Source organism: Amborella trichopoda, chromosome 1 (genome assembly GCF_054954075.1).
Source record: "Amborella trichopoda isolate Santa Cruz 75 chromosome 1, AtrichopodaSantaCruz75HAP2 v2.0, whole genome shotgun sequence".
Classification (NCBI taxonomy): domain Eukaryota; kingdom Viridiplantae; phylum Streptophyta; class Magnoliopsida; order Amborellales; family Amborellaceae; genus Amborella; species Amborella trichopoda.
Window position 1 is genome coordinate 11679169 of NC_142336.1, and position 144179 is coordinate 11823347.

The 144179-nt window shown below is 36.5% G+C and overlaps 3 protein-coding genes and 2 long non-coding RNA genes across 27 annotated transcripts in view; 2 read left to right on the forward strand and 3 right to left on the reverse strand.

Moving 5' to 3' along the window:
* Window positions 1–205: 205 nt before the first annotated feature.
* On the forward strand, window positions 206–32715 carry LOC18444601 (rho GTPase-activating protein 7). Of its 4 annotated transcripts, none has more exons than XM_088861157.1 (22): window positions 206–767; window positions 1385–1421; window positions 7890–7966; window positions 9209–9282; window positions 9373–9451; window positions 9626–9770; window positions 9919–10038; window positions 11459–11536; window positions 11776–11831; window positions 11903–11972; window positions 12247–12334; window positions 17265–17508; window positions 17963–18184; window positions 27386–27697; window positions 28942–29009; window positions 29384–29444; window positions 29574–29657; window positions 30001–30114; window positions 30225–30394; window positions 31173–31242; window positions 31835–32035; window positions 32283–32715. In XM_088861157.1, exons 1-22 carry the CDS (start codon window positions 714–716, stop codon window positions 32463–32465), a joined length of 2607 nt encoding a protein of 868 aa, XP_088717283.1. In that variant the 5' UTR covers window positions 206–713; the 3' UTR covers window positions 32466–32715. The 4 variants fall into 4 exon arrangements, with proteins under 4 accessions (XP_088717283.1, XP_020529438.1, XP_088717287.1 ...); XM_020673779.2 differs by having other exon boundaries at window positions 28960–29009; XM_088861161.1 differs by having other exon boundaries at window positions 9212–9282.
* Window positions 32716–53463: 20748 nt separating this feature from the next.
* Window positions 53464–60381, reverse strand: LOC148783555 (uncharacterized). Its single transcript, XR_016051522.1, has 2 exons — window positions 60095–60381; window positions 53464–53861 (listed from the first exon to the last, which is right to left on the reverse strand). It is a non-coding gene; the product is annotated as an uncharacterized LOC148783555 (long non-coding RNA).
* Window positions 60382–60712: 331 nt separating this feature from the next.
* Window positions 60713–93648, reverse strand: LOC18444599 (grpE protein homolog 2, mitochondrial). Its single transcript, XM_006854765.4, has 5 exons — window positions 93358–93648; window positions 87772–88296; window positions 87416–87583; window positions 77904–78032; window positions 60713–61004 (listed from the first exon to the last, which is right to left on the reverse strand). The coding sequence occupies exons 1-5, from the start codon at window positions 93487–93489 to the stop codon at window positions 60909–60911; spliced, it is 1050 nt and encodes a 349-aa protein (XP_006854827.1). The 5' UTR covers window positions 93490–93648; the 3' UTR covers window positions 60713–60908.
* Window positions 93649–114216: 20568 nt separating this feature from the next.
* On the reverse strand, window positions 114217–132256 carry LOC148783556 (uncharacterized). Of its 4 annotated transcripts, none has more exons than XR_016051534.1 (3): window positions 131983–132254; window positions 114767–114905; window positions 114217–114651 (listed from the first exon to the last, which is right to left on the reverse strand). It is a non-coding gene; the product is annotated as an uncharacterized LOC148783556 (long non-coding RNA). The 4 variants fall into 4 exon arrangements; XR_016051532.1 differs by having other exon boundaries at window positions 114767–114944; XR_016051535.1 differs by lacking the exon at window positions 114767–114905 and having other exon boundaries at window positions 131983–132256.
* Window positions 132257–137390: 5134 nt separating this feature from the next.
* LOC18444597 (Phospholipase A2 family protein) overlaps window positions 137391–144179 on the forward strand; it is an 8704-nt gene continuing 1915 nt past the window's right edge. For 4 of the 17 annotated variants that reach the window (XR_016051571.1, XR_967017.3, XR_002282690.2 and 1 more), the window contains exons 1-2: window positions 137391–137972; window positions 138761–139021. Coding sequence is in view for 1 of the 17 variants with exons in the window: in XM_011628911.3 (XP_011627213.1) it covers window positions 137393–137972; window positions 138761–138879 (699 nt within the window). In the remaining 16 variants the exon portion in view is untranslated. Of the gene's footprint in view, window positions 137973–138760; window positions 139179–143160 lie in introns of those variants that run through there. The other 13 variants (XR_016051553.1, XR_016051537.1, XR_016051544.1 and 10 more) reach the window with 7 other exon arrangements.

The window sequence follows — 144179 nt, forward strand, 5'->3', positions numbered from 1 at the left end:
AACTTGAGGTAGTTTGGTATTTTTTGAAATATAGGGCATTTAACGGTTGGCTTTCATTTTACAGTGGAACTCAACTCAGGTTTGACTGTTGCTTTGACCCTCGACCTGCTACTGAATGCGATTGCCATTTTCCATTTGCTTTTGAATAAATCAACAATTAGGCGCTTTTGTTAATATTTATTTAATATAATTACTTCGGATGCGTGCTTTGGAGGGACAAATTCCACTAGGATTTGGTTGCTTCTCTTTGAGGGCATTCTCTCCCCTCTCCTCTCCTCTCTTCCCTGAAACTCAAGCCTGACCAGATCCAACCACCTACTCTTCCTAACCCCACATTGTGCACTTTCTCTCTCATCCAAAGTTTCTTCATTCTCTCTCTACTTATTTCTCTATCATCAAAGAATTTATCGATTCTCTTTACTCTCTACCTCGATTTGTTGTGATTATACTTTCTGCAAACATGGAACCCTTTTAATCGGATTACTTGCCTCAGTTCCTCTCAAATTTAGGGCTTTTTTGGGAGGAATTTGCTATGGTTTCTCCAAATGTGGAGGATTACTGACTGGAAAACTTGGGGTTTTTCCCCACTATCAAGTGATTTTTTCCCACTACAGGAATTTGATGCCTGTTCAGAGTTGTGTTCAGTTGATTGGAGAAAAATTAGGGAAAGGAGGAGATTCTTTTGGGCTTTCCTCTGAGGAAGGCTCTGCAAGATGTCGGCTTCTCTGGCACCTTTCGATCGCCCTAGAAATGGTGTTGCTAATACTGTAGGCTCTGAACCCCTGGTTTTCAGTTGTTTGCTTCAAACTTTGGTGTCTAATTGTTAGATTTCATCTTCTTTTATGGGAAATGCAATGCTCATGAATGCTTATTGGAATATTGTAGTATTCAGTTTGTCCTGGGTTTGTTTCAGTGGGTCGTAGAAACCTCCTTATACAGGGGAACATATTGTTCTTCATCTCTGTGTACTTGGCATTTCTTTTGTGGTACTTGTTGTTGAAGGATTTACTCTCTGTTTTGAATTTTATTAATTTTATTAGAAATTGCTTGTTCTCTAAGAAGTTATCTCAAATGTTGTAGTCCTTGTGTTAGTCTGCAATAATAGACCTGTGATTGGAATATCTGTTTTTTCTACTACTAATACTAACTCCTGAAGTCTTGATTTATTTGCATTGTTGAAACTCTTGCTGGAGTCCTCAATTGCTAATTGATGTTCTTGCTCAAATCCTGAAATGCAATTGATATCGTTTATCAATTCCTGAAATTTCATTAGGTTACATTGTGTTCAACTGTTCATTGCATCTGATGCTATATGAAATGTTATGGTTTAGGAGCTCTCTAGTGACTCAGTCAGCGGTGACACTCATTTCACTCATTTGTGCAGGTTTTCAAGAGTGGACCTCTTTTCATATCATCTAAAGGTCAGTTATTCCTGTTACTATGTTCTCCTGTTTCTTTTGGGCAAAATGTTGTTCATTCACACATGTGTCTGGATGCAAGCTTCCATGTGCGTTTGCAGTTTAGAGTAAACATTTTTTTTGGGAAATTGGCAAATCTTCCATATCTGGGCACACATACGAGTAGTATCGTTTCTAGTGACAGACTATTGTTGGATGACATATAAATTTAAACATGAATGCACACATACATCTGTGTATATCTATGATATGTGTAATTGTGTCACATATAACCTACATACATTGTTCCATACAAACATTCAGACTCAGGAATATTTAGTGTGCAAAAAATGAGATTATTTACATTCTCAAAAAATATTTGTGTGCAAAAATGAGATTATTTTACACTAGGTGCTGGTAGTGTCTACAACCACGCAGGTTTATAAGATTAACAAAAGTGAGAGGATTGAAGGTGCTAAACAAATTGTCTTAACCAACAATGGAAAGAAGGCGGTCTATCTTAACCAACTTGGTAGTTTCTAGAGCCTAAATAGTGTCTTTTTTTTTTCTTGTTTATCCATGAAGACTGTATATTGGAAAAGCAAGTTCCTCATCAAGGCTTGAGAAAATCAAAGATTTTTGTTGCGAAAAACAAGATTGACATGGTCATGAATCTTGATTCAGTAATCAAAACATAAAAATGGCGGATTATGAGGTGTTTTGAGGTTGGAAAAGATGTGGGTGGTTTGGTTGGTAGAGGGTGAGTTAGAGCATGTGGTATGATCATGATTTGTATAGTAGATTCTTAGAGAAAGGTGATGCTATCATGGAAGTGCCCACTACGTCCTTTGAGTTCGAATGTTAGATTGCTTCACTTGGGACTTGTCAGCCACATATGTTCCCAATGGTCTGAGCCTTATATCTCATTTGACAAATTGAGGGAGATTAGGTGAATCATAGATGACTTATGATGTCTAGGAGTTGTTGTAGGAAGTGGGGAGTAGACTTGCTATTATTATGGCATGCTTTTCTGATGTTGTTGCATGCCATGGACTGATTGATTCTGTCTTTACAAGGAATATTTCACCCAATGTTTTAAAAAACGGTCCGAGCGCCTAGGCTCTTGCCTAGGCGGCCTGGACCAGAATACCGCAAGCCCAGACTCATACGGCTGCTGCATGGGTGGATGTACCTGGGCGGGCGCCCAGGGACGTGGCTTTTATTTATTTATTTATTTTTTCACTACCCAAAAGGGAACATGGGGTAATTTTGAGGTTTAAATAGGTTATGGGGGTTATTTTCAACCCCCAAAGGTAAAAGAAAAATTCCATAAACTTTCAATCTCTTAGCTATACCTGTTTTTGAGAATCAAAAGTATTTTTTGTGGTTTGAAGATCCTTCCTAAACCTTTTCACTTATTATGAAATATGAAGAGTTGGAGTGTATTACTAATACATATCCTATTAGACTTTTAAATTTTGTATGATTTGAATTTTGAAATTTTGCACAAATTTTTTCTCAACATGCGATATGTCATATTTTTGTATATAAAAAAATATGTCACAATATTTTTAAATGTAATAAATTCTAAAATTGACACAAATATATGTATATATACTACATATCTATATAACTTGTACACTAGGGCGCCTAAGGTTTTGGGCCCTCGCTTGGGCATTGGGCGCCAGGCCGGCCGCCTAGCGTTTCTTGAAACCTTGATTTCACCTGAACTAATAACCAACGGACCCGGACATATCCGGATTGGAACATTGCCTTATTTCTATGGACTAGGAAGAGAATGCGCCTTGTGTAGAGCGACCTCGGGAGATATCCCTATCCTCCCTTAGTGACCTCCTTGAGGGAATAGGAGCAGATAATGCTGGAAAAACTGTATTGTTGGAAAAAAACAATCTATGACTTCGTCCTCAGCCCTACATAAAATTCAAATATTGGGTGCTAGAAGCCTACATTCCACTATGCTCTAGGTGGTCCACTATGCTCTAGGTGGTCAACTATATGGACCTTATCAATTGGGACCAGCCAATAGGAAAAAGATTGTGAAAGAAGGGCTGCAGAGACAGATGAAATACTAGGGGTATAACCATTCCCCCATTCCCATTTCTTCGGACAAATACAAAACTTAATCTGGAACAACTTGGGGCTGTGGTATGTCCAGACCATCCTATCATGACCCCCTTCTTGGTATAAAATGGCCATAGAATTTTGGTCAAAAGCTTGCAAGTTTAACCAACACATAGATCCATAAGATCCTTCCAAACACGGGCATCTCAACAGCTTAATTCCTAAGCCCGCCAAACTCAAAAACAGCACCCCATACATAGGCCAATGTGGTTGGGTGCAATCTTGACCATGCTTGAAAACCATCATTTAGAGGAAACTCAATACGCCACTAGACCCCCAAAAACGTTGCCCTGCTCCCAACCCTGACCGTAAACCTAATATTCTTCCTAAACATTAAATCATCTAAAGTATTACTATCATGTCTCCCAAAACTGTTAGACTTCTACTTGTTTCTATACATCTTGATGGAGATTGCTTCCCGAAAGCATAATTTGTCACCCAGATGTATGTTCAGAGTGACCCAAAGCTTAAATTGAAGATCTCCTCGATATCTACAACTCACATATTGGGCTTCAAATTATTGTTCAAGCAGGCCAAAAAATTAGTGATAGTTTTTGTTTTTTTCTCAAGTGTATTAGGTTTCCTTGTTTTCATTATTGAGTCTTTATTATTACTATTTTTTTGAGATGATGGTTTCTTTGTTTTCATTTAGTGAGTGTTTTTGGAACACTGCTTTGGAACTCTAATCTAGGTTTCTTTGTTTTCATTATTGAGAGTGTATAGAAGCCAATTCTCATATACTTAGAGTACCACTATTTCAAGACGCAAGACAATACAACTTGAATTCTACATAATACACTTGAAATTCAACTTGCAAAATGAAATTACTGCAAGGTTACTGAGATTAGTGTAAACAAATGACTTCAAAATACACTTAAAAATAGAGGATAAAACTCAACTAGGGTCCCTTGTCCATCAACAAAACAAACTACTCAAGGAGATCAACAAACTACACATGTAGGATGTGCTTTTGAAAATTATGCACCACTCAAAATTACAATACAAAATTATACATCAATAAACTCCATAAAACTCAATAGGACATGATCTCCATCATAACAACGCACATATGCTCATGGGAAGCCGATTAGAGCTTTTGGGTGCCCGGTTTATGACCTTGCGTCTTAGCTATGTGCCATTGGGTGGCATGTGATGGCATAGCTCAAAATTCGGCTAAGTTCATCATCTCAATAGTGGGAAGCTAAGCATTTACTGATATGCACTTACAACATGGAAGGATTTGCATAGATCAAGTAATCTAAGAAAGTGGGAAAATCATGGGAGAAAACGAGGCTCTTAAAACACAAAATTGGTTTGATTGAGTTTACAAATCGAGCCACATAAATTCTGCATAATCTCCTCTTATGAAAACAACAATTTGAGGCATCAAAATGAAGATCTAATTGACTGATTTGGTGAAGAAAATCTCAGAAAAATATCAATAAAAAATGCTCAAAAAATCCTAGGAAAAAACTCATGGAAATGAGATCAATATATGCATGGATGATACCTTCAACTATATAAATCAAGAGGGATTAAGGTAGATTCAAGGGATCAATAATCTAACAACAAAATAATGAAGATAACTTGCTGTAATTGAGAATTTACAGCAAGGGGAATAAACTAGATTACTAGAATCAAAGAAAATAAAATAGATTTTATTCAATTGATGAGGCCTTAAGAATATATCATAGATGGCTTGAATTTGAGCTTTGGGTCACCATTAATGAAGTCATGAAAGAGCTTGAATGGAGCTTTCTCTCACATCATCTTGAAAGCAATTCTCTAGAGAGAGAAAGGAAGAGGAGAAAGCCCTTGGGCATGCCACTCTAGAATGGATGAGAGAGAGAGAGAGGTTGTGAACTCATGTTAAGAATGGAGGTTCAAGGGGGTATTTATAGGCTTGTAACCCTTCAATGCATAGATGCTTCTAGATTGATGAATCTTAGCCCTCCATGTCATCATCCAATGGCTACAAAGAGAGGCTTGATTCTAGCCCACTATCCACTATCATGCTATCAAAATCTGTGGTATGGATTTAAATATGTTTTATCCTTCTTTAATTCACTCCGACTTCCCTTCTTATTAAAATACCCATGCTCTTTACATTTAATAAACTAAAAATCACGTTGGTAGGCATTATCCTTGTGGTAATTTGACAAAATTTAAGTAAAACACAAATCTCAAAAGTTCCTTCTATTTTATAAGAGCATGTGAAGCTAATGAAATCATTCCACATAAGCTAGGTAGTTAATTGCACATTTACCATATACTCTTAGGGTTAGGCTTGTAATTACAAACTCTATGCCCCTTCTAGAAGCCTCTAGATGTGCGGACAAACCCCTTTCTTTTCGCATTAAACATGTACTAAAAATAATTTTTTTAAAATTACAATATTTAATAAAATACCAAAATTCAATACCCCGCACTAGATACGACAATATTCAAAAAGGTCATGGGGGTCCCCTAGGAGGTTGACGTCACCCCCACTTCATCCTCCACGTGGGGTGACGTGGACCCCCTAGGCCTTCATGTGGACACCCCCCTTCCAATTGGGTGTCATTTGTGGTCCCAGGGGACTGTCATTTATTGTAAACAATTTTGGAAAATACATTTTCTTGTTTAAAATTTTTTGAAAAAAATCTCAAAAATCCACAAAAATCATTTTAATGATTTTTCATCAAAATAAATCATTTTAACATTGTTTAAAAATAATTAAAAGGAAAATTAGGATCCTTGGAGTTGAATTATGAAACAGAGTACTTCACTCGGCTAGACCTTCTTTGCATGACCTAATAGACTCATGACCTACAATGCATAATCAGGGGCTCATGAACTTAGCCTATCAAAGTCAAACCAATGAGTGACCATGAATCCCCAAGTATAAGTGGACTTTAGGTGGACCCCCTTGAGGACATGCCCACACAAGGTGTGGGGGTTCCTCTCTTGGCACATGTGCATACCTCTTACTAGTGGATCTCTGAAAGAATTTTTGAAGAGAGAATTTTTTTTTTTTTAAAATACTGGGCCAGGCCAGGCCAACAGACCCGGCCCAGCAGGTCTAATGGGCACTTTACTGGGCCTAACGGGCGGGCCAGGTTCCGTGTATATTTCCCAGTCCTAACAAACCAGGCCCGAGCTAGCTATTTTTTGGGCCGGGCTCTACTGGCTCAGCCCTGTATTGTATCGGGCCATACCAGGCTGAAGGCCAGGCTAGGCCGGGCCAGGCCGGGCCGGGCCTTGCCCATTGGCAGCCCTACTCTTGGTGCCTCCCATGCATATAAATCCTTCTCATGACTCAATGGAACCTCCATAACTCTTGGTCCCCATGTGCCAAGATCCTAGAGTCATGTCGCTCTTTTACTCCCACTGAAGTTAAGAGCTATCGAAAATGTCGGAATTTAAGGCCTTGAAAGAACATAATTCCAACAGATATAGAGTAATGGCAAGACAAGAAATGATAGAATTCAGATTGAATACATCAGAGGGAACTTAGTGGTGGCTCCAATAGGCGATAAGATAAGGGAAAGTAGACTTACGTGGTTTGGCTATTTGTAGCGTTGACCTAGAACAACACCACTTAGAAGGGGTGATTTGGTTCAAGTTGAGGGGTCTAAAAGGGCAAGCAGAAGCCCCAAAAGGACATGGATGGAAACATTGGGAAGAGATTTGATAACCTATGGTTTGACTAAGGGTATGACCCTTAATTGAGCGGAATGACGTAATAGGATTTGTGTAGTCGACCCTAAAAAGTTGGGATAAGGCTCAGCTTATGATGATGATGATGATCATCATCATCATTGATACTCCCCCTAACACATTAACAAGTGGTCAATGATTATAAATTGGAATACATGGGATTCAACTGAATTATTTATTTTCTTGAACACTTTTGTTGTATGATGAATCTCTTACCACTTTCGTGCTCATTCATCATTCTTGCTTGATATTTTACTTAGAAACTTAGAATTTATTTTGTTTATGTATTGCCATTATAATGGAATATGCTAGAGAATTTTGAGTACTGTGGTCATTATTCATCATCATCATTCGAGCCTTATCCCAACTATTTTGGGTCGGTTGTCATTATTAGTTCATGTTTTTGTTTTTTTCCTATTAAGTGTTCCAAGCATCAATATAGTCTTTGTGCTTGTTCTGAAATTTTATGCAGTTTAATGAGCCTTAGCACTGAAGCTTGAAGCAATGAAAATTGTTCTATTGGTCCCAATTTTTGGTGTTAGTGCTATTTCAATGTGAAATATCTGCCAAATCATTATTTTTATCTTATCTGTCTGTGACTTAGTTGTCAATGTGTATTAATATGACAAGTTTTCTCTTGAAATCTTGCAGGGTTAGGTTGGAAGTCATGGAAGAAGCGCTGGTTCATCCTCACACGTACATCTTTGGTTTTCTTCAAAAATGATCCTGTTAGTAGTAAAACTATTCTCCATGTACACCTTTCACTTAAAAATGAAATCTCTTGATACTCTTCGCTTTTGTATTGATTTAGTCAAGTATGAGACTCATGGAAATATGTGCAACTAGATTTAAACTGAAGCCTGCAAAATTTTGATGTATGGATATTTCTGTCAACTTTGTGTTAGTTGAGTTGAGAAAGTTACCAAAAGATTTAAATTCGCACATCTCCGCTCTATGTTTCTGTTATGTGAAACATTTTGTGGATTCTACTTTGCTAGGAACATCTCATCACACACTCAACTTCAATACTGTTATCATTCTGCTTAGTGTTCTCTGGAGGGTGGAAACTAGTGTTCTCTTGAGAGTCAAAACAAGCATTTGTATTCGTTGAGATTACTGTTGCTTTGAATATTGAAATGATTGTCCTCCTTGAAGTCCCTCAAGGTATCAAAACAGACTGTGTACTAGTCCTATTCCTTCCATTCAGCCACATCTATGTAGGATAACTAGCTCTGTTCACACCCCTAAATTGGCCCCTATACTATTTGCAATGTGATCTTACATGTTATGCACTGAAACTGTTAAGAATCATTTTAAATAATTATTTATTTCACATGAAGTTTTTCATGTGGAAATACTATATTGGTTTCTTTACTCTTGATGTCTAGATTTCTCAAATTCAAGCTTCCCTTACTATGGAGATCACTGCTTCAATGGAAGCTGTACATAGTTTGATAAGTGTTTATTCTGTAAATCTCTTTATATAAAATGTTTTATGCCGTATAAAGGGCAATATAGTAACTATGCTAAAACTCATGGACAATAATTTTATACTGCATTCCCCTTTTATTTTAACTATACTAATTTTATGCATTCTTCTGGCATTTAAGTGTGCACAAGAATTTGTATTGCATTACCCTTGCATTTGAACTGTCCTAGTTTCATTTCTATAACTTCATTATCAGCTAGGAAATGCCCAGGTTTAATGATTTATCCGATCACAGGAGTACAAGTCGTTCTTTCTATATATTTGTTGTACTGAAGTTTGATAGTCAAGCATTTTCTGTTGTAGTACTTTTGAATTTCTCATTAGAAAGGATAAACCTCTTCTTTCAAGCTATCTAATTGTTTGAGCTGTTTTGTTATTAAAAACAAATCATTCCTTTCAGGCTTTTAGTAGCTCAGGATATTCTCCTTTTTTGGAAATCAATGTTGACTTGAGATTAGCAATTCATTTGTTTGCTTGTTAGCAGAGTGCACTTCCCCAGAGAGGTGGTGAAGTTAATTTAACTTTAGGTGGGATTGACTTGAATAATTCTGGGAGGTAAGCAATTTGTTGAATATAGCTTTGGAGATATTGATAATTTATTTGATCTGATAGTGAAGTGTTTGCCTTGAAATGTGAACTTTGCAGTGTGGTTGTTAGGGAAGACAAGAAATTATTGACTGTGCTTTTCCCTGATGGACGTGATGGGAGGGCTTTTACCCTTAAGGTACATTGCTGATCATTTTACTTCTTGTTGTTTATTGACTATCAAGAAAAGAAGGACCTCACTGGTTATTGCTAGCTAGCAATCACATGATACTCTCTTCTTGCTTCGTGATTTAAATATTCCATTGTTTTAATCAGGATTTTCTTATTTTCATTTATTGTTTGGATTATTTAGGCAGAATCGTCAGAGGATTTGTTCGAGTGGAAAACAGCTCTGGAACATGCATTGGCACATGCACCTAGTCCAGCCCTTGCAATGGGGCATGATGGAATTTTCCGTACTGATGGATCTGATGAGATTGAAGGATCATATGAACAATGTATATATGATATTTGGATTTTTCATTGCAACTTCACTGGTCCATGGATTCGGAACCACTTTTTAAATGATATTAGGGATCGTTTTGGTTTTCTTTACTTGGTCAAGGTTCTTGTACCCAGTGATATATATTTCTTTGTCAATTCCAGGGAGAGATAATCGCTTGGTGAAGTCCTTGGTCGTTGGCAGGCCAATTTTGCTTGCTTTGGAAGATATTGATGGGGCACCATCATTTTTAGAAAAAGCGCTTTGTTTCCTGGAGAAATTTGGTATGCTTTGCTCCTATTCTCGGTTAAGCTATTTGCCAAAGTTTGAAATTTTTGAACAGTCCTTTACCTAATTTGAGCAATGAGCTTAGGAGTGGGTTGCATGAGATTGGTAATACTTTTTAAATATTTGCAATCTCTTTTCTTTTATCTGCTACCTTGCAACATGCAGATATTAAAAATGCATCTTGAAACATAAAGCTGACATTTATGGCTTGTTAATCATTTGGCATATATTTTTATGGGCTAGAACTTTCTGCTGTTGCTGTCCATTGTGTGTGTGTTGGTGTGCATGAGCAGGCCTTTCATTAGGTGGTACCTTTGGTAGAAAGATGCAAGGATGTAGGGTCCCGCAAGTCCCTAGGAAGTGGCAGAGCCTAAGAAGTTGAAGTTGCAGTTATCAACTTGTATATGGGTCCTCTCTCTCTCTCTCACACACACACGTGATTGGTGGATGAGGGACATGAACCCAAAGCCTTGTGTTTTTGGCTGGAGAGGAGAGCTGTTTACCACAATGAAGTATTTGTGATCGAGTTCCTAGGAGGCACACAAGTCTGGATTTCTTGCATATTGTATCTTGTTATCCTGGTATTCATGGATGGTTTTTTGTCTGACCTACAATCAGCATATTGCTGATTCCCTGTCTTGTTCCCCTTTGCCATTGGAGTTTGAAATCTTTACTATTATTTTTCTGGGGTAATCCTTTGTGAATCCTGTCATGGTCTTTTTTTTTTCATTTTCTCTGTATGTTTGGCTTCATGTCTTTGTAGCTTGCCCCTTTTACAAACCATGCAAGTTCTGATACTTTGAACTGCTGCATAGAAATAAAAAATGGCTCTAACACCAATATGCTTATCCAGGTCTTTATTGTCATAGTAAATTTGATGGCTTTGTTCTGGAATATCATCAGGGTTCCATGCACAGCTTGATTTATGGAATGCTTTTAATACTTGCCAACTGAAAAATGTTGCCTTTGCCACCTATCTGGACCCGTATACCCAATCATCACCTTGTTATTTCTGGTTACTCTCCTCACATCAGGAAACTCCCAATTGCCCCTTATTGCTTTGGAAACTCCATTTCATTTGGTTTGCTAAAATTGCACTTGTCCTTACTCTTTGCACCATACAAAATTCAAGAGTTCCTGTTGTTTGAAGATTCTTCACCGCAGAATTTGCAAGTAATACAGCGATTGAATTGACTATTTTGGTCTCCAATTCCATTGGTTTTACACTTGTTTTGATTCATCTGTACCCATATTATTTAGGCCAGTTATGAATATCGTCTTCATGCTATAATAAAGACCTACAGATATTTCTGTTTTTAATTAGTGAGTTTAACTTGCTCCCAATGGGTTCCGGAGCTCTTGAAGTCATTTTCAGAACATGGAGCTACTAAAATCTAGAATATTTTTCTTTTGTAGGGTCAAAAGTTGAGGGAATTTTGCGGCAGTCTGCAGATGTAGAAGAGGTTGATCGCAGAGTTCAGCAATACGAACAGGGTTAGACTCTTACTTTCTATTGTTCTTTATGGTAGTTGCCATTCAGTTGGGAAAGGCTTTGACGATGATGATGATGTTAGTTGCCATTCAAAACTAGAAATTTATTTATTGTTTGATGGAGTACAATAAGTAGTTATTTTGTCACATTTTCTTTTAGCTTGGATCTTCAATGTGATCATTGCAGCAGGACTTGGTTGGATCAATTAGCAGCATCTAACTTTCATATTTGACTTCCTCAGGGAAGACAGAATTTACTGCAGATGAAGATGCGCATGTTGTTGGGGACTGTGTTAAGGTACTATCCAAATACTGAAGAATATTCTATGTTTCAAGTATGAAGAAATTTGAAGTATTTTGTGGCTACAGCATGTTCTTCGAGAGTTACCATCATCTCCAGTTCCAGCATCTTGCTGCACTGCGCTACTGGAAGCATACAGTAAGTTCAAGATAATTATTCTCACATAAGCTTCTTAACTGAATATCTACATTTAATATGCCTGTAGGGAAGTGAGTTTGTGTTATTGCTATGCCAATTTGTAAATTATGTTCATGTTGATTACTTAAATGATCATATATGTAAGGTACTAGAGGGCTGACTGGGTATATTAATGAGTGACATTCATTTGTTTCGTGATTTTATTATAGCCTTTGTGATTGACTTGTAAAGTATGTATTGTTTCTTATGTTGCTTTATTTCAACACTTCATTAGAGATTGAGGGGAAGGATGCTCGGATCAACGCTATGCGTGCTGCATTATCCGACAGTTTTCCAGAACCAAATCGGCGGCTACTGCAGAGGTATCTTTGTCATTGCAAACATACTCTCCTAGTCTTCAAAAATGATACCTGAGGGTTTTCGTGACATTATCGATATTGATCTAATGTGATACAAATATGTATGGAGTGGTGAACTTTGAGCATCTTCTTTGATTATTAAAGTGTAATTTGGCTCATCATAGATAATAAACGTGGAACTCAAGAGGTACCCTTTCTTTCTTGAGAACCTACCTTAAGTATTAACATGGTCCAGGACTATCTTAGCTCTTTTTGTTTATCCGATTGAAGCTAAAGTCCTTTGTGTAATTTCAAGGAAAGAAAAAAGAAAAAGAAACAAAGGAAGTTGCAATCCTTTGCGGTTGCCAGGTGTTACAGTCCAGTAGCGTTTATTGTTATCAAATATTAGGAGATAAAAATAAAAGTAAGTTAACTATGTTGTTAAGAGTGGTTCAGCGACTGAACTGGTGAGGACACCGTTCTGGTCAGACTGGACTAGTTCATCTGTCGAACTGGTCGGAGAGTAATAAAAGAACAAGGAAAATGAAAAAAATAAAAAATTGAGAAAAATTTTAGGAACAAAAATAAAATTAGAACAAATGGATATGCCATATGTCCATAATTTCATCTCGCATGTTGAACTCCAAAATCCACATTCTAATAACCCTTGAAGTTGTAAGCAGTACCAAAGAAAATTAGGTTGAATGGAATATTGATGGAAAAAAGTCATAATTCATAGCATAAAGTGATAAACATAAAGTAACAACTCACAAGTCGCAACTCCTCATCTCCACATCCCTTTGACCAGACTTTTTTACAATTTACAAACTTACACATGTGACTGATCACATATTCATAAATGCTGAAGCAAAATAAACACAGGTCTTGTGTAATCAGTATTCTTCCTCCTCTTTGTCATCTGCTTCGTCTTCACTTCGACCTCCTTCCTCATGAATTTCTGACTATTGATCTCTAAATCGACATCTTCACCTATAAAGTTACAAAGGAAGTTGTCAATGTTTGAGTGTAATGAATAAAGTGAAAGCAATAAACTAATAAACCAATTAATTAAAACGCTTAAGGCTGAAATACATATTGTAGTCTAAAACTTAAAATTACCTCCTTGTAGTTGTTCCATCTCCATCCAATCTACCAACTGCTCCTCCTTCAAGATCTGGCTTCTTTGTCTTGACATCTTTTACAACATCGATCCTCTCTATTTCGATGGGGTATGGGCATATGGGTCTTTGTATGGTCCTAAATTTCATTACTTAAATTAATATATTTAGAGCCTAAACCCTGGATATGTGTTGAATAATAAGGGAAAAATAAATAATAGGCTAGTACCTCTGCCTCAAGCTTAGGTTGTATTGTAGAGAGGCCTAATTATTGAGCTTGTCATGCTCCAACCTATTTCATGCATCTATGTGGATGTGCAGGAAAATACTTCAATTAAAATTTCACCAACTCTACATCCAAAGAAAATATACAATGAAAACTTAATAAATTAATAAAACATTTAAGAAACCCTGATATTTCTAAGTTCTTAGTGAAACTTCAAAGAAATGCATAAAATCTTGACTTTAAAAATATTTCTGTTGTTTAACATTTTCCATAGTGGCCTTTAAGCCTTAATCTTATACAAAAACTGAAGAAAAAAAATTCAATTTTTAACAAAATTGAAAAAAACAAAATTAATGCAAAAATTTTGAAATTAGAAATTTAGAACTTCTTACTCAATTTCATGTATTAAATAGCAACATTTTTCATATTTCAGCAATTTCCATACGACCATAATGGCATTTAATCATTATGGAACACAAAAATGCATAAAATTTTTTCATTTAAAAATAAGCCAAAAATATAAAAACAGAAAAACAAAAATTTAACCTCTAATAAGCAGTATATTTACCGTAGTTTCATTTAAGTGTGAAATTCTTAAAAAACAGATAAAAAAACACATGAAAATAAAAACCGAAAAAAAACCTAATATTTTTAATGCATTCTAAAAGGCAAAAAATACATCACTAAACTCAATAAAGAAGAAAAAACCATTACATAGAACTCAAGAAACAATTTAATGCATCAATTTGGAAAAAAAAAAGAAAAATCATTTCTAGCAAGAACCCTAAAAATCCAGTTGTTTTTTGTATTTTTCTAAAGACAAAAAAAGTGAATATTGCAATAGACTTACTTGGGATTCTAATATGGCTTGAATCCTCCCCTAGAATTGTTGGGAAATAAGCCAAGATTTGGGGTGTGCACACGCACACATGAACATGTGTTCCCATACCAGATAGAGGGATAGCTCAAAATCGCTGAAGGTTCTGTCTGTCTGTGTCTCTCTCTTTTTCTCCATAAAAGGTAGTTTTTCAAACCCTAAAACCCATACATTATAGGTAGAAGACCAAGGTGCCCATCTCAAATGTAAAATGGCTGAAGAAACCACCCAAAAAGTTTGAAAAGGTCCCCAAAAAGGAATGTAAAAGGGGAAGAGAACCTTTATTGTCTTTGACTCATTGGGACTGTCTCGTTCAATAATGAACCAGTGGCCTGGCCATTTCACCGATTCGTGGTGCATTTGATGGCCATTATGGTCTAGGGGGTCAAACCGGCCTGGAATAGCTACCATTCCACCAGTTTCTGGTATGGACCACTATGTCCTATCTGGTTTAATGAGCACCAGTTATTAATAGACATCTGCTATTTATAGTATCTGCATGGTAAATGTTTGCTCATCCAGTTCCCTACAAGTTCAAAGGAAAGTACTTAATGTCTCCTTAAGGTCAGATATTTTTGCTTTTATTTCCATGGTGTTGTTTCTATGTCTTGTTTCTTTTGGTTCATTTCTCAACATTTCTTGTGTGCCTGGATTCAGCCCCATGTCTTTAACATATTTCCATTTCAATCCTGTGAAGGTAATTATGGTGCTCACTATTTCTCAGATTAGTTTGGGATGGAATGGTTTTAGTTGTAGGTGTACTTGTAAGTGTAATGGAATGGGCGAAGGTGGTGTATTGTGGACTTGTACCATTGTTCACCACTTTTCTTTAGTGGTTAATGGGGCCTATATATCAGGGTAGAGAAGTTTTCCCCCAAAAAGTTCTCTTTTAGATCTTTTATCGTTTAATCTTGTGTAGACACTTTAGAGGATTTGAAATGATTTGCTTTCCATGTTTTTTTATGCTTTTCCCATGTCACTTTGTTCCAGTGACCTTCTTTTGATTGAACCCATATTTCATACATACATGTATGAAAATTTGAAACTACAATTTTATAGGAATAGTGATTGTGGAGACAAATAACTTGGTGATGCGAAACTTTTTCAGTTAGAAACGTGTTCGTTGAATGAGATCATCCAGAATGATATCTGTTTTACTTTATTTTATGGATTTCTGTTGTACGGCAGTGGTTCATTGATTGGACTGCTAAAGTTTTCTGTCTTATTGGCTGGTTTAATTGAAAATAAATTGAGTCAGGTGGTCACTCCATTTTGATGTTCCTTCAATGGAATTTAATGGGTTGCATGACCTAATTGGCTTCTTTCTGATAACTTCTCTTCATTCCTTTCATTTGGTGCAGGGGTAATGTATTTGTGATTTTTTGTTTGGCTTTTTCGAATGCTATATTATTGGTTTGTCTACTGTTCTGAGAGTAGATTGATGTACACATTAAACTGCTTCCAAATATGGAGCTGTCAAATGCTCATGGCAATGCGGACATCACGACAAACTCATATTTTGGATTCCCACTCCATCCATATATTTGATTGAACCCATGTCACTTTTTGCCAGTTACCTTCTTTTGATTGAACCCATGTTTCATACATACATGTATGAAAATTTGAAACTATAATTTTATAGGAATAGTGATTGTGGAGACAAATAACTTGGCGACGTGGAACTTTTTCAGTTAGAACCGTGTCTGTTGAATGAGATCACCCAAAATAATATCTGTTTTACTTTATTTTCTGGATTTCTGTTGTATGGCAGTGGTTCATTGATTGGCTGCTAAATTTTGCTGTCTTATCGGCTAGTTTAGTTGAAAATAAATTGAGTCAGGTGGTCACTCCATTTTGATATTCCTTCAATGGAATTTAATGGGTTGCATGACCTAATTGGCTTCTTTCTGATAACTTCTCTTCATTCCTTTTCATTTGGTGCAGGGGTAATATATTTGTGATTTTTTGTTTGGCTTTTTCGAGTGTTTTATTATTGGTTTGTCTACAGTTCTGAGAGTAGATTGATGTACACATTAAACAGCTTCCAAATATGGAGCTGTCAAATGCTCATGGAAATGCGGACATCATGACAAATTCATGTTTTGGATTCCCACTCCATCCATATATTTGATTATCGCTGATGTTGTGTTTTTCCATCTAAATTTTATAATGCATTATTAATGACTGACTTACCTCTAATTCGCTACCATAGTTGTTGGAGGCGGTAGCAGGATTGGTTGGGGGAACGCTGAACTGCCACAGGGTGGAAGCTCCCCGGGGTTAGGATCAACATTCATACATTCAACAAGTTAAAGAGTTAGATCATAGGATACCTGGGAGAGAGATACCATGTCACTTGGATCGAGGTTTTGACGTGGAGGGATCTAAGCTCCACTATACATAAAACGAGATCAATTAACAATACATGACAAAATAAGGATCGAGCCAGTGCCCATTTGATCCATTATCATATTCCTTAGTTTTGTCTCTCCCTTGAGCTTATATTTGTTGCAAAAATTTAAAAATGGTTGTCATTTTAAAATGATCCTCTTCTGGTCAAATAATCAATTATTATTCTAGTGTTAAAATTTTAACCTGCCAAAAAAATGATATGACCATATATTCATCTATGTTGTCATGCACTCTTGCCAATCTATTCATCCTATCAGGCGCAAATCCTTTTTCCCCTATATTTCTCATACATTTGTTTTTTTTGTTCTTTTTTGAGCTCAGGGTTCTCAAAATGATGCATACTGTTGCTTCTCACACATCTGAGAATCGGATGACTGCATCTGCTGTGGCTGCGTGCATGGCGCCCTTGTTGTTACGACCGCTTTTGGCTGGTGAGTGTGAGCTAGAGGAAGAATTTACTATGACCGGCGACAGTTCTGCACAACTTCTGGCTGCGGCAAATGCTGCTAACAATGCCCAGGCAATCATAACAACTCTTCTGGAGGAGTATGACAGCATATTTGATGTAAGGTTCTTAACTATGTGTGCTCATTATCTTAAGTGGGTTATTACTTTCCTAATTTTGTCTGTTGATCGAAGTCTTTGAGTTTGGATCTGATTGCAGCCCTCGTTTTACTAGATTAGTGCTGTATTATTCCTTTTGATAAGTGAGATCATAATTATAATGCAGCTGCTTATGAAAATGATATGATTACACATATTTCTTATACTTAGGGTTTATTAAATACTATTTTCCACGATTTATTTATTGTTTGATTCTAATATGACAGTTTGCAATTAGTCTTTTTAGTCATTTTTTTTTTTTGGTAATGGTCCAAGGCGTTTACAATTTTCTGGATCAGTGTATAATCAAGTAATCATCTAGTGCCTCTGTCCCATCGTTGCTCTTATAAAGAAATATATGCTAATGTGTTTTGGATAATGTGCTTCTCCTCTGACATTTTTTTCTTCTTTAATAGGATGAAGAATGTCGTAAGGGTTCTCCTTCCTCCAATTTTCATATGCAAGAGAGTGGTAGTGAGGAATCTACTGATGATGAAGATCTAGGAATGCGGGTCCATGGCTACCATGATGCACAAGATGTTGTTGACCCTGATAACCAAGACAATCTCGAGCGGGTACTTGCAAGCAGATTGAGTGAAAGTAGCGGTAATGCTGCGACTGACCTTTACTCTTGCAAGGTTGGTTTGCACTTCTCCGTCGGTACTGTTTGAATTGGTGCAGCAATTTCCATTTACTATGATTTTGTTGTCTTTTAGGTTGTAAAAGTGCATTATTTTGTAATCAACATAATACGCTTGCATAAGTGCGGCTGTAATATCACATATATTTAGGTGATATGATATGTCAATTCTGTATTCAATTTTGGTCACTTGAAAATAAATAAATATCTATCATCCTAACTGATTTTTATGATATTCTGTCACAAAAAAACTTGGCCTGGGTACTGGCCTCCTACAGCTTTTGTTATTCCCACTCCCATGTATGGGGTGGTAATAGAAAAAACATGGGTAAGAATGGTGGTTCGTCCGATTAAATTGTGTCATAGTAATTTGAAAAATATCTAGAAACATGATTGCCTTCTCTTTTCACTTAGTAAATATGAATGAAAAGACCCATGATCATTGAAATAGTGAAATACACAAAAATGGACAGAGCAAAGTAGGATTACCGTAAACATCTGGTTGAACAATGAGAGATGCCTCTGCTGTATTATCAATTTTTATTTAGAAGTATGTTTTCGAGTCCTGCAAACTGACAACACACCTTGTTCTCTAGCCTGTGTACTTTTATGCCATTTGAAATGCGTTTTGTTTGTACTTGAAATTCATGTGATGATAGGCAAATGTGCCTGTTCCTTTGATTCTAGGATGATGGAGTTCTTACCTCAAACCCTAGGCTTTGGGTTCTTCCATGCTGAATGTGGTGAATATTATGGCTTCACATTGCTATTACGGAAACCTCATGGTTCACATTGCTATTAAGGTAAACTCCTATGATGGAACATGTGATGATCAGCACAGTGACCGAGAATCTCCACATTCTTAGAAACTTTGTCCCTAAGTTGACGTAGGAGAATGCTCACATTCTTGGAAACTCAATCAGTACCAAAGTTGACTAAGGAGAATCCTCACATTCTTGGAAACTCATTTTGTGCCAAAACTGACTAAGGTCCTTTGTGTAGTATCCTACTATATTTAGACTCCATAATAGCTGTAACCTATGTGTATGCTGACCTGGACGTATGTGTATGTATAGAGAATATTGCCCCATGATTTAAGCAATGAGATATACATCCATATTTTTGCTCAATCGTTGCGCTTGGATTTTCTTTTCCTCACTTTTTCCTCAAACTTAACATTTTATTAGAGCATGGCTTGAAACCCTAGGATGCCCTTTGATTTCAGCAACCCTAGAATCTAGATTTTCCATTCTTATTGGGCTTGAAGTTGTGATGTATCAGCAGTCCCATATTTTTCAGCGGGATCATCTCGTTATTTTTCCAACAAGTAAGTTCATCAAATAATCTCTTTCTTTCCAGCAAAAAAAGGAAATCATAGACCTATTCTATCTCTCTATTTTTGTTTTTATTTTTATTTTTTTATTTTCTTTATTTTTTTTTAAATTTTTTAGCACATGCCAAAATCACATCAAATGTTTTCCATATCCTTCTTGCCCAAACAAACCAAAAAAAAGGGGTGTTTTTTAAAGCTTTAACAACTAGGAAGTCAGTTCCTCAGGGAAAGAGTTAGGGTTTCTAGTTAAGAGAGGGAGGAAAAAGTCAGAGATCAAGTACAATATTTCCTTGAGAAGCAATCAATCTAAGCACCCCAGAATTCATGATCACTACAGTTTGGTTCCTTAAAATAATACCAATATGCCAAAATGTTTATAGGAAGCCAAAGAACATGGGGTTACATCATAGGGAAGGTGAAAGTGCCCCCCATAAATGATACACCTCATAGTTAATAGGGAAGTAAGAATTTGATTTTAATGGCGTGGTTTCTTCATTCCATTCAGCCAAGTATTAGCAAGGCATTGTCGACCCTAGAGCTACAAATGATGTATGAGAGGTAGTAATCAAAACATACTCGCAACAAGATGATCTAGCCAGTATTTACCAGTTGCATTCCTAAATAGCAAATTTGCAACATGGGGAGATGATTGTGGAAGATTATTTTGGGATACTAAGGAAAAATTTGGAAGAAATAGACCACTATCAAAACCTATTAATCCCACTGTTGATAACATTAGAAAGAGGACCGAGCAATGAAGGATTTTTGAGTTCTTAGCAGGCCAACATTGTGAGTTTGAAATTTAGAGAGTACAGGTTCTAGAGAAGGACAAATTGCCCCCTGTCGAATTAGTCTATAATATGTGATGGAAGACGCCAATATAAAGGCCATTGCAGAGGGACAAAGTCAAGCATCCACCTTAAATGATCATTCCTTGCCGCAAGTTTCAAGCAAGGTAAAAGTGGTGTGAAAGGACTATATCGTGGCCCACTTTCTTTTCCAAAAAATGGAGAATCTAAAATGCTCCTATTGTGGGAAGAGGAGACATGCCTGAGAGCATTGTTGGGACTCACATCCACACTTGAGATTGAAGCAAAGTAAAGCAAATGCCAATGTATTATAGACTTTTTTTTTTAAAAGATTTTGGCCGGGGAAGGGGGAAGGGGGGGGTTGGGGGCAGGGGGTCGGGTCAGTGGGAGACTTGAGCCACATAGTCCCAAAGTATCAAAATCAAGAGATTGGGCCATCAAAAATTTAGAGCACTAGTTGGCTACTTTTAAGACCTCACTCAAGTTTAAGACACCAGTAGACTAGCTAGGTACATATGCATTGCAAACCATGTCTCCTCATTACCACCTCTTCTGCATCTTGGATCATTGATTAGGGGCTACTGATCATATGACCGGTAAGAGTGTTGATTTTTGTCCTTTTTTCCCATTTCTTATGGATAACTTTCTAATTTATCCATGATCAATGCCTCTGGGACCGGTAAGAAAGTTGGTTTTTTGCCTTTTTCTATCATTTCTAGTGAGGTTAAACTTGCTGATGGATCCATGACCAATGCTTATGGGAGCTGACCATATAAGATTTTGTTGTCCTTGTCCGTACCCTCTAAGATTCATGTGGCTTCTTTTCCTTCCGATCTTCTATCTGTTAGCAGCTTGACAAAATAGCTAAACTGTAGTGTGACATCCTATCCCTCACATTGTGTTTTTCATGACCTAAAATGGGGAAGACGATTGGTGGCAGTTGAAGACAATGGGTTATACCTGTTCAAAACGGCATACACTTCTGTTGTTCTCAATTCTGAATCTAATTGTCAAGAGAAAGTACTCCTGTGGCACATCTGCTTATGCCATGTCTCTAGAATCCTTAAAAAACTAATATCTCCAATAAAGTTTGTTTCTTTGAGGGTTCGTTTGGCAATTAGAAATTTGGTTTCCTCACATGAAATTGCCTAAATATTGGAAATACTACAGTGAAAGGATGACCACATTTTTCAAAAATGAGAAATTTAAACTTCCACCACACAAGAGAGTAAATTGTTCAAAAAATTGGAAATACGGATTTCCCATTTTTGGACTTTTTTGTCATTTTGGAAAATATATACAAGGGGTTTTTTTTTTTTTTGTGGAAATTAGATTGAGATGAAATTTGAAGGGTTTGTGCACCTACTTGGGTAGTTTTTATAAAAATATCAAAAAATAATTTATGTAATAAAATGGCTAAACTATCCCTTGAAATTTCAAGGGCTAATATGTCATTTTGTTTTTTAAAAATTTTATTTAATATTTTTATCAGTGCGAGGGATTTAAATTTGTAGATGTCCAAATTTTCATGTCCATCCAAGATATACCCAAAACTAAAAAAGGAAAATTGAAGTACCATTCAATCCATATCTGACGGTTTCGATTGACAGTATTTTAGGTAACCTATAACATCCAATCCAGATCTGACGGTTTCGACTGATAGTATTTTAGGTAATCTATACCATCCAATCCTTGATCTGACAGTTGCGATCGATAGTGTTTTAGGTAATCTATAATGTGGAGTTTTAGGCTTCAGTCATTCTGGTTTTTTTAAAAAATGTTTACATTTTTTACAAGTTTGTGAGGGGGAGAATCATGGACTCCTAAAAATTTAGCCCAATCCAATGCATAGATAATAAAAAATTGAAATAATAAGGTATGCTCTTAAACATCTGTGAGGATATTTTAATCATTATATTTTTGCCAAATTATTTTTCTATATTTTTTTTACGCGATTAGGAGTAAAAAATATAGAAGCCACAAAGATGTTAGCGCAATTTGATGTATAGAAAAAAATATAATAAATTGAAATCCTTGGACTTGCTCTCACCGCTTCCAAATTTTTTTATTTTTATGTGATATAGTGTGTCAAATTCACTAGATCTACCATGGATGAGCTATGATTTCGAAATCTCATTCTTAAACTTTTCCATATCATTAACAAAAACGTTAATAAATGGTTGAAATTGGCTTATTTTCAGATCTTATTTATGAAAATTGGCTAATTTTCAGATCTCCTAATTTATGAAATTTCAGCTTAAACCAAACATGGTTTTCCAAAATCTCCGTAATTCTGGACCGGTTAACCAAACACGGTATTTTCCATTACCAGGTACTCAATTGTTCCCCTTTTAGACATTAGTATTGGAAATCTCCAATTCTAATTCCAGGTACTAGTTCCCAATCACCTTCTAAATTTTTCTCAATTACAATATGAGACTTGTCATTTGCTTAAATATTACAAAACCTACTTTCCTTGTAGTGAAAATAAAAGTTCTAAATCATTCCACCTTGTTTGGGGGCTTACTCCAATATTTTTATATAAGTATATTGTTATTTTATCGTATTCATCGATGACTATTCTTATAATACTTGGATCTATCTTTTGTAAAGTAGAGATTAAGTACCCTCAAGAGTTCAAACATTTCATAAAATGGTCAGACCAAGTTTGAGACTGATGTCAAATTTTCCCGTTCTTATAATGCACGAGAGTATCTACACTGCAGATTGAAGAATTATTTTCTTCAACGCAGTATTGAAACTCCAACATTGTGTTCTTATAAAAAAAATGCTTTGGCAGAATGGAAGAATAGAAGTTGTAAGAGCCATCATCATCGGAAGGGAGGTTCTTAAGAAATATTGAGATGAAGCCATTCTTTTTGTTGCTTATATGCTCAATAGGATGCCTACACCTGTTCTCCATGATGCTTACCCTTTAAAACCTCTCCACCATGCACTTCGTATGTTTTCTCTTCCACCAAAATCCTTTGGTTGTCTGGTTTGTGCAATACCCTGGGACTTTCCATAAATAAAGTAAGATCCCAATCTACCAGATGTGTGTTCCTGGGACTCAAGACCCCAATCTACTAGAAGCATACAAATGGTACTATCCAATGAGTAAGAGTATGTATGTCTCAAAATATGTTAGCTTCTTTGAGAACATGCCTAATTTTTCTTCCTTGAGAGATTCAATATCCCCTGTTCCACCCGACAGTTCTATTCCTCTTCTAGTGATTACAGATGGTTCCAGTAATCCAACCAAGGAACATGTGGAATCTATTGAGAAGCAATTGAAGGTGCATATTTGGGAAAAGACCAAGGGAAAATCTGATGCAAATGAGCAACCCCAACTGATGGACTTGATAAGTACCCCTTCTCGTCCTAGTCTTGTGCCTCTTCAACATGCTATTCCTATTTCTGTAGAAAAAGAGAAAAGGACTTTTATTCCTCATCCAATTTGAAGATTGTTCACTATGCTTCACTTTCACCCTCTTCTCGTGCATGTGTTTGCTCTATTCCTTCTGTTCCTATTTCCACTAAAGTTGTTGGTGAACTAGCTTATCTACCATGAAAACAGGCAATGATTATCTTAGAGAAGTAGTGAACTCGAGATATAATTGATCAGCCAAAAGGATAACATGTGGCATTATGCAGGTGGGTGCACACCCAGAAGCACGAACTAGATGGTTTGATGGATACGAGTCTCGTCTGGTGGCTAAAGGTTTTACATTGTTATATGGGTTCATTACAAGGAGACTTTGGTTCTGTAGCAAAACTTAAATCAATGTGGTACTTTTATCTATGGCAGCTAACATAAAGTGGCCACTCCACCAATTAGATGTGAAGAATGCCTTTCACCATGGAGATCTGCAAGAGGGGTGTATGACATTACCACTGGGGATTTGTCCTTGGAGGAGAAATGGAAGAAAGCTATAAATAGATTGAAACAGTCACCTTTATCTTGGTTCAAAAACTCATTATGGAAATGTGCTAGATTGAGTTTCAGAGGGCCGTTTCTGATGACTCCGTATTTGTTAAAAGAGATTTTGTTCTACATGATAGTAATAGTGTACGTGGATGCTATTGTCTCACATGAAATAATAATTACAAAACTAAAAAGTTAGGGATTTATTGTGGAGTGTTTTTGACATCAAAGGATCTTGGTCCATTGAAATACCTTCTTGGAATAGAGGAGGGAGGCAAGATCTAAGAAGGAATTTTTCTGTCTCAAAAGAAGTATACTCTTGATCTCCTGAATGACACAGAAATGCTTGGAGCCAAGACGGCTGAATCTCTCTTACAGGTTAATCACAAATTGTTTGATCAACAGTGAGAGCCTCTGAGTAACCCGGTTGCAATAAGAGATTGGTTGGTAGACTTATCTATTTGTTTGTCATGGTGAGATGCAGATATGCCCTAAGCGTGGCAAGTCAGTTTATGCACACACCATGCTCCCATCACTTAGAGATTGTTTATTGTATTTTATGATATCTAAAACCAACTCTCTGGAAACGACTACTTTAAACCAGTCACAGTTACCTTGATATAAAATGTTTTTGTGATACAGTTCTGGCGGACTGCTCTCTTGAACGACTATCTATCAGTGGGTACTTCATGACAAGCGTGGTAATTTAGTCACCTGAGTGAAACAGAGTCTTGTAGCCCGCTCTTTAGTAGGAGCCGAGATCGAGCAATGGAAAGTGCTACATATGAAATAATTTGACTTTGTTCTCTTCTTTAAGAGATGGTTTTAATGCGTCAATTCCTATTCCTTTACATTGTGATAATAAAGCAGCAATCTTCATTGTTTCAAACTGAATATTTCATGTAAGAACCAAGAATATTGAGGTTGACTATCACTTCACAAGAGAAAACGTTGCTTCGAAAGTAATATGTACTCGATGTGTTTCCTCTGATAATCAATCCGCATACATACTTACCAAGGCTTCTAATTGAGTTTGACTAAGGACACATTTTTTGAGAATGTTTCGACTAAAGCCACGTTGGGCAAGCTAGGCATCTCTATGATATCTATGCTCAGCTTGAGGGGGAGCATATGACTATTGTGGCTCCACACTGCTACTAAAAAAACCTCATGGCCCATGCTCTAATTAAGGAAACCTCCTATAATAGAGCATGTGATGATAAGGCACATTGACCAAGAATCCTCACCTATGCTGCATGGATTTGGGTACACATGTTGGTCTAGGACACAGGTACGGGGTGTCGGATTCTTTGAGCCCCACAAAGTAGGTTTCAGCGACATAACTATATCTGTGTGTGTGTGTGTAAACTATCATGATAGACACAAATACTAGCAAATTTTTTTATAATATTCCATTCACGATATCATAGAAGACAAGTGTCAATACAAAACATGACACCACAATTCTAAGTGTAAAAAAAAAAAAATTCTGCTTCAACACCAATTAGAACCCATATGGATTTCCAAATTTTACATGACTAAATTGTACACTATAAATTTTTTGATCTATGAATCTTCTTCAGTGATCTCCTCAAACACAAGTGGATCCAAATCTGGGTCATCTAATGTTATGGAGACTGTTTGCACAAATAGGTGCATCCACCTGTAACTCATCTCCAAGTGCATCTTAATATCTTGAAGGCCCACTTTTTACTCTTCTTCTTTTCTTGAAAATTGGTAAGGTTAAAGTGCACACAAACCAAACCCTGAAATCTTGTTGCAAAAGGAAGTGGAGTACCAACGTGGAGTTAATATTAGAAAAAGTACTCAACTTCCTTTTGCAGCAAGACAATAAGCAAGGTTGAGCGAGAAGTCGAAATGCTAGTGCTTGCAGCCTAGGGGTACTAGTACCTTGTTTTTTGCCACCATGCCATTGCGTCTTCAGTGTAATGGTGTGCCAGAACCTCCCATTTCCCGAAATCACCGAATCCAGCTGTGAATCTAAGAAGAATCTGTACAAATACACATGTCCATACATCTCCAACATTGGTATGGGACGCTTGTTGAAGAATCCATATAACATAGATCCTCACATTCTTGAAAACTCAATTTGTACTAAAGTTAACTAAGGTCCTTTGTATATCCTACTCTATTTGGACTCCTTAATTGCTGTATCTATGTGCATGCTTACCTGTATTGTAACCCCCATATCTGCATGTATATATAGAGGGCACATTGCCCCATGATGTAAACAATGAGATATACATCCATGTTTTTTCCAAATCATTATGTTTGAATGTTCTTTTTTCTCGTCTTCCTCAAACTTAAACACTGAATAAAGGAAAAAATGGGAGGAATTCATTGGCAACCTGCCTTTTGGGGTTTGTCTTAGATATCGATGCCAGAGAACCGACTTCTTTAGAAGCAGTATCCTCTATGAATTTACCCGCATTTTGTTGGATCTATGGCAAGACAATGATAGATTTCAAAATGAATACATTCGAGGTAACTTAGGGGCAGCTCCAATGGGAGATAACATGAGGACAAGTAGACTTAGGTGATCTGGTCATGTGCAGAGTCGACATAGAACAACACTGGTTAGGAGGGATAATTTGATTCAAGTGGAAAGCTCTAAAAGGGAAAGGGGAAGCTCCCAAAGATATAGGTGGAAGTAATGAGAAAAGATACGATGACTTATAGTCTAACTGCAGATATGGCCCTTGATAGAGTAAAATGGCAAAGCATAATTCGTGTAGCCGATCCCAAATAGTTGGGATAAGGGTCGGTTGATGACGATGTCGGATATTGTCTGTTGGTGTCTCCTTGTAGAAAATCCCTTCTCCTTGTAGAAAATCCCTTTAACACTTATTGGCACTAGTGATACCAGTCCTTGTTCTATTGAACTGTACTGGGTACTTTCGCTCTCGGAGATTAGTTTGCATGCATTCATTGGTTGCCTTGTGGCTTGTCTTTTTATGCTGCAATGGTCAGCCTATTTCTATTTATCATCATGAAATAATTGTATATTTTCTATGGAACACATCGAACACGTGTTCTTTTGCAGTTTTTTTCTTTGGTTCACAAGCTCAATAGATGTTACATTTACGCATCATTATGCTATTTGGGATGCAGGTTTTTGAAGGTGCAGATACAGATGTGGACTCCCCTAAAGAGGTTCTCATGTCTGCTTCAAATCAGAAGCCATTGTTGGAGTCACTGAACCGGCATGGTGTAGCTAAGCAAAGCAATGGCAATGCACAGTTTGACAAATATGCCTCTACAGCTTTATCTGTTTGTGACTCTGATGAGTCCACTGGTGATACTCTGGCTACAGTGAATTCAAGACTTGGTGACCTTGGGTCTGAATTATGTGCAGAAAAGAATGTCAGCAAAGTAAATGGATCCACACCAAATACCAAGCGCCCCTTTTGGGGTCGCAGTGGCGTGAGTAGTTTGATCTTTCTCTGTTACTATTGGTTATATGACCTCCTTGGAAAAGTTCTAGAGGTTTTTAATATCTCAGGGCAAGTGATACTACTATGATTACAATAGATAATATTATGGGGTTCCCTATTGGTCCCCCCCCCCCCCCCCCCTTCTCTTTCATTGCTTTGCGTGTCGTTGATCAACTCAAATGTAGTAATTGTAACATGCTAGATTTTACTGTTCCTGTAGATTTATTTATGCATTTAGTTTTTGCCAATTTGGCTCAGTGTTTTAAAATGCGGGATGCGGCCCTGATGCGGTGGGGGGCCGATGCGGCTGGATGCGGGTGCATCGCGATGATGAGGTCAATAAATGTAAAAAAATTCTAAAAAATTTTAAAAAATAAGTTAATGCATAGAAAAAAATATGAAGGTGATATATGTGATAGTAGGTATTTTAGTTTAACGATGAACTTCAACAGTATTAGTTGTCAGAGATTTTGTATCTAGTTATCCACCCATAAAGTATTTCCACAGAGCAAACACATCACACAATTTCTATCTTTGGGATTTTTTAGTTTAGCATATTTTCAAGCCGGATCCTTATTACAAGAAGATTGGGAAGAAGACGTTGTCCCAAAAATATGTATAATGGTAATATTATACAAGAAGGAAAAAAAATTTAACGACTCTGTGAAGTATTGCTCAATTTCTTTACGACGTCTGAAACCCCCAATTGTTTGTCACAAATTCACCCTAACATCTTCAAATGAACAATCAAAGGCATCCAATGAACATCCAAGTATCAAACAACCGCCAAATTGAAGATTTCGATGAAAAAAAAAATTCTGCCGAAATTTTTTTTTCCTCGATTTGATGCAAAAAAAGCCACAAAAGTGGCTGAAAATCTTCATTTAGGGCCCCTAATAACCCCTCCCCAAACAGTTTCTCTAATATTTGGATGGTCAAAAAGACCATTTTGCCCCTCCCAGAGGGGCAAAACAGAAAAAAATTTGGTGGACACTGTAGCATTGAGATGCGGTGCGATGCAGCCTATGCGGGATGCAGCTACGATGCGGCCTGATGCGGCGCATATGTGGCCGCATCTGTCAAAAACGCATATGCACCTATTTTTGATGCGGATGCGAGTGCATCCCGCATATGCGGCGATGCGGCTGCATTTTAAAACACTGATTTGGCTGGTTCACATTGATGGACAATATGCATATTTATGGGCTCAAATTTATTATTATTTATTAGTAGTTATTATTGTTTTTGCAGGCCAGGAAGAATCTATCCATAGAATCAGTAGATTCTTCTGGGGAAGAGGAGTAAGTTCTCCCTCTATTTCAGGCACAAACATCATCAATTCATCATCTTGGGCTTCACCCTATTTCGGCATCTTTTCCCTTTATGCTTTATTATATCATTTGTATAAATTGTGTAAACTTCACTATGGCTTGTGGTGTCTTGGGAAGACTTCACCTGGAATTTGACTCTTTTCTATTTGGTTGGAGAGAGGCCTTTGGAGCCCATAGCCTGTGGTTAAGAATAGTTCCATACTGCTGGGCTAGGGATAGAACCCACTTATAGTTCTGACACTTGATTTATGCACTGAAGGAATTTAATAGATGATTCTTTACTTGTTGGCTAAGCTCTTGATTAGATGTTATCTGTAGACTGACTTTATTACTGGCCATTATAGGCTTCTAATCCAGAGGCTTGAAATCACTAAAAATGAATTGCGTAACAGAATCGCAAAGGAGGTAAGATTCAATATCATAATCAAGCTCTTTGCATTTACATAGAAAAGATTCATATTTCTGTGTAATGTTACCTTTCAAAATTTTTATCGTCAATTAATTTGTTGATTACTGTGTAATGTCTTTTTGCAGGCTAAGGGAAATGCTATTTTGCAAGCAAGTTTAGAGAGACGAAAGCAAGCTTTGCATGAACGACGCTTGGCACTTGAACAAGATGTAAGAATACTTCCATCCTCTCATGAATTGTTTTTTGTAATGATTTTATTGTTAATCAGTAAGATTTGACATATGAAGACTAGTTGGAAGCTCTTATAAAGAAATCGGGGATTGTTTCAAAACAATTATGGCTAGTTGAAGGAATTAATCTTTTTCTTTAATGCTGGTTGAACTTTTTTCCCTTTTTTTTATTTTTTTTGGTGGAAGGGAAATCATTCTTCTGCTGGCTTAATGTTCATACTTAGAAAATGTTATTTAGCACATACTTTTGGAAACGTCAAATTCCAGTCACTTTTTTTTAATCTGAGTTTGTACTGCTTCTGAAATCTGTTGTTTGTTCCAGGTTTCGAGACTCCAAGAGCAATTGCAAGCTGAAAGAGATCTTCGTGCTGCACTGGAGGTTGGATTGAGCATGTCTTCAGGGCAGTTTTGTGGCTCCCGTAGTATGGATTCCAAGGTTTGATGCTCGGTTTTAGAGATATTCTTGGTATTTTCCAGAGGTGTTCTAGATTTGTCTTGTTCAAAACATGCTGTTTCCAACAATTTCCACTTCTTTTACCTATTAAGACTAGGGCAGAGCTTGAGGAAATTGCTCTGGCGGAAGCAGATGTTGCACGGTTGAAGCAAAAAGTTGCTGAGCTCCATTCACAACTCAATAGACAGCGTCAACACCACTTGGGGTCATTGTCTGATGCGTGCGATCGTTATCAGCGTGGTCACAATCTTCAACCAGAACAGTATGATCTTAGTTGCTATCGAACTTTCCTGTTATTGGAATTGATAGTTTCTCCTAGTCAATTCATGTGCATGTGCATGCCCATGTTAATCAATTCATGTGCATGTGCATGTGCATGCGCGTGCCCATGCCTCCATGATTGCATGTGTCAAAGAGCAAGCACATGCTTACAAATATGCATGACGGATTTTTCCTGAACCTGGCTTTGTGAATACTTAATTTGTAGCAGTACCAGCATTTTTTTTCATTGAGTCATTTTTGGTTGATTAAGCAGAGGTTTAACTCTGATCAATTAATTATCAAAAAATGAAACACATTAGTAGTTGAGATTTTGTATTAGTTGAATATTTTATTTATTGGTTTGTGTTTCATTTATTTTATTGTTGTCTATGCCATTGATTTACCAAAAAAATGAAACACATTAGTAATTGAGATTTTCTATTAGTTGAATATTTTATTTACTGGTTTGTGCTCCATTTTTTTTTTTATTGTCTATACCATTGATTTTTTACTTTCAACTGCATAACTAATTTTAATATACAGTTTTCTGAGTCGAACTCATTCTCTCAATAACATTTCATCTATTCATTGATTGTTGATGGCATTCTACCAGTTTAAGCCTTCTTTGTCAATTGAGAAAACATTGTGAAACTAAAATATTTCAAGCCTTCTTATATCTACTATTGCTGATTCTTGTCTTGATTTGTTGCATTTCCTTATTATGCTCATCTTTTGTAATAAGTATTGTTTGATCCCTTATGTCAAATTTATTGTTGTAGGAGGGTTCTACATCGAGATTTTGACTCCACACTTGCTTTTTGTAATAATGAACGAAATCTTCGAAATGAGGTAATACTCTTTCCACGACCTAGTTGTGTTTTGACTGCTTCTATGGCAAGCAAATATGAAATTCTGCAATTTCGGCATCAATACCAAGCTTCTTGTGACACAAAAGGTCAATATCTTTTCACCATGCATTACTGAGGATGCGGTCGCTCTTGTCAAGTGTTCACTGATGTATGAGGAGCATCCATTATAGAGAACTCTTCATTGTACTGGGTTCGAAACTTTTCATTGATTGGATGAAATGTGTATTAAGTTGCACAAGCCCCACCAGCCAGTGTTGAATGGGATTTTATGCTCTTTAACAGCAGAGGGGTATCTATGCTTGTTATACCTTGGAGAGAGAGAGAGAGAGAGAGAGAGAGACGCAGGGAGGGAGAAAGGGAGGAAAGGGAAAGGTTTTTCTGGTCTTTTTTTTTTTGGGGGGGCGGGGGGGAGGGGGTTCGCATTAAGTCTACAAAGAATATCATGAACATCTTCCTCTATTATTGACCTATTGATTTGAGGGCCTGTTGGCATTTGATAAAGCTCTCTCTCTCTCTCTGAGTGTGTGTGAGCATGCATACCAATGCTGAAATGGTTTGTTATTGGAATACAGGAGAACTCGTTGGGAAGTGATTGGCGAAATGTAAAGCCACAAGTGTCATCTGTTCGTAGTAGCAGACAGCTGTCATGGAAACCACACCCTGAGTTGAGCCCAATGGACTCGAAAAGCACTGAGGCGTCTACAAGTGTTTCAGCAGATGACCTCTGTGCTGTTGATTCCACCATGCAAAGCACCTCTAGAGAGATGGAAGCAGTAAGTCTTTCTCTCTCTTCCACCCCATGGGTACATTAGCTGGGTTTGAATCATCAACCTATAGGCTGCAAATTGAACTCCCTCAAGAAATGAACTATGGGCTTGAAACTTTAAGGTTGAGGATTGAACTGCCTCAACAAATGAACTATGGGCTTGATACTATTCTCTCTCTCTCTCTCTCTCTCTCTCGCACCCACACACAAATTGAAGTGATTCTCACAATGTGAAAATTGTTGATTCAAAATAGGATACTGGGTTTCATCGGCAGCCAATGGCATCATCTGCCTTGGTGGAATTGACATCAAGGCTTGATTTCTTCAAAGAAAGGCGTACACAGCTCATGGAACAGCTTCACAATCTTGACCTTGGCTATGGGCCATCTTCGCAAGGCTTTGAATATAAAAGTTCCCCTCCATGGACAAGCCCCTAGTGAGAGAAATGGAGTCTGTGTACAAAGTGTTCCCTGATTGACTAGCCGCAGTTTGAGAAACTGCAAAAGTTCTTACTGTATATACATGATGTTCCTTTTATAGCTTGTAATTCATTCTCATTTCTTTTGATCATGTGAGTCTGCTTTCATGCAGTCGATGATTACTTCTCCTTTAGTTTGAGATTTTAGTGTAAGAAATGTTGTTTCTTGTAAACGGATGTACCAAATGATTGATTCTCTCTTTGGGCCATACTTGCTGCATTATTGTGTAGCTGTGATTTTGTTAGTGAAGACCATTGTCTGATTTGTTGGATTCTGGTGAAAATTCGGTTATTGTCGACCCATAATTCAGGTTAGGCAGAAAATTGTCTTAGTTTCTTCTTTGGAATGATGGATACTTTATTCCTGTAAAGAAAACACTCGCATTTTCACGATTCCTTTTCCATATTTCGTGAGAAACTCGTTAGTTCCAAACTAATACTGATGAATTAATTTTCCATATTCGCTGAGAAGTTTGTTAGTTCGGGAATAATGTTCATGAATTAATTTCTTACAAAGGAGAGATTAAAAGTAACCGCTCGATATAAAAAGCTTTCACTCGAAATCCAAAATCCAAGCTTTTCAACTTGGTACTTTTTTTAGTTTTGGGATTTAGACAGGTTAGACTTGGGTTTTAGAAAAGAGAAGTTTATATAGAGCTGAGGCTCTAAACAATCAAATTTGAGCCTACCTCAAGAATTTCACTTGAAGAGGTTGTTTTGATGTCAAAATATCTTCAAATCATCTTGACATCAAGATGCATGTATATTAGAAAAAAAGAGATTTCAAGTTTACAAAATAGTGTATTTTGTAGCGTATTTTTGGACCGTCAATTTTCAAAATTTTCAAGTTTTTAGAGATCTATCGATCTAAACTACTTTTGAAGTTTTACACTTTATAAATAAATATAAAAATATATTTTAAAGCTTTCACAAAGATTTTCTGTATTGAAACCACATTTCTCACCCTTCTTAGGTAGACTCTAATTTGATTGTTTAGAGCCCAGGCTTTATACAAACCACACCCTTTAGTTAATATTGGCTTGATTACCTTTTAACATGGATGTATTGAATTACTTTTATAAGCTTGCTCTCTTTAAAGTTTTTTAAATTTAGTAGTTCAGTTGTTTATGGCAACAGCAATGATTTGGCAATCCAAAAATTTGTGTTTTTTTTTATGGGAAACAAACCAAAAATTTAGTATTTGTTAATTTTTTATCTAATAAGGCAGCAAACGGATCTGTCACAGTAAATGAAGCACCTCTTGATCTGCGACCGGTGCATCGAGCTGGCGAACAATTTGAAGACATACAGGGAAGCCTGGATCTTGCCTAAGAGGTCAGGCAAGTCATATATAGATGAGCGTGACGTGGAGTAAGAGGAAATAGGTAAATCTTGGGCAGGTTTAAGTAGCTGAGGGAGGCGCCATTCTTCGGTACTGACCAGTGAATTCTCCTTTCCAGGATATTGCCATGGGCATGTTCAGCTTGAAGATGCAGTCATTTCTTCTAAGCGAGTTAACAGAGTCTTCAAAGATTACAATGGCAAAGTTTTCATATGTGAGATGACTCCTTGAGAAGGACCTGTGCTGAAACCATCTTCCTCTTTCAATATGGAAATTGGAGAGTTGAAATCTTCCTCGGGTTACTTCCAGGCAATTCAGATGATGGCAACTTCAAGCTTGGACTCAGGTTGGAGTTCCTCTTCATCAGTTTATTTTTCCTAGATCTGAGGAATCATATTCCCATATTATGTTATGAATAGACCACACAATTTTGATGAGCTCCTGGACAAAAGGATTCGGAGGTAGGACATCTAGAGAATCAGAGACGATCAGAGAAGAAGGATCTTCTTGTTGTAGGATGGTTCCATCATAGGAATGGTCTTGATGACTTCCGGGGTTATCAAAGATTTGGAATTTCTAACTTAACAATAGCCACCTTTTGCTGAACAGCAGAAGGATTATGCTTCAGTAGGAGATTGTCGAAGATCCAAAACTTGTACTTGGAATTCAGAATAATTTCTTATCATCCATGTCATGGTGGTGGTCCCTTGATAGATGAGAGTTTGGACAACATAGCAAATTCACAATAAATTGTTTGTATCATTGGCACGCTTTGTGATGCCAGTGGCACCACTTGCTCTTATCCTTGACCTCAAAGTTAGGAAAAGGAACTTTATTGCGGAAAGTATCCAACTTCTTGCAGATGAGGAGCTTGTGGACTTGTTCCATCGGCAGCTTGATGGGGGTACACTTCCTAGGGGGGTAAACTTCTATCGGATTTGAGCATTGTCACCCAAATCTGACTGCCAAGATCCAGCATAAGGCATGTGCTGCAAGGCTACCAACTTTATTTGTTGCGATTGTTGTGTAAGAGCTTTGGTAATGTGAGAATGGGTTGGGGTCGTGGTGGTGGCACCATTTGTGCCTCAGCTAATGTCTAGACTTCCAATCTCACCTAACACATTAAAAAACCACTAACGATTTAAAAAACGGATAGGGCCTCATCATCCCCACTAAATTACCCAAAAAAAAAAAAACAACGAGCTTTGGTAATATTAATCCACTACATCAGTAGATGAGGGATTCTTAGGCTTCAATGATGTTTTCACCAGCTTCTTAGTATCCTAAAGCCTCATGATAGCCAATTCTTATAAAGGACCATCTCTCATAGAAGGCCCTCTTCATCAGCAAACTGAGAAAAATAATACCCTAGACTATGACAGTTTTCAAAATGAACCCACCACAGAGTCATACTAGTCTGGCAAGGTCATTCACTTGGACACCTTAGACACAAGTGTAGTGTTTGGTCCACTAGTTGATGTAGGCAACATTGGGCTATCATAATTTGGTTTTATAGTGTAAGCACTGTCATGGTAGCTAGATGGGGTGCATTATTCTAGTAGTATGTGATGAAACATCTCCTGCTAGTAAATGATGATAATTGTTAATGCCTTATAAGTGTCTTTCCATCCAGAATTTAGGCCATAGCAGCATTCATACTATTTGGGCAGTCCTTGAGGGATGGAAAGTCAAATAAGATGAGACCCATGGCCGTTGATTCCTCATCATTAAGAACCTCCTTAATGTAAAGGGCTAGAGGTGGGTCTGTTCTTCTCCTCTAGCGTCGCAAGTTAGGTCAATTATGGTCTCTGTAAAACTGGCAACAAATGGGGCTGTAGTGATAACGGTTGGAGCAAAACCGACTTTGAGATTTGGGTGGTAAGGAAAAGAGGTAGCTAGGCTAAAGTGATTGGTTGTATAGTAGGTTGGAGTACTGCAAAGGAGTTCAAGAACCAATGAGTTCAGTGGTGGAGCTCTGCAAAAGTTGATTGCCTGGTAGGCGCTGGGGCTATTGAATAGGCAGGTATTGTACTTGGTTGATTTGTGAATCCACCAGGGCTTGGAAGATGGTAGAAGGTTGAGAGCTTGCAGGTGGGGGAAGGTTTTGCTAGTAGAGATGATAGATGGGTAAGAAAGGTCGGAGAAAGAGCTGGTTGCATGCCCATGATTTGGGAAATAGTGTTATGGTTAGGAATATTTGAAGACAGGTTGATTTATGATATTGAGTTAACATGGGAGGATTGGATTGCAGATGACACCATTTACTTATTGGATTGACTAAATTAATTGTTTACTTATTGGATTGATTAAATTAATTGTTGCTAGTTTTTGTGTTTGATTGTTAACAGTTAATTACATTTAATTAAAAGGAACCAAGCTCTAAAAGTATAATACAATAAGAGAAATAAGTTGTACTCCCAGAAATGAATTGAACTTCTTCCAGACCTAAAACAAACTTTATCTTCAAAGGATCCAACTCCATTCACTATCTAAGACCTCAAATACTTTCCCATGAAGCACTCTCAAATACATCCATCCCAAGAAAGAAAGGGCAGGGCTCAACCAGCGACAAAAAGTAGGAACAAAAGATCGGTCCAAAGAGAAACATGAGAGAGGGAGAAAGAAAAGGGGGAAAATATAAGTGAAAGGTCAAAATGAAGGAGCAAGGGGCCCTTTTTTTTTCTTTTTTTTTTTTTTTTTTGGGGGTAAGTAAGGAGCAAGGGGCCTAAGAAAAGGAAGTGAAGGATTCCAGCTCAGACAACCCATCAAAGCAAAGCGGGCTCAGATCTGAAACACAAACATGAGTACTGGTGCAAAGCAGGCTTCGATCTTAGATAAAAACGTCAGATCTGAGATGAAAAAAAAGTATATATGTTGAAGAAAGCACAAATCTGAGAGCAAAAGGAGAAGAGACACCAGATAAAGGAAGAGTAAGTATCGAAAAAAAGGGAAGAATCACTAGACCCATTGCAACATTGACTCAATAGCTCAATGGCACAAGTCAGCGACTCAGTATTGGGTACGCCAATCATCGATAAAATGCTGGAGAATCAATGGCGATGAGCCACAGCAACTTTTCAAACTGTTTCTATTAAAATTAGGGAAAAGTTTGTATAGAGCCCAGGCTCTAAACAATCAAATTTGAGCCTACCTCAAAAAGTTCACTGAAAGAGGTTGTTTTGATGCCCACATATCTTCAAATTGATCATCTTGATATCAAGATGCATGGACACGAGAAAAAAATAAATTTCAAGTTTTGAAAATAGTGTATTTTGTAATTCATTTTTAGACTGTTAATTTTTAAGATTTTTATAGATCTGTTGATATATACTATTTTTAAAGCTTTCAACTTTATAAATAAATATGAAAATATATTTTAAAGCTATCACAAAGATTTTCAATAATGAAATCACATTTCTCGATACTATTTGAAGGTAGGCTCTAATTTGATTGCTTAGAGCCTAGGCTCTATACAAACTGCACCCTTAAAATTAATATCCTATTGACATGAGTTCCTTTTGCGCCTTTGCTTCCCCTATTGCATTTAAGTTCTATCCTCCCCCAACCATCCAGTCGTCCAATTTTGATCAAGAGAGTCACTGATCGTTTGATCTTTGATCCGACATCTCTAAGTATTTTATTTTTAGCTTTTTTTTTATACAAATTCTATGAATATGAAATTTGGTACGAGCCATCTTCTCATTGAGGCTCACCTATAAAAAATATTAAAATTAATTTTTCGATAAAATATAATGACCAAAATACCTTTTGAAACTTTTAAAGGTATTTTAATCATTTTATTTTATTGAAAATATATTTTTTTGTATTTTTCGCTAGTGCGAGTTTAATAGAGAAATAGATGTCCAAAATTTGGTGTCAAAATAGTTTATTAAAAAAAATTAAAACAAAATAGTGTAAAGACCTGACATTGTGATCGGGGCAATCTTAGCCTTCCATTCAAAATGGAGGGTTGGATAAGAAGGAGGATAGAACTTCTATGCTGTAGGAGAAGCATAGAAAGCTTGCCCTTGTATTTATATCCTATTGATATAAGTTCAAGGAAAAACAATGGAATATCTTTGAGATCATGAATATGAAAAGAAAGAAAAAATTGAAAACTAGAAATAATAATTATATTTAAAAACATTTGGACCGTTAATTACAATTGTTTTTAGATGGACCACTATTTGCATCCATCTTTAAAATGAATACTTTATACCTCTGGGCTGCATATTGTAGAAATGCGGTCCAGCCTGCATGAAACAATTTCCTTTAATATACCACCTAGGAGTGACCCGAATGCCATGTAAAATCAAAATAGGCTACAAGGTTGAGATCGGTAAGACTGAACCAAAGGTGTTCAGCTTGGGTTTAAATTGATCCTATGCGTCCATGGATGAAGTCTATGACAACTGAGATTTATTGGAAAAAGATATCTAAGAAACTTGGGTTTTGAAGGATAAAGATATTAAATTGGGCACGGTTGTAGCAATTTAGGTCTTGATCTTTTCTACTCAGAGCCAGATCTACACTTGGCCTAGTTCAACTCTGTCGAACCTTGACTCAAACATGAGTACCCATTGACCATTGATGCTCCATTCTCACCAAAGGGTAGAGGACCAAATCCTCACTCACTTACCACTTTTTACTCACCGAAAAAAAGCTATGATGAATTCAAGAAACCCATCTTAACGACCTTGGTTTGATCCAAAATTTTTGTAGGGTTATTGTGAGATGACTGAGGAACTTGCGGTTAGACACTGTCATAAACTTATTCTTCAAGTTTCAGGAGATTTAATGATCATTTGTGCAATTTACAAAGATCGTTTTAGTCACCATTTCGTATTTAGGGTTTGATTGCGGCTATAATTGAAAGTCATCATATATAGCTCCAATTAGGTTGAAACTACTGCTCAACGCCAAAATTCGAGATGGGCAGATGGCGGCGGAAAGAAGTCATCTTTGCCATAGCGTTGTCACAGTGATAGTGCTAGTTGTGTCAACCTCAATTTTAGCACCACTGACATGTCATTGCCCGGCCTAAAATTACGTTAATCATAAAATCAAAGGTCGGCTCAAAATCACGTCAACTGTAAAATCAAAAGTTGTGTATTATTCATCCTTAATCACATCAGGGCAGTGAGACTCTCGTGGCGTTGGAAAGACTAGTGGCATACCATAATCACATTGGGGCAGTGAGACTGTGAGTGGCATTGGAGAGACCAGTGATTAACGGCTGTCAGTGGTGTTGGAGATACCAGTGGCAACAATGGCAATTAACGGCCTACATTTGATCCCCGATTTTGAAGGTGATTAGATGGGACGATTGTCTATAAATCGGGGCTCCCCTACTTTCCAGTGGGGGAATTTTTGAATCTGACGCCCAGACTCTAACCGTCCAAACTTGAACCCTGTCGAATCCGCACCAACTGTAGATTCTTAGGATAGGACTCATGACTAAATATCTGGCACTCACACATCCAGACCCTTAAACCCTCATGCATTTGCCACGTCTGACGGACTCCGAAGGACTCAGTAAAAGTCGTGCATCTAGACTCATCCTGAACCGACATCGACTTTGTGTGCCGGGCCTGGGGGCCCAGCTTTAAGTACGCCTCGCTCCTTTTCCTTTTTGTGCATTTCATTTTTTCTATTTTAATCTATTTCTAAAATCGTTTTCCAAAAATCTTCCTCTCTTTCGACTCTGGTTTCAAAACCTTCTTCTGGACCCTCAATTCAATCATGTCAGGAGTTGGCTCTGTCGACAGTTCGCGCAAGAGAGTGTCTTGTGGCCTATCTCTCTCCCAGATTCCAATTTGATGGGACCCATCCTCCCTACTGATTCCATCTCTGTCGTGTTTGCACCCAAAAATCAGGCACGGACGTGTTCCCTACATAACGTTTTGAGCATAAACAATATCCTATTGATTTTATATTGAGCTGAAATTGGAAGATTGATTTTAGAAGGCCTTATAAACCTAGTGGCCGAAGTTTTATGAAATTTGGAAGTTGTTTAGTATTTAGTGCATGTACCGCCCATTCATTGAGCCAAATGCTGCGAGGAGTTGTGTTTTATTTTTGGAAAAAAATTATATAAGGATGCAACCTTATAATGTAGAACTACGGATGCACCTAAAAAATCCATCAAAAAAGGTAGTTTTAATATTGAAAAACCCTTTGATTGATTATCTCGACATCGAGATGTATGACCATGAAAAATAAAAAGATTTTAAACCTCAGAAATAATGCATTTTACAACATATTATCTACACCGTCCATTTTCAAGATTTTCATATGTTTATAGATTTACTTGATTTTAACCATTTTTGAAATTTAAAAGTTTATAATTAGATATAAAAATAGATTTTGAGATAATCTTTAGAACATTTTACATCAAAATTATATACCATGATAAAATTTGAAGGTGCACCTTACCTCTACAGTTACGTATGCATCCGTATGCCAACAGTACCCTTTATTTTTTGAGGACCGACTCCAATTTTCTAAGGAGTCCTTTTTGAATAAGGATAGAAATATTTTAAAAGCGTTTAAAATTGATTGGAGTCCTAAAGTGATGACAATTAGGATAAAATAAAGAAAGTTTGTACTTTTATCCTTTTGGAATGCAAAAATCTTGGGATAAATATAAGAACTACGTATTTTGTGATATCGATATCAATCAATTAAGGGATAGTATACAATGAGACTACTCAACTTTGGTACAGGAGATGACAACTACTTATAATCATCCGGTGTGAAATCTGATAGCTTGGGTGTGTCACAAAGTTCGAAAAGTGAAATTTGAACTTTAAGCTTGGCCAATGAAACAAATGCAGCCACCCAATTTCACATCCACTAGTCAAGATTATTTGTGACCTTTGTACCAAAAGTAAATGGTCTCATTATATATTTTCTCATTAACTAAATGCAAAGGAATCTGATGACATGAGTTCTTGGAGGTTTGAAGTAATAAAAATGAAGATCAATTACAAAAATATTCAATTATCTATTACACACTTCAATGACCACGACGACGATTTGAACTTCATAAATCTTATGATTAATATCATGCTCTTCCATGGAAATTTTGTGATTGTGTCCCTCTTCAAATGTCCACTTAAGGATAAATAAAAACTTTTAGACTTCTAATCTTTGAGTAATTTAAGGTTGAAACTGGCTCATTTTCAAGCTCTACCGCCTAATGCAACGGGTATGATAGATGGGTTTCTCAAAATTGTTTCTTTCCAAATCGTTGGGGCTCTGAGTTAGGTAGTAAACCTAGATTATATTCATATACATCTTATCATCTCTGTGACAGAGATAAAATACTATGAAACGCAGATTTGGAAGAAGATAAACTTTCAAATTTTATTAGGGGTCAATCTGTTCCCAATACCTTTGGCCCTCCATATGAAAGGGTCAAAACTATTGATTTTCTAACCCTTAAGCTTTGATTTTGAGTCCTCCTTGCAGCAGGTCTGAAAGAACCAATTGAAGTGGAAAAATAATAGAACCACATGATTGAAAATGCTCAAATCCCCATGTTTTCTGAAACAGCTAAACCAGTAGGGTAGGATGGCTTGCCACAATCTTTCTGCTCCTATGATTTTTTTTATGTAAAAATGCGTCATAGACCAATAAAAACCTCTAGCAAACTATTTATTTAAAGAGATTTTGAATAGAAAAAGCAAAAAATATCAAACATAAAAAAATTAAAATGTGTTTCTTATTGTAAAAGAAAATATCTTTGAAAAGTGGAAGTGTAGAAACCAAATAAACCTTGTTAATTGCATAAAATAAAGCCAAAGAACTTAAATAGGGAAAAACGATTTGATGCGTTTAGGGGAATAACCAACATAATATATGTCATCAGAGGAATTCTCATACACCTTCATCAAAGGTTGATGTTTCTTCAAGCAAGTAATCTCAACTACTTCATTAAAAATATTTAGTACATTATGATCAAGTGGTCTCGAAGGTGATTAGGATGTTAGCTACTTGGAAAAGTTGTTTCTATTGATCTGGAGGATTATATCATCATTAAATCTAAATTGGCTAGAATCCCTATTTCTTTCATGTCCCTCCATAGGATTGCAAAAGCTGTCGATAAATTAAATAGGAGTAATCTGATATGTTTATTACATATATATCATTTTGGGTACCATAAGCTGTCGATAAATTAAATATAAGTAATTTGATCTGCTTATTACATATATATAATTTTGGGTACCATATTCACTTCTTTGTGTAGGTTTCTAATGAATCTAGAAAAATGCAGTACATAATTTATAAGACATTCTCTGGATAATTGAAATACAAGTAATTTGATGTGGGATTAGGCCTATCCGTTATCGAGCTAAAAGCTATATTTGGACTAATGAAAATCTAACTATAGTTTCCACAATCACCAATAACCAGTGTTTCAAAAAATGTCAGGTGGAGCCTAGGTGGCCGGGGTCCAGGTTTCCCAGAACCTGGGAGATCCAATAAAATAAAGAGTTGTTTTAAGGTCATATTTTGTGTACAAAAATATAAAATACATATTGATGCATATTTTAGTTTATAATTCCATGCATTTAGAATTCAAAAATCCAACTTTTTAAGTTTAAACTTCAAATCATTACGTATTAGCGTATTAGACCATATACATAGCCCATACCATAATCCAAACTCCATGCACTCCATAACCCATCCAAGAAAATCCCTTTAATAGACTTATAAAATCTCCAAAATTAAATCTAATCTCAATGTGTGATGTTTAGATTGATTTCTCGTAACTTTGAGAAACCCTCCAATCCTATAGAAATCACAAAAAACTAGTTCTTTGAAGTTTTTATCTCTCTAAAATGGGCTTTACTGAGTTTAGCTTTGAAATGAACCTAAACCCCACTTTTTATAATCTTATTTGGGTACAGGCCCTAAGCAGCTGCCCAAGGCTGGGCGCTTGCCTATGTAGGTGCCCAGACGCATGCCTAAGGGTAGGCCGCCTATTTTTACTGCCTAGGCACTAAGTAGTCTGCCTTTTGGAGCAAAGGCAATAGCATGTGGCTCGTAAGCCCAAGGACCAAGCAAGTCTTGGTATTCAAGACATCAAATCATCAAGTTTATAAATACAAGTCCAAATGTAAACTGAATTAGAAAAATAGCATAAGAAACATATGACCCACATATGGTAAACATGGGTGATAAATATAGGGTCGCAAGTGGAAAGATATCATTTACTATGCTTGAGGTCTAATAGGCCATTAGAATTGAGGAGGATGTGCTAATACGACATCACTTTAGATTGATAGATATTATAGAGAGCCTAAATCCACAACTTAACAAATTAGGCTCTTGTTCAGAATCCAAAACGTTCAGTAGAGGATTGTATATAAAACAAATTTCGATAGGATAACTTGGAGATTGGACCGTAGAAAAAAACTTCAAGATAACAAGTTTTCAACATGCAAATCTGACTACGCTTTAGCACAAAATGCACATGTGAATATGGTTGCTAGACGTGGATTAAATATCCCAGTATATGGCAGCATTTATGGCTTTCATAGTTATACATAATCATATGTGCCCATAAACTCAAAAGGGAAATAAGCACACTATCCTATTAGTTAGATGACCCAAAGAGGATAACTTTCATTTTCCTACTTTTCTTCAGCTTGCAATTAAGTATGAAATCCATACAGACGATCATCTCATGCACTAAGACATGAATTCACCCAATATGTGTATTACAAAGGGAAACATAGGGAATACATGGACTACATGATCATCTGAAGCAATTTTAGTTGCTTGAAGTATTCTATCAATTTCTTTGGATTATGCCCATAGTTATTGGTCCCAACCTAGGTGGCGATCCCACTTTGGAAGGCACTGCGGGAAAGGGATGTTCAATGCATCTTGATTTTAAAATTTTGGGGATCTCAATCCCCATCTTAAACCAAGAAAATGATTAAATTGATTTTTTTCTTTATTTAAAGGCAACAAATAATGCAATTATAGTTTTAATATAGTTGCATTGCTTGCTAGCTTTAAATAAAGAGGCCCCTACTTTAAAGAGCATATATATTTCTACACTATAGATACTTAAGGTTAGGAGCAAGATGCTCATGTTTTCATAATCGAGATCCCAAAAGGTCAGGATCCAGATCCCCAAAATATTGGGATCTAGATCCCTCGCATATGCAATTTATGGATGGCACTCCCAACCATAGAGTTCTTCTATCATTTCACCATTCCCTGCTCCCAATCTAAATCCCTCTTCCAATCCCATCAATTATGATTATGCCAAATTCATTCCTTCGTTTCTAGCAGGTTTCAACTGGCATGAGTTAGATCGAAAACTTTTCAATCATATGATTCCCTTTCTCGCTATTACTTGGACTTGGAAGAAGTGGGACCACAAAAATGTGGATAGACAATAGTTGGGATCACCAAGTTCCAGTTACAATCATTTTCTTGTGAGGTAATCAATACAACAGTTAGGGCTGACAATGATGGCCAGGTAACACGGTCTGTCCTTGAAAACGTAGGGTGTGAGCTATAAAATGTGGCATGAGCGTCAGACTTAAGCCTATGTCGGGATTAGGTTGGCTTGGTCCCTCCCAACCTTTTTAACTTTTTATTTTCTCTCGATTTATTAGGTCTGGCTAGCACCACCTGACTTAGCCGGACCCAGGTTCGAGCCCGGCCTAGGACCAGAGCTAACCCAGTCTATTGTCAACCCTAAATAGGCTAAAGGAGTCAATATTCTAGGGTTAGTGAATCACATATCATGTCACAAGCACTAAAAGTCTTGAGTTTCAAACAACAAGACTTTTAGTGCTTAAAGATTATGCAGGAAAATTGGGATCCTATGCTTCAAGAATGTTGACCTGGATAGCAAATGTTTTTGAATTCTTTAAGTCGTACTATCTCATTTCAATAATATTCTCCATCTCTGCATAGCTACAACGAACTTTTTCCTGCATCTTTTCAATTTCTTTTTGTTTTTCCTTCAGTAACTCCTCCTTTTCAGCTATTAGTTTTAACCATATCATCAACATATAATTCGCCCTCAGCATATAAATGATAACATGCATTTCTTTTAGTACTTTACTCGTCTTTTTATTAGAATTGAACTTTGAAAAGCCAGTTTCAACATGAGAACCTGACTCTTCAACACGTGCTGCAGCATCACCATTGCTTCTTTCTTCCCTTGCTTACCAGCTTAGTTCTTACTCAAAGGTCTTATCATGGTGTTTAGAAGCTTCTTTTTCATCTGCAACCTAGTAGGTCTCCTTCTGACTTGTTTGAGGTGATATATATAACAAAAACCAAGACTGATGTGTAGTAGAAGTCCTAATGTGGGAGTGGCACAAAACTCACGATGATAAACAAGAAACCTGATCCCATGAATGCACACCAAGAAAACAGAAATGCGCTCATAGCAATTTTATTGTTATGAGATCGAAGTTCAAAAAAATAATAACAGGCAAGACAAACACTTTGACTAACAAGCAAGACTAACACTTCAACCAATTGAGGATCAATCGAGTACACAAAATACAATCAAACAAACATGAAACAATAGCAATGGCATTAACTATATCACATATCCAGTCAATCCCTAATCAATTTCATATTTAAGACAAATAGAAGAGGGCTCAAACATGCTTGCATCTTATGTTCCTTTCCGTGGGGGACAACCATACCGTGGTCCAAATTATCAATAGTACAACTTACAAACTCTAAGACAATAACTTTGACTGGTGCATCTCAAGATGCAATTCTCCTTTTCCCTTATGGTATAATGGAATATGAGTACATGAATAGAGTAAGCAACAATTTGTATTTTAGGATGGTCTGCTACACCGTCGTCTTTTACATCTACCAACTGATAATATAAAACAATTTATGGGTACTCTTAAGGATGAATAAGGTATCCAATTTGATTTCTATTTAGGTGACCGTTATGCCACATCAAATACAAACGTTCCAACACTTAAATAAACATATATCCTGCACAGTTCCTGCCTATTGTTCCTAGGAGCTCAAGCACCTCAACCGATGCTTTAATAAATGTTGTCACTTTCCATTCAATGAATTTTCACTTTGATCAATATACCTCATTGCTCTCTTCACATATTGTTCTGTCTTAAGAATTTTCTCCATTGGATCTCTTATTTTAGTTAAACATCATGTTAAAACTTCCATTATTATCATCTTTTTCATCTACAGGACAACAACTTAATTGAATTCTACATCACCTTCCTTGACTGAATGCTTCTATATTCATTCATTCTTCTATAGTTCTGCTTTTCCAATTTTGGTTCTCACTTATCCGCAATCTAGCATTAGAGTATTTAATCCGCACTATTTTTTTGTGCATATGTTCTTAAGCTCCCTGCCTTTTGTCCCCGTGTTTGGTAATAATATTTCCAAATTCTGAAATGAATTTACCCATTTTATTGAAAAGCCAATTTTCAAGAAGCACATAAAAAGTTTGCTCAATTTATTAGAAAAACCAGATTGAGCAGCACATAAAAAACCTGATTGAGCAGCACATAAACAAATTCACACATGATGTGCGAAAAAAAAAGAAGCAGTGAATAAAAAATATCAAAGATCCTATGAAACACCAATCACGAGTTATGATAACATGCCGAAATATTATTTTTAGACAAATGAAAGATAAGTCATCATCTACGTCACATAAGAATGTCTATTATTTGATTATACAGTTCACCGGTGAACTATATAATGAAATAATGGACATTCATATATGATAGACATGAGTGATCTGTGTAATGAAATAATGGACATTAGTATTAGACAAAAATGATGATTTATCTTTCATTTGTATGAGAATAATAGTTCGCCATATCATTATAAATAGTGATTAGCAATTGGTTAGATCTTTGGTATTTTTTCTAGTCGCTACTTTTTTTTAGCGTATAATACGTAAATTTGTTTATGTGCTGCTCGATGTTCCAATAAATTGGGTAAATTTTTATTGTGCTGCTTGAACGTTGGCTTTTCAATAAAATGGGTAAATTCATTTCAAAATTTGGAAATGTTATTACCAGACACAAGGACAAAAGGCAGGGAGCATAAGAACAGATGCATAAGAAAATGGTGATGTTGAAATACTCTAGTGCTAGCTTGTAGACAAGTGAGAATCAAAAGTGGAAGAGTGGAACTATAGAAGAATGAAGGAATATAGAAGCATTCGATCAAGGAAGGTAATGCAGAACTCAGTTAAAGAAGGTGTTATGTTATACATGAAAAAGAAGATGATGATGGAAGTTTTAACATGATGTTTAGCTAAAATTAGAGATCTAAGGAAGAAATTCTTAAAGACAGAACAATATGTTAAGAGATCAATGAGGTATATTGATCGAAGTGAAAATTCATTAAATGGAAAGTGACAATATTTATTAAAGCATCTGTTGAGGTGCTCGGAGCTCCTATGAACAATAGGGCAGACACTATGCATGATAGATGTTTATTTAAGTGTCACAAAAGTCTACATTTGATGTGGCTTAACGACCACCTAAATAGAAATCAAATTGGATGCCTTATTCATCTTTAGAGTACCCATAAATTCTTTTATATTATCAGTTAGAAGATGTAAATGATGATGGTGTAGCAGACCATACTAAAGTACAGATTGTTGGCTACTCTATCCACTTACTCATATTCCATAACAACATGGGAAAAAGAGAATTGCATATCAATATACACTAGTCAAAGTTATTGTGTTGGAGTTTGCAAGCTGTACTATCGATATTTCTGACAGTAGTATGGTTATCCTCATGGAAAGGAACATAAAATGCAAGCATGTTTGAACCCTCTTCTATGTACATTAATTATGAAATTGATTAAGGATTGACTGGATATGTAATATAGTTAATGCCATTCCTAGTGTTTCATGTTTGTTTGATTATATTCTTGTGTAATTGATTAATCCTCATTTGGTTAAAGTATTAGTCTTGCCTATTAGTCAGAGTGCTTGTCTTGCCTGTTATTAATTTGTTTGCACTTTGATCTCATGATAATAAAATTAGTATAAACTCATTTTTGTCTTATTGGTGTGCATCCATGGGATCTGGTTTCATGTTTATCATCGCAAGTTTTCCAACATTAGACTTTTGCTCCACATCCCTCCTAATTTTCGTCATCTGGATCACCTCAAACAAATCAGAAGCAAACCAACCAGGTTACAGATGAAACCTCTAAACACTGGACCTCTGAGCACATTTCTTTTGATAAGAATGAAGTTGAGTCAACAAAGAAAGAATGGAGCAATGGTTATGTTGCAGTACATGTTGGAGAGTCTGGTTCTTATGCTGAAACTAACTTTTCAAAGAACTGCATGTTCTGATTTAGATGTTGAGAATGAATCATCTGTTGATGATCTGATTAAACTAGTAGCTGAAAATGAGGACTTACAAAATAAAAGGAAATTGAAAAGCAGCAATAAAAAGTTCTTCATAGCTATGCAGAGATGAAGAATAGTATTGAAAGGACAAAGCGTGACTCAAAGAATTTAAAAAGGTTTGCTATCCATGTCAGCAAGTGTATATGTTGAGTAAATAATATGTGTTAGTTGTTTTCCCTAAAGCTCGACTTGAAATGGGCTGCAGAAATTTGCAAAGAGCTTGTTAGATGTTGCAAACAACTTGGGAAGAGTATCCTAAATTGATAAAGTCATATCTTCTTCTTTTTGTTTTTTTTTTTTTTTTTTTTTTTTTTCGGGTTAGATTTATTTTTTGTGGTTCCACTTCTTTCAAGTCTATGTAATAGCGAGAAATGGAATCATAAGATTGAAAAATTTATGATCTAACTCAGATCAGCCGAAACCTGCTAGAAACGAAGGAATGAATTTGGTATAATCATAATTGATGGGATTGGAAGCTAGATCTGGATTGGGAGCGGGGAATGGCGCATTGATAGAAGAACCCTATGGTTGGGAGCATCATTCATAAACTGCATATGTGATGGATATAGATCCCAACCTTTTGGGAGGGATCTCGATCCTAAAACTAGGAGGATCTTGCTCACAACCTTGAGTATCTATAGTGTAGAATTATATATACTCTTTAGAGTAGAGACCTCTTTATTTAAAGCTAGCAAGCAATGTAACTATATTAAAACTATAGTTGCATTATTTGCTGGCTTTAGATAAAGAAAATGACTAATTGAATCATTATCTTGGTCTTTAAGATAGGGATTGAGATCCCAAAATTCAAAAATCAAGATCCTTCGAACATCCGTTTCCCACAATGCCTTCTGGAGTGAGATCGCCACCTAGGTTGAGACCAATAACTATGGGCATAATCCAAATAAATTGATAAATTTTAACATATTTGTGAACATTTCCTATAACTGTAGTTGCCTCAGATGATCATGTGGTTTGTGGTCTATGTATTTCCTCTGCTTCCCTTTGTAATACATATATTATATGGGCATGATCATCTGTATGGATTTTTATCTTTAATTGCAAGCTGAAGAAAAGTAAAAAAATGAAGGTGATCCTCTTTGGGTCACTTCTAACCCATAGGGTAGTGTACTTATTTACCCTTTTGAGTTTATGGGCACATATGATTACCTTTTGAGTTTATGGGCATATGTGATTATATATAACTATGAGAGCCATAAATGTTGCCATATATTGGGATATTTAATCCACGTCTAACAATCATACACACATGAACATTTTGTGCTAAAGCTTAATCAGACTTGCATGCTGCAAACTTGTTATCCTGAAGCTTTTTATCTAAGGTTTAATCTCCAAGTTATCTTATAGAAATTTGGCATAGAAACAACCTTCTATCGAACATTTTCGATTTTGAGCAAGAGCTTCAATTGTTAAATTTTGGATTTAGGCTCCTTGCATCATCCATCAATCTAACGTGATGTCATATCAGCATATCATCTTTTAGATGGTCCTTGACAAAAAGACTGTGATTCTAATGGCATTTTAGACCTCAAGTATAGTAAATGATCTTTTTCAACATGCGACCTTGTATTAATCACCCATGTTTACCATATGTGGGCCATCTTCTTTTTATATTATTTTTCTAATTCACTTTTTATTTGAACTTGCATATATAAATTTGATGTCCTGAATATCAAGACTTGCTTGATCCTTGGGCTTACGAGCTATATGTTACTGGCTTTGTTCCAAAATGCAGACACCTAATGCCTAGGTGGTAAACATAGATGGCCTCCCCCTGGGCGGCCTACCCTTGGGCGGCTGCTTAGAGCTTACTTCCAAATATGATTGTAAAAAGTGGGGTTTAGGTTCATTTCAAACTTAAACGCTATTAGAGCCCATTTTAGTGAGATAGAAACTTCAAAAAAATAGTTTTTTGTGATTTCTATAGGATTTGAGAGTTTCTCAAAGTTATAAGAAATCAATCTAAACATTACTCATTGATATTAAATTTAATATTGAAGATTTTATAGATTTATTAGAGTTTTTTTTTTTTTATATGGACTATGGAGGGCATAGAGTTTGGATTATAGTATGGATTTAGACATAGTCTAATACTCTAATGCGTAATGGCATATAGTTTAAACTTAAAAAGTTGGATTTTTTAATTTGAAATGCATGACATTATAGATTAAAGTATATATCGATATGTATTTTTTATTTTTATACACAATATATGACCTTAAAACAACTTTTTATCCTACTGGGCCGTCGAGGTTTTGGGAGACCTGGATACTATGCCGCCTAGACACCGCCCGATGTTTTTCGGAACACTGGTTACTGGTGATGGTTGAATTTATAGTTAGGTTATCATTAGTATAAAGATAGCTTCTCTGTTTGATAACATATACGCCTAATCCAACATCAAATTACTTGAATTTCAATGATCCGGAGGATGCCTTATAAAAGATGTACTACCTTTTTCATGATTTATTAGAAACCCAAACAAAAAAGTGAATATGGTACCCAAAATGATATATATATATATAAAAAGCATATCATATTACTCCTATTTAATTTATTGATGGCTTTTGCATTCCTATGGAGGGACATAAAACAAATAGGGATTCTAGCCAATTTGGATTTCATGATGATATAATCCTCCAGATCATTGGAAATAACTTGTCTTTCCAAGTAGTTAGCATCTTGGTCACCTTCGAGACCACATGATCTTAATGCACCAAATATTTTTGAGGAGGTAGTTGAGATTACTTACTTAAAGAAACATGAACCTTTGATGAAGGTGCGTGAGAATTCCTTTGGTGACAAATATTCTACTTGTTTTGCCTAAATACAAAAGCATCCATTGTACTAATACCCTAAACGCATCAAATTTTTTTTTTTCCAATATAATTTATGTGGCCTTCTTTTAAATAATTAACAAGTTTTTTTGGTTTTTATACCTCTATTTTTCAATAAGATTTTCTTTTACATTACGAAATACATTTTAATTTTTTTATGTTTGATATCTTTTTCTTTTCCTATTCAAAATATTTTTAAATAAATTGTTCATTGGAGGTTTTTATTGATCCATGAAGCATTTTTATTTAGAAAAATTCATAGGAACATAAGGTTTGTGGCAAGCCATTCAACCCTACTGGTTTAGATGTTTCAGTAAATTTGAGGATTTGAGCCTTTCCAATCATGTGGTTTTATTATTTTTCCAATTCAAGTGGTTCTTCCTGACCTGCTGCAAGGAGTACTTGCGGAAAAATACCAAGTGCTTGCAGGAGAGATTGCAAATATGTGTTGTTTAGCTATGTAAGGTTTTGCTATTGGTCTTGATGCTTGTTGAAAAATCACAATTGCTGACTAAGTTTGTATATAATACTATGATGTCATATCAGGTGATAAGGTCACTATGTACAACTCCCTGTAGACTTTCATCGACTTGCTTGATGTCTCTATGCTGTATTTCACATGTGGCACTTCATTAACGATCTATTTAATATTTATTTGAAGATCTAACTTGAAATCTACCTTGGTTATTTTCCTTTTGAAAATGATAACTATTTTACTAAACTATAAGAAAGAAAGAGTATAAAGTGGGTTACTTTATCAACTTTTTTCCATATTATCTGCATAAATTTCTGCATTATAGACATTTGTTTTTTGTTATTTTCTTTGAAGGTGACATGTTTGTTTCGTTTGACAAATTTATGGCTTTATTTCTTACGTTATTTTCATTTTCATGTGAGTTTGGAAGCATGTTGTGTTGATAGTATGTCTTATGAATGTGAAATTATGGATTTTGTTAGAAAATAGATTTAACGATTGTTGCTCTCTTATGCTTCCCAAGTATTGAAGAAATTTGGAGTGAATTTTAAACCATTAAATAGACATTTGATCCCAATAAGCATCTTGCAGTTTTCGAATGTTCCCGATCCTTCAAAGCCATTTGGTATTGTTGCTCATGTTTTAAAGGTATGAAGTTGACATTGTCTTGTTTACTTTCGGTTCTCACTAAATTATATGCATTTCACGTGTCCATATGTACGTACTCATCACTTTCGTGAGGATTTTGTGTTACCAGTGTATAATTGATACTTTGACTTGCTATCAATTACCAAACAGAAAAAGAGGTTGTTACTTTGATTTCTGTGTAATGGCTTTGCATACTACCTCTGACTGATGTTGTAGTAGCTTAAATCGGTAAATGTCAAGTATGTTGTGTTTTCCATTAGATGTGTTTATGTACCGACTTGTGAGTTAGAATGTTTAACTGAGGGATTTTACTTATTTAATGCATTGTCACTACACTCTGGTTGGTTAGACCTCCAAATTCTAGTCACAATTATGTCAAAAGCCTTTGAATTCCTGAGATAATTTCTTGGAGCAGCTGTTGATCTTTTACTTATATAATCTTTTCAAATTCATCTTTATTAGTGTTATTAGATGTGATGGAGGACCAAAGGGATGGATCCCTTATGAGTAGCCTAGCATTAGGTATTTAGGGTTTTACGGAAACTAGTGTTACGATTTTGTAAAGAATGATTTGGCTGATGACAAATAGGTTGGGGGATTGGTGTGTGTGGATACGCTTAGGCAAGTCTTGGGTCATTGGCATGGATTTAGGTTCATCTATAGTTTGATGTAGATGGTGAGGGTGCAGAGCTTGGATGTGGTTTCTTGGAGGTGGTATGAAAGGGTGGTATGGTTTAGGATTGAATTAAGCGTTGTGCCTAGTTATGGTCTATGATGGGTGATGTCATATGTGGTTTAGGGATTGATGAGAACAATGGATATCTGGGGTTGTGGAGTGTGATGAGATGGATGTATGGAGTGTTAGATTGAGAAGAGATGGATGAAATGCTCATGGGATACACAAAAGTAGCTTGAAGACCTAGTTTTGGGTATAGAATGAGCACTTTTGTGGAATTAGCATCACCAGAGGAGGATCAATTCATACCACCAATAAATTGCAAGAAGCAACTCCTACTCAATTCTTAAAAGCACGAATTTGGCATAAGAGTTGTTTATATTTGCATATGTCCACAACTCCTAATCTTAAGCATGGGTCTAGTCATAGGCCTTGGCCTTTACATATATTTATACAGGTTCTCAACTCCCAATTTTCTCTTACGTGGTTTCTAAATAATACAAATCTTGACTGGGGGATCAATTCACACCACTAACAAATTACAAAAAGCAACTCTTATTCATTTATCAAAAGCATGGATCTAGTCATAGGCATGCCCTTCACATTTACATTCATGCAGGTTCTGATCTAAACTCCTACCCTTCCCCTGCATGAGTTATGAATAATCATAGTCTTCAGTTCTTCACTCCTATTTTTAAAAGTAAATCCAACTAACATGTAGAAATTTAACCAACCCGAGAATTTAAATCACAAGGAGATGAAAATTATAACTTAAAAAAAAAACCGAATTACAATACGGAAAGCAAACCAAATACGGAAACTAAATAAAATATGGAGAGTAGAACCAAAGTAGAATCCGCATTCAACGCATGCCCCAATCTACAAGCTTCTAAAGGCATGTTCTTCTTTTGCTTGTGCCTTCTTTTTCCCTCTACACCTGATCCAGTTGATCACAAAGATGAAAAATTACAACAAATATAAACAGTAAAAGTTCTTTAAAAATCATAGATCCAATGAAACATAATATAATATCTATTATTATAATATTTAAAAAGATAGTAAATAAGTATAGGTGTAAGCTAATTTCCATCTTTGTGCTCTTCAAATAATTTTTACCCAAGAAAATTTAGGTTTTACAAGTTTTCGCACTATGGATTGGATATCCATAAAAAGTCATGGATCTTTTATTTTTTTCTTGGTTCTATTGAGATAATATGAGTTTCTGAGTATGTGGGGTGGATCAAGGATTCAAACATTTAAATGACACTGACAGTTCTTATATTTCCTTAAGAAACCAGAAATCTTATTTGGTTTCTGTTTACCTTTCTAAAGAAGAAAATAAAGTTCAAACTAAAAAGAAAACTTAATCACTCGATGGCTGCCACTACAGACTTATGCAAGTCATTTAAAAAAAGACATTTCCCTTGAAGCTCTGATAAATGAATATGCTATAATTGTGCATATGTTTTGAACTAAACTACTAATGATCATGGAGTCAGAGTATACGTTTATGAGATAAATGAGACAAGCATGTTTCAGGTGGCATTGTCCCCCCTTTGCTCTGTAAACTCTACTTCTTTATTTGTAGGCTTCTTAACAGCCTAGGCCTGACAAGGGCTGAAATCATGTAAGTAGGCACGACCCAAAATATTGCCTATGAGGCCCAAACCCCAAAAATCAGGCCAGACCAGCCTTTTGCAAATGTGGGCTCGTACCTATCCGAACTATGCCCCGATTGAAAGCTCGGGGCCATCCCAACCCCTTAACGCACCAAGTTATATCTTCCTACTTACAGTTGCTAGTAATGAAGTTAATTATTAACTAAACATATTACTTTTCTTTGAGTGAAATAAAATGATTATTATTACTTGTTAATTGAGAAGAACAATAGGCCTTACAATAGGAATATTTATTAGTTAATGGAGAAGAACTTACTTTTATATTTCTATTATGCTTCTCCAGCTTTTAAAAAATTCTTGCTATTATCATTAAGGACCAGTATCTGCAGTTAAGGTTTTTTTTTTTTCAGGTTATTTAAAACTTGGGTGAAATTTATTTTATCGTCTGCATTGGAGACTGATTCTTTACATTTTTTGTAGCCCTGATACACACTTTATGATCGGGTTATTCGCCCTGCTGAAGTTGGTGTTGCAGAGGGTGTTAGCAATGAGGCAGAAGGAAGTTCGGAGGCATGAAAAATATTTGGGTCTTGATATTTGAATTATGTTGCATATATTTATTTATTAGGGAGGCCTGTATATTGAGTGAGAGATTGAGCTTTTTTCCTATTTCGATTGAGGTTCGTTGGACAAAAAATAAACTTCAAAAAAAAATAAACTTCAATGATCGTCCTGATTCTTGATTGGGCAAATTACCCTGGGAACTCATAACAGTTCAAAACCAAATTCTTTCTGGTTAACACCTATCATAGTTGAATGTATTCTAGCAAGATTGTGGCTGGTTTTTAATTTATGAATCTATTCAAGTTTGGGAGCTGTCTCACTTTTAAGTGCTTTGAGTGTGTAATGTTGAATATATGTGGTAGGATTCTTGTACATAAGAGGTGCTTTTTTCTTTCTGTACTTATTTTTCACTTTCAATACCATTGGTATGCAATGGGTTTGCTGCCCTCTTGAACCTTTTGCTAACTTATCTAAAAGATAAATATGATAAGAGGAATAGATTTATGGGAATGACTACAAAAAGATCATGTACCTTTTATAGGAAGATGTACCTTTTATAGGAAGAGGTTACAATCATTCTTGTACCATATTTTAAAATGGTTGGTTGTAAAAGTATCATTGATTAGATACAAAGTTAAAAAAAACTAATTCTCGGATTTCATGACTCATCCTAAGCCATACAATTTGACATTTAATGAGTGGAAATAGTTGTGACCTCCTTGTACAAAAAGTAAATGGTTTTTTTGTAGACAATCCCATTAATCAAAGTTAGTGAAACAAATTACTATGGATTTTTTTTTTTCTTCCCGAAACGTTCATACCAATCTTGATTGGGGAGCAATTCACACGACCAATAAATTGCAAGAAGCAACTCTTATGCATTTATCAAAACCATGGATCTGGTCATAGATGTGCCCTGACATTTACATTCATGCAGGTTCTGACTAGTTTGAATAGTGTATTCTTGTTTGGCTAGGTATTGTAGGAAAGCTTGCACCTTAGGCTTTCTTGAAGTTGACTGAGGTTAGGACCTTGACTCCTGTCGGTTTCAGGGTGGATAGAGGACTTGCCCCTATGGTGACTAGAGACATGACTGGGTGCCCCAGTCCTATGTGAGCCTTGACTTACATGACCTTTGACCGGTTGGTTATTAATGTTAGAATGATGGGATGGCAACTGACCACCAAGGTTGATTTGGAGATTTGACCTACCTTGGCTACTCTGATCTAACTTACGACTAATACCCATGTCTTGGAGAATCATGCCTCACCCAATTCTCTAATTATCTAGGGTGCCACCACAAAGAGATATGGGCTTAGTGTTGAGGTGTAAGCCCATTTTCATTGAGAACTCGCTTGTCTCTCCACTAGTTGTCCATACACTAGTTAATGGTCCCTAATACATATTTCACACTATGTCAATATAGCCTTTGGTGATTCCTTTATTTTCTTACACCCACCTAATTAAATCTCGAAGTATCCTATCATATGCTTTCTCAAACTCAATGAAAACTATATGGAGGTATTTTTCATTCGTTCTGAACTTCTCAGTCAGTTGCTTAAGTAAAAAAATAGATTTGATAGCTGTAATAAATATATTATTACATATTATATAATTTTTAAAATATATATTTTAACATATTTTGGGCAAGAAAATATTTTAGGCACTCCAAGCCTGTCCCAAAAGCCAACGGGTCAACCTAGGCCTTTAGCATCCCTATCAATATTAGTGAGGCATTTTGCCCAATTCGGTCAAAAGTATCTTAAATCCCATGTAAGAATGTACAACATATCATTTAAAAAAGCAATAAAATAATAAAAAAATGACTAAAATATCATTTTAAAAAATACTAGCCTAGCTTTACATTTTATTAATTTCCCTATGAGTTCAGCGCTTTCTTGAAAATGCATTTGCATCTTATTGTCTTACGGTTTTGAGGTAGAACTACTAGTTCCCAGATATAGTTTTGGTTCATGGAATTCTATTAATCATTCATGGCTTCAACCCAATGATTCTTTTCAGAATAAACTATGATTATTGGTAAGTTGAAGCTGGCTCGTCCCCAAGCCTCTCAAAGTGTTAGTAAAGTATTTAGGTGATTTACTAATTCAATTGCTTCTTCTAGGTTAGGGTTCGGGTTCTTGATATTCGACCTTGTCATTAGTCATTTCATAGAGATTTGTTTGCTTGTGACTCACTTTTGCTTTGAGGAACTCATCCTCAAAGAAGTGAATGTCTAACTCATCCTCAAAGAAGTGAATGTCTCGGCTCTCAATGACCACCCCCAATTTTCAAACACGGACAATGACAATATACTAGTATCCTCCGAACCTCTGCTGCAAGCATAAAAATAGCAGATAACTGCAATCATAAAAATTTCAAATAGTGGGATTATGCAGACCATTCTCTCACTCGCTTCGGCATTCATGCCATGGATCAATCTTTAGCCCCACTTATTACAAAAACAAGACCTGTCAAGCAAGGTGCCGCATTGACTGAAAGCCTTTCTGTGGTTAGTGCGGCAGAATATCTCTATGAATAAAACAACTCAGGAAAAGAGGAATTATTATCATCACTGTTGGCCTGCTATACAGAAGTGAAGAGGAAACTGACGCACATATTTTTAAAAATTGCCCTATAGTGGGAGTGTTGTGGTACTGGATCATGACCATTTTAGAGTAGAGCTGCATTAAGGGTGGCAACATGTCGGCTTAGGTCAGGTCCGATTGGACCGAAACCCGAAAATATACTATGGGACCTGGACCAAGACCCAAAAATATAATGTAGGACCCAAACCCATATCCAACAGATCTGACCCTAAAATCAAAATAGCTATATATTTAAATATATTTCATAAATATGTTAAATATATATATTATTTAAATATTATATATAAATATATAATTATGTTTATTTAAATGATTATATACATACAATGAGACCATTTATCTTTGGTACAAGGAGGTATGTGAAATCTGATAGTTTGGGTGTGTCATAAAGTTCGAGAAAATTTCTTTTAAACTTTGAACTTGGCCAATGAAATAAATGCAGTCACCCAATTTCACAGCCAATGGTCAAGATTAATTGTGACCACCTTGTACCAAAGGTAAATAGTCTCATTATATACTTTCCCTTATTTAAAACGTTATGTTAGGGTGCTCACACCATAGAATAATTTATTATTGTACTCAATAATTTTTGGATACGTGTATATCATTGTTTTGTCCATGAGTTTGTTTTTTTTAGTAAAAGTATATTTAGTCATTAGGGGGTATGACATCATCAGCATAATGTGTGACATCACCTACATGGAGCATTAAATACCACTAGTTGGGTGATGTCACACCCCTCTTAATAACAAAAAATACCTTTATTAAAAAAGTCATCCACATAAAACAAGAGTATATAAATGTCCAAAATTCTCTATAGTATGAACACCCTAAAATAACCCTTAATTAAATATAGAAAACGTTTATGTAGAGCCGAGGCTCTAAACAATCAAATTAGAGCCCACCTCAAAAATTCAGTAGAAGATGTTATTTTGATGCCCAAATATCCTCAAATTGATCATCTTGACATCAAGAAGCATGGACATGAAAAAAAAAAAGAAAAAATGGATTTCAAGTTTTGGAAATAGTGCATCGTGTAAAGCATTTTTGGACCGTCTATTTCAAGATTTTCAAATTTTCATATATCTGCTCAATCTACACTATTTTTAAAGCTTTAAATTTTATAATTAAAGATGAAAATATATTTGAAGGCTATCACAAAGATTTCCAGTATTAAAATCATATTTCTCGATACTATTTGAAGGTATGCTTTACTTTGATTGTTTAGAGCAAAACCACACCTTTAAGTATTATTTAAATATCATATATTAAATATATTTTTAAATATCATAACTATTCAAGTTAGGTCCGGGTCGGGTCTACATGGACCTGAACCCGTACCCATAAAATGTTCAGGTCCAAGATTTGGACCATACCCAGATCCGGGTGAAGTCTATAAACGTGTCTCAGGTTGGATCCGGTTCCATTACCTCCCTTGAGCTGGATCCAACCACAACTTGAGCAATATTTAGAGCAAGGGTGGTCCCCCATTCTCGACACCAAGCCCAACGATTGTGTAATTACAATGGCGGCAATACTTTGGAACCTGTGGAAGGAGAGGAATTACAAAATTTGAGGGTACGTCTAGAGTGGTATACCAAATACAACAAGAATTACCAAAAGTTTTGAGGGTAGGTCTAGGGAGGTACACCAAATACAACCATCTTTCATTTCCTTCGTCATAATATGAGCGCAAGGTCGTCAGGCCTTTGAAGAAGTCCCTAAATGGTTATTTGTAAACAATGTTAGAGAAAACTCATCACAATGGAACACACCTGAGTCATGGGTCGAGCTTAACTTTTAACTTTGATGGTAGTATGAGAAGTGGGGGGTAGATGGGATATAGAAATAGGTTAAGGGATTCTAATGGAAGGTAAATTCATCCCTATGGCATTAATGAGGCAGAACTGTAGGCGTTAACGCTTTGGTATTATCAGATTGGACCCTAATCATTCCATGGTAATTGTGGAGGAAGATTCAGCCAGTATTATAAATTGGTATAAATTTCTAGATCAAGCATAACGGGCGTAGAGCAATATTATCGACGAAATCCTTTAGGGTTACAAGGACGAAAGGTACCCTTCAATCATATCAACTGAGAACAAAAGAGGTCGGCAGATGTCCATGCAAAAGAATCAAGCGGTGGCTCAATCCTTTGAAAGCTCTAGCTTCCTAACCTTCTGTTCTCATGTACGAACATGGATTGGACGTGCCCCCTCCCATACATATCTATACAAATAGTATTAACCCATTTATACAGAACGGTGAAAGGACTCAACCCTTATATAATCATAAAGATTAATAAAAATTTGAAGGATTGTTTTTTTCAGCTCATCCGTTGGAAGCTTCCCCAATGAATAACTAGATAGGTAAGGTACCTGAATCGCCTTTGAAAGTAAGAAGAGTTCATGGCCTGGAGTTGTTCCGCTTCAGTAGAATATCTTCAATCACTCCCGAGCTATCAACTTGTGGAGGCATTTGATCTCATTTTCGATTAGCAGTACCTCATTGTTTGAATTTCCTTTCCATGCTTTCATTGTAATTGTAACTTTCATTTCCTCAAATGAAATCTGAGTTAACTTTTCAGGAAAAATAAAAAATAAAAAACAAATCCACTAAAGAATTTGTTTCACTAACTGCGAGCCAGCCAGCCCATTGCATATCAGTGAGAGAGCTCCCAAACTTAAGTACAAAAGCGTCTGGTATGTACAAAAGAGGAAAAAGCGTCTGGTACGTACAAAAGTCCCACCACATATATTCAGCGTTGCACACTCAAACCACAAAAGTGAGAGTGCTCCCAAACTTGAACAGATCCATAAATTAAAAACCAGCGGCAATTTTGGTAGAATACATTCAAACAAGATTGGTGCTAACCAGAAAGGATTATTTTTTTTATTTTCTATCCAATTAAACAATTGGGATCAAGATCACCACTACTGGAAAAAAGAACGAAAATAAAAACTAAAATGCAAGCAACCAAAATTGTGGGAGAAAAATTAGTGCTCTACAAAACCACAACTTTCCTCCATTGCCCACGGTGAGTTTAAATGAGCCTATCCTAAATATTAGCAAAATTTGTTTGGATCACTAGGAGACAATCTCAACCGAAATAGAAAAACAGCTCAATATCCAGGTTTTCCAAATAAATAAACTATATGGAAAATATTTTAAATATCAAGACCCAAATATTTTTCATGCCTCTAAACTTCCTTCTGCCTCATTGCTTACAGCCTCTGTAACACCAACTTCAGCAGGGCGAATAACCCGATCATAAAGTGTGTATCCCGACTGCAAAAAAAAGGTAAAGACTCAGTCTCCAATGCAAACAAAATACTGCACCCAAGTTTAAATAACATGAAAAAAAGAAAACTGTAACTGTAGTTACTGGCCCACATGTTAATGATAATAGCAAGACTTTTTTAAAAGCTCGAGAAGCACAATAGAAATATAAAATTAAGCCAAAATATTAAGGTCTATTGTTCTTCTCCATTAACTACTAAATCTTTCTATTGTAAGGTGTTTTGTTTTTCTCAATTAACAAGTAATAATAATCATTTTATTTTGCTCAAAGAAAAGTAATAACCATTTTACAATTGTTCAGTTAATAATTAACTTCATTACTAGCAACTGTTAAGTGGGAAGATATAACTGCGGGCATTAAGGGGCTGGGATGGACTGCGGGCTTTCAGTCGGGACCCAGTTTCGCTGGATATGCCCATGGCCCAGTATGGGCCAGCATATTTTTGTGGCCGAGCCCAGCCAAACTATTTCATAAGCTTTTAAAATATATATTTTTCCTACATCTACAAACCCACATTTGCAAAAGGCCCAGCCTGGCCAGAGTTTTGAGGGTTTGGACCTCATAGGCAATATGTCAAGCTGGGCCTACTTACGTGATTTCAACCCTGGTCGGGCCTGGGCTGTTAACAAGCCTACAACTAAAACATTAAAGTTTATAAAAGCCAGGGCAGGCAATGCCACCTGAAACATGCTTTTCTCATTTATCTCATAAAAATTCACACCGATTCTATGATAATTAGTCAGTTCAAAACACAGGCACAACTATAGCATATTCATTTATCAGAGCTTCAAGTGAAATGTCTTTCTTTAAACAACTTGAATGAGTCTACAGAGGCAACCATCAAGTCATTAACTTTTTTTTAGTCTGAACTTTATTTCCTTCTCTAGAAAGGTAAACAGAAATCAAATAAGACTTCGGATTTCTGATTTCTTAAGGAAATATAAGAACTATCGAGTCATTTGAATGTTTGAACCCTTAATCCAGCCCACATATTTAGAAACTCATATTCTCTCAAAGAACCAAGAAATAAATAAAAGATACATGACTTTTTATGGATATCCAATCCATAGTGCGAAAACTTGTAAAACCTAAATTTTTTCTCAGGGAAAAATTATTTGAAGAGCACAAAGGTGGAAATTATCATACACCCAAAATAGTATAATTATTTACTATCTTTTTTTTAAAAAAATTCATTTACTATCTTTTTTAAAGTATAATATCGTATTATGTTTCATTGGATCTGTGTTTTTTAAGGAACTTTTGTTGCTTATATTTGTTCTAATTTTTCATCTTCGTGACTTGGTCAACTGGATCAGGTCATGGAGCCTGCTGAGATGAGTTTTTAGGTCTATCTCTAATGTCAAGGTGTACAGGGGAAAAGAAGGTACAAGCAAAAAGAAGAACATGCCTTTAGAAGCTTGTAAATTAGGGCATGAGTCCCATGCAGATTCTACTTTGGTTCTACCCTCCGTATTCTATTTAGTTTTCCATATTGCGTTTAGATTTTCTTTGAAGGTTATAACTTTCATCTCCTTTTGACTTAATTTTCAGGGTTGGTTAAATTTCTACATGTTAGTAGGATTTCCTTTCAAAAATAGGAGTGAAGATTAGGATTATTCATAAATCATGCAGAAGAGTAGGAGTTCAGATCAGAACCTACATGAATATAAATGCAAAGGGCTCGCCTATGACCAGATCCATGCTTTTGATAAATGAATAAGAGTTGCCTCTTGCAATTTATTGGTGGTGTGAATTGATCCCCCGTCAAGATTGGTATTATTCATAACCCACGTAAGAGAAAATTAGGAGTTGAGAACCTGAATGAATATAAATGTATAGGCCAAGGCCTATGGCCAAACCCATGCTTAAGATTAGGAGTTGTGAACATCTACAAATGCAAATGTAAAGGCCCATTCCTATGCCAGATTCATGCTTTTAAGAACTGAATAAGAGTTGCTTCTTGCAATTTATTGGTGTTATGAATTGATCCTCCTCATTGATTTCACAAACCATAGCTTTGTTGTGGTTCTCATTCTGTACCCAAAACTAGGTCCTCAAGATACTTTTGTTTATCCCATGAGCATTTCATCCCTCTCATCTCAATCTGATACTCCATACATCTATCTCATCACAATCCACAACAACAAACATCCACCATTCTCATCAATCCCTAAATCCCATATGACATCACCCTTCATACACCATAACCAACCACAACTCTCAATTCAATCCTAAACCATACCAACCTTCCATGCCACCTCCAAGAAACCATAACCAAGCTCCGCACCCTCACCATCTAGATCAAGCCATAGATGAACCCAAATCCATGCCAATGACCCTAGACTCGCCTAAGCTCATCCACTCATTTGAATTCATCATCACCATCATTTTAGCCTTTTCCCAATTAATTGGGATCGGCTACATGAATCCTGGTTCTCCATTCTGCTCTATTAAAGGCTATATCCTCAATGAGGCTATAAGTCCCCATATCTTTTCGGACTACTTCCAACCACGCCCTTTTGGGCCTACCTCTTGCCCTTTTCAGTCTTTCCACTTGAACTAACTCACACCTCCTAACAAGTGTTGTACTTGATTGGCACCACACATGGCCAGCCCACCTAAGTCTACTCTCTCATTTTATCGCCTATTGGTGTCACGCCGAACTTATCTCGAATAGATTCATTTTGAATTCTATCCCGTCTTGTCTTGCCACTAATGCACCTCAAAATCCTCATCTCCGCTACACTAACACTATTGGGTATATTGTTTTTTGCCCACATAACATTCTGCCCCATAGCGCAAAGCTAGTCTCACTGCTGCAAAACTTGCCCTTCAGCCTCATTGGTATGCGGCGATCACATAAAATTTCAGTTACACATGTCCACTTTGCCCACCCAGCTCTAATACGGTATTCGACATCTACTTGATCTCTCCATTTTCTTAGATTATTGACCAAAGATATCGCAAGTGCAGTCTTTTTTGTACTTCTTGACAGTCAATGTTAACTACTTCCTCGTCTCTACCCTTATTATTATTAAAATTGTACTCATTATACTTTGTCTTAGTCCGATTAATTTTAAAACCTTTGGATTCTAGAACATCCCTTCGAAGCTTCAACTTTGTCTTGATGTTGTTTCGGGCCTCATCAATCAAAACTATGTCATCTACGAACAACATGCACCATGGTACCTCATCTTGTAGGTGCCTATTTAAGTCGTCTATAACTAAGACAAAGAGGTACGAGCTCAATGCTAACCCTTGATGTAGATATATTGTCACTGAAAACTCACTCGTCTCTCCACTAGTTGTTTTTATTTTTTTTGATGAAAGGTACTTGTTTTATATATTCCCATCAGTCAACTATTACAATCTATTATGAAAACATACAACTAACAAAACATAAAGAAAAGCAAAGAAATAAATAGAGAAAAAAACTCAAACAACAGCTACCCAAACTTTTCAACAACCAAATTGTTAACCGTCGCCCCCAACTTTGATGGTCCATCTGCCTCCATACTGCTTTCTTGATAGATATGACTGACAGTACATTCCAATTCCATACAGTGAGCATTCACTTCATCAATAAGATTCTGAAACTTCCATGGATATTCCGCGTCCGTATTTAACCATTTTACAACATTCATGGAGTCCCCTTCTATCTCCACTGGCCTTTTAAAAAATTTTACAAGTTTAACCCCCTGTAATACCGCTCAAAGCTCAGCCTCATTTGCAGTAACAACACCTATTGATTCAGGAAATTTCAAAAGAACTTTACCTTCCCAATCTCTAACTATTCCTCCGATACCTCCCTGACCAGGGTTTCACAAGGAACACCCATCAAAATTTAGTTTGATCCATTTCTAGGACACTTCCATAATCCTATCCTGATTTTCTTATCAGATTTCTCTCTAATTAACACACTAAGATTGTACATTATATCCACTCTAGAAACACCCCACCAAATTTCGTTAATGCTAACAAGCTCTACTACAGTCACACGATTTTTTTCTATCAGCTCATTAGTAGATAAACTTTTATTTTCAAAACTTCTATTCATTTCTTTCCAGATCTCCCACATCACCGTCACCCTTACAATTCTCCAAATAATTCTGCCTTTTTTACCCATACTAGTTATCAACCAATCTCCCAAAAGACTGTCAATCTCCACAGGACAGTTACCAATTAACTCCACCCATGCAAGCACCCATCTACAAATTGCTTTAGTAAAGGTGCAATTCAGAAACAAATGATCAATAGATTCTGCTTCTTTTTTGAAAAGGTTGCATACATTTACTAGAATTTGCCCTTTCTTTCTTAACATATCAATAGTTAAGATTCTACGAAGCTTTACTAACCATAACCAAGCAGGACTCTTTAACGGAATAGGCCACTTCTATAATTTTCCCGCATCTTTATCAGACCATCTAACTCTATCATCAAACAATAATTTGTAAGCTGAATTCACCGAGAAACAACCATTCTACTTGGCTCCCATACAATTCTGTCTTGTTTTTCAGGGCAATAAAAAACGCTCTGCAACACACTTAAACACCTCATATATTCATCTATAACCACATCACTAGCTGTTCTTACACTAGTTAGCACTCCATCGTACATTTCTCTCACCAAGTCGATGTAGTGTCTAGAGACGCCTTTCTTTTCCAACACCCGCCAAATCAAATCTCGAGGTACTCTATTATAAGCATTCTCTAGATCAATAAAGACCATGTGGAGGTCTTTTCCCTTTGCCCTAAACTTTTTAAATCAGTTGCCTAAGTAAGAAAATAGCCTCCGTTGTTGGCCTTCCTGACATAAAACCAAATTTGTTTTCAGATACACTTGTTTCATGCCTTAGTTGTTGCTCAATGACTCTCTCTTAGAACTTCATAGTATGGCTCATAAGCTTGATCCCTTGATAGTTTACACAATTCTGTATGTCTCTTTTGTTCTTGTAATTAGGTACCACAATACTTTTCCTCCATTCGTTAGGCATTTTCTTTGCTCTCAAAGCCTTGTTGAACAGTTTCGTCAGCCAGTCAATGACAATTTCCCCCACGCACTTCCAAATTTCTATCAGAATACCATCTGGTCCTAAAGCCTTTCCTATCTCCATCCTTTTCAAAGCTTCTTTCACTTCTGACATCCTAATCCTACAAATGTGTCTATGACCTCCATCGTCACTTGTACCAACAGTCCCTTCTACCACTATGTTCCCATTGCGTTCGCCATTTAATAATTTTTGAAAATAGACTCTCTACCTTTCGTTGACCTCGTCATCCTTCACCAAGACCATTTGATCCTCACTCTTAATGCATTTAATATGGTTTAGATCCCTATACTTTTTTTTGTTAATTTGAAGATTTCTTTTTCACCTTCTCTTGTTCCCAATTTATTGTATAGATTATCATATGCCTTAAGTTTGACTTTACTTACTATTTGTTTAGCATTTTTCTTAACATTTTTATATTCTTCTAAGTTTTGATCGTTTTTATTATACTGCCAAGTTTTATAACATGATTGTTTTTCGCTAATGGCCTTTTGAACCTCATCATTCTACCACCAAGTTTCTTTATCGAAGTTTCTTTTCCCTCTAGATTCTCTTAAAGCTTCTTTTGCCACTTTCTTGATGCATTCAACCGTCTCATTCCATATTACATTAACATCATGATCAAAATTCCATGTTCCTTCTTCAACAAATTTATCCCTAAATAACTCTATTTTCTCAGTTTTTAAATTCCACCACCTAGTTCTTGAGCTCCCATTACTTTCACCACTTCTCCTCCATGTCTTTATGCAAACATCCATGACCACGAGCCTATGTTGGGTAGTCAAACTCTCTCTTGGGATAACCTTGCAGTCTTTACATGATGGTCGATCTACTTCTTAACTAGGAAGAGATCTATCTGGCTTTTATGTGTTCCACTTTTATAGGTTATTAAATGTTCATCTCGCTTATTAAAGTAAGTGTTTGCTATTGCTAGGTTGTAGGCCATAGCAAAATCTAGAATAATCTCAGCCATCTAATTTCTTTCCCCAAATCCATGTACCCCTTCATATCCTCTACTATCCTTCCCTACATGACCATTTAGGTCCCCTCCTAAAAAGGTCCCCTCTCCATTTGGTATGTCTTAGACTATTCCATCTATGTCCTCCTAAAATTGTCTCTTACTTCGATCATCTAATCCTACATGTAAACGCTAATTACGTTAATTATCTCTTCTCCTAATACAAGTTTATTTAATAAGAGCCTATCACCTATTTTTTTGACATTAACTACTTTATCTTTTAAAATCTTTATCTACTATTATGCCTATGCCATTTCTATTATTATCCTTTCATGTATACCATAGTGTATACCCATCTATATAATAAATTACTAAATAATTAAAATAATAAAATAAAAAATATAAACCTTAAACAATTCGAAAGACGAACCCAAGACTGTTTTAGGTCATGCATCGCAAAAATCTACGAGTTAGAGCAACAGATCAACAATTTCAAACCAAATAACTTATATGTTGGAAACTATTGTGCTGGCCTATGGGGTTACTAGGATGAACTGAATCATTACCAACCCATAACTAGTTCGTTATGCAAAAGAGCTAGAGAAAGGAAGGAACAAAATAAGATATTTAATTTTTTATGCAGTCTTAGTCCTGAAAATGAAACTATCATATCTAATGTTCTGGGTGGTGGAACTCTACCATCACTTTGCCAGTGTGAAGGAACTTGCCAGAGATTTATGTATGTGCCTATTGGTGAATCTGAAAGATATGCCCTAGTTTCCAATTCTTTCAATGCCGCAGAGGTGGTTGAGGTGGAGGTTGTAGTGGTGGTCGATCGCAGAAGCCTCACACAAGATGAAAAGGACAAGCTGAAATATACTGATTTCGGAAAAACCTCAACATTTTAAGGAGACAAGTAGGGATCTCATTGCATCCTCTAAGCATAATACAACTCAAGCTTATGGAGCTGTGACCAGTGGGGAGACAAGCCATATTATGTCTCGACAACAAAGGATGCTACTAGTCATCTACCTCGTGACTATACCAACTTCTAACCTAAGGATGAACTGGTGAGGGTTTCCAAGTGAGAGCTTCTTGATATTAAGTAGCGTGCCGTCACCCATTATGAGTCTTCTTCGTCCCCTAAGTTACAACTTGCCCAATCAGGTTTATTTGCATATGCACACCATGTTTCTATGATGCTCAAGCTCCTTGGATCATTGATTCAGGAGCCACTAAACATGTGAATGGTATGCACGATCTCTTTTCTACTTATATTACTTGTTTCAACCGAGAGTCTATCAAGATTGATGATGGATCCGAGCAATTAATGGGAAAAAGTGTTCCAATAACTTCTTCCATAAATTTGTTATCCACTTTGCCATGTTCCCCATCTATCCAAAATCTTCTATCTGTCAGTAATCTTACAAAGACTCTGGATTGTAATGTGGCATTCTTCCCGTCCTATTGTGCTTGAGGATGGAGGGTTCTAGCTTTTAGACACAACAAAACAAGATCCTAAAAAAACTCAAGCCATTGCCATGTCCTCGATTGCTAATAAAGAATAGGTGTATTTGTCACACAGCTATAATGGTCATACTCCTATTTCTATATGACATTCTCTATTCCCTAAGACTTTCCTATTATTCGGTTAAGTTCAGATTTTTTTTGATAATGTTAACCTTTAATTCAAGAAAAGAGACTACAAAAACCGTGGCTTACCACAAAAAAGGTGCTCACGGATAGGAAAACGAAAAAAAGAAGAGGAATTGAAGCCTCTTTCAAAAAGTTATTGTTAAAGGGTAGCAACCTAAGAAAAGAGGCCGATCCTGCCTATAAAAAGATAAACAAATGGAAATACAAAAAGAAGAAACCTCCTAGTGTTCGTCGATCTCCGCTGCTGCTTTTGCTAGGGAGTCAGCTTCCTGGTTTCCTTCACTCCAGGTATGCGTTCGCATAACAAATGTATTCCTGTAGAGGTAATGAAGCTGATCAACTAAGTGAACCAAAACCAGGAAGGGGGGGGGGAAGGTTGTAGGTTTTTGTGCCTAGGTTAAGGTGTTCCTGGAATCACCCTCTACAATGAGAGAGGGCAAGTTTAGATGTTGAATGAGTTGTAAGCCTTCAACAAGAGATATCACTTCAGCCTCCATCAAGTCCTTATGCCCTATGCATTTAGACACTAACGCCATAGTAGAACCAAGGTGGTCTTTGACGAAGGCTCCAATTCCTGACGGCCCTGGGTTACCTAGGGAGCAACCGTAGAAATTGAGCTTGAGCATCCCCTAAGGTGGAGGTTTCCAATGAGAAGATTTAGAAGGGCGATGGCTATGATGGCGTAGGATACTGCTCCAATCTTGAAGAAAGTCGGAAGCCATAATGCCTTTGAATCGAGGGTGATTTGTAGCCCAAAAAATGATGGAGGATTTGAGCTTATTAAAAATTTTGGGCCATGAGGTGTACTCCCCTCTGAAAATCCTGTGGTTACGCTCTATCCATAAGCCCCATATGGCTGCAGCCACCATTGATTTCTAGATAATGATCCCTAATTTGGCCCAAGGAAAAGGCTTGATGGATGAGAGAATCGAACTCACTTCTGCAGGTAGTACCCATTCCACTTTGAACAACTTGAGGACTACTCCCCAAAGTTGAAAGCATAGGGACAGTGCAGGAATAGGTGGTTGTTAGTTTCCTCCTCGGCTAAACACAAGACATCGATTGGAAAGGGGGATGGCACGTCTCTGCAACTAATCCACAATCAGTACTTTCTTAGAGAGGGCTAGTCACGAAAAGACCTTGATTTTTTGGGGAGCTAAGGAGTCCCAAGCCTGGGCTAAGGGGAAGGGTAGGGGGTAGTGACAAACTGCGATAAAATGAGGAGACCGTGAAAGAGCCTTCAGGAGAAGGAGTCCAAATGATGCAATCTAGGCCCGTAGGGGCTAAGAAGCAGGCCAGTAAATCAGCTGATAAAGAGGAAAAACTCGAAAGCTCTGAGTCGTTAAGAGTTCTCCTGAAAACTGAGTTTCAAGAGCGAGAATTCTAGGTCAAAAGCATTTCTTGCACTACAGTTGTCCTTTGATCTCTAGCAAGAAGGTAGAGATTAGGGTATTTATCCCTAAAAGGAGAACGGCCCAGCCAGAGATCACGCCAAAAAAGGATATTGTTCCCAGATCTCGGATGGAATCTGTGCGAGGTTTAAAGGATAGAAAAACAGAGCAGATAGACCTCTAGATGCCTAAGGACCTATTGGTGGCTCTGAATTCAGGGAGTCAGGGAGAGTCGTGTAGACGGTACTTGGTTTTAATGATGTCAATCCATAACTGGTTTCGTTGGGTGACCAGGCACCAACACCATTTACCAAGTAGGGCTAGATTCTAAGTACCCAGTTTTTTGATCCCCAAAACTACCCCCCCCCCCCCCATTTCTTAAGTTGGCAAAGCTTTTCCCAAGCGATCAAGTGCAATTTATGGTTAGACTCAGCCCCTAACCAAGAGAACGTCCTCATCAATTGTTTGATCCTCTTACTAATGGCAACAAGCATGTGAAAGATGGACATCTGGTAGACTGGAATGTTGGCCACAGTGGCTTCGATAAGCGTTAGCCTACCTCTTGAGGATAGAAACCTCCCCTTCTAACCTGCTAGTCTATGGTCCACTTTGTCTACAATGTGAGACCACAAACTTTTATTGGGTTTCCCTATGCAGAGAGGAAGACTTAAATATTTGGAACTTGGAAGGTAAAGCTTCCTTTCGACAACCCCACATTTAAGCATAAGAACTAAGTGTGGTGGAATCGACATTAATCCCCATCATGGTAGTTTTATCGTAATTTACTTTGAATCCAGTAGTGAATTCAAAGCATCTGAGGAATAGGAAAAGCTTGTGGATTTCCCTAGGAGAGGCATTACAAAACACCAGGGTATCGTCTGCATATTGAAGGGTGGGAAACAGGGGGGATCCCAAGCCCTATAGAGAAGCCATGCAACAGGTTAGTTGAGTACATTCTGTCAATTGACCAACTGAAAACCTCTACGGAGATGGCAAAAAGGAAGGGGGAGAGAGGGTCCCCTTGTCGGAGTCTTTGGGAGAAAGGGAAATACCCTTTGGGAGTGCCATTGATGAGGATAGAGAAATGAGGGTGGGACGAACAAGCTCTCATCCAAGTTCTCCACCAAGCGTCGAAACCCATCCTAGATTGAGTTTCTTCTAGAATTTCACAATCCACATGATTGTAAGCTTTCTCCCAATCAAGCTTAATAATGATGATAGGGTCTTTATTAAAATGTCTGGAGTGAATGCATTCATCAGCCACTAGAGCTCCATCCAGGATCTGACGGTCTTTGATGAAGGCACTTTGATTGGGGGATATGACTGGGTGCAAGACATCTTTGAGATGAGAAGTGAGCACTTTAGCGAGGACTTTGTAGGAGAAGTTAACCAGACTTATAGGTCTGAAATCTTTGAGCTGGTTTGCACCTTGGATTTTGGGCACCAGAGTTAAGAAGGTCGCATCATGGCTCGGTGGATTACCCTCCTTGAGTGGAATTCTTTGAAGAGGTTTAGGAAGTCATCTCAAAAGGACTCCCAAAAAGTCTTGAAAGGAGCTAAGGGGAATCCGTCTGGTCCGAGGCTCTATCTAATTCCAAATCAGATAGGGCAGCTTAGAATTTCGGATTCAGAGAAAGGTCTTTCCAGCCAAAGCGCTTTCTCTGGAGGTGAAACAAGGAATTCTAGGTCCCCATTTGGGTGCGAGGAGTCGGGGGAGCCGAGAAAAGATTTTGAAAGTAGCCAAGGATGGCTTGCTCTATGCTTGGGTGGTGATCTAAGAGAATTCCATCCACCAACAGCTGTGAGATTGAATCATCCCTGCGCCTGCAGTTTGTTGTTCGGTGGAAGAAGCCTGCATTTAGGTCCCCTATTTTCAACCACTTAATTCTGGATCTCTGGTACCAGAAAATTTCCTCTTTTGTGAGGAGAGATTGGTATTGAAGCTTTAGGTCGTCCCTCTCTTGAATTTCAGAATCCGAGAGAATCATGTTTTCTTCCAAATTGTCTAAGGCCTGGATGGCTTGCAAAGTGGAAGTTTTCTGGGGTCCGAAGAATCGCGAAGGGTTCCGACTCCAAAGTTTCAGATGGCCCTTGAATAACTGTAGTTTTTGCTGCAATTTAAAGCCTGCCTAGCCAACTACCATATGAGAGAGCTCCTGCCACCAAGTCGGGAGTAGGGCTGGAAGAGAAGGTTCTTCCAGCTAAGCTAATTCAAAGTAGAAAGGTTTCGAGCCACTAAGAGAAGGGTTTGTACTAAGAAGGATTGGGCAGTGGTCAGAAGTTAGTTTTGGTAAAGCCTGCGAGTAAGTACCAGGAAAAGAGATATCCCATTCCATGGAGGTCAAGAAGCGATCCAATCTCGAGAGAGATAATTGGACGTGTGGTTGGACCATGTGAATTGAGCACCTTGGGTGCGGAGATCAATGAGGTTGTTAGAGGCTATGAAGTCTGAGAAAGCGATCATCGCCGGGGAGATCCTAGTTGAAGAGTTTCTCTCGTGGGACCAGCTAGTGATATGAAGTCACCTCCTAAGCACCAAACAGGGTGCGAAAGTTGGGCAACCAAGTTGAGCTCCTCCCAGAGGAATTGTCGAAGCGTGTCTAGGTTAGGACCATAGACCGCCGAGAATTTCCATTGAAACCCATCTGGAATTTTTGAAAGGAGAATGGTTACCGAGAATCTGCCTGGGTGTTGAGAAACCAAGGAGTGGGCCATTGGATCCCAAATCACCCAAATTCCCCCGGAAGCACCTTCAGCTAGGACTGCAGCCCATTGACAAGGGCGAGGTCCCCAGGCCTAGCGAATCTGAATTAGTGAGGTGGAATGTAACTTTGTCTTTGTCAAGGCCAAGATGGATGGCCTGTGTTTGACGCAGAGATCTCTTACTGCGTTTTTCTTGTGGGGCAATCCGAGACCTCAGATGCTCCATGAGATGATCAGCATGGATGGGTAATGAATAGGGGAGTGTTCCTAAGGGAACGTCTCACCAAAATTCACTAGGGGCCGACTGTTGAGGATTGGGAGAGATAGAGAGGTTTGACAAAGAAGGGCGATCATAATTGATTGTGGAAACCAAGTTAGAGATTTCACATGGTCCTTCTGACTTACCCTTATTCTGGATTGAGCTTCCACTTTGAAGAACTCTTGGAATGGACAATCCGGTGGGTTTGGAAAGCCGATGACTCCCATAACTTCATGAATTTCCCCTTTGCCGGTGTCAACTCCACTGACGAAGTCTGAGTCCACAAAGGGGGGAGAAAGAGGGTCGCCCATAGTGTCCACTGATTGGGAGGAATCAACTGAATCCATCCCTTGGATAGCAGAGGGGGAAGGTACAGCCGGAAGAACCGGGAATGGTAGACCATAAGTAGGAGTAGGTCGAAATATGCCTAACGAGATGCCAAAAGGGTCGGTCACAGAGGTATGGGTGGGGGTAGCCAGAGAGAGAAGAGCTTCAGAGGAAGGGATCTCCAAGTTAAGGGGTGTAGACATCGGAATGGTGGAGTTCAAAGCTACAACAGAGGCACAGGGGGATGAAGAAGCAAGTTCCTTGGGGAAGGTAGTATTGCTACCTCCAGAGGTAGAAGAGAGAAGAGGGGTAAAGGGGAGAGGCATAGGTAAAAGAGGGTAAGAGACAAGGGGGGTGGAGAGAATGGGAGAGAGATAGTGATAGCCAGAGTTAGCGGCTGAACCCAAGTGAGTAACAAAAGAAGAAAAAGGACTAGGGTGATTTGGAGAGGCGTAGAGTCAAGAGGGAAAGAGAAGAGGAATCAGGCCGAAAAAGGGGTCAACGGTAAGGTTGATTGCTTCCCGAAAAGGCTGAGGAATAAGAATGGGAATGGGCGAAGGGACCGAGATGATGATGGAGACCCCACTTGAGGGGTCAGCCGGGAAGCCCAATAACTCGAGGGGAGTAGCTAAAGGGAAAAGGTAGGGGTCCATGGTGCTTGTTTGGAGAGCAGTCTTGACCAAAGCAGAGTTTTCGGTGGCTAAATAGTGGCCGTCTCTTGTAGGTGAAATGAGTGCAGGAGAGCCATCGGGCCCAACCTGGGGCACTGTCAAGTGGGTGTACATAGTAAGATACAAAGCAAATGGCATTATAGAAAGATACAAGAAGAGAGGTTGCAAAAGGTTTTAGGCAAACTATGGTATAGATTACAAAGAAACTGTTTCCCCTGTAGTGAAGTTAAACACAGTTAGAATCATTCTAACTTTGGCCCTGTACTGAAATTAAACACAGTTAGAATCATACTCTCCTTATCTATACAATTAAATCTCGATCGCTACAGGAAGTCTATATGGCCATGCCTCCAGGTTTTCAGCTTCAATGGAGACTGGAAAGCTATACAGATTAAAAAAGGAAATATATGGAATTAAACAGTCAAAGAGCATAGCTTGAAAATTTCAGTAATGGTTCAGAAGAAATCAAGCTTATCAAACATGTTTTATGAGGAAGAAGTGTGTCCGTATTACAGCATTCATTCTGTATGTTGATGGTATTGCAGTGACTCGAGACAGCTTAGCAGATATTGACCATCTCAAATGCTAAAATGCACGAAGACTAAGGTGTTTGACATAAAAGTTGTAGGTTCACTCAAATGTTTTATGGGTATTGAAGTGACAAAGTCAAAGGGAATAGCTATTTCTCAGAGGAAGTATGTGTCGGACCTATTACAACAAACTAGAATGTTAGAAGCCAGACCGATGGATATGTTGTAGAGTCCAACCATAGACTCCATGCACAGATGGGAGAGTGACTAAAGTCAATATCAGAGGTTCATGAGCAAGCTTGTGTACCTGACAAATACATGACCCAATATATTTTAAACGGTTAGCATAGTTAGTCAATTCATGCATCCCAGCTAAAACTTCACTTAGATATTGTCTATCATATCCTAAAGTATCCCAAGGCATTTCTAAGGAGTGTAGATAACCTCTTACAAATACATGACCCAATATATTTTAAACGGTTAGTATATTAAACGGTTAGTATAGTTAGACAATTCATGCATCCCAGCTAAAGACTTCACTTAGATATTTTCTATCATATCCTAAAGTATCCCAAGTCATTTCTAAGGAGTATTATAATCTACAATAATGCAGATTGGGCTGGTTCAGAGACTGATAGTAAAAAAACAGAATGTAGTGGCAAGATCAACTGCTAAAGTGGAATACAGGACTCTGGCACATGGAGCATGAGAAATTATGTAGGTTAAACCATTGTGGCTGATCTGGAAGTCAAAGTTCAGTTAGAAATGACCATTCATTGTGATAACGAAGCAGCCATCCACATAGCTGAGAACTTTGTATTTCATGAGAGAACAAGGCACACCGCTGTCGAGTGTCACTTCATAAGGGAAAAGTTGCAGTAGAAATATTTTCATTCCTTATGTGAAATTGAGAGATCTACTAGTAGATATCTTCACAAAAGCAGTTGCACCTGATCGACTACAAGATATAGTTGTCAAACAGGCTCCAGCTTGAGGGGAAACATTGAAAGTGCAATGGCAAGTTACAGGCGTAAATGGAATATACGTGAGTTATTTATTTAATATAGATATGTATCAGTTATTTATCTAAATAATTGTAGCCCTGTAATTTTTGCTTATCAATAATATATATGCGTGACTGGCCCAACTCTAGGGATCACACCACACTTTTCTATCTTATTTTGTCTCTCCCTCTCTCTCTTTGTCCTACATCTTCCACAGTTTTCTATCTTATTTTGTCTCTCTGTCCTGCATCTTCTTCCGCTCTCTTCACTTCTCTTCTTTCTCCTCTCTTATATACTGGTCTAACACTTACAGATTAACCTAGATCTAAGTGGTACTTTCAAACAGATCCTCATTGTCAAAAATCAAAATAAAACAATAAGAAAATAAAAAAATCTTCAACTTGTTTGAGTCATTGCAATGGTTATTGCATTCCAGAGTCCAAATCACTCAGTAAGTCATTTTTCGCTTAGACAATGGAATAATTACATCCACCCCAATCCCAGAGCATTCAACTTCTATAAATTTCTTTGCAAGCCATATGTGTAGCTGGTGTAGCAGTGCAGCTCCTCGGGGAGTCTCATCATTCCAACTTTGTGACCAGGATTGTGTACTTCTGTTTCATCCAAACTTCCAATGTTTTGAGGATTTCCTAATGGAAGTGCCGATTGGAAGAACGCAAAAGCTGGAAAGATCTTCAAATATACCATTGGGAAGCATTTAAAGCGCTTCTATAACTCAAGATCCTCAAAATATTCGACCTTGCACCTCTGGCACAGGAAACCTGGGCATTTCTGTTTGAATAGACCTCATATTTTATCTTCTGTTGGGTTACTTGGTTCAGTTCTTCTACATTCGAATTTCTTGTAAAAACAGAAATGAAATATCGTTTATGAGACTGTTACATGGTTATACATCCAATGTCATGTTGAAAAAATGTATTTCACTATGTTCTGACTCCTTGGCCCTGTGTTCAAAGGTGGAAACCATATATCATGTCTCCTTTTCTGATAATGTCCTCAACTAGACATGGACACATTCCTGAAAAATAAATTCAAATAGTATGCAATGCTTACACCAAATTCAGAGAAACTCAAAAATCAGATCTCATTCTGGCAAGAATGTGAAAATAAATAGATATAAAACTATTTAATAATAATGAATCTGGCATGATGCATCGACATAGTGCCTCATATGCTCCAAAAAAATGGGATTGTTGACCAAATAACTAGGCAAGACATACAAGCTAGAGGAGCTCTTCTTATTCAGTTGTATGATTTTTATCCTTCCTACCATTGACCTTTATAGAAGCCCCAGGTCTACTCTAATTTTCTCTAATGTAGTTACTTAACATAGACTTTCTGTATGCCGCCATTTGAATTTGTGAAGAAGAAATATAAATGGCATTAGTCAAATCAGTGAAGAAGAAATTGATATGTGCCACCCACCATCTCCAGCCGTGTAGAACCCCCAGCAGGAAATGGAGAACTTTGTTGATCCACACTAGCAAATGACCTGTGGACCATTTAAATCTTCCCACAGATCACATAAAGTACCATCTTATGAACTCACATTTATCAAAAAATTTCTTAAAAACATCAAGCTTTTCTCTCTGAAATTCGAGGGCATAAATAACCATAGACACTCAAGGTAGAAATGAAGAATCCCGAGTGGGTAAAAGCCACCCACCCCAATTCCCAAACCTAATTGTCATCAGCTAAATCATTCTTTACCAAACCCTAAATACCTAATTTTAGGGATCCATCCCTGTGGTCCTCCATCACATTTAATAACACTAATAAAGAATTGACTCCCACAGGTTCTAACTGTATTACTAAGATCTGAGAATTTCGCGGATGAATCAAGGAATTCGAAAAGATCTCAATAAATGATTATATGAGAGATCAACAGCTGCTCCAAGAAATAATCCCAGGAATTTAAAAGTTTTTGACATCATTGTGACTAGAACTTGGAGGTCTGACCAGCCAGAGTGATTACATCAGTGACAATGCATTAAACAAGTAAAATCCCTGAATCTCCCATTCAAACATTCTAACTCACAAGTCGGTACATAAACACATCCAATGGAAAACACTACATACTTGACATTTTACCGATTTAAGCTACTAAAGCATGAACCAAAGGTAGTATACAAAGCAATTACACAGAAATCAAAGTAACAACCTGTTTTTCTATTTGGTAATTGATAACAAGTCAAAGTATCAACTACACACTGGTGATACAGAATCCTTATGAAAGTGATAAGTACGTATATATCGAAACATAAAATGGATATAATTTAGTGAGAACTGAAAATAAACAAGACCATGTCAACTTCATACCTTTAAAACATGAGCAACAATACCAGGCGGCTTTGAAGGATCGGGAACTTGGAAAACTGCAAGATGCCTATTGGGATCAAATGCCTCATTTAGAGCTTCAAACTTCTGCACTCCAAATTGCTTCAACACCTGGGAAGCATAGGAGAGCAACAACCACTATTAAGCTACGTAATCCACTTTCTAACAGAATCCATAAGTTCACATTCATAAGACCCATGCTATCAACACAACATGCTTCCAAACTCACATGAAAATGAAAAGAGCATAAGAAATAAAGCCATAAATTTGGCAAACGAAACAAACAGATGACCTTCAAAGTGAATAACAAAGAACATATGTCTATAATGCAGAAAATATCGAATACAGTTGATAAACTAACCCTCTTCATACTCCCTCTTTCTTATAATTTAAATAAAGTGTTATCATTTTCAAAAGGAAAACAACCTAGGCAGATTTCAAGTTAGATCTTCAAATAGTTATATAGGTCTCTAATGAACTGCCACTACAAAATATGGCACAGGGACATCAAGCAAGTCAAGGAGCTGTACATAGTGACCTTATCACCTAGTATGGCATCACAGTATTATATACAAACTTAGACAGCAGTTGCGAATTTTCAACAAGCATCATGACCAGTAGTGGAACCTCACAAAGCCAGACAACACATATTTGCAGTCTCTCCTGCAAGCACTAGGTATTTTGCCGCATGCCCTCCTTGCAGTAGGTCTGAAAGAACCACTTGAAGGGGAAAAAAAATAAAACCACTTGATCGAGAAGGCTCAAATCCTCATATTTATTGAAACATCTAAAGTAGGAGGGTAGGATGGCTTGTGACAAACTTTCTATTCCTAAGAATTTTTCTATGTAAAAAAGCTTCATAGACCAATAAAAACCTCCAGCAAACTATTTATTTACAGAGATTTTGAATAGAAAAAGGAAAAGCTATCAAACATAAAAAAAAAAAAAAAAAATTAAATGTGTTTCTTAGAGTAAAAGAAAATCCCTTTGAAAAGTGAAGAAGGTATAGAAGCCAGAAAAATCTTGTTAATTACATAAAAGAAGGTCAGTGAAATTGATATTGGAAAAAAGGATTTGATGCGTTTAGGGTATGGGTACAAGGGATGCCTTAAATTTGGGCAAAACAAGAAGAATATGTGTCACCAAAGGAATTCTCATGCACTTTCATCAAAGGTTGATGTTTCTTCAAGCAAGTAATCTCAACTACCTCCTTAAAAATATTTGGTGCATTAGGATCAAGTGGTCTCTAAGGTGACCAGGATGCTAGCTACTTGGAAAGGCTAATTATTTTTATTAATCTGGAGGATTGCATCATCTTTAAATCTAAATTGGCCAGAATCCCTATTTGTTTCATGTCCCTCCATAGGATTCCAAAAGCTACCAATGGATTAAATAGGCGTAATCTAATCTGGTTTTTACATATATATCATTTGGGGTACCATATTCATTTCTTTGTATGGGTTTCTAATGAATGAAGAAAAAGGTTGTACATTTTTACAAGGCATCCTCCAGATAATTGAAATTCAACTAATTTGATGTTGGATTAGGCCTATATGTTATCAAACTGAGAAGCTATCTTTGGACTAATGAAAATCTAACTATAGACTCCACCATCGCCAGCAACCACTGTTCCCAAAAACGCCGAGCCGCTGAGGCAGCCGGGGCGGGGGGGGTGTTCCAAGTTGCTCAACGCCTAGGCGGGCGCCTAGAACCTGGGCGGCCTAGTAGAATAAAAAGACGTTTTAACGTCATTTTGTAGACAAAATTAAATAATTCATATTGATACATCTTTTAGTCCATAATTCCATGCATTTCAAATTCAAAAAGCAAACTTTTAAGTTTAAACTTCAAACCATTAGGCATTAGAGCATTAGACCATATCCATAGTCCATACTCCATACCATAATCCAAACTCCCTGCACCCCAAAGTCCATACACAAAAAACCCTCTAACAGACTTATAAAATCGCCAAAACTAAATCTAATCTCAATGGGTGATGTTTACATTGATTTCTCCTAACTTTGAGAAACCCTTCAATCCTATAGGAATCACAAAAAACTAGTTTTTTAATGTTTCTATCTCTTTAAAATGGGCTTTACTGGCTGGGGTTTAGGTTTGAAATGAACCTTCGCACTTTTTACAATATTATTTATATCAAACAACCCAAAATTGCCCCTCAACGAGGGGTATTTTAGCCGTTGGGCGGGGCACATGGCCTGGACAGCCGCCCAGGGCTGGGTGCTGGGCACCCTCCTAGGCAGGTGCCCAGATGCCTAGCAGCCCCAATTTTTACTGCCTAGGCACTCGGTGATCTGCCCATTGGAACAAAGCCAGTAACATGCGGCTCGTAAGCCTAAGGACCAAGCGAGTTGAAGTATTCAAGTCATCGAATCGTCAAATTTATAAATGCAAGTCCAAATGAATAGTGAATTAGGAAAATAATGCCAAATTTCAAAAGCAGACCACCCAGCACCTGGCAGATGCGCCAAGGCCTAAGCACCAAAAATAGGCGAAAAACCCTGGGCACCCGCCTAGACGCCCAGGAACCTACCTAGGTGACCGCCCAGCTTTCAGACCTGGGTGGCTGCCCAGGGACTGTGCCCTGCCCAAAGGCGGAAAATAGTTTCGATAGGGGCATTTTTTATCCTTTTTTTTATACTAAAGGGGCAAATTTCTTGTTTTTAGGTTTATTTGTAACCTAAAACATATTAGAGACCAATGTAGAGAGAAAAAATCCAAAAAACCAATTTTTGGTGATATCTTTAGAATTGAAAGGTTTCTCAAAGTTATGAAAAATTGATCAAAACATCATCCATTGATATTAGATTTAATTTTTTATGTTTTATAAATCCATTGGAGGGTTTTTTAGAAGATTTTGAGTATTTAGAAGCATCTTTGAGGTAGAAGTTTGGAGATTGAGCAATCAAAGTAAAAGATTTTTTTTATTGCTTGTATAAGTTGTATTATTTTGAGATGTCTTCTTTAGGATCTAATAAGAGTGGTGATCCTGGTTGGAAATATGGCTACAACCCAGATCCTAATGATAAAAATTGCATAAAAAGCAAGTTTTGTGAGAATAATACAAAAGGGGGCATAAACTAGTTCAATAAACATCGTGCCGGTATCAGGGGAGATGTTGCCCCACGTAAAAAGACTCCTGATGCTGTTAAAGAGGATATAACCAATTTTTTGAGTATGGTAAAAATAAAAAAAGATGAGAAATTTGCCTCCATAGCAGAGATTAGGTTTGGGGTTCGGGTCAATTTTCGTGATTTCTTTAGGATTGAAGGGTTTCTCAAAGTTATGAGAAATTGATCAAAACATCATCCATTGACATTAGATTTAATTTGTGATGTTTTATAAATCCATTGGAGGGTTTTTTAGAAGATTTTGAATCTTTTTAGAAGCATCTTTGAGGTGGAAGTTTGGAGATTGAGCAATCAAAGTAAGTTTTTTTTTTTTTTCTTTGCTTCGCGGATCTGCTAGCGAAGGAGGGTTCTAGAAGGCAGAGTGAGGCAGTTCAAACTGGGTCCACCTTCTGTTTTGCTTTGGACCAGTGAACCCCCATTAATTTTTTTGGCCTTTTTATTTCTCCTTATCATTGTACATCTATAGGTGGGGGGGACTATTTTATAAGCCCTATCCTAGTCTCTTTTTGTAAATCGTACTTAGGGGGGAAAGCCTATTACTGTATAGGGGGTTTTCGATCTTCTTTTTACCGGGAGTCCTGTCTAGAGGGCTCTTCCGGAGAGACAATATATTGTAATTCCCTTTCTCAGAAGTACAAATGTTAACATTTTCAAAAAATACGTGATTTTTTTTATTGCTTGTATAAGTTGTATTATTTTGAGATGTCTTCTTCGGGATCTAATAAGAGTGGTGATCCCAGTTGAAAATATAGCTACAACCCAAATCCCAATGATAAAAATTGCATAAAAAGCATGTTTTGTGAGAATGATACAAAAGGAGGCATAAACTAGTTCAAGAAACATCGTGCCGGTATCAGGGGGGATGTTGCCCCATGTAAAAAGACTCCTGATGTTGTTAAAGAGGAAATAACCAATATTTTGAGTGTGGTAAAAATGAAAAAAGATGACAAATTTGCCTCCATAACAGAGATTAGGTCTGAGGATCGGGTCAAATATGATGATGATGATAGTGATGAGGATGGAGAGGGATGTCAAGAGGTAGAACAATCCATTATTAGGGGAAATGGAAAGGGAGTTGTAATTGCTTCTGATTCTGGGAGTAAGAAGCCTTAGGTTAGAGACCCTATGGATAGTTTTTTGCCCGGCCTGACCCTGAGGTTGTATGAGAGGAAACAAAGAAGCAAACAACCATTGAAAATAGAATGAAGAAGGAAGAGAACGATAAAGCTACTTTTTATATTGCTACATGGTTTTATGATGCGAGCATTCCTTTCAATACCGCTCGCCTAAGCAGATTATATGCCTTGGTAGAGGCAATTAGCCAATTTGGGCCTGGGATGAAACCCCCAACCCCATATGAGCTTTCAGAGCCTCTTTTGAAAAAGCGGTGAGTGTCACGACGGATGCTGTAGAAGTTAAGGATGCATGGGCTCAGTATGGAGTTTCTATTATGATTGATGCTTGGAGTGATAGGAAGAGAAGAAGTCAAATGAATTTGCTTGTGAATTGTCCTTTAGGGATTGTTTTTTTGAGGTCTATTGCAGTGTTTTAAAATACAGCCGCATCACCGCATATACGGCCGCATCATGCGATATGCGGTGGGCACTGCATCTGCACAGACAGCATATACGGTTTTGAGTTACGTGGACGCATATGCGGTTTTGCGTGATGCAGCCACATATGCGTCGCATCAGACTGCATCAGAGCCACATCGCTTTCTGCAAAAGAAATTTGATTGTGCCCCTTGGGAAGGGGCAAAATCGTCTTTTTGACCATCAAAAATTGGGGGAAACAATTTAAGAAGGTATTAAACCCCCTAAACGATCATTTATAGCCACTTTCGTGGCTTTTTTGGGATCAAATCGAGCAAAAAAAAAAATCTAGGCGGAAATTTTTTTTCATTTAGTTCTTGGATTTGGGAATTGTTTGATACTTGGATATTGATTAGAACCTTTTGATTATTGATTTAGGAAAGTTCAGGTGAATTTGAGACAATAAATTGGAGGTTTCAGAGGCCGTGAAAAAATTGGGCACTAAAATTGGGGATAATGGATACAAAATCTTTGACAGCAAATAAGTTTGGAGTTAATCATTAAACTAAAATTCCTACTATCACATATATCACCTCCATTTTTTTTTTCTCTATGCATTAACCTATTTTTTTAGACTTTTTAGAATTTTTTTACATTTATTGACCGAATCGTCGTGATGCACCCGCATCGAGCCGCATCACCGCATTGGCCCCCCCACCGCTTTTGGTCGCATCCTGCATTTTGAAACACTGGGCTATTGATGCATTTGATTATACCCATGATACCCATTACATATTCCAAGATATAGATAAAGGAATCAAGGACGTTGGGGAGCATCTTGTTGTACAGGTTGTCACAGACAATGTTGCTCCTAATGTTCCGCTGCTAATTTGTTGCGCTTAGCTTATACTAGAATCTTTTGGACACCATATGCAGCACATTGTATAGACCTCATGCGTGAGGCGCTTGGCACTTTAACTGAGATATCAGGTGCAGTGAAGAAGGCAAAGTCAATTACAATTTTCATTTATAGCCACCAACTAACCCTCAACATGATGTGTAGATTTACAAAGAAGAAAGAGATTGTGAGGCCTGGGGTCACAAGATTTGCGACCAAGTACTTATGCCTAGATAGCATACATTCAAGGAGAGTCCAGTTGAGGCAGATGTTTTCCTCGGATGACCGGAGAGCATGCAAGTGGTTCAAGGATCAGGTTGGGAAGAAGGTGACAGATATTATCCTTTCTAAGGCTTTTTGGCGAGGGGAGAAGGGCGCACTCCAGACATTTTTTCCTCTTGTCAAAGCCCTTCGCATGGTTGATAGTGACAGGGCTTCTATGGGCTACATATATGAGGCTATGGAAAAATGCAAAGAGAGATAGTCCAAAATTTTGATGATGAAGAGAACCGCTACAAGCCTGTTTGGGAGATTATTGATGAGAAGTGGGATAGGCAGCTACATCGGCCATTGCATACAGCTGGTTATTATTTGAACCCAGCTTTTTTTTATGTTGACAAGGATATACACACAAATGACACAATTATGACTGGATTTAATAAGTGTGTAGATGTGCTAGTCCCTGATCCTAATATCCAGGACATTATATGCGCTGATGAGCTAATAAATTACAAGTGCTCATTAAAGTCTTTTGGGAGTCCGATGACGATAAGGCAAAGGACCAAAATTGATCCAAGTAGTAATAATATTGTTAAGTTCATCAAGTGCAACTGTTCAAGTAATCAAGTTTCATTTTTATAATTCTATTATTTATTTATGATTTTATTTTATATCTTTGCCGCCAATTGGTGGAGCCAACATGGGTGTAGTTCTCCAAATTTAGAAAAGTTGGCCATTCAGATCTTGCACCTAACCACTTCCTCATCCGGTTGTGAGCGCAATTGGAGTACTTTTGAAGGGGAAAGGCCGTAAGGTTAATTTGTACAATTGTATTAATAATACATAAACCATATATTTTAATTAGTTTCATTTGATTTTGTTAGATTCATATAAAGAAAAGAAACAGGCTTGAATTAAAGAGGCTCAATGACCTAGTCTATGTCAAGTATTATCGATTCTTGCAGGACAAGTTTGCTAAGAGAGATGAGAGAGACTCCATCAAATCAAAAATATGGACAATGCTATGGAGTGGTTAGTTGATGATGATGAGGTCGAGGGGCATGAAGGATTGACATGGGGCATGATCATGGATGCTTCAAGGACATCAGCCGCCCCTCCTAGGGCCACTAAATCTTCTGCACATAAAAAAAAGGTGGAGGAAGAGGCGGAAGAAGAGGCAAATTTAGAAGAGACAAAGGAGGATGACCAAAATGTCGAGGAGGGTGACAACTCCGATGAATATGATGCAAATGCAGCTGACCCTACTTTTTCTGACGATGAATGATGAATAATGATTAAACTTTGAACATTGATTGAAGATTCTTTTGAGACTTCAAGTATTACTTTCATTTTTGTTTTCTTCCTCTTGGTTGTGTATAGTGGATAGTGGATTTGTAGTTCCACTGGTTTGGTATTTAATAACTTTGGTTTGGTAATTTGGCTGGTAATTTGGCTAGTAAATTTCAAGTTTTAATTGGATATGGACCGACTTATGGTTATGCTTATAGAGCGTGTGTTAATGTGTAGTATACTTTGAATTTTGATGTGCCCTAAATACCTACTTTTTATATTTTATATCATATATATATTGTTAGAGACTGTAGAATCCTTTTTGACTGGGCCACCGAGGTTTTGGGCGCTCGCCTAGGTGCTTAGGCGGCCTAAACCCCCCAGGTCACCTAAGATCCGCCTAGCGCTTTTGAAACATTGGATAAATACAAAGTTCTGTGTGGAAAGAGATCATTTACTATGCTTGAGGTCTAAAAGGCCATTAGAATCACAATCTTTTTTGTTAAGGGGCATCTAAAGGAGGATGTGCATATACGACATCACTTTAGATTGATGAATGATGCAGAGAGTCTAAATCCAAAACTTAAAAATTGAGGCCCTATCTCAGAATCCAAAATATTCGGTAGCGGATTGTTTCGATGCCAATTTCCATAGGATAACTTGGATATTGGACCTTAGAAAAAAGCTTTGGAATAAAAAGTTTGCAACATGCAAATCTAACTAAGCTTTAGCACAAAATGCACATGTGCATATGGTTTCTAGAGGTGGATTAAATATCCCAATATATGGCAGCATTTATGGTTTTCACAATGATACAAAATCATATGTGCCCATAAACTCAAAAGGGAGAAATAAGCACACTGCCCTATTGGTTAGATGTGACGCAAAGAGGATCACCTTCATTTTCTTACATTTCTTCAGCTTGCAATTAAGTATAAAATCCATACAGACGATCATCTCACGCACTGAGATATGACTCTACCCAATATGTGCATTACAAAGAGAAGCAGAGGGATAGACCACATGATCATCAGAGGCAACTTTGCCCAAAGTTGTTAGTCCCAACCTAGGTGGCAATCCCGCTCCAGAAGGCACTACAGGAAAGGGATGTTCAAGGGATCTTGATTTTTAAATTTTGAGATCTCAATTCCCACCTTAAAGACCAAGATAATGACTAAATTGATCATTTTCTTTATTTAAAGCTAGCTTTTAATATAGTTGCACTACTTGCTAGCTTTAAATAAAGAGGTCCCTACTTTAAAGAACATATATAATTCTAAACTATAGATATTCAAGGTTGGGAGCAAGATCCTCCTATTTTTAGGATCGAGATCCCAAAAGGTCAGGATCTAGATCCCCAAAAGGTTAGGATCTAAATCCCTCACGTATGCGGTTTATGGATAACGCTCCCAACCATAGGGTTCTATCCTTCCACCATTCCGTGCTTCCAATCTAGTTCCCGCTTCCAATCCCATCAATTATGATTATGCCAAATTCATTCCTTCGTTTATTGCAAGTTTCGTCTGGCATGAGTTAGAAAGCAAACTTTTCAATCTTATTATTCCCTTTCTAGCTATTACATGGACTTGGAAGGAGTGGACCCACAATAAATTTGGATAGAAGATAGTTGGGATCATCAAGCCCCAACCACGATCATTTTTCTTGGGAGGTAACCAATGTAGTAGTTATGGCTAACAATGGACTGGGAAGCACGATCTAGGCTTGAAAAACTAGGGCCTGGACCACAAAATGTGGCTTGAGCACCAGCCTGGGCTTGCGCCACGACAGGGCTGGCTTGACCCCTCCCAACCCTTTTACCTTTTGTTTCTTTCAGTTTATTAGGTCTGGCCAGTCCCACCCGACTTAAACGGGGCCAGGTCCATGCCTGGTCGAGGGCCTCTTCAGCCAGTCAAGGCTGGATTAGGGCTAGAGCTGACACGGTCTATTACCAACTCTAAGTAGGCTAAAGGAGTCAGTATTCCAGATTTAATGAATCACATATTATGTCATAAGCACTAAAAGTCATGAGTTTCAGGTAACAAATTTCAGGTAAAAAAAAATTGAGAATAAGTCCAAATTTCAAGTTGATTCCCCCCTCCCCAAAAAAAAAAAACCCACAATATATATATATATATATATAGAGAGAGAGAGAGAGAGCGAGAGGGGGAGAGAGAGACAAGTTTTATGCCAATGATTGTATTGAGCAACTATATATATATATATATATATATATATATATATATATATATATATATATATATATATATATAGAGAGAGAGAGAGAGAGAGAGAGAGAGAGAGAGAAAGGTTTTAAGCCAATAATTTTATTGAGCAACTTTCTTATAAGAGTATCCCATCAATATTGATAATCTTTAAAGAAGGAGACAGTAGCCTGGTACAAATTACCTCTGAAAGTTGCTTCTCAGTCATCTCAACTCCTTCTAGAAGGGTTTTAAGTAGTGGCACAGCACCAACCGAGTCCCTAGACTGATCAATCTTTGAGAAGCTGACGTTAACAACTGAGGATGCTCTCCCCAAGTTGTCGGCAACATCTAACAAGCTCTTTGCAAAGTTCTGCAGCGCATTTCAAGTAGAATATTAGGGGAAATAACTAACACTTACTGTCCACTCATCATATACTGCTAACAAATACTTGCAGCTTGAATGCCATATAGCGCCTATTCAGCCTACATTGACAAACCCAAATACTTGCATAAAGAAAATGCAGGAAAATTGGAATCCCACGCTTCAAGAATGCAAACCTGGACAGCAAACTTTTTTGAATTCTCTAAGTCACGCTTTGTCCTTTCAATAATATTCTCCGTCTCTGCATAGCTACGAAGAACTTTTTCTTGCATCTTTTCAATTTCCTTTTGTTTTGCCTTCAGTAACACCTCCTTTTCAGCTACTAGTTTAATCAGATCATCAGCAGATAATTCATCCTCGGCATCTGAATCAGAAAATGCAGTTCTTTTAGTACTCTTCCTCCTCTTCTCGCCAAAATCGGACTTTGAAAGGTCAGTTTCAACATGAGAATCGAACTTTCCAGGATGTGCTGCAGCATCACCATTGCTCCCTTCTTTCTTTGTTGACTCAGCTTCGTTCTTGTCATAAGAAATGTTCTCAGAGGCCTTATCATGGTGTTTAGAAGTTTTTGTTTCATCTGCAACCTGACTGGTCTCCTTCTGATTTGTCTGAGGTGATGCAGATGACGAAAACCAGGAGTGATGTGAAGCAAAAGTCCCAATGTGGGAGTGGCACAAAACTCGTGATGATAAACAGGAAACCTGAACTCACAGATGCACAGCAAAAAAACAGAAATGAGCTTATACCAATTTTATTGTCATGAGATGAAAGTGCAAAAAAATAATAACAGGCAAGACAAGCACTTTGACTAATAGGCAAGACTAACACTTTAACCAACTGAGGATCAATCTATTACACAAAATATCTATATATATAAAGCGAGAGCAACACCCACCCTATTCTAGTGCCACGTGTCCTTCTCTCATTAAAAAACTCTTACATCTTTCCTAAATTCTCTACCTTATCTCTCTCTTATTTATATCATCTACGGTTTCTCTCTCTACCGTTTCTATCTCTCTCTCTCCTTCTTTCCTAAAATCTCTCTCCCATTTATTTTCCTAAAATCTCTCATCTTCTTTGTTTATGTCATCTACGGTTTTCCTCTCTACCATTTCTATTTCTCTCTCCCTCTTTCATAAAACCCCTCTCCCATTATTTTCCAAAAATCTCTCCCTCTCAACTGTTTCTCTCTCTTAGTTATATCATCTGCGTGTGCTTATTTCTCTCCTCCTCTTTCTTAAAATCTGTTGACCTTCTATTTATCATAACTCTCTCCCTTCCTATGGATTCTCTCTCTTATTTATATCATCAATATTTCTTTTTCTCTCCTCCTCTTTCCTAGAATCTCTCTACCTTATATTTATCATAACTCTCTAGCTCCCCATGGATTCTCTCTCTTCTCTCTTTCTTATTTATAACATAATATTTATTATGGAAACTCTATTATTTCTCTCTCCTCTCTCAACAAGCTCTGTCTCTTCTCTCCAAAAAGTTTCCAATCACAAATTTTTCCATTCTCTCTCTCTCTCTCATCACATGTAAAGCAGCAGCCTTATTTCAGTCAATAGATTCTTTATTAAATATACGTCTCTCCCTCCTCTCATTAATTCTCTCTCCCCAAATAATCATGCTCCATGCGCAGTCATGGCTCACCCACTTTTTGTTATATATTTGTTAGCACTAGTGTAAAGAGATGCACCTTTCTCTCTCCCTAAACTTCTATGCTTTGCTTCACAAGCCATACAACAATTGCAATCTTTCCCTCCAAGGTGATCACGTCTTTATTCTCTAAATCATTTGCTTCACGTGCAATACAGACAATTTACACTTACTTTTTGTAAGGCGGTCACATTTTCTCACTCTAAATACGTACGTTCACTCCCATTCTCTAATGTTATTATATATTATATCATGCCAATTTTATGAGAATGAAGATTGCGTAAATTTAGTACCAAAAGAACTCCCTCCTTTAAAAGAATCCAATCAATTTAAAATATGTAAGACATTTGGAATCTGCAGAGATATTCTCTAAATAGCTCTAAACACCAGGAAAGCAGCTAATATAAAGAGTTACATGAAGAACAAAAAAAAGTCACCCTATGCATGAACAATGGACAACAGATTAAAACGGGGACCCATATAGGCATGATACCTTTGTACAAGACTCTAACAATATGATATTTCCAAGCATGCAGTTGGTTGAGTCTTTAATTCTTTATCTCCATTTATATACAAAATCCATGTCAGCATTCCCTAATATATGGTTACTGTTGTTAGGAACGAGGCTTCATTTTTACTTCTAAGAGTGACAATTTGATATATATTTTTTGAATCTGAGTCACTAATTCATATTCATGGTCAGAAATTAAAATCATATAGGATCATATTCCTCTATAAATATGTATGCTCAAGTTAGTCAAATTTGATTGAAGAAAAAAAATTATGTTTGCTAGAATCAATTGATTTTTTTACAATATTTTTCCCTATGGCTTACTTTTCACTTTTTTGTATGCTGGCAAATCACACAAGGTTTATTTGGGCGGGTAAGGCGGTGTTCTCATTTACATAGTGCTTTAAGTTTCATGATCTAGTAAAGGTGAATTTCTTAATATTTATGTTTCATTTCACTACTTGCTACCAATAATTTTTCTATATAAGTCTTCATGAATAAAATTTCCCCATAGCAACATCCATATTCTTTTTAGTTTACATCTTATGCATACTACATTTTTTTTTCTATTTTCTTAATTTTTTTCATTTTCTATTTTCTAAATTTTCAAGACAATATTTACTTAAGTAAATAATACATTTACTATTATGAGTACAAATAAATTCAGTTATATTAAAATAATATATTTCAAAATGCAAGAAAATATAAAAATGCCAAAACTATCCAGGGAAAGTAAAACACATATGATAATAAGTAGTTATATTTTATTTTAAGCATATTTTTTTAGACTAATATTTAAATAACTTAATAATATATTTTGCAAAAAATACAATGCAATCCTAATTATCTATTATATATAATGCGAGAGGAGGTCCCCCTTTATTTTATTTGTCTCTATCTTGACCTTCTGTTTACAAATAATATTAGAAACATGAAAAAACAACCAATATGTATCAGTGGAATATTTGTATTTAAAATTAGTAAATCACGGTAAATTATTTAGTGAGATATGAGATTGAAGGAGATATTAATATTTAAATTTATCAATATTTTGGCGAGTGTTTAGACTCTAAACACTATAGAGTAACATATTGCATTCCAAATATTAAAGGAAGTAGCTAATAAAAAACAATGCATGTGTCTCTCTGTAAAGGCAAGCATCTTTCATAAAAAATTAGCATAACGGATTTAGAAACTTTTGAATATCACAAGTTAAGATAGTAAAATATTTTAAATTTTTTATTCTTATTTAGAGAAAATACATCATGCTTTATTACCAATGCTATAATAAACCGTAAGAAATTCCCACATTTAATTTTTTTAAAAAAAAATATTATAAATTTTTTAAAACGTAAAAAAAAAAATTTGGTCTCCCTATTATCTTATTTTATCACAAATAGTATGTCTGAATTATTTATATTTCTTTCATTATTTAAAAAAAAATCATAATGATTTCATAAAATTATGCAATTGTGAGGATGATCACTACGACCATGGTTTATTGAAAATATTTTTTAATGACAAATATGTTTTAGAGATTAATATTAAATATCACGTGCAACACATGTGCATATTACTAGTAATCAAACAAACATGAAACAATGGGAATGGCATTAACTATATCACATATCCATTCAGTCCCTAATTAATTTCATAGTTAAGGCACACAAAAGAGGGTTCAAGCATGCTTGCATCTTATGTTCCTTTCCGTGGGGACAACCATACAATGGTCAGAAATATCAATAGTACAACTTGCAAACTCTAAGACAATAACTTTGACTGGTGAATCTTGAGATGCAATTCTCTTTTTCTCATGTGATATAATGGAATATGAGTAAGTGAATAGAGTAGCCAACAATCTGTAATTTAGTATGGTCTGTTGTGCCATCGTCATTTACATCTAATAACTGGCAATATAAAACAATTTATGGGTACTCTTAAGGATGACTGACGCATCCAATTTGATTTCTATTTAGGTGACCGTTATGCCACATCAAATACAGATGTTTCGACACAAATAAACATCTATCCTGCACAATGCCTGCCTATCATTCCTAGGAGCTCAAGCACCTCAACGGATGCTTTAATAAATGTTGTCACTTTCCATTCAATTGAATTTTCTCTCTATTTGATCAATATACTTCATTGTTCTCTTCACATTTTATTCTGTCATGTTAAAACTTTCATCATCATCATCTTCTTTTTCATGTTAAAACTTCCATCATCATCTTCTTTTTCATCTACAGTACAACACCTTCCTTAAATGAGTTCTACATCCCCTAAACATCACCCGATATTAAGAGGGATGTTGCCTCGTGTAAAAATATTCCTGAGACTACCAAGGAGGCGATTAAAATATTTGAGTTCAGTGAAACACAAAAAGCAAGAAAAAGGTGAAGAGGCACCCGGACGAGGGAGATTCAAAAAAAATAGAGGAGGACAAGCGTTATATTGAAGAGGGAGATGACTTGGCCTCAAATCCGCTTACCCTACTTTTTTTTATGATGGTTGAAGACACTCGACTTTTGGTGTTGAGTCGTAGACTGTAGGTATTCTTTTTCTTTTTTTCTTGTTTCTACTTTCTACTATTACTCTTATGTATATGGTTGTATCATTATATGAAAATATGGATTATGAAATGATATGAACTATAGAGCATGGGGTATGGTCTATGGAGTATGGATTATGCCTGTATTACTAATTTGAGCCGCTATTACTACTAATATAGAAGGGTTTGGAACTTTTTGGATTATGAGATTTTTAATATTTAATTATGCATACTCAGATTCTCCTGCCCCTGCTCCTTTTCCTCAACCTAGGTTATAGGCTGCCTAGGTTCTAGGCGGCACTAAGTAAGCCCCTGCTCCTCTTCTTCAACCTAGGTTATAAGGCCGCCCATGTTCTAGGTGGCACTGAGTAAGCCCCTGCTCCTCTTCTTCAACCTAGGTTATAGGCTGCCCAAGTTCTGGGCGGCACTTACAAAAAGTGATGCATGGACTTTTTTTTTGGGTCCACAATGATGCATAGAGATATCAAAATGATACTTTTCTGTCTCAAAAGTGAGGCATAGACTTATTATGTAATTTTGATCGATTGTCCTCTGCAGAAAACTCATCTCATTTAGAAAATAAAAGCACCCAATCTGCAAATAAAATTACTTACAACAACCAAAGCTCATAGCATGGATTATGAAACATCGCACCCTAGCACTTCAAAAAATAACCAAAACGGACCTCAGGATAGATAAAAAACCAAATTTTTTCAAATAACAATATCTTGATAATCAAGAACTGCTTCAGAAACTCATACAAGACCGAGTTTTACAAATAAAACCAGTTTTACAAATAAAACCATTCAGTAATCAATAACAGTGCCAAAGACTGATGAAGACACTAACTTGTTCAAACAATAAAATATCAGAAATTAATACCTATATCAAAGTTGCAAAAAGCTCTAGCTTTACAAAATACTATCATAAATCAAAACTCATCTCGGAGATGGATTAGGAAACCACACGTCCTCAAATACTACCATTGCAAAACCAAACTTGCTCATGAATCAAATTTACAGAGAGCAGGGAAACAAGACAAACCTCGTATAGAGATCGTTCGAGTTGCGGAATCACATGACCTCCACAGAGGAGAGCATGTATCCGAGATGAGAGGTTTCCTGACTGTGAAACACCACTCCTCAGAAGTCTTGGAAGAACCCTAAAAATTGTCATCCTCGGCTAACAATTGTCAAAAATGGCTCTCTCTCTCTCTCCCTCTCTCTCTCTGCACGTGCAGATGTAGCCTACCTGGCTGATCCTAGGACAGAAAGACATGCCCTGGTGGACGGCTCAGCCTCAAGGAACTGCAGCATTAGCTAAAGCGCAAGATGCTTCTAGAACTTAATTGAACTTTTTTTTAATGTGGGCCCTCGGCCATTAAAATAAATCCTCCTTCTTCCTTATATTTATAAGGTCCCTCGGGTGTACTAAATCCTCCCAATTCCCGTTCGAAGAATACGTTAATTGAACTTTTTTTAATGTGGTCCTTCGGCCTTAAAATAATGAACTTTTTTTACCGTTATAACTACATTGTCCGAGGATAGCCCGTTATTAAAGCCACCAAATATTTATATAAAGAGCACAGACAAAATACAAGGAGTTCCCTTCCACGGGTAGTGTGTCAAAAGAATAGAGTCTTATATAATTTTGGTAGATTCTTAGTTTAGTGCTCTTGCAGGTTTACGTTAAAGTGCGAGTTCCGTAACCACACGTGAAAATAGTAAAAATAGTATAGCTTTCTTTTGCTTCAATTGCCATCTTAAAATAAAATATATTTCTTGCATTCCCTGATTTTTATATTATTTTCGATAAATATATTTTATAATGGTATTTTAATTGAGTTTGATAAACCTAATGTGAGAATATAAAAAAGTTGTTAAATGAACATGTAATAACTAAAATTTTGACATAGTCATATTCAGCGTAATCAAATATTTACAGGGAGAGGAAGAGAGAGCATTTCGTTGACAGAGGGAGGGAGAGATAAAACTAAGAATTATATTGAGACATATACCGATCAATCAAACCCGCATTTTATGATCATCAACATAGACCAGTAAATGAGCGCATACCACATCAAAACAATATTTCATTAACATCAATGCATACCACTTATTGAGGCGTTTTAGAGATCGAAAACACATCAACACAAAAAAAAACCACATCATTAGTCAATCCTCGATAACTCCATAGCTTTATTTCAACCTCGAAAATGCTACCTCGAAGAAATTAGTACCCCAATATGATCATTTCCCTATATATATCTATAATAAATCTGAAACCATTATAATATACCCCAAGACCTTATTTATTTATTATTTATTATTAAGCGAGAGCAACACCGTCTTTATCTTTGTGTCAGATATCCCACCATATTAATAATTCTCTCTTCTCTATCCCCCACATCTCTATCATGCCCATGCATGGCATCTCATGCTCCTCCTTTTTGTTTCTGATCTCATTCTCTCCTTTACTCTCCCTATGCACGTAACTCCTCTCCACCCCTCACCTCTCTCTCTCGCCCCAAATGTTAAACTCTCGCATTAATTATCATGCCTATGCATGTCATCTCATGGCCATCCCTTTTATCTTTCATCTCATTTTCTCCCTTCGTCTTCCCATTCACGTAACTCCTGTCTACCCCTCACGCCTCTCTCTCTATCTACCCCCAAATGTTAAACTCTTGTGCATTAATTGGCATTAATTATAGCAGATAACCTCTCTACCGCCACGTCTCTCTCTCCCCCGTATTAATCTCTCAAATTAATTATAGAAAATAAGGCATGTCGTTTCTTTTCTTATCTATCTCCTCTCTCTAGCTCTCTACCCCCAAATGTTAAACTCTTGCATTAATTGGCATTAATTATAGAAGATAACCCTTCCACCCCCACGTCTCTCTCTCCCCCTTATTAATCTCTCAAATTAATTATAGAAAATAACGCATGTCGTTTCTTTTCTTATCTATATTTTCTCTCTCCATTCACCGGACTCATCTCTACCCTCTTCTCTCTCTTCCCCATTTAATCTCTCACATTAATTATAGAATATAACTTAGATCCTTCTCTCTCAAGATAAATGCAATCTCTCTCATTGAAAGTTTTCATAAGTAATTATAGAATATAATGCATATCTTCCTATATATTGCCCTAGCTTTTCTCTTTCTTTCTTATCCCACAATGTTAATATTTTTAATATGTAGTTATATATTCACGCAACTCCTCTCTACCCCCCACGTCTCTCCCTTCCTATATGTTAATCTCTCACATTAATTGTAGGAAATAACTCGTATCGTTCTCTCTCTCATTGAAAATTTCCATAAGTAATTATAGAAGATAATGCATATTTTTTTATTTTATGTATATATATATATATATATATATATATATATATATATATATATATATATATATAGGGAATGGATTCTATCAGCCTACGGGCTAATATCTACAGTGTCAATCAACGGCCTAGATTCAATCCAGACCGATCCGACGACCACAACCTCATTTTATATTTTCATTTTCATTTTTTTTCTACAAATCCAAATCGTTTGAATTTTAGGCGTTCATTCTTCTCATCAAAGGCTACCTAATAAAAATATTAATAAAATAATTCGTAAAATACAAATTGGCTAAAAAGTTTCGGGGGTAGTTTATTCAATTTATAATTATTTTTTATATTTTTATTAGATTCTCTTATTTTTGAAGAATAGATGCTCAAAATTTCTAGTGATTTGAATCTGTATAGAAAAAATAAAAATTCAAACATGAAATTAGGTCGTGACCGTTGGGTAGGGCCCAGAGTCAATCTAGACCATTGGCTGACACTGTAGTTGTCAGCCCGTGAGCTGACAAGATCCTTTCTCATATATATATATATATATATATATATATATATATATATATATATATATATATATATATATATATATATATATATATATATATATATATGGAAAAATACGCCCGTGGGCATTTACTGTGGCAGTAAACGCCTACGACCCAGATTGAATCTGCGCCTATCTGATGATCACGAATGTTCAGTAGTGTTTTAATTTTAATACAAGTCATGTACGTAGAGAGAAAGAGAGAGATATATATATATATATATAGAGAGAGAGAGAGCAAGAGAAAAAAAATCATAATTTGACCTAAAAAATACCATAAAATATGGCCTGAACCATATTATGGTAACCTTGTATTTTTCTATACAAGATCCCAAATTGCCCACTAGGCTTATGAAACTTACATTATAAAGGTGATCCATATCACAATAAAGTTTTATTGTTCTCCTTCTCCCTCTAACTCCTATTCTTATGAGACTTGCATTATCTATGTGACAAGCAATGCTTACCAAGCTATACCATATCTATAACAAAGAAGTATTATAAGCATCATCTAATCTTTGTGAGCTGTTAAGAAGACATCATTCTGCTCTTATCGAATAAAATGACACTTTGTTGTCTTGCTGTGGGCCTTAACTGTTTCATGCACAATATTATCGTCACACCTCATGTATGAGGTGGAGCTTAATAAAATAAATATAATAATGTGTCTTAAGAATTTAAATAGGAGAGGTGAAGACTCCCATCCTAGAAAACTTTTGAATAAGCTCACCCAACACACTAAGATCTTTCTCTCTCTAGTCGAAACGCAGTGAGCTCTTTCTCTCTCAAGCCAAATTTTACCAAAAGTTTCACTCAAACACTCAAATATTATAGGTAAGTGACTTCATTATCTTGAAAATAATCCGTTCTTTTTAAAAATGAAATGAAATAATTACTTTTGCTTATTATCATGAATTTTTTGCGCGATAAATTTTATGCGCAAGCGACCTCATTATTTTGAAAAATAATTTTTTTAATAAAATTGTGATATTTTATCTATGTTAAGAAATTTTAAATGCTGAAAATTCTTAAAAATAAATTTATTTATTTTTCTTGTCTATTGTTAGAAAATTTTGGATACTGTAAAATTATTAGAAATAAATGTGATATTTCTGCTTTTAGTAAAATTGTGAGATTTCTTTCTACTGTTTTGAATATTTAGACATTCTAAAATTCATGTGCAAATGACTGCCTTATTATTTGAAAACTGATATTTTTGCATTTGATTATAGCATTGTCTGTGAAATGTTTATTTGCGAATTGACATCCCATAAATTGTGATAATTTCGTATTCTTGGATTTCTATAAGAGTTTTTTTATACATACTAGATTGGCAATTATGCTAGAATGTCTTTACGAACTGCTACCTTTCTAAATTTGAGCCCAAAATATTTGACTGGTTATTTTTGAAATGTTATTGAAAGTGACTTTTATTAATGGTTTCAGTGAAATTCATATTAATAATTTATATGTTGAGTACATGATATTGCCGCTTTCGAATGTTTAAAGAGATTTAGAAATACTTTAAGTATGCAAGTGGACTCATCCGGTTCACCGGTGAGGTAAGTGGACCTATCCGATACGGCGGTGTAATAATCCTAAAATTTCAAAAAAAAATAAAAATAAATAAATAAATAAAAATAAAAATATTTATTAAGAAATTAATAATAATCATAATATTAACAGTGTTAACAGAAATAAATACAAAATAAATAAATAAAATGATAATTATATATCAGTAATGATAATAATAATTTTATACCGTTAAGATATTGCTATTTTTTTATATATTAACAATATTAAAAACGATATTATTGTTAATATACTTGAGGGTTTAACTTTATTTGGGTGGACCTTAGGTCCACCATCTCAAAGACTTTATGTTAAACTCCTTAAAACAACTCCTTGTCTTGAGGTGCCTTTTTTTTGTTTGACATTTTCTCTCTCTTTAAACTAAAACCCATCGACGAGTTTCTCTTTCTCTCTCTTAAAACTAAAACCCATCAACGGGTTTCTCTCTCTCTCTTAAAGCTGAAACACCATCATCAACAGGCTTTTCTTTTTCCCTCTCAAACAAAAACCCCATCAACGGGTTTCTCTCTCTCTAGCATGGTAAGAGTTTTTGTTTAGGTAATGATACTTGTATGCGTTATTTCACTGAAAAAGGTTCTTCATTCACATCGAGTCTTTGAAGAAAGTACTGATGTTTTTGTGTGGGATGGAACTGATGCTCCCCCAATTTCGGAATTATTGTAAGTGACTTCATTATCTTGAAAAATAATCCGTTCTTTTTAAAAATGAAATGAAATAATTATTTCTGCTTATTATCATGAATTTTAGGCGCGATAAATTTTATGCGCAAGCAACCTCATTATTTTGAAAAATAATCTTTTTAATAAAATTATGATATTAGAAATTTTAAATGTTGTAAATTCTTAGAAATAAATTTATTTATTTATTTTTCTTGTCTATTGTTAAAAAAATTTTGAAATAAAATTATTAGAAATAAATGTGATAGTTCTGCTTTTACTAAAATTGTGAGATTTCTTTCTAATGTTTTTGAATATTTAGACATTGTAAAACTCATGTGCAAATGACTGCTTTATTATCTGAAAACTGATATTTTTGCAATTGATTATAGCATTGTCTGTGAAATGTTTATTTTTGAATTGACATCCTATAAATTGTGATAATTCCTTATTCTTGAATTTCTATAAGAGTTTTTCTATACATTGGCAATTATGCTAGAATGTCATTACGAATTGCTACCTTTCTAAATTTGAGCCCAAAATATTTGATTGGTTATTTTTGAAATGTTATTGAAAGTGACTGTTATTAATGGTTTCAATGAAAATCATATTAGTAATTTCAGTGATATGTTGAGTACATGATATTGTTGCTTTCGAATGTTTAAAGAGAATTAGAAATACTTTAAGTATGCAAGTGGACTCATCTGGTTCGTCGGTGAGTTTTAAGTGGACCTATCCGGAACGCCGGTAGAGATTAAGTGGACTCATCCGGTACGCCGGTGAGGTATAGGTGGACCTGCAAGGAGTAAGTGGACCTATCTAGGACGCCGATAGGGATTAAGTGGACCCATCAGGACGCTGATGGGGTATATAAGTGACTTACTTGGGACGCCAATAAAGTAATTTTGTGGAATCTTTTAAATTATGCACTGCCGTTAAAATGTTATATGCATTTCAATCATTTGGATTATGTTTAATTGTGCATTTCTGAAAGTTAAATTGTTATCTATAAATGCTTGTGCTCGCATTGTTTTTAATTGACTTCCATTTTCAAATTTTTTTTATATCTTTCATCGATGATTATTTTTAGGATTATGATGATCACTTACTGAGTAGCTAAACTCATCAAACTATGGTAAACATTTTTCAGGATAACTGCGGTTTCATTTTGAGTTCTCGTCAGGATCAACTTTGGAAGATATTGTAGTTGTGCCTAAGCTTTTTTTTGTTACTTTGTAAGAATTCGCCACTGTAAATTTGTCCTATCAAGAGATGTATATATGTTTTGACTGTCACATCTCAAGAATATCAGTATTGTAAATTCTTGGGGTGTGACAATTATGGTATCAGAGCAATAACTTTAAGATTCTTAAGAAATTTAAAAAAGAATGTACTTAAAATAATATTTATTGCGTGTACAGACCGGGACGAAGTCAAGATCCAGAATAGCTGAAGCTCTTATGGAAGGCATTCACAAAGCCTTGGAAAATATAGTTGCTCTAATGCAACATCAGATGGAAAACAATAATCCACCTAAGCTGTCAGTTACGAGAAATGGTGGGAGTAATATCAAACAATTAAAGAAATTGAACCCACCTTCTTTTAAGGGTGCTGTAAACCCATTGGAAGCCGAGGGATGGATTATGCAATTGGAGAAACTATTCGAGGTAATGGAATGTACTGATGAAAGGAAGGTGGCCTTGGCAGTTTTTATGTTAGAAGGAGAAACACAACATTGGTGGCGAATGGCAAAAGGAGTACTGGTCAAAGAAAATAAACCCTTGACTTGGGAAGTATTTATAGAGGCATTTAATGAAAAACATTTCCCAGATTTTATCTGAGACAAAAAAGAAATGGAATTTCTGGAATTAATCCAAGGAAACCGGACAGTAGCACAGCACGAGACCAAGTTCACTGAATTGGCCAGGTTTGCACCATATATGATTAACAATGAGGCAATAAAGGTGAAGAAATTTGAAAGGGGTCTCCGACCAGCTGTTAGAAGCAGAATATCAGTCTTAAAATTGAGAACTTATGCTGAAAAGTGGGTCGAGCCCTAATTGTTGAAAATGATTTCGAAGATTACCAAAAGACGAAAAATCAGAAAAATCAGGTTAGACCCACACCATTTAATCAACATCAGTTTGAAATGGCAAACAAGAAGCCAAGGGCCTTGCCACTTCAAAGCTCAATAGAACAATGTAAAAAATGTAGGAAAAATCATGGATCTAACTCTTGTTAATGGAATACCAGAGCTTGTTTTAAATATGAAAAATTGGGGCACCAGATTAGATAATGTCCTAGCTTACAGATGCAACAGCTTCCAAAGCAGGGTGAGATAGCTCAAAAGCTTCAGATGAAAGGAAGAGTATTTGCGATCACCGAGCAAGATGCTCAGGCTTCAAAATCAGTGATCCAAGGTACTCTTATTATATTCCAAAAGTAGCTCATGTTTTGATTGATCCTAGATCAACTCATTCATTTGTGTCACCACATTTTGCATGCCACTTAAAGGTAGAACCAGAACAATTAGAATACATTCTAGAGGTAGCCACATCAATGGGAAATTCAATTGATACCAATATATTGTACCCATCAAGACGCTGATGGGATATATAGGTGACCTACTTGGGATGCCAGTAGGGTACTTTTGTGGAATCTTTTGAATTATGCACTGCCGTTAAAATGTTATATGCATTTCAATCATTTGGATTATGTTTAATTGTGTATTTCTGAAAGTGAAATTGTTATCTATAAATGCTTGTGCTCGCATTGTTTTTAATTGACCTCCATTTTGAAATTTTTTTTATATCTTTTATCGATGATTATTTTTAGAATTATGATGATCACTTACTGAGTGGCCAAACTCATCAAACTATGGTAAACATTTTTCAGGATAACTGCGGTTTCATTTTGAGTGCTCGTCAGGATCAACTTTGGAAGATATTGTTGTTGTGCCTAAGCTTTCTTTTGTTACTTTGTAAGAATTCACCACTGTAAATTCGTCCTATCAAGAGATGTATATATGTTTTGACTGTCACATCTCAGGAATATCAGTATTGTAAATTCTTGGGGTGCGACAGCCGATAGGGATTAAGTGTACTCATACGGTACGCAGGTGAGGTATAAGTGGACCTGTAAGGATTAAGTGGACCTATCAGGGACGTCGATAGGGATTAAGTGGACCCATCAGGACACTGATGGGGTATATAGGTGACCAACTTGAGATGCTAGTAGGGTAGTTTGTGAAATCCTATGAATTAGGCACTGCCATTAAAATGTTATTTGCATTTCAATTATTCGGATTATACTTAATTGTGCATTTTTTAATGTGAAACTGTTAATGAATTTCTGTTAATAGATCTCCTTTTTTAAAATATTGATATATTTCAACCATGTTTATTTTTAGGATTATGATGATCACTTACTAAGTAGCCAAACTCATCAAATTATAGTAAACATTTTTTTTTTCAGGATAACTACGGTTTCATTTTGAGTGCTCGTCAGGATCAACTCTGGAAGATATTGTAGTTGTGCTTAAACTTTCTTTTGTTACATTGTAAGAATTCGTCATTGTAAATTTGTCCTAAAAAGAGATGTATATATGTTTTGACTGACACATATCAGGAATATCAGTATTGTAAATTCTTAGGGCGTGACAATTATGGTATCAGAGCAATAGGTTTAAGATTCTTAGGAAAGTTAAAAAGAATTTACTTAAAATCACGTTTATTGCGTGTACAGACTGGGACGAAGTTAAAATCCAGAATAGCTGAAGCTAATATGGAAGGAATTCACAAAGCCTTGGAAAATATAGTTGCTCTAATGTAATATCAGATGGAAGACACCAATCCACTCAGGCAGTCATTTACGGGAAATGGTGGGAGTAATATCGAACAATTTAAGAAATTGAACCCACCTTTTAAGGGTGTTGTAAACTTACTGGAAGCCGAGGGATGGATTATGCAATTGGAGAAAATATTCAAGGTAATGGAATGTCCTGATGACAGGAAGGTGGCCTTGGCAGTTATTATGTTAGAAGGTGAAGCACAACATTGGTGGCGAATGGTAAAAGGAGTATTGGTCAAAGAAAATAAACCCTTTACTTGGGAAGTATTTCTAGAGGCATTTAATGATTTCCAGATTTTATTCGAGACCAAAAAGAAAAGGAATTTCTAGAATTAATCCAAGAAAACCAGACAGTAGCACAGTACGAGGCCAAGTTTACTGAATTGGCCAGGTTTGCAGTACATATGATTAACAATGAGACAAGAAAGGTGAAAATTTTTTAAAAGGGTCTCAGACCAACTATTAGAAGCAGAATATCAGTCTTAAAATTGAGAACTTATGCTGAAATAGTGGATCGAGCCCAAGTTGTCGAAAAAGATTTCGAAGATTACGAAAAGATGAAAAATCAGAAAAGTCAGGTTAGACCCACACCATCTAATCGACAACAGTTTGAAAGGACAAACAAGAAGCCAAAGCCCATGCCACTTCAAAACCCAATAGAACCATGTAAAAAATGTGGGAAAACATATTGATCAAACCCTTGTTATTGGAATACGAGAGCCTGTTTTAAATGTGAAAAATTGGGGCACCAGATTAGAGAATGTCCTAGCTTACAGATGCAATAGCTTCCAAAGCAGGGAGAGATAGCTCAAAAGTCTTAGATGAAGGGAAGAGTATTTGCGATCACCCAACAAAACGCTTAGGCTTCAAAATCAGTGATCCAAGGTACTCTTATTATCTTTCAAAAAGTAGCTCATGTTTTGATTGATCCTAGATCAACTCATTCATTTGCGTCACGACAATTTGCATGTCACTTAAAGGTAGAACCACAACAATTAGAATACATTCTAGAGGTAGCCACACCGAAGGGAAATTCAATTGATACCAATATAGTGTACAAATCATGTGTAATGAAGATAGAAGAAAAGGAACTGTCGATTGATTTAATACTCCTAAAAATTCAAGATTTTGATGTAATATTAGACATGGATTGGCTTTCTGCATATCATGCAAATATGGATTGTTACAAGAAAATGGTTACATTTAGTATTTCGAATCAACCAGTATTTTACTTCAATGGTATCTAAGAAGACTCCCCATCATATTTAATCTCATGTATTCGAGTTAATCTCCTCTTTCGAAAAGAGTGTCAAGGCTTTCTTGCCTATATCAAAGAAGATAAGAAGGAAGAGATAAATCTTGATACCACTCCGGTTATCCGAGAATTTCCCGACGTTTTTCCTAAAGAATTGTCAGGATTATCGCCTGACAGGGAAATTGAATTCTCTATTGAATTATTGTCAGGGGTAGCCCCAATTTCTAAGGCACCTTACAGAATGGCACCTGCAGAACTTAAAGAACTTAACCAACCATTGGAAGAATTATTAGATAAAGGTTTTATCAGGCCTAGTGTGTCACCTTGGGGTGCTCTGGTATTGTTGTTAAAAAGAAAGATGGGACCATGAGATTGTGTATCGATTACAGACTGTTGAACCAAGTGACAGTGAAAAATAAGTATCCAATACCGAGAATTGATGATTTATTTGATAAATTACAACGATCACAAGTGTTTTAAAAAATTGATCTTAGATCAGGATACCATCAGCTTAAGATTAAAAGTGAAGATGTACCCAAGACAGCTTTCAGAACAAGGTATGGCCATTACGAATTTTTAGTCATGCCTTTTAGATTAACCAATGCACCGGCTGCATTTATGGATTTGATGAATCAGATCTTTAAGCCCTTTTTGGATAAATTTATTGTGGTATTCATCGATGATATTTTAATTTATTCCAAGAATCAGAAGGAACATGAGCAGCATGTAAGAATGGTATTGCACATATTAAGAGAAAAGAAATTGTATGCCAAACTTAGTAAATGTGAATTTTGGCTAGAACAAGTGACATTTTTAGGATATGTCATATCAAAAGAAGGTCTATCAGTTGATCCTTCAAAGGTTGAAGCCGTTGTTAATTGGAAACAACCAAGTATTATGTCTGAAGTTCGAAGCTTTTTGGGATTGACAGGATATTACAGAAAATTTGTAGAAGGATTTTCTCGAATCGCAACCCCATTGACTCGAAGGGAGTGGGGGATTTGTGATTTATAGTGATGCTTCACATAAAAGCTTGGGCTATGTATTAATGCAATATGGGAAAGTAGTAGCATATGCATCCAGACAGTTAAAAGAATATGAGGAAAAATATCCAATTCATGACTTGAAGCTGGCTGCAATAGTATTCGCTTTGAAAATGTGGAGGCATTATCTATATGGTGAGCAATTCGAAATATACACGGATCATAAGAGCTTGAAATACCTCTTCTCTCAGAAGGATTTAAATATGCGACAGATAAGATGGAGGGATTTTTTAAAAGACTATTATTTTACAATCCATTATCATTTAGGAAAGGCTAACGTTGTGGCCGATGCTCTATGTAGAAAATCTACGGGAGTCTTAGCTCATCTAATGATCAAAAAAATGAGATTGTTAGAGGAAATAGTGGATTGACATCCGACTCCGTCCATTAATGGTGTGGTAAGTATGATTGCCAACATTAAGGCAGAACCCCAATTAATTCAATAGATTTGATCGCAAAAAAGAAAGACCCTCAGCTTATAACAACTGTAGGAGATGTGAAAATGGGAGAATTCTCTATATGTAGTGAGGATTTGCTAAGATTCAAAGGTCGGGTTTGTGTCCCGAATGATGAGAGTGTAAAAAAAACTATCTTAAAAGAAGCACATCACTCTCAATATACGATACATCCCGAAAGTATTAAAATGTATCAGGACCAGAAGAAAACCTTTTGGTAGAATAATATGAAAAAAGAGGTAGCACTATTTGTTTCTAAGTGCCTAACATGCCAGCAAATAAAAGCTGAGCATCAAAGGTCCGCAGGGTTGTTGTAGCCTTTACTCGTGGGAACACATCTCTATGGATTTTGTCTCTGGCTTGCCTAGAACAAATTTAAGACAAGATAGCATATGGGTCATTGTGGATCGGCTGACCAAAGCTGCCCATTTTCTGTTGATTCGCGCGACGTACACTTTGGATCGACTGGTCCAATTGTACATTAAGGAAATAGAGCGATTGCTTGGAGTTCCGGTCAATATTGTATCGGACAAACATACTCGGTTTACTTCAAAATTTTGGGTTAGGCTACAATCAGCCATGGGGACGAGACACACCTTTAGCACTGCCTTTCACCCCCAAACTGTTGGACAATCGGAGAGGACCATCCAAACCTTGGAAGATATGCTGAGGGCCTGTGTCATTGACTTTACAGGAAGCTGGGATGACCACTTACCCCTGATTGAGTTTGCTTATAATAATAGCTTCCAAGCTAGTATTCAGATAACACCATATGAAACCCTGTATGGAAGGAAATGCAGGTCACCCATCTGCTGGGACGAGGTTGGTGAAAGAAAGCTATTGAGCCAGATATTGTCCAGAAAATCACAGATAAGATAGCATTAATTAGAGAAATGATCAAGACAGCTCAGAGTCGGCAAAAGAGTTATGCCGATAACCGACGGAGAGATCTTGAATTTGAAGAAGGTGATTGAGTTTTCCTAAAGATCTCACCAATAAAAAGCATTATGAGATTCGGCAAGAAAGGAAAGCTGAGCCCACGTTACATTGGACAATTTGAAATCTTGGAAAGAATCGGAAGTGTCGCTTATAGACTTGTCTTACCACCCGAATTGGCAAACGTCCATAATGTATTCCATGTATCATCACCACGAAAATATCAGCCCGACCCATCCCATATCTTGAAATATGAACATTTACCGATCAAGAAGGACATATCTTTCATTGAGCATCCAATTTTGATACTAGATAGAAGGGTATACATGTTGCGCAACAAGGAAATTCTTTTGGTTCGTATATTGTGGCAGTAACAATCAAGAGAAGAGTCCACTTGGGAACGAAAAGACGATATCAGAGAAAAATATCCCTATCTTTTTCAGTAATCAAGTATAAAAATTTAGAGGACTAAATTTCTTTAAGGGGAAAAGAATGAAACAATCCTAAACTATCAAAAATAAATAATTCTTTAGTGTGATGGTCCATATAAGTATTATGATCCTTAGGGACCATCACCACTTTTGTTAACATCTCAAATACCGCGTCCTTTAGTTGACGTGGGCTTTAACTGTTTCATGTACAATATTATCGTCACACCTCATGTATGAGGTGAAGCTTAATAAAATAAATATAATAATGTGTCTTAAGAATTTAAATAGGTGAGGTGAAGACTCCCACCCTAGAAAACTTTTGAATAAGCTCTCCCAACACATTGAGATCTTTCTCTCTCTAGTCGAAACGAAGTGAGCTCTTTCTCTCTCTAGCCAAATTTTATCGAAAATTCCACTCAAACACTCAAATATTATAAGTAAGTGACTTCATTATCTTGAAAAATAATCCGTTCTTTTTAAAAATGAAATGAAATAATTACTTCTGCTTATTATCATGAATTTTTGAAGCGATAAATTTTATGCGCAAGCGACCTCATTATTTTGAAAAATAATTTTTGTAATAAAATTGTGATATTTTATCTATGTTAAGAAATTTTAAATGCTGTAAATTCTTCGAAATAAATTTATTTATTTTTCTTGTCTATTGTTAGAAAATTTTGGATACTGTAAAATTATTAGAAATAAATGTGATATTTCTGCTTTTAGTAAAATTGTGAGATTTCTTTCTACTGTTTTGAATATTTAGACATTCTAAAATTCATGTGCAAATAACTGCCTTATTATTTGAAAACTGATATTTTTACATTTGATTATAGCATTGTCTGTGAAATGTTTATTTGCGAATTGACATCCCATAAATTGTGATAATTTCGTATTCTTGGATTTCTATAAGAGTTTTTTTATACATACTAGATTGGCAATTATGCTAGAATGTCATTACGAACTGCTACCTTTCTAAATTTGAGCCCAAAATATTTAACTGGTTATTTTTGAAATGTTATTGAAAGTGACTTTTATTAATGGTTTCAGTGAAATTCATATTAATAATTTATATGTTGAGTACATGATATTGCTGCTTTCGAATGTTTAAAGAGATTTAGACATACTTTAGGTATGCAAGTGGACTCATCTGGTTCACCGGTGAGGTATAAGTGGACTTATCCGGTACGCCGACAGGGACTAAGTGTACTCATCCGGTACGCCGATGAGGTATAAGTGAACCTGTAGGGATTAATTGGACCTATCTAGGACGCCGATAGGGATTAAGTTGACCCATCAGAACGCTGATGGGGTATATAGGTGACCTACTGGAGATGCCAGTATGGTAGTTTGTGAAATCCTATGAATTATACAATGCCGTTAAAATGTTATATGCATTTCAATTATTCGGATTATACTTAATTACGCATTTTTGAAAGTGAAACTGTTAATGAATTTCTATTAATAATTCTCCTTTTTGAAAATATTGATATATTTCAACCATGATTATTTTTAGGATTATGATGATCTCTTACTGAGTAGCCAAACTGATTAAGTTATAGTAAACATTTTTTTTTTCAAGATAACTGCGGTTTCATTTTGAGTGCTCGTCAGGATCAACTCTGAAAAATATTGTAGTTGTGCTTAAACTTTCTTTTGTTACTTTATAAGAATTCACCATTGTAAATTTGTTCTAAAAAGAGAGGTATATATGTTTTCATTGTCACATCTCAGAAATATCAGTACTGTAAATTCTTAGGGCGTGACAATTATGGTATCAGAGCAATAAGTTTACGATTCTTAGGAAATATAAAAAGGACGTACTTAAAATCACATTTATTGCGTGTACAGACCGGGACGAAGTCAAGATCCAGAATAGCTGAAACTAATATGGAAGGAATTCACAAAGCCTTGGAAAATATGGTTGCAAATACAACATCAGATGGAAAACACCAATCCACCCAGGCAGTCAGTTACGAGAAATAGTGGGAGTAATAATGAACAATTTAATAAATTAAACCCACCTTCTTTTAAGGGTGTTGTAAACCCACTGGAAGCCGAGGGATGGATTATGCAATTGAATAAAATATTCGAGGTAATGGAATGTCCTGATGATAGGAAGGTGGCCTTGGCAGTTTTTATGTTAGAAGGTGAGGCACAACATTGGTAGCGAATGGTAAAAGGAGCATTGGTCAACAAAAATAAACCATTGACTCGGGAAGTATTTCCAGAGGCATTTAATGAAAAGCATTTCCCAGATTTTATTCGAGACCAAAGAGAAATGGAATTTCTGGAATTAATCCACGAAAATCAGACAGTAGCACAGTACGATGACAAGTTTATTGAATTGGCCAGGTTTGCGCCACATATGATTAATACTGAGGCAAGAAAGGTGAAAAAATTTTAAAAGGGTCTCAGACCAACTATTAGAAACAGAATATCTGTTTTAAAATTGAGATCTTATGCTAACAGTTTGAAAGGGCAAATCAGAAGCCAAGGCCCTTGCCACTTCAAAGCCCAATAGAACCATGTAAAAAATGTAAGAAAAAGCATAGATCGAGCCCGTGTTATTGGAATACTAGAGCATGTTTTAAATGTAGAAAATTAGAGCACCAGATTAAAGAATGTCCTAAATTAGAGCAACAGCTTCCAAAGCAGGGAGAGATAGCTCAAAAGCCTCAGATGAAGGGAAGAGTATTTGCGATCACCCAGCAAGACGCTCAGGCCTCAAAATCAGTGATCTAAAGTACTCTTACTATCTTCCAAAAAATAGCTCATATTTTGATTGATCCAGGAGCTACTCATTTAATTGTGTCACCATACTATGCATATCACGTAAAGGTAGAATCAGAACAATTCAAATACATTCTAGAGGTAGCCACACCGAAGGCAATTCAATTGATACCAACATAGTGTACAAATCCTGTGTAATAAAGATAGAAGAAAATGAATTGTTGGTTGATTTAATACTCCTAAAAATTCAAGATTTTGAGGTAATCTTAGGCATGCCTTGGCTTTCTGCATTCCATGCAAATATGGATTGTTACAAGAAAATGGTTACCTTTAGTATTCCGAATCAACCAGTATTTTACTTCAATGGTATCAACGAAGACTCCCCATCATATTTAATCTCCTGTATTCGAGCTAATCTCCTTCTTCGAAAAGGGTGTCAAGACTTTCTTGCCTATATCAAAGAAGATATGAAAGAAGAGATAAATTTGGATACCACTCTGATTATCCAAGAATTTCCCGACGTTTTTCCTGAAGAATTGCCAAGATTACTGCCTGACAGGGAAATTGAATTCTCTATTGAATTATTGTCAAGGGTAGGCCCAATTTTTAAAGCACCTTACAGAACGGCACCTGCAGAACTTATTAGATAAAGGTTTTATCAGGCCTAGTGTGTCACCTTGGGGGTGCTCCGGTATTGTTTGTTAAAAAGAAAGATGGGACCATGAGATTGTGTATCGATTATAGACAGTTGAACCAAGTGACAATGAAAAATAAATATCCATTACAGAGAATTGATGATTTATTTGATCAATTATAAAGATCATAAGTGTTTTAAAAAATTGATCTTAGATTTGGATACCATCAGCTTAAGATTAAAAGTGAATATTTTCCCAAGACAGCTTTCAGAACAAGGTATAGCCATTATGAATGCCTTTTGGATTAACCAATGCACCGACTGCATTTATGGATTTGATGAATCGGATCTTTAAGCCCCTTTTTGATAAATTTATTGTGGTATTCATCGATGATATTTTAATTTATTCCAAGAATCAGAAGGAACATGAGCAGCATGTAAGAATGGTATTGCAAATATTCAGCGAAAAGAAATTGCATGCCAAACTTAGTAAATGTGAATTTTGGCTTAAACAAGTGATATTTTTAGAACATGTCATATCAAAGGAAGGTCTATCAATAGATCCTTCAAAGGCTGAAGTCGTTACAACCAAGTAATGTGACTGAAGTTCGAAGCTTTTTGGGATTGACAGGATATTACAGAAAATTTGTAAAAGGATTTTCTCGAATCGCAAGTCCATTGACTCGATTGACACATAAAAATGTCAAATTTGAGTGTTTGTGATGAGAGTTTTCAAAAACTAAAAGTTCAATTAACTTCAACACCTATTTTAACTATTCCTGAGGGGAGTGGGGGATTTGTGATTTATAGTGATGCTTCACATAAAGGCTTGGGTTGCGTATTAATGCAATATGGGAAAGTAGTGGCATATGCATCCAGACAGTTGAAAGAATATGAGAAAAAATATCCAATTCATGACTTGGAGCTGGCTGCAATAGTATTCGCTTTGAAAATGTGGAGGCATTATCTATATGGTGAGCAATTCGAAATTTACACGGATCATAAGAGCTTGAAATACCTCTTTTCTCAGAAGGATTTAAATATGCGACAGATAAGATGGAGGGATTTTTTAAAAGATTATGATTGTACAATTCATTAACATAAAGAAAAAGCTAACGTTGTGATCGACGCTTTGAGTAGAAAATCTACGAGAGTCTTAGCTCATCTAATGATCCAAGAAATGAGATTGTTAGAGGAAATAGTAGATTGGCATCCGACTCCGTCCATTAATGGTGGGGTAAGTATGATTGCTAACATTAAGGCAGAACCCCAAATAATTCAACAAATTCGATCGGCACAAAAGAAAGACCATCAGCTTATAACAATTGTAGAAGAAATAAAACTGGGAGAATTCTCTATATGTAATGAAGATTTGCTAAGATTCAAAGATCGGGTTTGTGCTCCGAATGACGAGAGTGTGAAGAATGCTTTCTTGGAAGAAGCACATCACTCTAGTTATACGATACATCCCGGAAGTATTAAAATGTATCAGGACCTGAAGAAAACCATTTGGGGGAATAATATGAAAAAAGATGTAGCACTATTTGTGTCTACGTGCCTAACATGCCAGCAAGTAAAAGCTAAGCATCAAAGACCCACTGGGTTGTTGGAGCCTTTACCCGTACCAGAGTGGAAGTGGGAGCACATCTATATGGATTTTGTCTCTAGCTTGCCTAGAACAAATTCAGGACATGATAGCATTTGGGTCATCATAGACCGGCTGACCAAAGCTGCCCATTAAGGAAATAGTGCGGTTGCATGGAGTTCCGATTAGTATTGTATCGAACAGAGATACTCGGTTTATTTCTAAATTTTGTGCTAGGGTACAGTCAGCTATGGGGACGAGACTCACCTTTAGCACTGCCTTTCACTCTTAAACTGATGGACAATCAAAAAAGACCATCCAAACCTTGAAAGATATGCTGAGGGCCTGTGTCATTGATTTTACAGGAAACTGGGATGACCATTTAACCCTGATTGAGTTTGCTTATAATAATAGCTTTCAAGCCAGTATTCAGATGGCACCATATGAAGCCCTGTATGAAAGGAAATGTAGGTCACTCATTTGTTAGGACGAGGTTGGTAAAAGAAAGCTTTTGGGATCAGAAATTGTCCAGGTAACCACAGATAAGATAATATTAATTCGAAAAAGGCCCAGGACTGCTCAGAATCGACAAAAGAGTTATGCCGATAAACGAGAAGAGATCTTGAATTTGAAGAAGGTGATCGAGTTTTCCTAAAGATCTCATCAATAAAAGGCATTAAGAGATTCGACAAGAAAAGAAAGCTGAACCCACGTTACATCAGACCATTTGAAATCCGGAAAAGAATCGGAGGCGTCGCTTATAGACTTGCCTTACCACTCGAATTGGCAAACGTCTATAATGTCTTCCATACATCATCACTACGAAAATATCAGCCCGACCCATCCCATATTTTGAAATATGAACCTTTACCGATCATGAAGGACCTATCCTTCATTGGGCAGCTAATTTTGATACTAGATAGAAGGTTACAAGTGTTGCGCAGCAAGGAGATTCCTTTGGTCCGTATATTATGGTAATACCATTTAAGAGAGGAGTCGACTTGAGAACGAGAAGAAGATATCAGAAAAAAATATCCATTTTTTTCAGTAATCAGGTAAAAAAATTTAGAGGACTAAATTTCTTTAAGCAGGGAAGAATGTAACAATCCTAAACTTTCAAATATATATATATATATATATATATATATATATATATATATATATATATATATATATATATATATATATATATATATATATATATATATATATATATATATATATATATATATAATTCTTTATAGTGTGATGGTCCATACAAGTAATATGGTCCTTAAGGACCATCACCACTTTGGTTAACACTTTCCTTTCATATACCATGTCCTTTAGTTGACGTGAGCTTTCATGTACAATATTATCGTCATACCTCATGCATGAAGTGGAGCTTAATAAAATAATATTATAATATGTCTTAAGAATTTAAATAGGAGAGGTGAGGACTCCCACCCTAAAAAACTCTTGTATAAGCTCTCCCAACACACTGAGATTTTATCGAAAGTTCTCTCTCTAGTCGAAACACAGTGAGCTCTTTCTCTCTCTAACCAAATTATACCTAAAGTTCCACTCAAACACTCAAATATTATAGGCAAGTGACTTCATTATCTTGAAAAATAATCCGTTCTTTTTAAAAATGAAATGAAATAATTACTTCTGTTTATTATCACGAATTTTAAGCGCGATAAATTTTATGCTCAAGCGACCTCATTATTTTGAAAAATAATCTTTTTAATAAAATTGTGATATTTTGTCTATGTTAAGAAATTTTAAATGCTGTAAATTCTTAGAAATAAATTTATTTATTTATCTTGTCTATTGTTAAAAAATTTTGGATATTGTAAAATTATTAAAAATAAATGTGATATTTCTGCTTTTAGTAAAATTGTGAGATTTCTTTCTACTGTTTTGAATATTTAGACATTGTAAAATTCATGCGCAAATGACTGCCTTATTATTTGAAAACTGATATGTTTGCATTGGATTATAGCATTGTTTGTGAAATGTTTATTTGCGAATTGACATCCCATTAATTGTGATAATTCTGTATTCTTGGATTTTTATATGAGTTTTTCTATACATACTAGATTGGCAATTATGTTAGAATGTCTTTACGAAGTGCTACCTTTCTAAATTTGAGCCCAAAATATTTGACTGGTTATCTTTGAAATGTTATTGAAAGTGACTGTTATTAATGGTTTCAGTGAAATTCATATTAATAATTTCCAGTGATATGTTGAATACATAATATTGCTGCTTTTGAATGTTTAAAGAGATTTAGAAATACTTTAAACATCCAAGTGGACTCATGCGGCTTACCGATGAGGTATAAGTGGACCTATCCGGTACGCCGGTAGGGATTAAGTGTACTCATCTGGTACGCCGGTGAGGTATAAGTAGACCAGCAGGGATTAAGTGGACCTATTTGAGACGCCGATAGGGATTAAGTAGACCGATCAGGACGCTGATGGAGTATATAGGTGACCTATTTGGGACGCTAGTAGGGTAATTTGTGAAATCCTTTGAATTATGCACTGCCGTTAAAATGTTATATGCATTTCAATTAGTTGGATTATACTTAATCATGCATTTTTTTAAGTGAAACTGTTAATTAATTTCTGTTAATAGATCTCCGTTTTGAAAATATTGATATCTTCCAACCATGATTATTTTTAGGATTATAATGATCACTTACTGAGTAGCCAAATTCATCAAATTATGGTAAACATTTTTTTTTTCAGGATAACTGCGGTTTCATTTTGAGTGTTCGTCAGGATCAACTCTGGAAGATATTGTAGTTGTGGTTAAACTTTCTTTTGTTACTTTGTAAGAATTCGCCATTCTAAATTTGTCATGAAAAGAGATGTATATATGTTTTGACTGTCACATCTCAGGAATATCAATATTGTAAATTTTTAGGGCATGACAATATGCTCAAAAAGGTGCTAAAAAAAAATCCCATGTTTGTTCACTTGTGTTTGCTTCCTCTTTACCGAAAACATCGGATGTTGAGCTGGGCTCTCCCAATGAGTAGCTCCATAACAAAAGTGGGATTTATCCACAATATATAATAGGTTATCACTAAGAGGTTCCAAATGTCATGGACAAAATTAATCATAGATATATACAAAAGAAATGATCATATGAAACAAAAATATATTTAACTCTTGCATGCATGTCATTGGGAAGAGTATCATAATAGTAAAAGTTTACCTAAAAGGTACCACTATAATCTTGAATGATAGCATTCAAGGACTGACCCGTGGTCATGGCATCTACCATTGAAATCTGTAAAGCAAGTTAAAAAACAAAATAACTTGTCATTCAAGTAGTGAGAGTAAAAAAAAAAGTAGATAAAGAGAGTATGAGGTAATCAATATTTACAACATAATCAATATTTTACCCCTGCAAGGTGTGAATCACTACTTTTTTAAAATGAACAACTGCGTGAATTATGTCCCACTTTGTTGCACATATAACATGTAACAAGCTTCCGTGGCTTCTTCTCTGAACAAGTGCGTGAATTATGTCCCACTTCTTACCTGGATAGCACTATCAATTTCTTTCGCACTGGCACCATACTATAAGGAATGATTCTTAATGGTTAGGAGGAAATCTTAGAGCATTTTTGATGATTCTTTCTGGATCAGCAGCATGGAATGAGAATGACATAATGAGGTGTAATAGAAACATTTAGACTTTAGATACAATTGGCAAACTCGATCAATTCAACTAGAAAAACATGTATAGTTCAAAAGACGTATCTGTGTCATACTCCATACCACCACAATAATAACAAGTTCAATATAGAAAAGGGAAAAAAAAATCACCCTTTATAACTTCCTAAGACCACGTAATGCATATGAATCGAAGGGTGTGGACAACAAGGGCTTTATGAAAGTGATTGAACACATGCCCTTTATAACTTCCAAGAGCAAGCCTTCCTATATATGTAGACATCAATAAACTAAATATGTTGTACCAAAATGAATTCTTTGAAGATCAATACATATCGTTTTTCTTTTGATGGTAAGATCAATGTACATCTTGGAGAAATCGAACAAAAAATAACTAATAAATAAGTAGTTTATTAAATTATTGATTATTATCTCTTTGGGTGGTGGTCATATCACAATTTATTTGAGAAATTGCAACATATTGCAACTCCAACATAATTGCTCGAGCTTTCTACAAGAGATATGTAAATGAAGAAAAAATAAGATGGAAAATAAAGTCCACAAGATTATCGAGGAATGTGCCATATTCCAAAATTAAATGTAAAATAAATTGAAGATTCAAATTTAGAGGTGAGGTCAAAAAATAGCTCCACATATTTAGATATATGGACGCCTATAGTCCTGTGATATGGTCATTTCCCAATTTATGCTTAAGTTCTAAGCATCTGCAAAAGGTACCCAGTTCCAAGCCCACAATTCAAGGAAGCGAACAGCTAACTCGTACATCGACACTAAATTCCAACCAAAAGAAAGACGAAGAAGAAGAAATCTAAACCACCGTGATGAGATCCAGTGTGGAACATCCAATCCCACGATAAATCACCCAAACAAAGAAGTAGAAATCCAAGCAATAGAAACAGTAGATAAAATATGGGAAAAAAAACAATTGTGCATTTTGTCATCTCAGCATACATAAATAACATTTTTCTTGTAAACCAAATAAACTACATGAAAAATGAACGTTAAAGCCATTATCATTATATCAATGGAGCCATTGAAGCACATGATAGGTATGATGGAAGCAAGCATAAACATATTGTGAAGGAACAAAGCTCAACAAATTTTGCATCATCGCTAAGTCAACTATTAAACAAATTGAATAAAAATAGATCCGCTCTTAGATCAGTGACAGAGCCAACATCGATCCAAAAAGATCAAAAGATTAAAGAAAAATAAATAAAATCATAAATCTAATAAAATAAATGAAAAATAAGAAAAACAAACATGATGAGGAAATTACCTGGCCAGGCCAGTTGGTCTGGGACACCCGAGGCTTCGTGGCCTCGGCCATATCAGAACCACAGCTGTGTACGTATGTCCTATGTTGTTTTCTCTTCAAACTTGACCAAACCTTGGCTTGGTTGAACTAGAGTTTTGCTAATCTAGGCTAAAAGTTGGTTTCAAAAGGGGGACTAAAGCTTCACAGGTTTTCTCTCCGGGCTCTCTCTATCTCTCATATTTCCTAGCCTACGGGTTAACAAAGTCTCACCCTCTCAAATCATACAAGAATGGATAAATATCAATTTCAAGCAGATTTGCCAACCAAATTTCTATTTTGGAGGTCAAAGGGAGCCCAAATCTGACTAGAATTAACAGTTTTGGATTCTGGGCAATTCACGCGATTTTGTGATATTGCCTACCGAAAATCAAGTAAAAATAAGTTGTTTTGCTATTTTTACTTGATTTATTACTAAAACAGTGGTCCTGCAAGATTTTGGATCACATGATACGGATCACGGACTATGATGGTCTATGGTTCGGAGGTTTTCTAGAATAATGTGGTCCTAAGGGTTCAAGAATATCACAGAATTTGCCAGCTTTAAAAATGGGGGTCTACAATTGCCCCTCTTTAACACTCCCTGTCCTTCGAGAGATAGGTGAGTGGTAAAGAAGTAGACACTCTTTGGCGCTCCTTGTCCTTCAAAGAGCGGATGAGTGGCAAAGATAATGCACGCATTTTAAATTTCATCCTAACGTTTCGTAGTCAGAGAGCACACCAACTATCCTTTTAAGATATTGCATTCCCTGCTCACCCACCTAAGGAATTTTCATCCTAGGGTTTTCAGCGTGAGATATTAGTGAGTTACACAAGCTTGAAACTCGAGTTGGATTTTTTGTCCATGCCACTTAACGTCACGAGTTTTCTAAGGTCTTCTATAGGTTTTACTTGTTTAGGAAAAAGGTTTGCCTGGTCAATTCTGAAGAGAGAGATGAGGCGGCAATGCCGTAATCATTATATACGAGTGTCCAAGCACATTTGTTATTAAAACTCTACTTAGAAATTTTGAAAACAAGGGTGGAATTTTGAAATAGAACCTGGAGCTTTGGACAGGTCACGATTTTAACAAAGAAATTAAGTTTTTTTAAAACACAAGACATATAATGAAAATTTTGAAATGAGAAAGATATTTTCAAAAACAAATTTTTAGTTAGCAGTTTTAGCTCCTGTAACCATAAAGCCCTCTAAGCAGTTTAACGTCATGCAGCGATAGACAGATACACCCGACCTTTTACATCGTATGGGGTTGGACGGATATACCCGACCTTTTATGTGATATGGGGCTAGACATTTTTTGAATACACCCAACCTTTAACGTCATACGGGGTTAGACGGATACACCTGACCTTTTATGTCATACGGGGCTGGGGCTAGACATTTTTTAAATACACTCGACCTTTAACGTCATACGGGGTTAGACAAATACACCCGACCATTTATGTCATACGAGACTAGACGTTTTCTAAATATACCTGACCTTTAACATCATATGGGGTTAGACGGATACACCCGACCTTCAACATCATACGAGGTTCGATAGATACACCCGACCTTTAACGCCATACGGAGTTAGACGGATACATCTGACCTTTAACGTCATACGAGGTTAGACAAATACACCCGACCTTTTATGTCATACAGGGCTAAACCAGTGTTTTAAAATGTGGGATGCGGTGGGGGGCCGATGCGGCCCGGATGCAGGTGCATCGCGATGATGCCGTCAATAAATATAAAAAAATTCTAAAAAAATAAGTTAATGCATAGAAAAAAAAATATGAAGGTGATATATGTGATAGTAGGCATTTTAGTCTAAGGATTAACTTCAAAACTATTAGCTGTCGGAGATTTTGTACCCAGTTATCCACCCATATAAGTATTTCATATCACACAATTTCTATCTTCGGGATTTTTTAGTTTAGCATATTTTCAAGCCGGATCCTTATTACTAGAAGATTGGGAAGAAGACATTGCCCCAAAAATATGTATAAAATATTGTACAAGAAGGAAAAAAAATTTACCGACTCTGTGAAGCACTGCTAGATTTCTTCACAACCTCTGAAACCCCGATTTCTTATCACAAATTCACCCTAACATCTCCAAATCAACAATCAAAGGCATCCAATGAACATCCAAGTATCAAACAACCGCCAAATCGAAGATTTCGATGAAAAAAAAAATTCCGCCTAAATTTTTTTTACCTCGATTTGATGCAAAAAAAGCCACAAAATTGGTTGAAAATCTTCGTTTAGGGCCCCTAATACCCCCCAAACAGTTTCCTTAACATTTGGATCGTCAAAAAGGCCATTTTGCCCCTCCTTAAGGGGCAAAACAGAAAAAAATTTCGGCGGACACTGTAGCAATGGGATGCGGTGCAATGCGACCTATGCGGGATGCGGCTACGATGCGGCCTAATGCGACGCATATGCAACAACATCTGTCAAAAGCGTATATGCGCCTGTTTCTAATGCAGATGCGAGCGCATCCCGCATGATGCAGCCGCATTTTAAAACACTAGGCTAAACATTTTGAACTGAAATGTGGTTGACAGTTTGAAATGAAAGATTTTTCTTTTGATTAGCAGTTTAGGCTTGTGCCACCAAGAAGCTTTTTTCTTTTTTTTTTAAATGTGGTTCTTACAGTTTAACCACTTGTGACCCCTTTAGTGGACCCTTTTGGTGGACCCTATAGGTTATATGACCCTATATAACCTCAGCTCTTGTATTTCAATTCCAAGGAGAGTTCTCAGGAGTTTTCAAGCAAAACATACTTTTGAAAATACAAGATACTGCCCCTGGGTGTTCAAAATCTCTTTGGATTTCCGATTTCGTTCCTCCACCATTCACCTTTTGAAGTCTAGATGATCAAAGCCCTTAACGATGTTCCATCAGGCTAATGTTCATTGGTTTTTCTTTTGACACCATTCTGACTTAAGAAGAAGGAAGAGAAGATGCTTAGAGAGAAAAGACTTTGGAGAATAGAAGGAAATTAAAGAACTTTTTCATCGACCCCGGGGTCCCTTTCTAGTGTTCAACCCGATAGCATTTTCCAAACGCTTGGGATTCTTTTCATATCTTAAGCCCAACAGTTTCTTTTTTTTTTTTATTTCATCGCCCCGAGGTCCCTTTTGGATGTTAAGCCCGGTTGCCTTTTTTCCAACGCTTGGGGTTCCTTTCGGATCTTCAGCCTAGCATAACTTTTTCTTTATTTTTGAAGAACATGACGAATGAGAAGTAGAAGAATCAATGGTGCTTTTTCCTTCTTTTTTTTGGCATTTAGTTTTAAGACTATGTAAGAATTTGATTATATTTCCCTTATCCAAGTGGCAGAGAAGTTCTAATATCAGTCATCCTCTGATTTCCCTTACCCTAAGTTGGCATCCAATATCTCTGACAATGGTCGTCGAGTTCCCATTGGATTTATCCTTTGAATTGCCCCACTCGACTCTTGATTTTGGGACTAAGAATCACTCTTAGTATCATAATCCCTCAATCTTTTGCATGGAAGGGCAAGCTCATTAGGTTTTCCCCATTAATGAGATAATTTATGTTACTCATTAGGCGTTAATGCCTTCTGAAGTTTGAGGCGTGAATGCCTCATTTGATTTCTTGCAAGTGGTGAGTGATTACCTAACTCCTTTTCGATTGCCTCTTTCATTCCAAATTTTGTGTTTCTTTTCAAGAGTTAATTCCGTAGTAGGCTCCTTCTCAATGCTTCAGCTCGGGCGAGACTCTCGCATGAAAAGAGTGACTGAGTTGACATTGGATGACCTTATGGTACGTTGGGAGTTAACAAACAAGGGCTCAATCTCATTAACTGTCCATGTTGCGCCATCTTCATGAGAGAAGATTGCCCCTATTAAGTAGTTTGATAGGGTTGCCCCTGCAGGGCTTTCTATTCCGTTAGAAACTTGTTCTTCACGAGATGAACTTTCCTGATATGGTGCGCCCCGGTTATCAGAATTGTGCTCATGTCCTTAATGACTCTTAGAGAGCCTGCCTATTGAGGCGGTAACATGGTTGGATTTTCAATATCCAGTTTTCATTCCAGATTGGTGGATCATTCAAGAAATCTTGCGAAGGTTGTGCGAGAGGCCCCCTAAGACCCTTTAGAATGTCATCTTTCTTAGTGGTTCTGGTTCTCGGGGTGATAAGTTTTCTTCCAAAAGTTGTTGTTTTCTTTCCTCTTGAAAAACTATCCTCGAACTAGCCTTGCCTCTATGATTCCAAGAATCACTAGTTTTGGAGTGTTGACTCAGCTTATGCTCAGGTTCGTCTTAGATCCCTTGTGAGTCTAATTCAACATCCCACATGTGTCGATCATCTTTTATTGCATTCACTTGGGATGATTGGGTTAAAGGATCATCAATGGTAGTGAATTCCCTTGTCATGAAAGTCTGCATTCTTCATGTGGTTGAGTCAGTGTTAGTCTCTTCTCGTTGATGGTTTGCAGAAGGGGCGCTTTTTTCGATCAAGTTCACCTTGATCAAGTTCACATCTCCTTCTTGAGAGGGTTCCTCACTAGTCAAGTCCTCATTCCCTTCTCCTTCTTGTGGAGGGTCGACTATCATCAGGCTATGAAAAACTTTGGCCTCATGATCCTTGGCTTCCTCATATCGCGATACTCTTTCAAGCATAACGTCAAACGATTAAGGGATCACCACCTTACTGAAGAAGGTGACATATTCAGGGGTTATGTTCTCTAATGCCACGCCTACCTTCACAGATTTAGGGAGTGGAGTTTCAGCGACTCGTATAACAGCCTCTCTGAATCTTGTTATAAAGTTAGAAGGAGACTCGCCTGACTTTTTGCTTGATGGATGTTAACTCACCAATGGTGACAGGTCTTGGTCTTTCCCCATAATAACGGGAAGAAAATTGCCTGAACATTTCATCGGGAGTTGCTTGAGGGTTATCCTTCATGAATTTTCAATACTACATCAAGGGCTCTTCTGATAGGCTACAAGATAACATGACCTTAAGTTGGTTGGGTAGGTCTCGGAATGTTTGGGCTTTTAACAGTTAGGGTTTGATGTGTGCCTCAAGGTCCTCTTTCCTAGAAAACTTGTTTCTGAATTGTGGCCTCACAAACCCGACTGGTAGATCTTCTAGGTGTCCTAGAGTCTCTTGTACGTAGGATTTAGCAGTTGAGAAATCTCACATTCCCATTCTCTCAACAGAGTCTTAAAGGCATTTCATGTTGATGAATTGGGTCGTTGGTATAACGGTGACCTGACTCAGTTTCATGGTCTGTTGAACCTGGATTTGTGGTATGTGGCTTGTATAGATTGATTGTTGAGCCCATGTAGAAAGTTGCCCCAAGGATTGAACCTGAGGAGTGTGTTGAACTTGGTATGCTGGTTGTCGGCCTATAAACTCACCCGAGTGGAATAGGGTCAGAGCAAACCCATCTCTCAGAGTTTGAAGTACGTGACCATCCAAGAAGGCCTGCAGGATAGGAACACCACTTGACTAGGATGGACAACTCAAGCTGCTACGATGACTATACGTCTGACCTTGGGCAGTGAGGTCCATCTGTCCCTGACCTTGGGTAGTGAGGTCCATCTGTCCCTGACCTTGACTGGATGATCATACCCTAGGGTTGAGATATTCTCTTGTTGCAACACTAGACCGGAAGAGTGAAGGGAGTCCCTAGTTATTGCCAGATGGAGTCTGCCCCCTAGGTAGACCTGGGCTCGAGTGATGACTAGAGTTAGACCCCTAGCCCCTAGTCGATTGGATTGGCAAGCTAGCACCCTAGGGTTATCCTGGTTTGAGCCAACAGGTTGGGCATGCCTTCTCACCTAACCTGCTTGGATTGACTACACTGGATGGTGCACCCTCGGCTCAACAGTTCTTAAAAGTATGCATGCACCCTAGGATTATCTTGATACCTGGTTAGGTCAAAACTCTGACTTTTACTGGTGTTGGGTTGCTTGGGTAGACTTTCTCTAACTATGTGTGAACCCACTTGCCCCCTGAACACCGAGGTTAACCCGACTGGGATTGGTTGACCTAGCGATCTGGGCCGGAGCCTTACTCTTGGCATGTTGACTAGATGTAAGGCTAACCCCCATGTACTAGAGGATTGCCCCAGGCCTAACTCCTCGACTGTTTAGGGTGTTACGGACCCTACTAACATGTTGGCCCACGGCTTCTAAATCATGGCCCAAAGGATTACCAATTGGGCGGCTCAGACCACTGGGTATGGTTCCATGTAGGTTGAGACTCGGCTCACTGATACGAGTACTATGGATCTGTGAGGTAGCACTATGACAGTGCCTCTCAGACTGACTAGGTCCCCTGGATCTAGACTAGGCTGGAGCCGCAGAGTTGGACCTTATTCTGGTTTGATCCAAGGCAATGACTCCTAAACTTGTGCTAAGCTAGAAGGTTAGACTTGGCTTAGACATGGACCTAGACTACGCTTTGCTTGAGCCCTCAATGGACCTAGTTGGACTAAGACTCGAACTTGGCTAAACCTAGACTGAAAACAGGTTAAACTGAGGCCTAGACCGAGGGTGAACCTTGTTTGGACTTAGTCTACGTCTAAGGACAACTCTGAATCTAGATACAATCTAGGACTAGACTGGATAGATCTTGCTAGACTCTGTGGATTTCAGTTTGAACCTTGAGCTAAGATGAACCTAGTCCAGTTCTAGATGCAACTCTATACTTAGACCTAGGCTATGACCTAGACTAAGACCTAGGATGGGTACGAGTCTTGGCTCGGACCGAGAGGGGGCCTAGGATGGGACCTGGGAATGAACCTAGTTCCAACTTGGGCTAGGCTGGGCATAAGCCTAGACTTGGACTTAGAAGGATTGGTTATCAGACCAGGTGAAGACCCGAACTGGATCAAGGTTGGGTTAGGCACGAGCCTTGGCTTGGACCAAAAAGGGGCCTAGGTTCGGACCTAGGCATTAACCTAGTTTGGACCTAGGCTAGGCTAGGTACAAGCCTGCACTTAAGACCCAGAAGATTTAAAATCCGAATCGGGTGTGGACCCGGACTGAGATCTAAGACTAATCAACCTTGATAAGCACTAGAAAACTTTGCCCTAAATTTATGGCTAGGCTAGGTCTGATTGGGCTCCTAACTATTGAAATGCGGCTAGGCTGAGTAGGTCCTGGCACCTGTTAAAAGAATCAACCAAGTCCTATTATGTGTAGAGTGGCTTTGAGGCTAAGGATTACGGAGGGGCGTTCATAGTTAAAGTTACGCGAATCCTACCGCCTCGGCTCTCAAGGCTAGGTTCCTCTCACAACGTTAATGCCCGATTTGGGGGTTTTAAAAATATTTGTTGGTTTCTCGAGCTTCCCCGATCCGTTGTGTGCAAGAAGTGTGTAAAGAACCACACAAGTGAAAAGAAAGTGGCAAGCAAACAAACACACAAGAAAGAAAGTGTGAGCACTTGGCCGATCGTGCCAAGTGTTGTGTGCTTCGAGTCGGAGTTCAACCGACCAAAAGCATAGTTGAGATATAGGGGTGAACAACCCCTAAGAAGGTATACAGTTAATAAAAGCGGAACCAGATACAACGCGTGCCTAGTTGAGCATGCCCCAAGTCGAGGCTGACTCGATCAGAGTACAATTAGAGAGAGAGTGTAGGTGACCCTCGAAAGTTTCTCCTCTTCTTCTTCTTTTTTTTTTTTTTTTGAAGAATAGAGAGAAACGGCAAATATTGAATCACAAGCAAAGAAATGAAAAGAGATTTTTTTTTACAAAGTATTTCTATTTTTTTTAAGTGAAAACTCTTTTTTCAATTTTTTTATTTTTTTGTGAAAATGAAATGACTTACAAAAATAAACTTTTGAAGAAAATGATTTTTTTTTTTTTTTAAACCAACTAAGCTTTAAAAGTTGTTTTTTTTTTTTTTTTCTTTCATAGCCAATTTTCTTTTTTTAAAAATGAGAAAGGCCTTAAATTTTGTTTTTTTATAAAGCAAGATTAAAAGATTTTTTTTTTTTTTTTTTTTAGACAAAGATCAAAAAAGGCCGCTGATTTTTTTTCTTAGAAAAATGATTTTTTTTAAATAAAAATTGCAAACGATATATTTTTTTTTTTAGTGGATAAGAAAGATGGCCTCAAACACTCACTTTTTCTTCTTTTTTTTTTGCATTAGGGGAGAGAATGCCCTTTCAAAAATAAAAACAACTTTTTCACAACTACTAACCTTTTTTTTTTTTTGAAAAAGTGATTTTTTTTTTTTTTTTTTGAAGTTTTCCTCGTTTTTTTTTTTTTTTTGGAGATGGCAAAGGCATAAAAAAAAGGAGATTTTCCTGGATTTTTTTAACTAAGAAAAGAAGGAAAATAGAACAACTAAAGGCCAAACAAATTTCTTTTTTTGAAAAGCAAAATTGCCTCAAAAGTTTTTTTTTTTTAATTCAAGTGCTAATTACAAGAGAAGAGATTAATCCTTTTTTTCTTAATGCAAAAATGCCTTAGAATGAAATTTTATTTTGAAGGAAAATAGAAATTTTTTTTTTTTTTGAAAGAAAGAGACTTCTTAAAAATAAAATTTTTTTTTAAAAAAAACAAATTTATTTATTTTATTTTGTTTTTTTAAAATGAAAAGGCCAAAAAAAAAATTTTGTTTCACTTTTAAAGGAAATTCATTTTACTTTTTTTAAAGAAGAAGAGGCCTTATTCTATTTTTTAAGACTTTTTTCGTAGAAGAAGTGCGCTGTTTTTTTTAACTAATAGAAGGATATAAGACCGCTTGAAACACAAGCAAATTAATAGGAACGAAAAGACCAAAACCTATAAGTAAGTTGGAGTAGGTAGAAAGAAAATACGAACTAGGTGTTTTGTCTAGGGGTTTTTGAGTGGCCATTTCTTTTTTGAATTAATTTTTTTTCTTTTCAAAACTTACTCCTCAAAAGAAGATTTGAGTATATTTTTATTTTTTTCGTGTACAGATCTAGCTCGAAATGCCCTAGGATGGGTGCCAAACTGTTTACGATGCAAATCAGAGAGGAAGATCCCTCATATCCGTACCACAAACTGATTTTAAAAAGTGATAGAAAGTGAGGAAAATCAAATTCTAATATGAGATCAGATTAATTAAAAAACGAATAGATCTGCTCTCCGATCAATGGCAGAACTAGCATCGTTCCAAAAAGCATGAAAGATTGAATAAAAATTAATAAAATCATAAATCTAACAAAATAAATGAAAAATAAGAAAAAGAAAAAAGAGATGATGAGGAAAATACCTGGCCGGGCCAGGGGCACCCGAGGCTTCGAGGCCTCGCCCGTATCAGAACCACGGCTAATTATGTAAGTCTTCTGTTGTTCTCTCTTCAAACTTGACCAAACATTCGCTTGGTTGAACTAGAGTTTTGCTAATCTAGGCTAAAAGTTGGTTTCAAAAAGGGGAGGACTAAGGCATAAGGTTGCTTCTCTAAATCTAGGGTGTTTGTTCACAGGTTTTCTCTCTGAGCTCTCTCTATCTTTCATATTTCCTAGCCTACGGGTTAACAAAGTCCAACCCTAAATGGGTCACAAAATTTGCTTATATAAAGGCTCAAATCATACCAAAATGGATAAATATCAATTTCAAGCAAATCTTCCAACCAAATTTCTATTTTGGGGGTCAAAAGGAACCCAAATCTTATTAGAATTAGCAGTTTCGGATTCTGGGTGATTCACGCGATTTTGTGATATTGCCTACCAAAAATCAAGTAAAAATAAGTTGTTTTGCTATTTTTACTTGATTTAGTACTAAAACAGTAATCCTACAAGATTTTGAATCACATGATAAAGATTATGGACTATGATGGTCTATGGTTTGGGGGTTTTCTGAAATAATGTGGTTCTAAGGTTGAAAAATATCACAAAATTTGTCAGTTTTAAAAATGGGGGTCTACAGTTGCCCCTCTTTAGGGCTCCCTGTCCTTCAAGGGACAGGTGAGTGACAAAGAAGTAGACACTCTTCGGCGCTCCTTGTTCTTCAAGGGGCAGGTGAGTGCCAAAGAGGGGAACCTGTAAACCTCCATTTTTAAAACTGGCAAATTCTGTGATATTATTCAACCCTTAAGACCACATTATTCCAAAAAACCCCTGATTATAAACCATCATAGTCCGTGATTCTTATCCTGTTATCCAGAATCCTACAATACCATTGCTTTAGTAATAAATCAAGTAAAAATAGCAAAACAGCTTACTTTTACCTTAATTTCTGTAGGCAATATAACAAAAACGCATGAATCACCTAAAATCTGAAATTGCTAATTCTGGTCAGATTTGGGCTTCTTTTTACGCCCAAATAGAAATTTGGGGGGCAAATCTGTTTAAAATTGATATGTATCCATTCTGGTACGATTTGAGCATTTATATAAGCCCATTTTGTGACCCATTTAGGGTTGGACTTTATTAACCCAGAGATAGAGAGAGCCCAGAGAGAAAACCTGTGAGCATTTATATGAGAGATAGAGAGAGCCCAGAGAGAAAACCTGTGAGCATTACCTTAGATCTAAAGAAACAACCTTATGCCTTAATCCCTCTTTTGAAACCAGCTTTTAGCCTAGATCATCAAAACTCTAATTCAACCAAGCCAATATTTGGTCAAGTTTGAAGAGAAAACAACAAAGGACATATGTACACAACTGTGGTTCTAATACAGGCGAGGCCTCGAGTGCCCCTGGCCAATGGGCCCGGCCAAGTATTTTCCATCATTTTTTCTTTATTTTTCGTTTATTTTGTTAAATTTATGATTTTATTTATTTTTCTTCAATCTTTTGTGCTTTTTGGATCGATGTTGGCTTTGCCACTGATCTAAGAGCGGATTTATTCGTTTTTTAATAAATCTGGCATCATACCAAAATTTGATTTTCCCCACTCTTTATCACTTTTTAAAATTAGTTTGTGGTACAGATTTGAGGGATCTTCCTTTGAAGATCTCTCCGATTTGCATCGTAAACAGTTTGACGCGCCCACCATGGGGCATTTCAAGCTAGATCTGTGCACAAAAAAAAATTGAAAAAATAAAAATAAAAACATACCTAGATCTTCTTTTGAGGAGCAAGTTTTGAAAAGAAGAAAAATTAATTCAAAAAAAAAAAGGGGCACTCGAAGACCCCTAGACATAACACCTTGTTCATGTTTTTTCTCTACCTACTCTAACTTGCTTCTATGTTTTGGTCTTTCCATTCCTATTACTTCGCTGGAGTTTCAAGTGGTCTTATATATTATTGTTATTGGCTGGAAATTTCCAAACCTCATGTTTCTCTATCTTCATCTCACTTAATATTTTTTGCGAGAGAGAGAGAAAGAGCGAGAGAAAGAGAGGGATGTTTTTTTAGTGATATTTGTTGTGAAATCGTTAAAACAAACTTGTTTTAGATTAAAGATTGGTTTTCAGAAAAAACAAAGAAATCTTCCCTAGTTCTTGCCACTTCTGCTTTTTCTTTTCTTTCATGTCTCTAAGGTCATTGCAATCCTGTCATCTCACCTTACCGTCTCTTTTTTTTTTGCTTCCTAGCTCTTGTTTTTTTCTTTTTGTGCTTCCTGGTGTTTAGTCTTAATTCAAAAGAAAAGAAAGGTAGGGAACACAAGATTCTTTCTTGTGTTGATCTTTTGTTCATGGCCATGACACCTCTCTGTTTCATTCGATAAAAATTTTTGTTACTTGTTATTATTTTGCCAAAGGGATAAGATTCTGGTCATTTTTCTTTCTCTTCCTAAAAAGAGGAAGTTGATCTCTTGCTCATGGCCATCACACCTTTTTGTTTCTTTCCATCAAAAAGTTGTTAACTTGTTATTATCTTGCTAAAGGGATAAGGGTTCCAGTGATTTTCTTTCTCTTCTTTCCTAAAAAGAGGCCCTTCTATTAGTTTAAAAAAAAAAAAAACGCACTTCTTCCACGAAAAAAAAAAAAAACGGCCTCTTCTCCTTCAAAAAAAAAGAAAAACGAATTTCCTTTAAAAGAGAAAAAAATAATAATAATTGAGGCCTTCTCATTTTCAAAAAAAATAAAATAAATAAATTTGTTCTTTTGCAAAAAAAACAAGATTTCTTTTTTAAGAAGTCTTTCTTAAAAAAAAAAAAAAGGAGTCTATTTTCCTTCAAAAGAAAATTTTCATTCTAAGCCATTTTTGCATTAAAAAAAAAAGATTAATTTCTTCTCTTATAATTTAGCACTTGAATTGAAAAAAAAAACACGTTTGTGGCCAATTTGCTTTCCAAAAAAAAAATTTGTTTGCCCTTTATTTGTTCTATGTTCCTTCTTTCTTAGTTAAAAATAAAAATTCAGGAAAATCACTTCTTCTTTTTAGGTTTTGCCATCGCAAAAAAAAAAAATCTATTTGCTTCAAACGAAAAAAACAAATCACTTTTGCCAAAAAAAAAGGTCAGTTGTTGTGAAAAAGTTGTTTTCATTTGTGTAAGGCCATTCTCTCTCCAAACACAAAAAAGAAATGAGTGTTTGAGGCCATCTTTCTTATCCAATAAAAAAATATATCTTTAACCATTTTTATTTTAAAACAAAAAAATCACTTCGCAAAAAAAGAATCAACAAATTTTTTAGGCATCTTCGCCCAAAAAATAAAAAAAAATCTTTTAAAGGCAATCTTTCTTTCAAAAAACAAAAATTTAAAGCCTTTCTCATTTATGAGAAAATAAATTTTGATTTGCAAGATAAAGAAAACAACTTTTAAAGTTTATTTGGTTTAAAAAAAAAATTTACTTTTGCTACAAAAGTTTCTTTTTGCAAGTCATTTCATTTTCGAAAAAAATAAATAAAAGAATAGAAAAAAAAGAATCTTCACTTTAAAAAAAAATTCACCTTTAAGGTATCTTCTTTTTAAAAAAATAAAAATAAAAATACTTTTAAAATTAAAATAAAAATACTTTTAAAATAAAAATACTTTTAAAATAAAAATAAAAATACTTTAAAAATAAAAATAAAAATACTTTGTAAAAAAATAAAAAATCTCCATTCATTTTTGTGCTTGTGATTCAATATTTGCCGCTTCTCTCTGTTCATCAAAGAAAAAAAAAAAAAAGAAGAGGAAAAACTTTCGAGGGTCACCTACACTCTCTCTAATTCTGCCCTGATCGTGTCACCCTCGACTTGGGGTGCGCTCAACTAGGCACGAGCTGTGCCCAATTCCACTTTTATTAATTGTATACCTTCTTAGGAGTTGCTCACCCCTACACCTCAATTGTCCTCTCGGTCGATTAAACTCTGACTCGAAGCACACATCACTTGGCACGATTTGCCAAGTGCTCACACTTTCTTTCTTTTGTGTTTCCTTACTTGTCACTTTCTTTTCGCTTGCTTGTCACACAACAGACCGGGGAAGCCCAAGAAACCAATAATTTTGTCTTAAAACCCCCAAAATCCGGCATTAACGTCATGAGGGGAACCTAGCCTTGAGAGCCAAGAGATGGCGTGCAAAGACAAACAACGGCACTTCAATATAATCACATAAATCTATTTCAAGAACGGGTTAAGGCCCTCAGGATTGATGAGAAGGTCAGTGCTGTAAGTTTATGGTTCTTATCTAACATTGCTCAAATTGACTTGGACATGGGATTAGGGTTGTATCCTCTAACCATGGTTGTTATGTCTCACCACAACCATGGCACATTGGCCATTATTGTCGAGAGGTGGCGTGCAGAGACAAACAATGGGCACTTCAATATAAATGTTGAAGATATATTGCCTACTCTTGAAGATGCATGGAGCATTATTTGGTTAAGGGTGACAGGTGTACCTATAACTTTTAGGAGAGTGGACAACTACAAGAAATTTATAATCTAGATGCTAGGAGAGCTGCCAGAAGATACTAATTATTCTGTTATTCGACTGACATGGTTGAGGAAGAAATTTAGTCTGCTTCCACACAACTGTAACTGGCAGGCCTTGTTATGACACATCTGTGCCTACCTCTTGTACCTATCAGCTTTACAATCTTTGTGGATTCCACAGACAGTACGGTGTCTATTTTATATTTGCAGCTGCCCTAGCTTATTTGGTCCAATCCTTGTCAAAGATTATTTGTCCTTATCACCAACACTTAAGTGGATCAGCCACTCTATTGATGGTAATGCTATTATTTAAATATTTTGATAGATATTTAAAGGTTTTGACAAATATTTGGTCTGTAATACTTTTTTTTTATGCATGCATTCCAGTGCTTGGAGTACAAGCACTTCAAATGGTTATGCTCAAAGCCCAAAGACATCTATGCAGGGTTCCCTAGATCCCTCAGGTGGGCCCCTCCTAGAGTATGGGATAACACTTACAACTTCCGTCTTGTGTGGCGTCAAGAAACCGATGGTGCATGGATAATGATGTTAGTATAGAAAAGTTTTCACTGATCATGTTTATTTAAATTTCAATTATTTTTGTTGCAGGTTATTTACCTTATTTTTTTTTCTTTTTTTGTGATAGGTCATATGGACCACATATGATGATTTTCCTGACTTAGGAATAGAATCCCAGGAGGACAGAGCATATGCCCTTTAAGTTCAGGATACTGCTTTGTGTCGCATGTTCCTCATATGTGGATACATTTGTGAGGGGTACATGTCAGATCGTGTGTTGTGGTCGTTTGGACTCTATCAAGGGATACCGACATATCCATTGAAGTGGAAGAGAAGGGAGAGAAAGGGGAGGAGGCTTGAGAATGAGGAGACGTATTTTGAGGTTAGATAGAGATGTGGCATAGCAGGCTAGATTATATATGTGAGGCAGAAGATGATATGTTTAATGGGAAGCCGACACAAAAATGCATGGAGTGGTACACACCAAGGACTAGGCCCCTAATCCATAACCCATATAGGGTTATAGACCCTGTCCCTCAACATTCACGCCTCGATGTTATCACAATAATGATAGAATGGTATGACTAATTTTAGAACTCCCACGGTTTTATTCTCATATTGATTTAGTTGTAAGGATAGTTGTGCATGAAGGTTACACTTTAAAGAATTAGGATCTAATTGGGGAAGGGAAGCATTAGAAACATTGAGATTATACTACTCAGAGGAAGGTCCTCAAGAAGTTAGGCCACATGCAGGGGAGTAGATGGGTGGGGATGAGGAGTTTTATGAGGAAATGGAGGTCGATGACAGATATGGGGGTGGAAGATATGGTTTAAGTCAATGTTGTTAGATTCGCTAAGGAGTCTGCTCTGGTTTGGCATGAAGAATGAAGCAATCCAATTCGGGGGAAGACTTCGGGTTTTTTTTTTTTAATAGAAATATAAGTTTATAAATTAAAACTAGAAATAAAAATATTTGTTACCACTTAACCATTCCTCTATTTTCTTGGAATGCAAGATACCCAAAAATAAATTAATGGGAACCAAATCGAGCCTGTATTCTTGCACGGAAGCAACTCACCAGAACTACTTGCAGACAAAAAAGAAACTTCTATCCTAAAAATAAACCAAAAAGGAAAAAACATACTAAATGAAATATGAATATCAAACTTTTATATGCTTTCAGTTTTCAAAGAAATAGTCAAAAACAAAAAATTCATAACCAAGCAATTATTCATAACAGCACAAAAGTATCCAGAAAAATCCTAGCACCATGGAAATAACACATCGAATTAACAGAAAATCAACAATCAAAGATAACGAAGCATAAAAATACCAGTAGAGATGCTTGCCCTTATTTGGTATTATAGGGTTGTTGTTCTATGGAAAACCCTAAATTTATGGCAGAGCAACAGGACTTTGGAAGAGAGAGGGCATCTTTCTTGGGGATTTAACGGAGGGCGAGAGAGAGTACCGGTTATTTTTGGAATAGAGAGAGACCTTGAACTTGAAGGTGGAGGATGGAGAGATGAGATGGCCCGTGCACCAGAGCAGAGAGAGAGACGGCTGTAAAACTAAAAACCCTTTCACCTTTTAACTTTGGAAAAAGTTTATATAAGGATGCAACCTTACAATGTAGAACTACGAATGCACCTCAAAAATTTATCAAAAAAAAGGCAGTTAGAAAAACTCAAAAGGTAGTTTTGCTGTTGAAAAACCCTTCGACTGATCATCTCGATATCTAGTCGAGATGAATAATCATGAAAAATAAAAATATTTTAAGTCTAAAAAATAGTGTATTTTACAACATATTATCTATACCATCCATTCTTAAGATTTTCATATGTTTATAGATCTACTTGATTTTAACTATTTTTAAAATTTAAAATTTTATAACTAAATATAAAAATAGATTTTGAGATAATTCTAAAAATATTTTATATCAAAATTATATAATATGAAAATTTGAAGATGCACCTTCCCTCTACAACTACAAATGCAAATGTATGCCAACTCCACCCTTTTAGCTTTTGGTGAAACGTTTTGGACTTGAGTTTTACCTTAGAAAAAAGTTTATATAAGGATGCTACCTTATAATGTAGAACTATGGATGCCCATTAAAAATCTATCGGAAAAGGTAGTTTTAATATTGAAAAACCCTTTGATTGATCATCTATGTATGATTATGAAAAATAAAAAGACTTTAAGTCCCAGAAATAGTGCATTTTAAAACATATTATCCACACCATATATTTTAAAGATTTTCATATGCTTATAGATCTACTTGATTTTAACTATTTTTGAAATTTAAAATTTTATAATTAGATATAAAAATAGATTTTGAGATAATCTTAATAACATTTTACATCAAAATTATATACCATGATAAATTTTGAAGGGCATAACCTCTACACGTACGGAGGTGTTCGTATGCCAACTGCACCCTTTACCTTATATATATATATATATATATATATATATATATTACCAATTTTTTCCCAAAGAGATAAAATTTTTTTTGCCGCCGAATTGACCCAAAGCTTCCGAATCATACCGAAGGGAGGTTTTTTCTTGACCTATCTTTGGTTTCCTGTGGAAAATTGAAGGCTTTGGCCGTAGCGAAGCGAACTTGTTAACATTGGTTTAAGTATGGGAGAGTTCTTGACCAGATGAAGGGCCAAGTAATACATAATTTATTCCCATACTGACTCAATAATTGGTGTAATCTACATAACAGTTACGCCCTCGCAGGATTAAACAAAAAGATAACAGCTCAAATACAATACAATTTGAGTTGCCAGAGTGGGGTCATAAATGTAAGCCAAGATGCAAGCATCCTCAATAATTTGCATATTTTGTTTGTTTTGTCAAGTTGTTATTGTAAAGAGGTCAGTAATGTCTGTAATGTGTAAATTCTAGTAAACCGATTATGTTAAAACTCTTGTGTGTCCAATAAATTTGAGCTATCTAAATTTTTGCTTTCAGTCGCCACTTTAGTGCATCCATGAATGCCTATTGGTCTTTTACTCTTGATACCTCTAACAGACATCATCATTTATTATCAAACCTGTTTTGGGCTCCAGTCTCTAGCTTTCCCCTATTCTCTTTGGACTTAAAATCCTTGAAGCTTCAATTGAATTCTATGAGTTCGATTTGAGCATTCGTTTTGGAAGACCAATTTGAGCCTCTCTATAGAGGCTACTTATTAGGTTCATATCTAAATGATTATAACAAAGAATCAAATGGTGACCGTTTAACTCAGAAATCCAAGTGACTTCGAGGACATACTCTTATAAGAGTAATTCAAGATCATGTTGAGTGGCTTAGAAGGATTTGAAAATCCAATAGTTTTCCATGCATCACGGTCTGAAGGATACCGTACTGACCCCCTTAAGCATCACGACACTTTAAATACCATGATGCTCAAGGCTACTAGAAATTTAGGCATCACGGTATTTACAGTGTCGTGATGCTTGGGGAGTCATACCTTTTAGATAGTGATACTTGAAAAATCCAATAGCTTTTCACTCATCACGGTCATTAAAGTTCCATTATGAGGCTTTTTAACATCATGAGGCTTTTAAACATCTTGATGCTTAAATTTCCAGTAACTCTTGAGCATCACGGTGTTTAAAGTGTCGTAATACTTAGGGGACTCATCACGGTATCTTTTAGACCATGGTGCTTGAAAATCTACTAAATTTCTAGTAGCATGGTCCGAAGAGCACCATGACTACTTCCCTAAACATCACGGCATTGTAAACGTCGTGATGCTCAAAGTTACTGAAATTTTACCGTGATGCTTGAAATCTTCAGAATTTAAAATCTTTGTCAGATGGTAACATCATTCATAGAGATGAACCATAGCATGGCTAGATGGTAAAAAGGCAATCCTCATTCATAGAGATGAACCATAGCATGTCTAGAAGGTAAAAAGGCAATCCAAGCTATCGACTTAGCAATGTTAAACGCAATGCACCATGCGCCTACCTGAGAACCCAATACCAATAAAGAGAGAGCAAGAGAGAGGTAGAGAGAGAGTACCAACTACAAAATATAAATTAGAGATCACAAAACTATATATAAAGCACCTAATATCGAAATAACATAATTGTGTACAACATGCCGCAAAAACGTACATTAACAGGCACTACTTACCTCTTTACGTCATGAAATATAATAATGAATATTTACAGATGCCACAATATAAATACAAATCTAGAATTTATTTATGTAATATTTTTAAATGAAAAAAATTCCAATAACCAACCAACTGCATCAAGTACTATGGAAAAAACTACACAAAAATTCATACAAAGTATTACCATCGCACATCCAAGGGATTAAAGGTTTGAAGATTTTGAAGACATACCTATAGAATGGTGTTGGTTTTAGTGTATATATTTTATGCTCATAGATTGGGAAATAGGTTTCAATGACCTTGCTTAGAGATTGAGAAATGGAAGGTGAGGATATCAAATAGATGAGAGAGAAAGAAGGCTAAGGAAAAGAGAGGTGGGGTTAGTGACAGCTGGGAATATAGGGTTTTGAGAAGAAGAAAATTGAGGGAAGGAAGGAAAAAAGTACAAGAATGTTAGTTTAGAAGTAATAACATATGTTCTATAACCACTATTACTACTAATATGATAACGACATTTTAAATATCATGATACCTCTTATGGTATTTACGGTATTTTAAATAGTGTGATGGCTTAAAACATTAAGTCCATCACGACATTGATTGTACTGTGATGCCTTCATAGTTGTATGACTACTGTGAATGCTATTTTAGTCAAAATAACATGAGAAGTGAAAAAAAATAATAAAGACGAGGTTTAAAAAAAGTATCTAGTTTTTAATGAACTAAAAATTTAACTATATTTTTGATAATTTTTCAAATATCTACTATAAAAGTAGTTGTAAGGTGCCTAAGTGAAATCCAAACTCAAGGTAACCGGTTCACCAATATACTATTTCTGTAAACCGCCTTTATCGGATAAATGAGAGAATGGGTACCTAGTACCAAACAAAATTCCCGCGAGAACGTATTAAATGAGCTGAAAATCCCAGTTACAAGTCTGTGGACTTTGCGGAGCCCACCACTACACTCTATCCTCGGGGCCACCTCCCCTCCCACTTTCTCTCTCTACGTTTCCTCTTCTCTCTCTCTCTCTGCGCCGATTCCTGTCCATCAAATAATTGATGATCCATGATCAATAACGATGGGCCTCTGGATCGTAAAATAAGACAAGAAAGAGAAAGGCCGAGTTCTTATTTTTCCGGCTTCCGCAAACATCCAGACACAACGAAGTGAGAATTGCGCAATTCTAGGTTTTCGATTTGTGGAATATCTCCGTTCTGCTCTGTGTTTGTCATTTTAAGTGAGTAAACCAAAACCCTGAGCTTCTTAGTTTTATTTATTTACAGAGAAATTGTACATGGATTTATTTAACTTCAACAGGGAGAATTTATTTATTACTGTATTGTTATGTAAGATTGATGCCAATTGCTTAGTCCTAGCCTTTCTTAATTTTTTGTTCTTTTTACTTTAATTTTTTTATGTTAAATTGAGAGGCTCTTTTAGGTAGTTTGAAAGTAGGGTTTTTGATTTTGGGAGAAATTGAAATTCAAATATTTGATTCGTCGTAGAGGATTTCAGGTATTTATAAGGTTTCAGAGTTGTGGAACTTGGGGATTGTTAAGTTTTGGTACTTGACATGGAACCCTAGATGTTTATTTATTGACTTATGCTTGGTCTCCTTGGATTTGAGCTTTCAGAAAGGGGAATTGTGTGGGTTTCTTTCCATTTTTTTTGTCCTGATAAAAGTTTTTAAGTCCACTGAGTTGAGTTGATGCGGCTTCATAATGCAAATTGATTTTGTTTAGTCTATCTCATAATGGGGAGAGAACTCCAAAAATCAATATGGAATATGCTCTCTCTCTCTCTCTCTCGCTATCTATATATATTTAAGGAAAATATTTTATCTGGACTAATCCTAGATAGAGCTAGCTGAGGCATACTTGTTGTTCTTCAGTTATAGAATCTTGAAGCTTTATTTCATGTAATATTTTAGGTTTCACACTGTGCTCTTTAAGTTCCATGCTAGATTTTTCTCAGAGAATAGTTTCCATACTAGATTCTCTGCCTTATTTTGGTAAGTTTTTCTGAATTATCGTGACAAGGAAGGTTAGTAGTTGATCAATGGAGATTCTTTCTCCCTTCTTGCCTTTTCTTGTTTCTTTTTAGCTGCCTTTTGTTTTCTATTATGTGATCTCTGTTCGCATTCATTTTCTTTCTGCATTCTTGTATATCCTCATGCTTCGTTACATCTTACATTAACTCCTTAGAAAGAACCACATTTTACAGTACATGCTCAGTTTCCATAATCTATTGGGTCCTAGACTACAGCAGTATTAGGAAATTTTAACCCAGGTAAACAAAACAAATTGTCGGTCAACAGAATATTCTCCTGATGAAAAGTTTATTTGTCAGGAAACTATATATAGATGATATATTAAGTCTCCGCTATGATTTGTCAAAAAAAAAAAAAAAATAGAAAAAAAAATGTCTGCTATGTATCCATGGATAAATATCAATTTTTGCTGGTGCAAATTCTTGTCAGCTAACTAATGTATCATGCATCTTGTTTTCTTTTCATTTGCCAGGACATTATCTGAGATGTTGGAGAAGGGAGTTCAGGCATTTCTACCTTATTGATTTTGCTCGAACCTTGCATTCTTCAGCAATGAATTTCAATTTCCTAAAAATTCTACCATTAGTCCATTTTCACCCAGCTATTGTTAAAGAACCAGAGCATAAAACACCACCGACTACAATAGCCCGAAAGATTGAGAATGGCAAAGTGATCGAAGCATCTAGGAATGCATCTACTGTTATAAATGTATGGGGAAGATCTCTCCATTCCTTCATTCCATGGGTTTATAATTTGAAGCGCAAGGAAGAATCTCAAGGGCCAAAGGCAGTTGAACCTCGATACACTCGACCTTTCTTCAGGCCTTATGTTGCTAGGGTTCCTTATCATAAAGGTGCCCGAGCCTTTCTTTCTCTGCTATTTCCTCGATATGGCCATTATTGTGGGCCAAACTGGTCCAGTGGCAAAGATGGCGGGTCTCTTCTATGGGACAAGCGCCCAATTGATTGGTTGGATTTTTGTTGCTATTGTCATGACATTGGTTATGACACCCATGAACAAGAAAAGCTTTTGAAGGCAGACCTGGCATTTCTCGAATGCTTGGAGAAACCAATGATGAGCACGAAGGGTGATGTTCATGTGGCTTACGTTTACAAGGCAATGTGTATTACAGGTATTTTGTCTCAGTTATTTCAACTCTAACCATATCTGATGCAGCGGGCACACACACACACGGTTGTGGGGCTATTTGTTTTTTGTTGTTGGGGGGGGGGCGGGGGGGGGGGGTGTGGAAGGCTTTAATAAATTCCAGTGAGGAAAATGTAATTTCCTATCTTAATTTTCTAAGGAACTTGTTGTTTTTATTGTATTTTATTGGTCTATACACATAGTTATGAAATAATCACCTGACGGTTGGAGTAGCAGTACAGGGTACTAACTTTGATTTTGGATGGGCGCCAAAATCTCTCTCTCTCATACACACACATGCACGCACAAGCGCGTTTTCACACATACATTCATTTTTGGATTTTTCTTATCTTATTTCTTTATCATGGTTTTCAGAATGTGGGTTTTTTTTTTTTTTTTTTTTTCTTTTTTCAGTTTTATTATTCCTTCATTTATTATTCTGTTCCCCTTTTTTATCACCAATTCTCTCTTTTTTTTTGCTATTTTATATTGATTTTTTTCTTTGTTTTGTGGGATTATTTTTCGATTATCTATTACACATAATTTATCAGCCCCTTTGTTTTCTCGGTTTCTATCCCTTTTCTAGTTTTTTGATTACATCTTCTTTTTCCTATTACCAATGCATGTATTAGTGGCCTCATATTTTAACGTTTCCTTATTGCAACATTCTGTTTTTCTTACTCAAAAAATATTCATTCTGATTTATTCATTAGGTTTATGTTGAAAACGAATTAATCAATATGTGTACATTAATTTGATCTTGTGCAATGGCAGGCCTTAGAAACATGCTGATACCCTATAGAAAGCAACTTCTGAAGCTGCAAGAGAAACCATTATCAATAGAAAGCCTGAACATTTTCAGAGGAAAAGGTGACACCTTTCAGCACACATAACTGTGCATTATCCCGCAAATACTATCACGAGGCAGATCAGTTATAGACATTGGTGCCATCTAGTGACTTGAAAATTGAAGTCTGTGTAACTATAAATGCAGCTATACTAAGGAGCATTTGAATATTAAAGCTTCATATTGAGGTATTAAGTTTCACTAGGCTCCTTTTTCCTTGTCTTTGTAACCATTGTATATATAATTAGATATGGCATGTGCCCTTCAATGTTTTCAATTTCTAAGACATGATCTATTGATGTATTGATAAGGCGCAATAAATTTGTTGGTATATATTTTACTCTCGATACAATGACTTTTTCTATCCTATAATTGTAAGTCTTTTCAAGGATGTAGAATTGTATCAGTTGACTGCTTAAAAATAAACAATGCATATGGAGAGGGATCTGCTTTCGAGGCAACAGGATATATCTTGCACATACCTTTGAAGATTGGATTGGGCTTTAGATGTGCAATGTAATAGCCCATGTTTGAATTATGGAGTGTTGTCGGTGAGTACTTGTCGGGCAGGTCCAATGTAAAAGCTGTCTATATAACTTGCGGTGATGATTACAACATGAATATCAGGCAGTAATCCCTGTTTAATATAGTTTATTGAAATTTATGCCTTACTGCCTCATTTAGTAGCGTGTAAAGGGCATCCAGTATTAGGATTGGCTATTTTGGCTTTGTTCTCTCTCTTTTATCCTTTTATTATTATAAATACAAATAGTCAACTTTCTCAAAAAGAAAAAAAACTGCCTCATCTAGTAGCAACATCCGCATAGACGCTCAATGTATAGTAAGTTCTACTTGCCACCACTAGCTTCACTTTTTTTTTTACCCTTTCTTCTCTTTTATATCTTTATTAAATACTTTTTGGTTCGTGTATAAGGCGATTTGAATGTTTCCCTGAACTCCTTTGAGAAACATGGTGTGATTAGGTGATCATAATGGCTGAGATGACATCATCATAGTCTTACAAATTTGAAAGTATTTCATGTAATTAACCATACAAAATTTTCATTTCTTGAAAAGTAATTCATTATAGAGGAAATATCTCCGTACACCTTGTTTTTAGGTTTCATTTCTCAACACACCCAAGGTTTCAAAACATATCTAGCGGCATAGAGATCCCCTTCTAACCCCTTAGACCAATTTTATCCACTTTGACCCTATCTTTTTAGCCCAAACAAATGTTAGAAAGACATCCTTTTTTCTATGCCTTTCTAAACCTCCTCGTCTCTCTCTCTTCCCATTTTTCTAGCCAAACCTCTCTCTCTGTTTATCTCTCTCCCCGTGATTCTTCCTGAACTTCTCTATCTCTCTGTATACACGTGTTTCCCCCAAATCTCTCTCTCACACTCTCTTTCTCTCCCTGTGTTTCCCCAAACCTCTCTCTCTCTCCCTTCCTCCTCCCCACAGCCACCGCCACCGCCACCGCCACCGCCACCCCCCACCCCCACCCCCACCCCCACCCCGACCCCCACCCCCACACACAATGTAAAGCCGGCTCATAGACATTCTCAGGCAACATTTCATGCACATATCTAGCAGTTGCACAACCCATATCCCTTGCTCCATCTGAAACAGCTTAATCACAGGGCCATAGTGAAGAAACATTCAAGACATGACTCATCTGGACTGATGCCAATTGCTTTGCATTTTTCACACTTCATGCAAGAAAAGGTTGCAACAAGGGAAAAGGGTCTGGAAAGGAAAGTGGGAAAAGATAGGATCTCATCTCTAACATTTATAAGTACGAATGCTAATTTTCCAGAAGTTTAGCTATATTCCACATAATCTAAGCCTCCAAAAGAAACAAATTAGGAAATAATTTGAAAGTTCTATGAATAATTACATACAATCTACATTTCATCCAACATAACGACTGTCACTTAATGATGCATGGACCAGTTAAACTGATTTGGTATTTTAAATTTAAACAGCAAAAATTGTTGTAGCACCTGATATTTTGACTACTAGGCACACAGGTCGATGTTAATACTTAGAATGTGCTTAGAATGTGTATTCCAATATTGAATTGATATTGAATTGCTCATATAACTATTAACAACCATGTTGTATGCATATTCAATGAAAATGAAACTGAAAGGAGATGTCTATATAAATATAAGAGCAAGCAAGATGACTATCATGCATTGGCAGTGGAACATCCATGCATCCTAAAGAAGAAATTATCATAAGGAGCACAGAATTTAGCAGTTGTAGGTTGCCCACAAGAGAATTCCTATGAGTTATTTTCCATATAAATCACCTGTAGTGTAGTGTATAAATATAGGGGAAGAGAGAGAGAGAGAGAGAGAGAGAGAGAGAGAGAGAAAGAGATTGGGGAAACATGGGGAGAGAGAGGTTAGGGGGAAACATGGAGAGAGAGAGAGGTTTCGGGAAACACGGGGAGAGAGAGAGAGAGGTTAGGGGGAAACACGGAGAGAGAGAGGTTTGGGGAAACAAGGGAAGAGAGAGTGAGAGAGAGATTTGGGGGAAACACGTGTATGGGGAGAGAGAGGTTTGAGGAGATTCATGGGGAGAGAAAGAGAGAGAGAGGTTTGGGGAGAAACATAGGAAGAGAGAGAAAGAAGGGGGTTTAGAAAAGCATAGAAAAAATGATGTCTTTTTAACACTTGTTTGGGCTAAACATATGGGTTAAAGTGGTTAAAGTTTGTCTAGGGTGTTAAAAGATATAATACATGGGATCTCTATGACGCCAGATATGTTTTGAATGAGAAATGAAATCTAAAAATAGGGTATACTGAGATATTTTCCCTACATTATATTTTGATTCATAATACATGGGAAATAAGGTGTTGGAACCTAGAGATATGGTGCAATAAATGTCCGGAATGGTTAAAGGAGTTATTTTGTGTTGTTCTGCATAATCTTTCAGCTGCAAGACATCGCTCTCTTGATGGACTATCTGTTGCATTGTGGTTTTGAGTTCATGGATTTAAACTAAATCAGTGTTTCGCGACTCAGCTGAGGTCACTCGAACTCGGCCTAGTTACTCAGCCTCGCCATATGGGCAAGGCGAGTTTTTCCCAAGTTGGCTCTACATCATGTAGGTCTTTGTTATATATATAATATGTCAACTTTAATGCAAAAAATGTTCAAATTGTTTGAGTAGCCTGTATTCCTCTTCCTTGTTATGTTGTGGGTCCATTCCCCCTGTGAACACTGCCTCATGTATTTCTTTATAAGTAGGCCTTATTTTTTTACAAGTTAAAAAAAAAATTCCAGAAGCTCATGTTTGGGGATCGAGCTCGATACCTCATGTAGGTCTTTGTTATGTATATAATATGTCAACTTTAATGCAAAAAATGTTCAAAGTGTTTGAATAGCATGTATTGCTCTTCCTTGTTATGTTGTGGGTCTATTCCCCCTGTGAACACTGCCTGATGTATTTCTTTATAAGTAGGCCTTATTTTGTTACAAGTTAAAAAAAATAATTCCAGAAGCTCATGTTTGGGGATCGAGCTCGATACCTCTCGGGTTGAGAGGCACCCGAGGACGGTAAATATAACCAGTACCCCACTTTGTGTTTTATATAAATACATTGTAGATCATGTAATATATATTATTTTTTGGCCTTTATTTTTATTTTTTTTAACTTGGCTTGGATTTCGGGCAAGTTACTCGGACTCGCCCAACTAACTCGCCTTGGCCAAGGTAGCCAAGGGCCAAGTACCTTCGTCACACTGAACTAAATGGTAGAAACCTCCATTTCCATACCATCTCCTCTACCCTATCATCCTGACTTTCTTCCTTGAAAGCTCATGGAAAATGATTGTTAGCTCCAAAGATCATGTTGTTTTGATCATCTTCCGCTTTAGGTTTTATGTGCTTTCTTTTGGGTCTCAAGGCTTTAATTTTGGATTAGGTAGGATCCTCTTGATGTGTTGTTCTTGCATGATACCGATAGCATTCTAATCAATGTAATTAACCTCTACTGATAAACTGGCCCAGTTTCATTCTGGTTTGTATATTTGTTGTATCTATCCAAACACATTTATTGTGATGCTATTCAAATTATTTTTACTCAACAATGTTGAATATCGGAAAAAATAGTAGACATCATTCCCTCTGTAATTTTAAAGTACACTATCAACCATTTTACAGGTGACTTTTGACCTTATTATAAATGATTTCTTTGGTTTGAATAATCATCTCAGTTTATCTATTTATTCACAGACCTTTTTTCAAATAAATATGAAACAGTGCATTTCAAATTGCCCATGATTTGGATGGATCAGTAATATGTGTCATTTAGGATAGCATTCTTCTTGTAGCTCTATTCAATCTTTAGACACGACCAGAGATCAAAGCTGCAAATGCAAGGATGTTGGGGGGTGGAGGGCCATTATCAGTTGCCATCTTTAAAAGCAACACGTGTTTGTGTAATGGAGGCGGCATTTGATACTGGATAGACACGTGGATTGGTGAATGCACTGTCTGCAAGAAGTTTCCTGATTTGTATGCCCTTTGTGACCCTCCCAAATGCAATGATACAAGATGTGGCCGTAGGACGGGCTTCAGAGTTTACTGGTTTAGTGGAGATACTGCATGGAAGCCGAGAGATCATGAGCTATCAACATCATTTTGTTATGCAAGGGCCTTCTCAAGTTCTATGTTCATTTTATGGAGACTCTCTTGCTTGGGAACCAGAGACCCAATTCTCTGTTAAGTTTTGTTATGCTTTGCTTGCAGGTTAGGGACTATTAAACTTAGCAGCCCACAGTATGTTCCATTCCAGGATCACACAACATTCAAGCCTTTTCATGGCTGGCTTTGTAATGTGTTGAACAAGGTGCTCACAATCGACAATCTCAGGCACAGGGGACTGCCCATACCCAATGCGTCTCTTCTGCAAACAAGAGTGGTAGTCTGAGTGATTTATTTATGCACAGTGTGTATGCTACGGACTTGTGGTCTTGCGTCCTTGAAATGCTTGAATTACAATGCGTAATGCTTGCTACTGTCAACTCTCTATTCACCCAATGGAGCTCAACCCTGCTCCTAAAAAATGGGGCTTCTGCTATGGAGGCTTGCCACTCTAGCCACTATATGGCCCATTTGGTTAAAGAGATAGTATGGCTTCTAGGGACAATCAATCAAATGAACATTCTCTAAACCAGTGTTGGAAACCACTACTGGGACCGAGTCCGAGAAACTTGGCCCAAGTAGTGCCGAGTACTGTAGCAATGAAAAAACAGTTAAAAAAATCAACTTGGGACTGGGGGTATATTTGAAAAAAAATTGGAAAATATAAAAATAAATATTTATGGCCAA

What these genes read in the sequence shown, in the direction of transcription:
- LOC18444601 (XM_088861157.1), top strand. Translation starts at nt 714, where the DNA reads ATGTCGGCTTCTCTGGCACCTTTCGATCGCCCTAGAAATGGTGTTGCT. An exon ending in AGTTCAGCAATACGAACAGG is followed by an intron (nt 11,537 to 11,775) that starts GTTAGACTCTTA and finishes TGACTTCCTCAG; the next exon opens with GGAAGACAGAATTTACTGCA. An exon ending in AACGAAATCTTCGAAATGAG is followed by an intron (nt 31,243 to 31,834) that starts GTAATACTCTTT and finishes ATTGGAATACAG; the next exon opens with GAGAACTCGTTGGGAAGTGA.
- LOC18444599 (XM_006854765.4), bottom strand. Translation starts at nt 93,489, where the DNA reads ATGACAATTTTTAGGGTTCTTCCAAGACTTCTGAGGAGTGGTGTTTCA. An exon ending in TCGAACGATCTCTATACGAG is followed by an intron (nt 88,297 to 93,357) that starts GTTTGTCTTGTT and finishes CTGTGAGTTCAG; the next exon opens with GTTTCCTGTTTATCATCACG. An exon ending in CTGAGAAGCAACTTTCAGAG is followed by an intron (nt 78,033 to 87,415) that starts GTAATTTGTACC and finishes TATGCTTCCCAG; the next exon opens with GTGTTGAAGCAATTTGGAGT.